Source organism: Dermochelys coriacea, chromosome 3 (assembly GCF_009764565.3).
Source record: "Dermochelys coriacea isolate rDerCor1 chromosome 3, rDerCor1.pri.v4, whole genome shotgun sequence".
Taxonomy (NCBI): domain Eukaryota; kingdom Metazoa; phylum Chordata; order Testudines; family Dermochelyidae; genus Dermochelys; species Dermochelys coriacea.
The window spans coordinates 97481069-97625247 of record NC_050070.1 but is presented as its reverse complement, the minus strand read 5'-3'; the positions used below and the strand labels follow the sequence as shown (position 1 = coordinate 97625247).

The following is a 144179-nucleotide window of genomic DNA, read 5'->3' as shown; positions in this document are numbered from 1 at the left end:
AACTGACAACATGCAGGCAATTGGTGTGCTGAGAGCACTACGGATCATGCTGTGGTCAGTATTGTCTCATTGTTTTCTTGTGCACCCCCATCAGTCTTTGCCCTGGTCTACACTAAGAATTTAGTTCGAATTTAGCAGTGTTAGATCGAATTAGCCCTGCACCCGTCCGAACGACAAATCCATTTTTGTCGACTTAAAGGGCTCTTAAAATCAATTTCTGTACTCCTCCCCGACGAGGGGATTAGCACTGAAATCAACATCGCCAGGTTGAATTTGGGGTAGTGTGGATGCAATTTGTTGGTACTGGCCTCGGGGAGCTATCCCAGAGTGCTCCATTGTGACCGCTCTGGACAGCACTTTCAACTCAGATGCAGTAGCCAGGTACACAGGAAAAGCCCCGGGAATTTTTGAATTTCATTTCCTGTTTGGCCAGCATGGCGAGCTCATCAGCACAGGTGACCATGCAGTCCCAGAATCACAAAAGAGCTCTAGCATGGACCAAACGGGAGGTACTGGATCTGATTGATGTATGGGGAGATGAATCTGTGCTATCAGAACTCCATTCCAAAAGATGAAATGCCAAAATATTTGAAAAAATCTCCAAGGGCATGATGGACAGAGGCTATAACAGGGACCCTCAGCAGTGCCGCATGAAAATTAAGGAGTTCAGGCAAGCCTACCAAAAAACCAAAGGGGCAAACCGCCGCTCCAGGACAGAGCCCCAGACATGCCACTTCTATGATGAGCTGCATGCAATTCGAGGGGGTGCCCCTACCACCACCCCACCCATCCATGGACACCTACAAACGGGCAGTCTCACGCAACAGAGATGAGGATTTTGGGGACGAGGGAGATGAGGAGGAGGAAGAGGTTGAGAATAGCACACAGCAGGCAAGTGGCAAACCCCTTCTCCCCAACAGCCAGGAACTGTTTATCACCCTGGAGCCAATACCCTCCCAACCCTCCCAAGGAAGGCTCCTGGACCATGAAGCCAGAGAAGGCACCTCTGGTGAGTGTACCTTTGTAAATATAATACATGGTTTAAAAGCAAGCGTGTTTAATGATTAATTTGCCCTGAAGATTTGGAATGCATTCATGGCCAGTACAGCTACTGGAAAAGTCTGTTAACGTGTCTGGGGATTGAGCGAAAATCCTCCAGGGACATTATTAAGGGGACATTCAGAGGTGGCCATTTCTGCTGGGCTGTTTTCTTGCGGCTGAAAAGAAATCATCCCCACTTTTAGCCACATGGTATGGGTGGCGGGGGGGGGCCTTCATGCTGAGCTGTTTGGGTTTGGCTGGCAGGGATCTTCCCTGATACTAGTCACATGGTGAGAGGAGGGGTGAAGCGATCATCCCAGAGTATTGGCAGGGGGGAGGTTTAGTTGGGTTTGTGCTGCACGTTAACCCAAAAACTGCAGCCTCTCCTTTTAAATGGCCAACCCAACAGGTGCTTGGTATAGGAAAGAGGGCGCTGGTGTTTGAAACCATTCTCACATGTAATGAAGATTGAAGAAGCCGAAAGACTGTGGCTTACCATGGCTGCCTGCAAGCCGAATTCTGTTGCCTGGCCCTGCGTGTGTGATCTCTCACACCAAACCGGCAGGCCCTCAATATAAGAGGCAAAACGCAACCTTGTACCGAAAGCACATGTGCTATGTAATGTTAACAACTTGGTTCGCCATGAAAGAGTCTACTCATTGTTCTCTAAAATGTGTCTCTTTAAATACTACTCTCCCTTTTTTTCCTCCTGCAGCTGCAAATGTTTCAATGCTTCCCCTATCATCCCCAGAGGCTAGCACAGATAAGAAGGCAAAAAAAACGCACTCGTGATGAAATGTTCTCTGAGCTCATGCAGTCCTCCCGCGCTGAAAGAGCTCAGCAGAATGCCTGGAGGCAAACAATGGCAGAGTCCAGGAAAACAGAAAATGAACATGAGGACAGGAGGGACGAGCAAGATGAGAGGTTGCGGGAGCAAGAGGAGAGGTGGTGGCAGAGTGATGAGAGGAGGCAGGATGCAATGCTGAGGCTACTGGGGGATCAAACTGATATGCTCCGGCGTGTGGTGGAGCTGCAGGAAAGGCAGCAGGAGCACTGACCACCGTTGCAGCCCCTGGGTAACAGCCCACCCTTCTCCCCAAGTTCCATAGTCTCCTCACCCAGACACCCAAGAACGCGGGGTGGAGGGTCTCTGGGCACCCAACCTCTCCACCCCAGAGGACTGCCCAAGCAACAGAAGGCTGGCATTCAATAAGTTTTGAAGTGCAGTATGGCCTTGTCCTTCCCTCCTCCCCTCATCCACCACCCCACCCGATGCTTCCCTCCTCTCCCACCCCTCCTGGGCTACCTTGGCAGTTATCCCCATATTTGTGTGATGAATTAATAAAGAATGCATGATTTTGAAACAACAATGACTTTATTGCCTCTGCAAGTGGTTATCAAAGGGGGGAGGGCAGTTGGCTTACAGGGAAGTAGAGTGAACCAAGGGGGCGGGTTTTCATCAAGGAGAAACAAACAGAACTGTCACACCATAGCCTGGCCAGTCATGAAACTGGTTTTCAAAGCTTCCCTGATGCGCAGCTGTGCTCTTCTAATCGCCCTGGTGTCTGGCTGCACATAATCAACGGCCAGGCGATTTGCCTCAACCTCCCACCCCGCCATAAATGTCTCCTCCTTACTCTCACAGATATTGTGGAGCACAGAGCAAGCAGCAATAACAATGGGAGTATTGGTTTTGCTCAGGTCTAACCAAATCAGTAAACTGCGACAACACACTTTTAAATGTCCAAATGCACATTCTACCACTGTTCTGCACTTGCTCAGCCTATAGATGAACAGCTCCTGACTACTTTCCAGGGTGCCTGTGTCTGGCTTCATGAGCCATGGCATTAAGGGGTAGGCTGGGTCCCCAAGGGTAACTATAGGCATTTCAACATCCCCAACAGTTATTTTCTGGTTTGGGAAGTAAGTCCCATCCTGCAGCTGTTCAAACAGACTAAAGTTCTTGAAAATGTGAGCGTCATGTACCTTTCCCGGCCATCCCACTTTGATGTCGGTGAAATGTCCCTTGTGATCCACCAGTGCTTGCAGCACCATTGAAAAGTAACCCTTGCGGTTTACGTACTCGCTCCCAAGGTGGTCCGGTCCCAAGATAGGGATTTGTGTTCCATCTATCACCCCACCACAGTTAGGGAATCCCATTGCAGCAAAGCCATCCACTATGACCCCACATTTCCCAGAGTCACTACCCTTGATAACAGCAGCTCAGTGATTGTGTTGCTACTTGGATCACAGCAGCCCCCACAGTAGATTTGCCCACTCCAAATTGATTCCCAACTGACCAGAAGCTGTCTGCCATTGCAAGCTTCCAGAGGGCTATCACCACTCGCTTGTGAACTGTGAGGGCTGCTCTCATCTTGGTATGAAAGTGCCCTTACACATGCAGAAGTTTCACAACCACTGGGAATCATCCCATACCTGCAACACTATGCGGTCCCACCCATCTGTGCTTGTTTCCTGGGCCCGGAATCGGCGTTCCACAGCATGAGCCTGCTCCATTGCCACCAGGATGTCCAAATCGCCGGGGCCCGTACTTTGAGAGAAGTCTGTGTCCATGTCCTCATCACTCTCGTCACCACGCTGCTGTTGCCTCCTCACCTGCTTTTGCAGGTTCTGGTTCTGCACATGCTGCAGGATAATGCTCGAGGTGTTTACAATGTTCATAACTGCCGCGGTGATCTGAGCGGGCTCCATGCTTCCCGTGGCATCTGCAGGACAGCAGAGTTGCAGCGGAAGTGGTGGATGACGAGGGTTAGCAGTCCTACTGCACCATCTGCTGAAAGCAGTATGGCGTCCGCACGGAAAAAAGGCGTGAAATGATTGTCTGCCGTTGTTTTCATGGAGGGAGGGGCGACTGATGACATGTACCCAAAACCACCCACGACAATGTTTTTGCCTCATTAGGCATTGGGAGCTTAACCCAGAATTCCAATGGGCAGTGGAGACTGCGGGAACTGTGGGCTAGCTTCCCACAGTGCACCACTCCATAAGTTGATGCTAGCCATGGTAGAGAGGATGCACTCCACCAACTTAATGCTTAGTATGGACATACGCAATTGACTGTATAAAATTGATTTCTAAAAATCTACTTCTATAATATCGACCTAATTTTGTAGTGTAGACATACCCTATATATCAATCTGTTGTCTCTTGTCTTATACTTCAGCTGTAAATTCTCTAGGGCAGGGAATGTAATTTCATTTTGTGTTTATACAGCGCCTAGCACAATGGGCCCCTCGGCTATTACTGGTGCTCACAGATGATACAGTAATACAAATAATTAATAATAATATTTCTTGGTTCCTTGCCTCCTCTCTCACCCCAGACTCTCTTTATGCCCTGGGTCTCTTCATTTGTTTTTACCTTACCTGAGTTTCTCCGGTGCTGCTGACACATCACTGATTCCCATTCCTTCACTGATTACGGTCACTTGTTAGTTGTGGTACTTCTTCGCAGGTGATGCCAGCTCATTCAATAACCCTTGTTGCTGTCTTCTGCCAGTTCTTCCTTGGCCTTCCTCGCTGTCTCTTCTCCCCCTGGGGTGCTCAAATCAGTGCTTGCTTAGCTTTTCATTCACTTTTCATTTTATTCATTTTTTATTAATTCCAAACTTAACATTTAACCTTGTTCACATTGATCACTTTTAAAAGTTAACTCTACACATGTAACAAAGCTGTGGCTACTAAGTAGAGGAGGTGTTTTAGGGAGGGGTTGGGAAAAGGCGTGTTGAAGTTCTAACTCTTTGAAAATAGGAGGGAAAGCCTGACAGACCTATAATTATGTGCTCTGCAGTAGTGGCTCCATAATCCTGGGGAGGGGGAGGGGTGGCTTTCTTTATATACCCTTATTTGTAAAGGTTTATACCATTGGCAAGGACATTTCCTCTGGGTTTAGAAACTTGGCATCAGCGATTACGGTCCAGAAAGGAGATTTCATCGCTCACTTTGAAAACCCAATATGCAGGGGAAGGAGGCATGTGCCATGCTCTTTTTTACTCCTATGCATCCAAATTGGCTGTTTTGTAAAATGTAAAATGCTTTAATGGAGCCTGATTGCTTTAGATCAAAATAGTTACTTGGTTTTTAAAAAGAAGTTATTGTCCCACTGTGCAAAAAGTTTTATATTGCCAACAAAGTTTTGTGGTGTTTCTAGCATATGACATGAGTGCACGTTCTTGGCAGTTCACTTTACATTTAGTCCAAGAGAATCAGTGTGTTTTAGAAGAGGCAACATGGAATTAAGAACTCGTGAGATCTAAGATGGCTCTGCCCATTGACTCACTGTGTGGCCTTGACAAGTCACTTAGACTAACACTTTTATAAGCGGTCACTAGTTTGGGGTGCTCAATTTGTGGATGCCCAATTTCAGATGTCTTGGACCTGGTCACCCATGCTCCAGCTGAACTGAATAGGAGCTGCCAATACAGTAGAACTCAAAGTTACGAACGCCAGAGTTACAAACTGACCAGTCAACCACACATCTCATTTGGAACTGGAAGGATGCAATCAGTCAGCAGCAGAGACCAGAAAAAAAAATACAGTACAATACTGTGTGAAACATATAAACAACTAAATAGTAAAGAGAAAGCAGCATTTTTCTTCTGCACAGTAAAGTGTCAAAGCTGCAGTAAATCAGCGTTCAGTTGTAAACTTCTGAAACATTTTGTTCAAAGATACAAACGTTTCAGAGTTAAAACCTCCATTCCCAAGGTGTTCCTAGCTCTGAGGTTCTACTATACTCAGCACCTCTGAAAATCTAACACCTGGGTATTTCAAAGTGGGCATGCAATAATTGAGGCACCCCAAAGGGACATGAATGAAAATCTGGGATTTGTCTAGTTCAGTTTTTAAACTGGGAATAGTATTTACCTCCTTCACTGGGGTGTTGTGAAGATTAATTTGTTCATATCTGTAGAGTGCTCTGAAGATTGAGACCCTGATTCAGCAAGATATTTAAACAAGTATATAGTCCCATTAACTTCAATACAAGCTTAAAGTCAGGCACATGCTTAAGTAGTCTATTGAAGTGAGACATATATGTGCCATATACTATATAAGCACAAAGTTTACTTTTGAAAGAAATTCACCCAACATATATTATATTCTTTTAAAAACCACGTTTTCAAAGGTGTCTTAGGAAGGCTTTCATTTGTGTGCACACAGCTTAGCTTGCACAAATCACATGTATATGTCGGTTTTGTGCATAAATGAGTGACAGATAGATAGATAGATAGATAGATAGATAGATAGATAGATAGATAGATAGATAGAGCACTTTGACCCCCTCATGGCCTCTTGGAGGGCATCCCACTTAGGTTGCAGGCCACCAGCTGTCACCCTTTTCAGGGCAGAATCCTGTGATTAACTCCCTCCAGACCAGGGCCTTAGGCTGCAAACTCCTGCAATTCACTGTGACCCCATCAGCAGGTCAGACTTCAGTTCAACACCCATAGTTCTGTTCTCTCAGGAAGAATGTGTCAGGAATCAGGATCCTGCAGCATAGCTAGTCTCCAGGCATTCTTATCAGTACAGCAGACCTGCAGCAGGCTGCCTGATTAGCAACACAACCTGATTGGCTGCAGGGGCCAGCAGGCTGGCTTTTAAGCCAACAGCTGCAACAACTTGCTGGTTTCTCAGTGCTCATGTCCACCACTGTGCCTGCTCCTGCATTACCTGCTTTCTGCTGCTACAGCCTTTCCTCTGTCCTGCCCTTGCCTAGAACCTCTCTTTGTCTGATACTCTGCTCGCACCAGTTCCTTCCCTCCAGTTTGATCCTTGCCTCAGTCTCCTGACAATGGACTCCAGCTCAACCCTTGACTCCGGTACCCAGTTTTGGCCTGCAAGTTGGATCCTTGACTTTGACTCCTGACAACTGACTAAAGTGGTGACCCCGGGCACTAGACCAGATCACCCTCATCCTGATCAGCTGACAAAATGACAGGGTTTAACTAGTGACCATCTCTCATAAAGCAAAGTACTGTTTATTCAGAACAAAAACATTCCAGAGAAACGTATCTTAAAATAGACAGTTTATGTGTCTGCCTAACTTACCAGGTGGTCACCAATCTTCCACATGGTGACTCTGGCAGATTTAAAGTACTTCCGGTCCTTTTCAGGGTCAGCTTTCTGAGTCACAGTCTCAGGCCTGTCAGTTTTCAAATGGAAAATGTATAAAACAGCTTCCGACCTGGGGAGGGGGAAGACAGTTTCAAGTCCTTTGTCTCCTAAGGCTTCTGAACCAGGTCAAACCAGCCTGCATGCATTTGCCCAGGGGGATGAAACTTCAAAGGACTTGTTACATGCATTGGTTCACCACTGGGGATTTGCATTCATTATCCCTGTCACAGATCTGGTTGGGCTGCCCCTGCTGACAGCTCACCAGACTGATGTGAGGGGACCCAGCTCTAGGCACATTGTTGGAGAGCTGATCCTCTAGCTAGTATCCCATTCTGAGAGCTTAGACCATATGGTTCCCTGCCTAGCCCCAGAATCAGAGTTTACTCCTCAGACTCCTTTGTAGCTTAAACAGACCCTCTCCCAGAAAACCACCGAAGGTCTGAGCCTTCTGGTTTATCTCTTCAAGAGGCCATGTGGGAGATGTAGCATATACCAATACCTTGCACAGAAGTCTAACACATTATTGCTCTTTACTTGATCACACAAGAAATACAAAGATCCATACAAAGATAATAAATTGTACACGCATTTCCCTGCCTCAGTTTCCTCACCACTCCAGGACATTCTTAGGACTGGGGTCAGAGTCCTCTGTGGGATCCAGGATCTTTCCCCTGCAGCTGTCTGACTTCTGAAACATAGAGCTCTCCCCCTATATCAGAGGAAACAAGCTGACCTTAACCAGTCCATCCCTTCCGTTCCCTTCCTCTCTCTTGCCCAAAACTTCTGATGTGTCTCTCTGTAAGTCCTTTTATAACCTTTTGCTTTGGTCAATTGTCTCTTTTTCCTGTTTTAGTAACTTACCACTGCTCTCCACTTCCTCCTATCTTCTTCCACCTCAAGCAAACCAATGGTAATTTGTCTTGAATAGGCAGTCATTCAGTTCTAATGATTCACCATAGTCCCTGGTTTGGCAGAGATGTGACAGCTCTGCTAGCTTATCATTGATACATAAACAGAGGAACATTCATGATACAACAATTTCATAGTAACAACTTCATAATACCAACCAAGCTCCATAAGTTGCACAGACAAATCCCCCAAATCATCACAATCCTCCAATGTCTTTAATTCCTGAAGGAAGCATTCCTTACCTAAGCTGTTTAGCCAGGAATACAATCACTAGCAAACCCATAAAGTTATTGAGACACCCTGTACCCCATGTGACACCCTATATTCTATGTTCACCACTTTTATATGCTTATTATATATTTTGTACAAAGTATGCTTTGTCAGGTATCATTTGAAAACGCATAATCTGCTGAGCATCACTGTCCTATTAAGATGCGTGTAACATCACTGCATGTAAAATTATGAAATTTTGCTATACGATTGTTACTGAAATATGTTGTAGTTCTGGGTAATGCCCACAAACTAGTTTTTCAGAGACAAAGACAAACTGGCAACCCTAGAGAGGTATCAACAAAGTCAAGTAGGCTATCACTTACTTAAACAGTCATTCTTCAGCAATGGAGAAATGTAAGCAAGAAATTTACATTTCCTCCCAGATACAGTGTGAATCTCACGTACTTAGGGGACTGTTTATCTACATCCCAGCAGGGGTGAAGGGAGGGCTAATCCTCAAAGAGAGGAAGTGGGGATAAAAATAAAGGAAAGTGACCTCCACAGGACCCTCTCCTTTCCCCTCATGAATACCTGAAGAATACTGAACAAAGGGGAGGCTGCAAGGAAATCCAGCCTATGAATTGTGAGCTGAGAATTGCCTGCAGCATCTAGTGTGGTGAGAATGATGCTCGCTTCAAATCTTATTTAGCTTGGTAAAGTTTAGGAATTAACTTGCAGTTTTATCTTTTTATTTCTTTTGAAAGCAATTGTGACTTTTAGGTCTTACCACTTATAATCACTTAAAATCTGTCTTTCTGTAGTTAATAAACTTGTTTTATTGTTTTATCTAAACTAATGTGTTTAATTGAAATCTTTGGGAAACCTCCACTTGAGACAACAAGGCTGGCACATATTCATTATCCATTGTTGGAATGACAGACTAATTATGAGCTTGTGTGGTTCAGTGAGCTACTGAATAGTACAAGAAGCACATGTCTGAGGTGCAAGTCTGGGACTGAGGATATGTGGGTGTCACCCTCTATGTGATTCATGGTTGGCTGGGCATAGAATTCATGTACTCAGCTGGGAGTGACTTTGCATGCTGATGGCTGGGAGTGACCAGAACCTGGAGGAGTTTGCTATTCACTAGCTAAGCAGTGTAAAAGGTATCCCAGACTGGAGAGCAAAGGAGACTCAGCAGTTCAGGTTGCAACCCTGGGGAATGTCACAGATACATAAAAATTTGTAACATCAGTGTCATAGCATGTCATAGGTGCAAAATCCATTTACATATTTTAGTGCAAGTGAATTATATCATTTGGACATAGACATGCACAAAAAATTTCACATCAGACAACTTTGTGCACACAAATAAAGGCAACGTTTTGAAAACTCTGGCTTCATCTTTTGACAAGGGATGGAACACTTGATGATTAACTGTTCTGTTAATTCCCTCTGAAGCACTTGGCATTGGCCACTGTTGGAAGACAGAATAATGGGCTAGATGGACCTTTGTTCTAACCCCAGTATGGCCATTCTTGTGTTCTATATTCTGGCAATGTCTATTACACAAAGTGCCATATTACATATAGGGAAAAAATCTTTTTACATAGAATGAGTGTTTTATGGACCATTTCAATATGGAACATAAGCCAAATTACAAAATAAAATGTGAGGAGTTTATATAATTCTATTGGCAGAAAAAAATTAATACTTGCCATCATACCTGGCAATGATGCTGTTAAAACAATTAATGTTCTGGGGATTTTAGAATTCTCTCATGCATGCTTTTCAAACATTTGTCTTTGTGTTTCAAAGCAAATGCTGTGATTACACACAGTAACTACTGGAACATTCTAAAAATTGAAATAATTAAATGCAATTTGCAAAATGTTGTCCTGAGGCTTAAAAAAAGGTCAAATATGGAGGTCTGACACTGTCCATGCTGAAGGATGAGGTGCTCAGATAGAATGGTGATGAGCCTCATATGAATACCTAGGTAGATCAGAGGAAGAACGTTCTTCAAAACAAAACACACACTTTCCAGATTACCCGCTGCAACTTCCGTTTCTTGTCACTGTTATCTCACAACCCAGATTCTGAACTTCATGCACATCCTTTCAACTACGCGGATCCCAAAGACTAGAGAAAGGAAGGGTGGTCCCGTGGTTGGGTTCTAGTCTGGGACTCCATGGAGTCTGGTTCAATTTTCTGTTCCAGCACAGACTCTATGACCTTCGGCAAATCACTGACCCTTTCTATGTCTCAGTTCCCCATCTGCAAAATCGGGATAATAGTGCTGCCCTACCTCTCAGAGGTGTTGTGAGGATAAATACAGCAAAGACTGAGAAGGTGCTCAAATACTATGATGATAGGGTCATACGAGTACCTAGACAGAGAGATATAGTATGGTTGCATTGGGTACAGTGTACCTGGAGCAGCCCTGAACTCTAATGGAGGGAAAGATTTTTGCAAAAAGGAACTGAAAAAGTGAGGGACTAAGGAGTGCAGAAGAAGTTGAGAGAAAAATGGGAAAATCTCCCCATCAAAATCTGTACGTTTATCTTCTTTTCTACCACTTTTATCTTCTTTTAAATCTCTTCTTAAAACTTAACTCTACTGTGATGTCTACAAATCACTACAGGCAAGTAGAAAAGGAGTACATGTGGCACTTTAGAGACTAACAAATTTATTTGAGCATAAGCTTTCATGAGCTACAGCTCACTTCATCGACTTCTGTTTTTCTGCAATACTCTGTTCATTCTATTTCCTCATCTTTTCACTGTCTGACACATAGATTCTGAGCTCCCTGGGGCAGGGACTGTCCTCTTTACTATTTCTATGTACTGTGCCTAGCACAAGGAGCACTAATCCTTGACTGGGATTGGTAGACACTATGATAATACAAATAATAATAATCTCAATACAAATTAAATGCCTCCCATGTTTAACTCACAAGCTGCCAAAGCAAGTCCAAAGTTCATACATGTATATCAAGACAATGCTCCAGATATCATATAAATGCTGTGTAACCTTGACACTCTGTCAAACATCTTTGATGATATGCAGCTAATAGGTACTGGGGTGAACCTTTTACATCTGACAGACTGGTCACTGTTGTGTCCCTAATTTCTGGGAGCTTCTTAAATCAAGGTCCTGAGACTCAATGGTGATACATAACTATAAGCTTTATTGGGCATGGGTAAAAATTTCAAAATTACTTAGGTACTTAGGCTCCTAAACCCCATGGATTTTCAATGGGACTTAGGCTCCTAAGTCACTTCTGAAAATGGGACTTGGACACTTTTGAACATTTTACCCTATGTCTGCACTCTGAACCTTATTTGTATATTGATAACGTAAACTCTGCCACTGCTATTAGGGCCATGTAGCTTAATTAGATGCTTTGAAGGCACTTTCTAAAACAGTTGCTGCTAATAAGGATAAAATCCTGGGGAAACAAACTTTTACAAAACAAACAGTAGCTTTGACAAGTACTTCTCCCTCCATCCCTCCCCCAAATTGAAGGCATAAATAGGCATCCATAGGAATCTTTCAAGAAGTAACTACCTCTACCTCCCATATAGAACACAAAGCAGTCTTACTTAATATTTACAGTGTTTCACAGTAACACATTTTTCCACCACCAACTTATTGACGTTGTTTTCAAAGAGATTTGTAATGATGCTCTCATGTAATTTCCATAAATAAAGTGTGCAATTCTTCTTCTTTTTTATTATAGTGATTTAATATTCAGTAGAAGCCTTAAGCATACTTTAAAATCACATGATATAATAAAACTGGTGTTTTGCTTGGGTTTTTTAATTCTTAGATCTGACAGAGAACCCTATTGTTGTATCGTGTTTAAAATGAAAAAGTGACTAAATTCCTCGAAGCCCAAAAAGAGAACATAATTTATTACAGAGGCTTCTAAATGTCTTCATAAGCCTTGTGTAATATCTGGAAAACTCCCTCAATAGAACAGCCCCTAATTATTGTCTACCCATTCAGGCTAATGATCTTATTTTTCCTTCAGTTGACTGCTGGCGGGTCAAAAGACAGTTTGTGTGTTTTATTTTTTCTGTACTTTTTTATGCTCTTGGCATTAGCTTCTGAAGAGGCTTCTGTACACAAGTTCTAAATGTTATGTTGGCATCTTGGTTAAAAATCACAAATAAAATCAGCGTCAGCCCCTTAAGGTAACTTCCTCATAACCTTAAAAGTAGACTCTCAACTGAGCTTTCAGCTGACCAATGGTGCGGTAAGGAGTTTGGGATGGTGAGTGGAATGGCAGTTGAGAGAGAGGCTCATTTGGCGTCGCAGCCAGGAGGCTGGGTGAGAAGCTTGAGTGGAGCCAGGTGAAGGATAAAGGAGAAATTTTTGAGGAACAAGTAGAGTGAAAGTTTGGAGTGGGGGGAAGTGAAATGGCATAAGAGGCTGATGGTGTCAGAACAAGAGAGAAGAGCAAGCCAAGGGAGGCAGTTGGTTGTAGTACCCATCAGACTTGGTTGTGAGCTGTGGGAGGAGCTATGAAGAGGAAGGGTTGTGATATGAGATAGGAGTAGCAGGCTGGACTGGATGGCTTGGAGAGCTGTCGGATAAAAGAGGCAAGATCAAAGGATTGCAAAGCTGACAGGGGAAGCCCTGGCAATTAAGTGACTGATTAGTATTCGTAATGCACCTGGTGACTCCCAGATGAAAGACAGTTACATGGTACTGTACTGTAAAGTGCAACCCCTTAGGAGTGTACCACTGTTCTTCTCTCTCGGACATCTCTCTTAGATCTCAGTGAAGTGCAATAGTAGAGGTTAAGCCCCTGTTGTGAGAGTGTTCTATAGCTGCATATATATTGATAATGAGTAAGGTCCCTTGACTTTATTGCAAAGTTTAGTTGTAGAGTTCACCCTTTTACACATATAGCAATGTGCCTCATCCCAAGGAGCAACCTCATATGCCACACTGTAGCATGTTAGCTTGGAGTTGCTTTTCAGCAGGTTGAAGGATTTAACTTGTACGATTTTGCAGTAATCATTCAAGCTCATTATGTAGCAGGTATAGCCACTATCAATTTCACATTTGAATGTCTGAGCTGGGTGTTGTGGTGATACTTGAAGTTGTTCAAATCAACTTTGTCCTGTTCTTCACAGCCCCAGCACAGTGAGTAGTGGTGGAAGACAAATTTATCTGAGTAGGTATCGTCGTCACTCTCCCCTTGTATACATTATAGGACTATCTCTGTCACTGTCTGCATACCTGGAAAATGATTTCTTTTCTTGCAGTAAACACATTTGGCACTATATGCTGGACATTTGCCTCTCATGTTTTTTTCCACAATACATTAATTGCTTGCCCTTCTTTGTAGACCACCGTTCTGGTTCTTGTTTTAGTCTGTTTGCCTTTGTTTTGTGTGTAATGAATATCTTCCATTGTTTCTAATCCTTTCTATTTTTGTAGCTGTTTCTTTGCTTGTTCACTGATGTGTATCAACAATATGATTAAGTTCCAACTGTGACTGTCACAGCATGGGCCCTGATTTTAGTGTCTGAATGAAGAAAGACTCTACACTGAACTCAGTATGGCATTTCTGTTTGTCTGTGTCTGTCGCAATGTATCATTCATATATCTATAGATATGTATATCTATATCTTGTGGTAAACCCAGGACAAACAGCTACAAAAGGGGGGTAGTAATTAGTCCCAGGGGATTAAAAGACCCCTCCCTATCCACTGAGGAGAGAGAACCTGGGGTAATAAGGTGGAAAAGGGGTTGCTAGGGAACCAATTCGGTTCAGCTGACTCCAACTACTTGGGACCATTTTAAACCCTCCCCTGGGTAGTAGGAGGGGGAGAGTGAGAGGAGCAGGGAAGCTGCCAGTAGGCTGTTTTCAGGAAATCCTCCCAGTAGGGAGGCTGCACTTGCTCCCCAGAAGGGAAGGAAAACAAGCACAAGGGACTGACTGAGGACAGGACAGGACAGGACAGGAGAGGAGTAGCAGTAGCAGTAGCAGTAGCAGTAGCAGTAGCAGGACCCTGTGCCACCTATAAGGATTCACCTTGCCCCAAACCTGAGTCTCCAAGACTAAAAAGGACTGAGCCTACTGAGGCAAACAAGGTATTTTGCCACAATCTATAGATATCTATATATAGATATATACGCACACATACAAGGAGTCAAATCCTGCCCTTGTATATTATTATGCATCTCCCATTGATTTAAATAGGATCCATGAACATGCATCCAAGGGAAGAATTTGGCCTGTAGAATCTAAATGTCTATTTATTCCTTACATAGCACCATAGTTGCCAAAAGTGTTTTATAAACCCTTAGAAATACCAGGTCCATGCCCTGAAAAGCTGGTATTCTAACTTGGAGAGAGAGAATCAAAATAAGGATCAGGCATGAGATTGGGAGCAGACAGCTTCAAAATGGAGATCAGCATTGCAAGGCCAAGTGAGCTGACAGATGTTTGAAGGAGGAAAGGGGGTGGATTTTTAGTACCCAGCAAGAAAGCAAGGCTGTTCCAAGTACATGGGGCACAAAGACAAGAGATGAGAAAGGGAGAAGATTAAACAGAGTGTATGGAAGGAGTGGGGCAGTGTATGGGTGTGTGTAAATCCTTCTCCTCTTCTTCTCTACTGAGATTATACCTGAGTTTAGGACACTTGGGCAAATTTCCCCCATAGCTGCATGCACACAGTTCCCATGCAAGTCAATGAGTTTCACTTGCACATGTATCCAAGAGAAGAATTAGACCTACAGCAGCATCAAAGTTTATGTGGGGGTTGGGGAGCGTGAGTAGAGGGGGACAAGTGAAGAAATCATGGTGCTAGATTCAGCTTTAAGGGTTTTATAACCTACTCAGGTCTAGAAAAACAAGTGGAAATTGCAGACATACGTTTTGAATGAATTAAACCTAAAAAACAGCCCACCATTCTAAGGAGAAACAATATTTGATTAAAAGACAAAACATGTATGGGGTAACTTTTTCATTTCCTGCTCATGATGAAGGTATTACTGACATTATTTAAGCTGTGTTGAGGACATATAACAAGAGGCTAAGCAGATATAAATGTTCTTTTTGGAATGTTATTTATAGTTCCTTGGTACCTGATGCCAAACATTAAGGTTTATGAGAAGCCAGTGGAGACTGTAAATTGTTAGACTTCTCATTTAAATCATGCCGCTGACTTCATTTGTGTCCTACACGTTGAGCTGACATTCAGAGATAAATCTGATAAAATTCTCCAACTTGGAGAAAGACTTGTTTTCTGCCAGTGGGAATCTGACTATTAAAAAGACAAGAGGTGCGGGGAAAGGTTATTGGGAACAAAGCCACAGGCAGTAATATACTGTGCTTGAATTACTCCTTTTTTTTATTTATTTAAGCATTATAGTAGTTGATAGCTTATGCAGCCATTTAAATGACTCTTATGGAAAGTGTTTATTTGCAGTCACCTCAGTGTCAGAAGTGAAATGAGCTGGGACTGAAATTTCATTAAGAAAGTCATATTTCACTGTTATGGCCCTGGCACTCACCACTTTGTATACATTAAACACAAAGGCTATAGAATGTTTCAATAACATTAAGTCTGAGACACAAAATGGGCGCAAGCCAGTCAGGAAATTCAGTGTAAATGCGGAGACCCCACCCTTTGCTCATGCTGTTGGGGGGAAAATAGCAGAAAGAGCATGTTGGCCTTAACTCTGAATTTCCTTTTGATTTGACCATTTTAAATCTCATCCTTAATGATCTTTGAATGCAGTAAAACTCCAAGGTCCCTTTTCTTGGCCTGATTGTCCCATCCTGCAGCAAAACCTGAGCGAGGAGCTAATGAGGGAGGAAAAAGCCATGAAGTTTCCATTCTAAAGTTTCCTCCAAGTTCTTCCCTCGGGACATTTGCCTCCTTTTGTGAACCCCTGCACAGAAGAAGTAAGTCAGCCACCAAGCTCCCTGGATTATCTGAGAAACACATGAGGATCTGCCAGGGGCTAAGTCAATCCTGCTCAAAATGCTATGACTCTGCAGTGGCTAAAGGGCCCATGTAGATCTGTCCCACTAGCAAGGCACATTTGAAAAAGGATTCAGCTGTGCAGCAGGAGCCCAGGAAAAGGATAACAGACCAAATGAAAGATGGTCCAGTGATTACAATGCTGGCCTAGGATCTGGGAGACCTAGCTTCAATTCCCTGCTCTAGAATAGACATCCTGACCTTAAGCAAGTCATCTAGTATCTCATTGCCTCACTTTCCTATCTGCAAAATGAGAACAATTATACTACCGTACCTCATGTCAGTTCTGTGAGGCACTCAGATATCACTGAACTGAAAGCCTTAAAAATATTTGAGATAGAGATATTATTACAATAGAACCTCTGAGTTAGACACCTCAGGAATGGAGGTTGTTCATAATGCTGAAATGTTCATAAATCTGAACAAAACATAAGGCCTGTTCTTTCAAAAGTTTACAACGGAACATTGATTTAATACAGGTTTGAAACTTTACTATGCAGAAGAAAATGCTACTCCCCCCTCCTTTTTTTTTAGTAGTTTACATTTAACACCGTACTGTACTGTATTTGCTCTTGTGCATGTGTGTCTTTGCTGCTGATTGTGTACTTTCAGTTCCAAATCAGGTGTGTGGTTGACTGGTCAGTTCATAACTCTTGTCTTAACTCTGAGGTTCTACTGTAGCATTTTGGCAGAATTGTTTCTGAGTGTGGGCCATAATCAGTGTATACCCCAGCCCTCCCATGCTCAAAGTGCAGGAGGTGATTTAAAAGGGGAAGTTTGACAGCCACACAGGACAGTGGGTAATCGGAGCATGGAATAGAATCAAAGGAAATTATCCCCATAGCTCCAATTTTCCTCTCATTGCTTGCTGGGGCAAACTTTTCAGCAAAAGCAAGGGGAGTTTCTCTGAACAAAGTCAGAATGAAAACTGGAAGTCCCTTCAGTTTTGCCACTCCATGCTTCAGTTTCTTATTTTCTTTTCAGTCTTTTTAAATTGACATGGGCCACTGCCAAAGGCATGATATGGACACATAAGGCTGATAGAGTGAATTGTAAGATGCAAACAAGCTGCTCTGTATTCACTGGAATGTGCATTGTAAACCATAATTACATCTAACATAGTTTAATCTGTCCTGACTATTGGTTCATTCTGACATCTCCTCCAAGCTTCTCCAGTAGAATTTGTGATTTGTACAGCACTAGCACAGTGGGGCCCTGGTCCATGACTAGGGCTACCGCAACACTTCTACTACTGATAATGATAATGCTCCATATGATTTATACCACTGCAGCCCTTCACCTGGTATAGAGGTCTGGAGTGGTGTGACAATCTCACTCCAATTTTCGGAAGTGGGTGCCTTAAGTTGGGCACCTAAACTCTCAAAAGCATGAAGCAGCTCCCATTGGAGTCAATGGCTACTCAGCACTGTTGAAAATTGGGCCACTTCCTTTTAGGTACCTAAATAAGGATTTAGAAAACTAACTTTAAGGAAATAACTTTTGAAAATCTTGGACATTATTTATATGTATTATGATAGTTCCTAGTGACCTCAGTAGAGAATCGGGGCCTTAGTGTGTTGGGCACTTTACAGACATGTATTAGAAGACAGTCCTGTCTCAAAGAACTTGATATTATTCTGACTTTTCTCTCATTTTGTGTCTATAGGAAAAATGCTTGGGAAATAAGGCCCACAAAAATAAGCACAATTTAGATACAATAAAAATAGCACAGAAAGGCAATTCTCCCCTCCCCCCATGGTTTTGGCATACACCAGGTTGCACCAACTGGGATGTATTTTCAGAAAGCTGCCTTGAGACAGGTTATCCCCAGCTTACCTTACAAAGTACTGATCCAAAGCCCCTTGAAGTCAGCAGGAGTCATTGACTTCATCCATGTCCCAAGTGCTTTTTACCCTCTTAGATGCACCTCCAGTGGTCCTACTCATCATAAATTTTCCAAAATGGCACCTCTGCCTTTCAGGCTTCACTCTTTGCCTCCTTGATTTTTTTTTTAAAGCTGTACACATATACTCCTAAGAAACTCCACTCCAAATTCAGGATCAACTCATGCTTCCCCTGCTTGCCAGAGGAAAATGAAAAGTAAATCAATTTTATTGCTCATAATTGTGGATAAAATGCAATATATTTGGCTCATACAAATTTGCTAGCAAATTATATTCAATAAAACCCTGGTGTGCAATTTAAAGGCATAAATCCCCCCATGCTGAAAAAAAGCTTATAAATTATACAAGAAAAAGGAGTGATTTCATCAGAGCCAAACACTGCCCATGGAATGTTTCAATTGTACTGAATTTATAGTTTTCTGAGGGGCAATTTATGATCCCTAATTTTCTGCAATAAAAAGCTCAGCAGGGATTCTCCAAATGAAATATCTTTTGAAAAAGAAATAAGAAATCCCTGTGAGAGTGAGTGCAGACAGTGCTGTATCTGGAGTACTACCCCTTTGTGGGACTGTTTCAGAGTTGATCATGGAAGACTCTAATAAAGATTGCAGAGTGAGAAAAGAGACCATTTCCCTTGAAAATAAATGTATTGCCCAGATGGAAAGAGCATTTTTAGTCATAAATTCATCTGTGATACTTCAGGAGTCTTTACCTTTTAAATTAGAATAATATAGTTAGATATTTTTAAACAAAAGTTAAACATTTTAAAGAAGAAAATGTATATGCATATATTATATAAATATCTAGATGGGCAGACTGTGTGTGAATCTATCCTCGTATGTGTCTCACACACACACACATATACACCCAATCTATCCATCAAAATACTCATATGACTCCTATTACCATAGTGCAAATGCTTCAAAAACTTTTAATTAATTCATCCTCACCATAGGTACTACCATGATAAACACAATTAACAACAACACTCCAGTGAGATAAGGAAGTATTATTCCGATTTTACAGAAGGGAAAGTGAGTCATAAAAAGACTGAGTGACATGTGCAAGATCACACAGGAAGATGGCAAAGGCCAAGCCACTGCCTCATCCATGAGATAGTTCTTCCTCTCCATCACAGTATTTTCCCACGACAATAGCTTTTACTAAATATCAAGATATATCGGAATTTGATGGATGCCGTGTAAATGCTTTTTTTTGTATGTAATAAAATACTTTAAACTTTTGTGACTTTTGCTCAAGAAACTCAAAGTAACATCCTTGACAAGCAGGATATCAATACATGCTACGATGATTTCGACTCTAAAACTGAAAGTACTATTCAGTCAAGAATCTCTCAATGAAGAGCTGGTATTGTCAATAAGACCAGCCAGCAAAAAAGTTGGTGAAAGCATGTGGTACAGAAAACGTTTCACTGGTCATTGTCTTTGCCATCGAGTGTTCTGAAAATGAATGAGAACCACTGAGAAACTTTGAGTTCAAGTAGCCATCCTTTATATTGCACAGCAGTCTCAAGTAGAGAAGCTTCAAGGCAAGGGGGTGGAGATGTAAGATAATTCAGTCTGTGGCAAATGGTTTTTCAGGAGATGAGCTTAAGCATGCAGTGCAGCCCTTAAAGATAGGCACGTTTTACAGTACTGAGGCAGAACTGTGTGTGCCAGCTTGCTGAAAAGAAGGAAATTTGTCTTAAGAAAGATAATTTGCAAGTATTGTGCTGGTTTTGCTCTTTAGTATCTATCTCTGCTCCAAAATATTCTACAAGTACTGAATGTATTGTAGACTAGGATAACATATTAGTCCTATCTCTTGGACCACTCACTTTTCTCCTAAATAGAAAATAATTCTCTAGCCCAAAATTTCCTGAGTGTTCATAAAAGGTGACAATATGCTCACAGCCTCTCACAGCAAGATCAATCAGAGCTGACAGTCCATCTCCACTCCTCCTGAGTTTGTTGTTTATCAGTTGCCACTGTCTCTTTGAGAACACACTGTCTCTCTTCCACATCAGGAAACCAAAATGTGTATGTGTCCATATGTGAGTATTTCAGTAAACTATTGACACTTACTCTGCATATCATTCAGTACATACCCCACGATATAGACTCCAGATGGAGTATTCACATATGGCCATATATTAACACATCTATTTGGCATCTCAGTCTGCAGAGAGGTAGTGTTTTCTCATGCAGACAGTGGTAACTGGCTTCAGTACTGAATAATAATAAAATTTGTCTGACATAAGTAAAAACATCCCTACAGAACAAAAGCTCCCCACAAAATAAAGTCATTAAAAACTGAAACTCTGCAGTCCTTTGAGTCTGCGTTGAATTCGAGAGATGAAAATCTTTATAAAGCTAATGTTTAGCTTTAAATAAATGGGATTGACCTATGATATCCCAGGGCCCTATTCTCTGCTCTGCAATAGTCAAGTAATTCTGACTGACCTCAGTAGCAGTTATTCTTATCCAGTGTGGGGGAAAAATAGAGACTCTTTGAAAAATTCCATCTATGCTCCAGATTAGGACTTTATAACAACCAAAAGCAGATCTCACATCTAGAGAGTCCATCCCAGATATTACTGAAGTTCCAGTATATACTAGGCCCAGACTTTAGAAATTTTAAGTGATTCTATGTAGAAGCCCAGTAGGTATGCTCAATAAAGCTAATTATTTACCTTGTAACTTTGCCTCGCTATATAAATTCCAGGTTTCCTAATGACCTGAGACAATAAGTGCAGAACAATTTTGAAACAAATCTCTGACTGTTGGTACCTAGAATGCTGGGCTACATAACTGAAATAGGTTAAATTTGAGGAATTAATGAGACTATGATGTATGACAAAAAACTTTAAATCCCCTGTTTAGTCCTGATCACCACAATATAAATAACTTGGCCCACTTGAAAAAGTTTTTTGACAAGGATGGGGAGGATTGCAAAGTGGACATAGAATTTATGTCCACTTGGAATTGCACTGAGGCTCTCTCCCAACTTATTTCACATAGTTCATTGAACAGTGTTGGCAACATTCATTGGCTAAGGACCTGGACTGCTTTCATATCTTCTGTAGGTTTCATGTTCACGATTAATCCTCTGAGCTGACCAGTTTCACCTTCTACAGGGCTTAGAGCTGGGTGAACTATTTATTATAGATTATTTATTTGGCAAATATAGTCTGCTCTTTTGGTGTATAAATTGTCCATCATTTGTCCAAATGTGTTCCCTATTTAAAATTTTTCAATAAAACCTTTGCAGCCTATGGATTGTTTGTTCACAGTTTTGTTTTGAGTATACTATTCAGAGGGTATGTGTATATGTTGTTTCGTATCCATTATTCATGTGTGACTAAATATAATTGTGACTGTAAAATAAAATAATAATAATAATAAAAAAAAATTAAAAAAATAAAATAAAAAAAATCCCAGTGCCAAAAGGCAAGGGAAGGGGCTCTCTAGTATCAGGTAGTAAGTTCCAGCTGGCCTGATCTGTTCATGTACCCCAATTCACTTAATAGCCTGTATCTAATGGGTGTCATGTAAGGTATCATTGGAAAGCCAGTATAACACACTGATCATTAATAATCTTGTATGGTGTATGTACAGTAAACACCCAAAGGACTGTACAAATGTGAAGAAAATATGAGACTAAAATATGTTGAACCAGACAAGTCTGGGGAGTGGGTAAACAAGTTATTTCCAGACAAAATAAACAATGATGCCTCCATCCAGGGGAAATCACGGACAATTGGCAATCATAGTCAAGTGGTCATTCATTGGCATATCAGAGGCTGCAGGGACAGATCAATTTGCATCAAAAAGCATGAGCAGGGAAGAAACCAGCGTGGAACCTTCTCCACGGAACATTTCCCCACAGCAGGGGCACTGAACTTTGAGGATGATACATTTCAAAAGTTCACTGGACTATAAAAGAGGGGGGCAAAGAAACCCAAATTATCTTTCACCTAAGAAGAAAAAGGAACTGAGCACTTTGAACTTTGTGGAAGGTCCTGACCGAGGGGGAGTGACAGTCTTGTGGGATGGAAGTGTAGCAAGAACCTTATCTTGAATCAAGACTGTAGCTCTGTTAAGTCTTAGTCACTAAAAAGTTTTCCATTTTTATTTGCTTATAACCATTTCTGACTTTATCCCTTACACTGGAACCCACTTAAAATCCTCTCTCTTTTTGTTAATAAACTTGTTTTACTTTTAATCTGAACAAACCCAATGCTGTGTTTGAATTGAAGTGACTGTTAACACCAGTTAAAGCAACAGACTGCTGTGTCTCTTTAAAGGGGCAACGGATGTTATTACTTCTCTGAATGTTCCAGGAGAGGACTGGACATTTCAGGGCAGATGACTATGGAGAAATTTGGGATTGGGGTGTGTTAGCATCACTTGGCTAGTAGTAACCAAGGCTCAGAGAGTGGCTGTGGTGTAACAAGCAGGCTTCTGAAGTCAAAGTTGCTGAACCAAGGTTGCGTAACGCACAGACACTCAGTGCATGCTTGTGTGCTGGCTGGGATCATCCAGACAGGAAACTACCACGGCAGTGTATTGTAAGAAACTCAGGGTTACAGGACAAACTGTGACCCAACCTCTCACTGCTCTGAATTGTACCCCAAAATGTGACAATGTCATGTGGAAATTGCAACATGAGAAGGACATCCATAACACTACCCCATCAAAAGTCAATTGGCTATTCATTGTCTATCTGGTGTGACAGATGTGGAGTTCTGTAATAATTTAGGAATACTATATGTTACCCTAAAGAAAAGGAGTACTTACAGTTCACGAAAGCTTATGCTCAAATAAATTTGTTATTCTCTAAGGTGCCACAAGTACTCCTTTTCTTTTTGCGAATACAGACTAACACAGCTGCTACTCTGAAACCTGTCATTATATGTTACCCTAGTTACTGGGATGTTTACTGTACAAACATATTGGTCTAGTTTAATGGGGGGGCTGTAAAGAAAACAAGCAGGAAGAGAGAAAAGTGGTTCAAAATAAGCCATCCCTCAGCAAACAAACACTTAAGAGCTGTCATGGCACAACAGCAGAGACATTGGCTCTGAGGACTGTGGCTTGACCTCCTGCAGAGCCTGTAGGACTGGTTTTGACAAGCAAGGCCAAAGCTCAGGAACTGACAAGAACAAACTAACTATGGATGAATTTAAAGGGCCTCTCTTTCCAGAGGAGAGGAAGGACCTGAGGAGCTGTTTGGGGAAGCAGACTGAGACAAGCAGCCATTGAGATGTCTGAAGAAGTTAGGCCTACCGAGGTCGCCACCCAAGGAGGCAGGGATTTAAGTAAGATAGACATGTACGTAGACTGTTTTTTTTTAAATCCTTTTCTCTAAATGCTTTGTTCCTACTGCAATACTCTGGTTTTTAAGATGGCTGTTCATCACTTTACTCACCACTGGTCACGGAAGAGAAGAACCACATGTGCCAAACCCTGTCAGATCGGATGGGTAGGCATGGTTGCTACACAGGACCCAGTTGCCCAGGGCCCAGTCTGAGAGTTGGAGAACTGTGGAATTCCACCTCAAGAGAGAAAGGCCCAAGGTCTGACATCAGCATGGGTACATTCAGACGGGCCAGAAAGGGGACAGAAGTGCAACTAGCTCTCAGTGATGACAACTGTCTCAAGTTAAAATTGACTCTTAGGTTGTAACTTTTTTTTTGCTTAATTTCTTTTTGGGATTAGCAGCTGTGTTCCCTCTATACTGCATGGTTGGGCAGCTGCCCTGGAGAGATTTAAGTGTTGCCCAGTTGATTAGCAGAGTGCGCACATCTGGCAGCATGTGTTCAGGTGTGCGCCTCACCGCTTTGCAGCCGTGTTGCTCCATCCTGCAGCTCCTCCCAGGACCCTCCTGCTGGCTGTGCAGAGCGGGCGGGAGGAGGGGTGCTGATGTTAGGGTTTCCCCCTACTCCTGCCCCTGTACCCTATCTCCGCAGAGCAGGGAAGAGGGGACAGCCTGGTTCAGGACTTGGAGCTGCTGTGGTCTGAACAGTGAGCGAGTGCCTTTCATAAAGAGACTGTGCATGGTTTCTGAGACTTCCTCCCCAGCAGCCAGCTCACAGTCTCTCTCTCCCTCTCCTCTCTCTCTCACACACACACAAAATTGTTGTTGTTACTTCTTGGTACTTCCTGCAATGCACGTATATTCTCTGTAATTTTATTCATTCAAAGTGTGTTATTTTAGTGTTTTGACTGGTTCATGCATTTCATAATTTTATTTCTCTTACACTTAAATTTAATTCTTTGAGTAGTAAGTTCTAAAATGCCTAACCTGTCCTGACTGGAATAATTATCCCAATGGTAACTTTTTAAAAATAGATATTATATCTAGGTTTTTTGTTTCTACTGGTGGCACACATCCACACATACCTCGGTGCACATAACAAAATTTATTCCACTCATAGATGGAAAAAATTAAGGGAACATTGATTAGCAGTCTCCTCATCTATGACCAAATTCTGAACTGCTTACTCAGACAAAGCCCACTGACTTCAGAGGGAACGTGCCTGAATAAAAACTGAGTAAAGACCTTTGTGCTTGGTCTTCAGTTTTTTCATAGCCCTAGATTACAAGGGAAATCACATAGTCAGAGCTTTCATCTCCTTTTGATGAACCCCAAAATACCTATTATCATAAGTAGACGTTAGGTATATACATCAGTGAGGCAGTGTAGATTCCTTACAGGGCAGCAGTAACCATTCACTGGTTTACATCTTTAAGGACCAGTGACTGATACATCATCTTTAATTCATCCTTGCCTCACTGGCCATAATTCTGCTCAACCAAAAGAAAACATTGCATGATAGGGAAAACAGGCAGACCATATTGAACTAATATACTCCTTAGATCCAAATACAGCATGTGGAATAAGCAGGCACCACTGGCGAGAGACAACAATCCTGTAAAGCTCTGAGAACCCTCAGCAGCCATTGACATTTTTTTTTTCTTTCTGGCTGAAGCCCTGGTACACTGTTTGCTTTTGTGGTGCTGTTTTTAGTCCCTTAGATTCTGCCAGATCACTCAAAAATGTTTGCAGCACATATCTGTAATTATTTTATAAAGGAAACCCTTTTTTTGCACTCTCTGATTGGGAACAAGCTGCTTCTTGTTACAGGTTGTTTAATATTTTTTCAGTATAATATTTCTGCTTTCTCTAGTGGGTTAGTTTATAAGATATGTTATGGTTATTTGTTGCTTTGATGATCAGAGCATTTATGCCAGAGAAGAGGGGGCTTCTCGTACACAGAACCAGCAGCAAATACAACAGGGGTGTGATTTCTGAATTGCCTAAGAAACACCTCGTTACTTAACAGACCTTAAACACCAGAGAAGAAATGTGCTACCCAGCCAACAGAGACCTTCACTATTCTATCTACAGTTGCTCACGAAAGCAACGGCCAAGATTTTCAAAAGTGATTCTAAGTGCCTCCATTTTTGAGTACCCACGCTCAGACACATTACATGGGCCCAGGTTTCAGAAAATGCTGAGAATTCACCTTCTCAAAATCAGGCCCCTTTAAAGGTGTCCCAAGATAGGTGCCCAAACATTGAGGTAATCAATTTGTCACTTTTTAAAATCTTGGCCAAGCTGTACATCCTCCCATAAGCCATATGTATATCTTCACAACAGGAAGCCAGTCTGCTCTTTGAAATGCTTGGCTTCCTAACCCCAAGTAAATATTAAGTAAGCTGCAGGATATGTACATGAGCATGCTTACACGGTAATAATGATGTTACAATAGAATATTTGTATGATTTATTGTGCCGGGCAGGGCGTGAGGGGGGAAGCAAGGCTAAATCTCTTCCCTCCATGGGAAGAACCAACTCAGTAGAAAATGGAAACAAGGAAAAATGAACCATGACCCACGCCCGGTTCAAACATGCAAACTTTCTAATAAAAAATCAAAACCAGATGCTGTTAAAGAAAAGTGATAATTAAAGAAGATAAATTCAAGAAATGTTTTCCAGAGAATGACTCTGCTGCACACAAATTGTTTCTGCATGGGGAAAAAATTAACAAATTACTATGGCTGTCTGTTTTCAAAAGTTTCCATTAATAAGTCAGGACAGGTTCCCTGCTAATCCCCTCATGTCTAAGCTCCCTCTTCACCTCCAAATAGGTTTATCTCAGTGTAGGTTAGCAGAGCAAGCCCAGGACTGAGAGCCAGGATCTCAGTTCTAATATGGATTTATGATATGGGTTTAGGTCTGTCATTTAAAGGGCAGTTCTCTCTTGAAAAGTGACCCTGTAAAAATGGCATCATGGGACTCTACAGTTATTGTGTGTCCCCAATGTCCCTATCAAAAGGTGCACAGTTTACACATAAATAGGTATTTTTCCTAATTGTCAAAACACCAGCAAACTCATCTTGGGCTCTGACAGTCAAGATGGGTTGTTTCCATCTTGTGCCTCATTGCCAATAATGAAGACAATGTAAGTCAAACTATGCCCTTGTAGATACCTGTGCAAACTCACTGAAGGGGGAAAAAGTCCCCAACTCCTCTGGGTGTGTTGCAGGGCATATGGATTTTCTATGACCACACTGAAGCTGTAAGCTCCTATATATAGATTCACCTGTGACGACTGTGACGGGGTAAGGCCAGATGGCTATAGTAAAGTAGTGAGGAACAGGTATGTTAGCCCCAGGCTAAACAAATCCCTGGTACCATGGTAACCAAATGGCAGTTGCTCCAGGTTAATCAAGACAGCTGGAGCCAATTAAGATCCTTCGAGAAAGGAGTGGAGATAGCTAGGTTGACTGGGACACCTGAAGCCAATCAAGGGCTGGCTGGAACTAGTTAAAACCTTCCCAGTTAGTCAGTGAGGTGTGTATGTCAGGAGCTGTAGGAGGAAGTCATGCTGTTGGAGGAACTAGCAGTACAAATCCATGTCAGGCGCAAGGAAGGAGGCCCTGAGGTAACAGTGAAGGAGCTATTGAGAGGGGGCTGCTGTGGGAAAGTGGCCCAGGGAATTGTACACATCCTATTTCTAAAAAGTCTGCTACCATAGCTGATACTATTAAGGTCCCTGGGCTGGAGCCTGGAGTAGAGGGCAGGCCTGGGCTCCCCCCTCTCTTCCCCTATTAATCACTGAGACAACAGAGACTGTGAAGGAGGGTTGCTTCTCCTCACCTCCCTTTCTGGTTTATGATGAAAATGGCTCAGTAAGCTGTGACCCTTGCCTCTAGAGAGAGAAAGGCCTATGTGGAGGGTCACAGTGAGCCCCTGAGGCTAGCGAAATCCGCCAGGAAACGTGGGACCCACGGAGACAAGGACATAGCTTTGTCACGTTATGTTGCTCTTAAGTTTCATTTTGATTAATAATTGAGGTGATAAGTCCCTCAAACATTCTTTTATTTAGTTTATTTAGATTTATTGCACACAGAAGAGTGCCTATCCAATTGCCAGAGGCACTTCCACAGCAATTACAAATATTACATTATACTTCAAAAAAATACAATTGAACCAGCTAGCCAAATAAATAAATGCCTTTGTTGCCTCTTAACCCTATGTTCCCCCAAGCCCTTAATCCTCTGTAAATGCCTGGAAAAACAGATGGGATTTGTAGTGTGACTTAAAGGTCAATAAACCAGGGCTATTTCAGACTGAGGAAAGCGAATTCCAAAGCTGAGGGGCCTTCATGGAGAATAGCCTACCAGCAGCTCCCTCTCTCATACATCAAAGTTGCTCCTGAATGGGTACACAGGCCTCTGCTTCAGCATTGTCTCACAAGGAGAGACCAATCTCTTGCATCAGACCATCTACAGCTTTATAGCTTTAAATCAACATCTTAAACTCTACCTGGAACCCAAACAGGCAAAAACTGCAGATTGCAGAGCACTGGTATATTGTGCTTCCAGTACTATACTCAACACAATAATTTGTCAACTGCATTTTGCAGTAGCTCCAATTTCCAAATAAATTTACGGCAAAGTCCCTTGTAGTGTATTAAACACTTTGCAGTAGTTTAATCACAAGATGACAAAGCCATTGATGATACTAGTTAGTCACATCAAAAAAAAAATACCCACAACCTGCTAACCAGAGACAGATGGGGAGAAAAAAAAGCAGTCCTGACTACAGTGTCTTCTCGATCATCTAAAGGCAGCTGTGTGTTTAATAAGATGTTCCCCCCCCCAAAAAAAGTCATGAACTCAAAATCACAGGTACACACTCTCTCTTAAAGAGATTGACTGACTCTCTCCCAGCTCTTCTAGTTGGTTCTTCAACCTACCATTACCTCAGGCTTTTCTGACCTGATCCTGAGTCAGGTAGCTCTTATCTATTCCCAAATCTCATCCAAAGACATTCAGCTGGAGCAGTTGGATAAGTCAAAAAAGACATCACTGTGGGTATGTAATTTATATATGAGGGAAAGCTGAAACCTAGTGTGATTGGCAAGAATGCAATGTTACTGAAAGCCACAGACACGTTAATTGGTGAGTCATTTAAAGTAAAGCCTCTTGATCATCTGACTAGGACAGCTTTTAATTTTCACTGTTGCTTGAAAATTCAGAAAATAAAACGGAACCAATAATCTATGATGGGTGATTTTTTTTTAAGTCAAATGTATAGCAAATGTGGCACTCATGAAAGGTGCACAAATGACCTCCCTGAAGAAGGATGTTCTCATTTTATCCACAGAACAATTACAGCAAGCGTCCCCAATTCTGCCTTACTAATATGCCTCTCCCGCCCCTAGCCTGGAGCATGCACCCTTAGGACTGATGGCAGATTAGCATCTATGCTCATTCAAAATTTGGGGCCTTTCTGCAGAGACTGCCAAACAAGATATTACTCCCTATGGTGATTTCTGCTATGTGCATACCTGTTCGTTAGGAACTGGGCAATTCATTTCATATAGTCCATTAGTTTATTTAGATTTATTCTATCACTGCTGAAATGAGATGGATTTGAACTAGTGGATCTAGAGACCTATGGAAATTTTCCCCTGTTCCAAATCCAGTCCACACTGGCAGTGACTGAATGTTATGGCTGCCTAACAGTTGTTCAAAGGCCTTTTTGAAATTTGCTCAGTGACGCTGTCAGTTATAGTCCAGTTCCCAATGGACAAGTGCTCATATTACACAATGCCATCGCAGATAGCACTAACTGGCACCCTCATTGGGAGTCTCAGCATAGAACCCAAGGTCTGAATGGACATGGAGACTAAAATATCTTCTTTTACCTAGATCTGAGCGCCACCAGCTCAGCTTGAAGTACTTCCACAGAAATCTTACATTGACAGGTTACTGGGTTGCACTTCCTCTGTTTCTAAAACAAAGGACTTTTAAAGAGCACTAAAAAAAGTCATATTTTAAAAAACGTGTTTTCTCTCACATTTGGAAGCAGCTCTGCAAAACTGAACTGTTATGGTATGGAGGAGAAAGGATCAGTAAAAGGACAGTCTTTTTCACTTTCATAAGCAAAATGTTTACTTTGAAAGTATTGAAACAAAACTTCGAAAAGCAAAGAATAATGTTTATTTATTTTGACAATGTAAAATAGCATTAAAGCTTAGAGTGAAAATTAGATGCATAGACATACACCAAGGTCCCAACTCATTGATTATAGTAACATAAAAGAGCTGGGAAAAACCAACCACCAACACTAGCAAAGCTGGTCCGGACTAAATTACAGACGGAAAGTATAATTAAGCAAGTTATTATTATCCAGTATCTTAGCAGATGCTGACCACATTTATGATGATTTGGATAAGAATTCAACTGAGGTTTGATTTCACAGCTGTGTCCTGAATGTCTTGGACCTGCTAAGCTGCCTCAGAAATACTTCCCAGCGTGTCAGAACTGGTGTCTAAATGTAGTGCTTACAGTTCCATATCCTCCCTGCTCAACTGATTGGAGAACTTTCCTTAGCTTCTTAGAAAACAGAAAACGAGTTTACTGATCTGACTGCCAGGTTTTACACTTGAAACCTGCAATTAATAATCCCTAAGGATCTTTAATATTCTGCTAACAGACAAGGGAACAAAAAACCTTTACTGCCGCTGTGTCGATGTTTTTTTTTATGTGTGTATGGTTATGACTTAGTTATTGAAAACAATTCATTGTGTTTGAAACCCTGAGCGTTCCTAGCATAAGAGAGGAGTTACTAAGGTTTCAGAGACTCAGTAATTTGTACATAGAAATAATGATTCGGGAGGTGACATGAACATCAATAGCCCAAGCGGTTTATGATTAAAACATGACGTCAACTTTTCATGATTTTTACAGCAAATTAGCAAGATTTATATGAATCCAAAAGAAAACCCTCAGAGAAGACAAGGCTGCAGGCAGTGATTAATGATGCTCATTTTCCACTTGGAGCAGAAAACTACTGCATTCTTAGGCAATGGTATTAGGCGGAAAGGAGCAAAACCTTGATCTCTCCATTTGTTTGTTATGTAGCCTAATCTTTTCACCCAACCCTTGAAAGAAAAAGAACCGTCTTTCAATCCAGCATGGGTGAAATCCAGGCCCTATCACAATCAATGGTACAAATCCTATTGTCTTCTGGGCCTGGGTTTCACCCCAATTTCTTTATTCATCATGGTTTTGGACCAACACTGGCTCCACTTCTAACCATGATGTGAGCAGGAAAGGGCAGATTTGAAATCACTTTTATTAAAGGATAAAAAGACAGCTATACTAGTGTAGCTCAGTTCCCAAAGATACCCTCCCTCTTTCACAAGAAGAAAGTGAGACAAGACAAGACCCCTACTCCCTTGACTCTTCAATTTGAATCACCTTTCAGAACTTTTCACAGGACAAGCCTTGCACAGTGATGTAGCAAAGGAGAGGGGAAGAAGTAGAAAGGCATGTGCTGTCCCAGAACATTATTATTAATTATTATTATTATATGTAGTATGATATACCCCCCCATAGATATGTATAGCACAGAAAGGCATGCTCTGCGAAAGCTGTGTTTCTTCAATAAGTGGTTGTCAATATATATATTTGGGGTGCAATCCTGGCCCTATGGAAGTCAATAGGAGCTTTGCCATTGATTTCAAGAGGCCAGGATTTCACCCTTTAAGTTTTAACATTAAGGGCTCAGCTGTTACTCTTAGTGTGCAGGGTTTGGAGGGGAGGAAACACAGGGCTAGAACAGTGGTATCACAATGCCTCCTGGGATACTAGGGAGGGCATGCGCAGTAGAAGCCATTACTACACCACTTAAATACATCATGTGCTTCCCCCAACACTGGCCTCCTGGTCAGAGGCCACTAGACAAGGTGGCTCTATGCTCCCAAATCTGAAACTCATTTCCTCTGGGGTACGTAGTGTTTGCTGGCAGCATTAGCTGGTCCCCATCCTGTGCTGCGAGAGCTCAACCAGCCATGTTATGGATGCTCTGGGGTGAGGGAAGTTGTTCCCTCCATTCCTCCGCACTGCACGTGTGCAAGGGCAGTCATCATTTGGAAGGTCAAGTGGAGTGGAATGTTTTAGGAGAAAAGATATTCCACACGAGTTAATGCCCTTTAGTTAAAGATTTCCATTTGGTAATGGAACCAAACAATGTAACCGGCTAAATTCAGACCTGGCACACTGGTGCCACTTGGCTGAAGTCAGTGGCGTTGGATACACTTATATCAGAACTGACCTTGGAGCAAAATATTTTGTTCTTTTTAGACTTAGTGTTTGGGGCACGGACTATGCCTTCCTCTGTGCATGGGAAGGGCTTAGCACATTTTGGATGGCACTGCAATCTAATAACCATTAATAATACACTATCTTAATATACAGTCTTAAAAACATTTAATAGTCACAGCTGCAATGGTCTGAATTTCCTAGCTCCACCTGTTTACATTGGAGATAATGACAGCTCATTTTATAGATATGCAGATACTGGTATCCTGTGGTTATTAGCATCCTAGTGCTTGTATTGCTTTTTAATGCGCAAATGTCATCAGCTCTTCTTGTCATGTTTTTTAATTCTTTCTTTCCTGGCTTTGCTTAGAGATAATGGGATAATTGCCACTGCAGCAATGGTTTGGTATTCACACTGAATACTGTGTAGCATTTGGTGCATCCCTGATGCCTCAAGTATGGTGAAGTTTATGGGAAGACCCACATGCGAGCTGTGCCATACTATCCTATTTTCACCGACAAAAACTGTCGTGAATATTCACTGGAGTGAATAAAAAAAACCCACTCAAGGTGAAACCGTACAACGTTTCACTTTCCATGAAATAGGAATATTTTCCACAGACCCCTAGGTCTTGTCAAATGGTGGATAACGTAGTCTAGGATTTTCCACCTCTAATTGTCACCCAGCTTTTCTCTGTCTCTGGTACTTCAAGATATTGGCATGCAGCCCTGCTGTCTCTAATTTAAAAAGACCTGAAATGAGAGCAGAAGTAGCAGAGATTAATAATATCTCTCTGCACAACCAACTGTGATAATCATATCCGTGATAATGTGAAGTATGGTAATGATATTACAGCTACACTGTAGAGAACCTGCAGGCTCACTAAAGTGTCCTCTTGGCTCCCTCAGTGATTAGGGTGCCCAGAATTTCGAAGTGAAAAATCAGGAGAGCTGTTACATGGAGGGGAGGGAGAAGAAGGTGCCCAGAAGATGGTCTTACTGGGCATCAGGGATGTGCGAATGGGAGGGTGAGAAAGGAAATGTTCAAACCCCCTTCACCTCAGACAACTTCCCCAGCTCTCCCCACCACACACTCTTCTCTTTCCTCACCACTGCATGGATTTGACTGTGTGTGGAAAGTGGATGGCTCATTATCTTTTGCAAGAGGAGGGAAGCTCATTTGGAAGGCCTGTGGAGACAGGCAGGGTATTGACAAGGGACAGGCCTGGTGGGGGTGGGGACAGTTCTCCTTTGGGTGGACAGTCTTCAGCAGTTTGCCAATGTCCAGAACTACACACAGGGATGAGCTCTGTTAACAGGGCCACAAAGGGAAGGATCAACCACTGTTCAAGAGAGGAAACTGGAACGGAGGCCCAGGTGAGTGACCATCTTCAGAAGAGAGAGGCAGGCAGAATCCATTTGAGGTGCTGATGTCATGCACTCCAAAGCAGCACCTACTCTACCCTCCCGCAAGAATGCAGCATTCCCTGCTACCAGTGACCACGTGCAGCTACTAGCCAATGTGAAGGGAGGTGGGAAGCAGAGCCTTTATAAAGGCTCTCCCCACATTACGACACCTGGGCCCACTGGCAGTGTTAGGACTCCCCCTCCAACTGGCACTCAAGAGCTCAAACACCAGGAATCTGCTGGGCCTCCTTTACAGATATGCAAGATGTGGGGAGGAACTTGATTCCCTGCACTTTCTCCTCATCCATGTGCAATCCAGATGTCCCAGGAGCTGGACTCTAGCCCATAGGGAGTATCATTTGTAATAATATTAATAACATAAGAACATCTGGTAGCATTTCTTTTCCATACACCATTTGGCAAAAACAATAGAATTTTGGTGAAACTACAACATTTCTGTTTCCATTCACCCAGGGCTCAACTGCTGCTGACAGAACCTTCCAAGCCAACTATCCCAAGACTTAGCTTGCCCCAGCAGGTGTCACTGTCAGGCAAGGGAGCCAAAGCACAGAACCGAATAATTTAAAGTAACACGAGTTGGATTGTTATTTATTTTACATAAGATTTAAACTTGTGTTGCTCTTTTCCATCCTACACTGTAAGAAAATTAACTGATTAAGATGATGTACATTTTTTAGTTATCTCTGAGAAAAAACAAAAAACAAACAAACAAACAGACCAGCTATTTTAAAATCAAGATAAAAATTACTTGGCCCCAAGTTTGGAAGTCTGTTGAAAATGAATCTATCAAGGTTCACATTTAAATCATTTTAGCGTGGTCCTTAATTCAAAGGCTTATCATTTTATAATGTGTCACATAAATCTAATTACTCCAGCTACAAAGATTTCCATTTTACACACGCAATTAATGAAGAATATAAAAATAATTTAATACACCCAAAATATCATGTTCAGATTTTCCTTTTTGTGAAGATATGGTATGATTTAAACTGCCAAGATGTTAAAAATAAAGTTTTTGTACCAGGTGCATGTCATACAACCAAGCTGTATCTAGCTGTACTGAAAGCCATTTCACAATATTGCTCATGGTTAATTTATGCCTGGCAAATTTTTATGACATATCTGCATTCATGGCAAGGTTTTCATTTCACAAGATCAATATGTGACAGTGATGAAAGCAGATAATATACTATCTCTCAGACTGTTATCTGCTATAAATTTATACAGCTTGATGATAAATGGATGTTATTCATGAACATGTAGTTTTGATGGTGCACATTTTGAATGTAAGTATTTGAGAGGTCTGCCTAGTGCAAGTAAAGACTGCACTTTATATATAGTAAATGCAAGGGGCACTAATTGTGCCTTTGGGTGCACATATCCTGCTCCCTGGATTCAAGGACAGGCAAAGCTGCACACCAGAACTTGTTATACTAGCAAAATTGTGCCTAAAAATACAAAAGTTGCCGATACACTGTAACTCTAGGTCTCATAGTCTGCAATTTTCCAATTATTAAAATCAGATGATTTGGATCAAATTTAATTTTAAATGAATCCATTCCTTCTGATGCAGTTCACACCCCTTGAACTATATCCTGGGCCCCTCGTATTACATGTTAAATTTGACCTAAATTACACAGAAGGATCTCTTGTTTATGCAGCAGAGCTACACTGAATTATAGGGCAATGTTAATTAATTACATAATGGTTCAATTGCCTTTAGTTTTAGTGAAGTAATCCTGAAAAAGCACAAAGTGAAAATGTCTAAATTACAGTAATATGCAAAGTCTCACTTATCCTGACAAAAGTCAGGAAATCCATCTAGCTCTAAAATCTCCATCCTCATTCCAACCCCCAAGCCCTATCCCAATCCCACAAAATTTCATTTGATTTTTTTCTTTGTATTAAATATTAGAAGTATTGTCATCTGAGATTGGGGGAGCTCTATCACTTTTGGAAATATGAAACTAGAGACTTTTAAGAACATGCACTATACAGCTAATAGATTTTATGGCATTAATCATCATCAACCTGAGTAATCGGCAAAGCTTAATTAATTTCAGTGGCGCTATGCTGATTTACACCAGCTGGGAATCTGGCACTATATTTATGTGTCTTCCAAAAAAACCTGAGTTCTCTCATGCAAATTCCAGACCAGATGCTGATCTCACTTTCTCTAACTCCATAGGATTACTCCTGATTTTCACCACTGTAATTGATATCAGAATCTGACCACCATATTTTTGGCACTCAGATTATCCCAAAACTACCAGAGGAGAACAGAATGTAAGTATCACAAAACCCCTTAGGAAATAACTTTGAAAGGCGATTTGTGTTCAAGTAGAACTTCCAAATGCAAAACCACCAGGATTCTCACACATTCTCTCACAGGAGCATGCGCGCACACATGTACTCAGGGAAAATCTATTACTTTGTAATCAGCCTTCTGCAACTTAAAAAAATCAGCTTTTTTTTTTTATTCACAGAACAATGTTTGTTTCTGGTCTGAGTACATGTTTCTGAAGTGCCAGCCCTGAATAAAACTGATGGTCATGAAAATGGCAACAGAGCTATTGCTATAATGGAAACCACTCTAATGTTATTTGCCATTTTTATGGGTATGTTCTTTTAAAAATCATTAATTTTCTCTTTAATTAATGTAGGATTTTCAAACTTTTAGTTTTTGTTAAAAACTATTTCATTAAAATATTTGCTGTGAGTGTGAAAACAAAACAGTTTTAATCAATCTCATTTCACTACTTCTGAACTACAGTAATTGGCTTGTATGATGCAGAGGCCCATTGGTGGTTCACTCTTCTGTAACAATTCCTCCTGTCAGGACTGACAAACTCACTACACCTAACGAGTAGTACTTTCGTAGTAGTACGAGTAGTAGTAGTAGCTTTCGTAGTACTATAAACTTTATCTATAAATCATATCATGTAAAGTATCAAATAAAAGCTATATCACATTGGTCATCATGAGCCTTGCGAGATGTATATACAGATGCCATGCAGGAAGTTGTCTTATGTACTAAAAATATGTTTAAGCTATGCAGAGTGAGGTTTGGTGATACACCTCTTAAAGTTCACACTGAATTCTGTGTGTGAGTACTGACATGTACTTCAGCTGGATCAGGATTTTGGCATAAGAATCTGATCGTAAGAAGTATTTAAAATCAATGGGCACTGCAGGTGCTCAGTATCAGGGTCATTTGTCAGAATCAAGTCCACTCACGATTTATAATATGACCAGAAACCTCAGAGAACTGTAGCCATGCTTATCTATTATAGGTGCAAAATGGCAGACAATAATATTGCCATTAACAATATAATCATTGTAAATGATTCTTACTGAAAAGGGAAGGGGTGATTTCCTGCCAGGAATACTGCACCTGCCATTCCACTTGATCAGTCACCAGCAGCCACCATCCTTTTGCCCTTCGACACTATCGACAGGACACACAACATGCTGACCAAGTGACAATCTTACACTCGTCTGTCTCTCAGTATGCTCTAACTGATTAGATGTCAGCACTGCAATAATAAGGGCATGTTTGCGTTCTGGTCCTGCTGGCAATATTGTGATGATGGTCTGGGCTTTCTACAGGCCTAATCTCTGCCCCTTTTTCTCCGCTGGATGTTGTCAGCAGAAAGATGTCTTTTTTCCTCCAAGACAGAGGACTAGAATTGCACCTGCTGGCATAGGTAGGTGCAATTCCACTCTACTCATTGGAGTTGTACCTACTTGTGCCAGCAGTTAATTTGGCCCAGAATTTGGAAGCCCGAAAAAAAAAAGGTGGTTGGTTTGTGGCTATTTATAAATCTTTATTTTAAGAGTTCAGCACAAAACAATTAAGTTTGTTAACACAATGACCAGCGGAAAATGAGGAGGGGATAGAGTGAGAAAAAAGCAGACATAGGAAAAGAAGAAGAGTCAGAGAAACAGGCTATAAAAACCTCTCTCTCTCTCTCTCTCTCTCTCTCTCTCTCTCTCTATATATATGAAAGCAGAAAGAATGAGGCAATACTGTGAATGCGCTAGGATTAACAATATTCTTGATCTTTGATGGGGCCTGGTACTGGCCAGGAAACAGTCCCCTAAGTTGTTATTTTACGACTAATGACAGTATTCAATAAATTGTACCTTATGTACTGTAAACAACTTTTTATTCCTAAGGTTCAGCTCTGGTTTCTTTAAACTTGGAATTCATCATCAGTCTTCTAGCCATTTAGATTATGGGAGCCCAGCTACCTATCTTGCCCTATTATTAGGCTTTTACTGCCTGCCAAGCCAATAACTAAGCAGCCATCCTTCAAAAGTCCTGAACTCCCTGCCTAACAGATGAATGCACACTTCTTCTAGTCAGGCAATCACTTTCTAGAGGTATTAATCAGTAAGGTAGGGGAGTCTATTGCTAAGGAACCCTGAACAAGTTCTGATAACATTGATTCTCCAACAGGCTTTTCGTTGATCTCCTGTATGCTAGTGTATGGTGAAAACCACCCCAGAAGGTTGTGTGCTGGGATTCACAAAGATGCGCAAGGTTATTGTGCAAAGACCAATATCACAAAAGCACTCTGTGTATGAAGGAAACCTTTTCACCAGGAACATACATAATTTGGCCTACACAGAGCTAGCCGCATTTGGAGGTTAACACTAATATGTGATATTACAGTCTAATCAGAGTTTCCTACGGTTCAGTGATTTTCTGATATAGGTACCTCAAGAATCAAAATGGAAAAGCCAATAAATAACGTACTTCTATGAATGCCTGGATCTTCATGAAATTAAAACAATGGTTCCATTTGAAGATGGAGCAATCTGATGATGGTGCTAAATGGAACAAATAAGCCAGGTTCCTCTGCACAGAGAGCAGAACCAGAGGGTTGGGGCAAAGGTAATTTAAATCACCATTAGCCCTGGTTTCTGGCACATCCTTAAAGTATCCCACATTAGGTTTACAGGAGGAGGTTTGGCATGAAACAATGACATCAGCTCAATGCCAGGCAGTGAATCTCCCCACAAGGAGAGAGGGATTCTGCAGGGGCTGTTTCCATCCTCTTCACACCAGAGCATCATTAAACTAGAAATCTGGGGGAGATAGTTTGGGAGATGCCCAGATGAAATCCGTCGTGGAGATTAACATTGAGAGGGACGAAAATGAAGAAAGAAAGGATACAGCCGTGGGTAGGAGAATGGACATAAGGAGGAAGGGTAGTGCACATACCAGTCTAATAGGTGATACTGGCAGTAAAATGTCTGTGCCTAATCAGGTAAAGAATGTGAGCGAGGCCAAACAGCAAAAAATAAGATGTTTGTACACTAATGCGAGGAGCCTAGGTAACAAAATGGAGGAACTAGAGCTACTGGTGCAGGAAGTGAAACCAGATATTATAGGGATAACAGAAACATGGTGGAATAGTAGTCATGACTGGAGTACGGGTATTGAAGGGTATGTGCTGTTTAGAAAAGATAGAAATAAAGGCAAAGGTGGTGGAGTAGCATTGTATATCAATGACGAGATAGACTGTAAAAAAATAAGAAGTGATGGAATGGATAAGACAGAGTCTGTCTGGGCAAAAATCACACTGGGGAAGAAAGCTACTAGATCCTCCCCTGGGATAGTGCTTGTGGTGTGCTAAGACCACCGGGATCTGATCTGGATATGGATAGAAACCTCTTTAATGTTTTTAATGAAGTAAATACTAATGAGAATTGTGTGATCATGGGAGACAAACTTCCCAGATATAGACTGGAGGACAAGTGCTAGTAATAATAGCTCAGGGCTCAGATTTTCCTGGATGTGATAGCTCATGGATTCCTTCACAAAGTAGTTGCTGAACCAACAAGAGGGGATGCCATTTTAGATTTGGTTTTGGTGAGTAGTGAGGACCTCATAGAAGAAATGATTGTAGGGGACAACCTTGGTTCAAGTGATCATGAGCTAGTTTAGTTCAAACTAAATGGAAGGATAAACAAAAATAGATCTGTGATAGGGTTTTTGATTTCAAAAGAGCTAACTTTAAAAAATTAAGGAAATTAGTTAGGGAAGTGGATTGGACTGAAGAACTTGTGGATCTAAAGGCGGAGGAGGCCTGGAATTACTTCAAGTCAAAGTTTCAGAAACTATCATGCCTGCATCCCAAGAAAGGGGAAAACATTCATAGGCAGGAGTTGTAGACCAAGCTGGATGAGTAAGCATCTCAGAGAGGTGATTAAGAAAAAGCAGAAAGCCTACAAGGAGTGGAAGATGGGAAGGATTAGCAAGGAAAGCTACCTTATTGAGCTCAGAACATGTAGGGATTAAGTGAGAAAGGCCAAAAGCCATGTAGAGTTGGACCTTGCAAAGGGAAGTAAAACAAATAGTAAAAGGTTCTATAAATAAGCAAGAAGTGGGACCGCTAAGCACTGAGGATGGAATGGAGGTAAAGGATAATCTAGGCAAGGCCCAATATCTAAACAAATACTTTGCCTCAGTCTTTAATAAGACTAATGAGGCGCTTAGGGATAATGGTAGGACGACAAATGGGAAGGAGGATATGGAGGTAGATATTACCATATCTGAGGTAGAAGCCAAATTTGAACAGCTAAATTGGGGGGGCCCAGATAATCTTCATCCAAGAATATTAAAGGAACTGGCACATGAAATTGCAAGCCCATTAGCAAAAATTTTTAATTAATCTGTAAACTCAGGGGTTGTACCAAATGACTGGAGAATTGCTAACATTTTTCCCCTTTCTTAAAAATAGGAACTAAGTGATCCACATAACTACAGGCCTGTTAGTTTGACATCTGTAGTATGCAAGGTCTTGGAAAAAATTATGAAGGAGAAAGTCGTTAAGGACATTGAAGTCAATGGTAATTGGGACAAAATACAATATGGTTTTACAAAAGGTAGATCATGTCAAACCAACCTGATCTCCTTCTTTGAGACGGAGATTTTTTTAGACAAAGGAAATGCAGTGGATCTAATTTACCTCGACTTCAGGAAGGTATTTGATACGGTTTCACATGGGGAATTATTAGCTAAATTGAAAAAGATGGGTATCAATATGAAAATTGAAATGTGGATAAGGAACTGGTTAAAGGGGAGACTACAATGGGTCACACTGAAAGGCTGGAAGGAGGTTACTAGTGGAGTTCCTCAGGGATCGGTTTTGGGACCAATCTTATTTAATCTTTTTATTACTGACCTTGGCACAAAAAGAGGGAACGTTCTAATAAAGTTTGCAGGACACAAAGCTGGGAAGTATTGCCAATACAGAGAAGGACCAGGATATCTTACAGGAAGATCTGGATGACCTTGTAAACTGGAGTAATAGTAATAGGATGAAATTTAATAGTGAAAAGTGCAAGGTCATGCATTTAGGGATTAATAACAAGAATTTTTTTTATAAACTGGGGGTGCATCACTTGGAAATAACAGAGGAAAAGGACCTCGGAGTATTGGTTGATTACAGGATGACTATGAGCCGCCAATGTGATGGCGGTGAAAAAAGCTAATGCAGTCTTGGGATGCATCAGATGAGGTATTTCCAGTAGAGATAAGGAGGTGTTAGTGCCGTTATAGAAGGCACAGGTGAGACCTCATCCGGAATATTGTGTGCAGTTCTGGTCTCCCACGTTTAAGAAGGATGAATTCAAACTGGAACAGGTACAGAGAGGGGCTACTAGGATGATCCGAGGAATGGAAAACCTGTCTTATGAAAGGAGACTCAAAGAGCTTGGCTTGTTTAGCCTAAACAAAAGAAGGCTGAGAGGAGATATGATTGCTCTCTATAAATATATCAGAGGGATAAATACCAGGGAGGGAGAGGAATTATTTAAGCTCAGTACCAATGTGGTCACAAGAACAAATGGATATAAACTGGCCATCAGGAAGTTTAGACTTGAAATTAGACGAAGGTTCCTAACCATCAGAGGAGTGAAGTTCTGGAACAGCCTTCCAAGGGAAGCAGTGGGGGCAAAAGACATATCTCGCTTCAAGACTAAGCTTGATAAGTTTATGGAAGGGATGATATGAGGGATAACCTAATTTTGGCAATTAATTGATCTTCAACTATTAGTGGTAGATATGCCTAATGGCCTGTGATGGGATGTTAGATGGGGTAGGATCTGAGTTACTTCAGAAAATTTTTTCCTGTGTGTCTGGCTGATGAGTCTTGCCCACATGCTCAGGGTTTAGCTGATTGCCATATCTGGGGTTGGGAAGGAATTTTCCTCCAGAGCAGATTGGCAGAGGCCCTGGGGGGTTTTCTCCTTCCTTTACAGCGTGGGGCACAGGTCACTTGCTGGAGGATTCTCTGAACCTTGAAGTCTTTAAACCACGATTTGAGGACTTCAGTAGCTCAGATACAAGTTAGAAGTTTGTTACAGGAGTGGGTGGGTGAGATTCTGTGGCCTGCATTGTGCAGGATGTCAGACTAAACCATCATAATGGTCCTTTCTGACCTTAAAGTCTATGATTCTATGATCATAAAGGAGCTGCTGTTTGGGGTGGAATCTGGCCCAATATGTACAAAGAGTAGCACATTTCTGTTGCCAGTGAGGCTACAGATTAAATAGAACACTGTTCAGTTTATGGCTCTGTAGCAGGGCAGGGGTAAAACCCCCTTTAAAGCCCTGTAAAATGCTGGCTGCAGACAGCTCTCTGGTCAAAAGGCCAGGTAGAGAGACATGGGTATGCAGCAGGGAGCCCAGCTGCAAGCCCTAATGAGGGCTAGCTCAGAGCAACAAGCTGGGCAAAGTGGGAACAGCTGAGCTAAAGACTGGGAGGGCTAGAAAAGCCCTGGGAAAATGTCAGGGAGGGGGTGGCAGGGGAGGAGACAGGAGGGCTGTTTCTAAAAAAAGAAAAGGAGTACTTGTGGCACCTTAGAGACTAACAAATTTATTTGAGCATAAGCTTTCGTGAGCTACAGCTCACTTCATTGGATGCATTCGGTGGAAAATACACACACAGAGAACGTGAAACAATGGGTTTTATCATACACACTGTAAGGAGAGTGATCACTTAAGATGAGCTATAACCAGCAGGGGGGGGGGAGGAGGAAAACTTTTTGTGGTGATAATCAAGGTGGGCCATTTCTAGCAGTTAACAAGAACGTCTGAGGAACAGTAGGGGGTGGAGTGGGGGGAGAAATAACATGGGGAAATAGTTTTACTTTATGTAATGACTCATCCACTCCCAGTCTCTATTCAAGTCTAAGTTAATTGTATCCAGTTTGCAAATTAATTCCAGTTCAGCAGTCTCACACTGGAGTCCGTTTTGAAGTTTTTTTGTTGAAGAATTGCCCACTTTTAGGTCTGTAATCGAGTGACCAAAGAGATTGAAGTGTTCTCCGACTGGTTTTTGAATGTTATAATTCTTGACGTCTGATTTGTGTCCATTTATTCTTTTACGTAGAGATTGTCTGCTTTGACCAATGTACATAGCAGAGGGGCATTGCTGGCACATGATGGCATATATCACATTGGTAGATGCACAGGTGAACGAGCATCTGATAGTGTGGCCGATGTGATTAGGCCCTATGAAGGTGTCCCCTGAATAAATATGTATGCACAGTTGGCAATGGGCTTTGTTGCAAGGATAGGTTCCTGGGTTAGTGGTTCTGTTGCGTAGTGTGTGGTTGCTGGTGATGGTGCTATTTGCTTCAGGTTGGGGGGCTGTCTGTAAGCAAGGACTGGCCTGTCTCCCAACATCTCTGAGAGTGATGGGTCATCCTTCAGGATAGGTTGTAGATCCTTGATGATGCGTTGGAGAGGTTTTAGTTGGGGGCTGAAGGTGATGGCTAGTGGCGTTCTGTTATTTTCTTTGTTGGGCCTGTCCTGTAGTAGGTGACTTTTGGGTACTCTTCTGGCTCTGTCAGTCTGTTTCTTCACTTCAGCAGGTGGGTATTGTAGTTTTAAGAATGTATGATAGAGATCTTGTAGGTGTTTATCTCTGAGGGGTTGGAGCAAATGCGGTTATATCGTAGAGCTTGGCTGTAAACAATGGATTGTGTGGTGTGATCTGGATGAAAGCTAGAGGCATGTAGGTAGGAATAGCGATCAGTAGGTTTCCGATATAGGGTGGTGTTTATGTGACCATAGCTTATTAGCACCATAGTGTCCAAGAAGTGGATCTCTTGTGTGGACTGGTCCAGGCTGAGGTTGATGGTGGGATGGAAATTGTTGAAATCATGGTGGAATTCCTCAAGGGCTTTAACATAGAACATAGAATATCAGGGTTGGAAGGGACCTCAGGAGATCATCAAGTCCAACCCCCTGCTCAAAGCAGGACCAATCCCCAATTTTTGCCCCAAATCCCTAAATGGCCCCCTCAAGGATTGAACTCACAACCCTGGATTTAGCAAGCTAATGCTCAAACCACTGAGCTATCCCTCCCCCCAAAATATAGCTAATGAAGCTTTCAAATCTTATCATTAGCAATCCTTCATTTCAAAGTTATAGATCAGTGTGTGTATATTATCTTTCCCGTAATCATAGAATATCAGGGTTGGAAGGGACCTCAGGAGGTCATCTAGTCCAACCCCCTGCTCAAAGCAGGACCAAGCCCCAATATTTGCCCCAGATCCCTAAATGGACCCCTCAAGGATTGAACTCACAACCCTGGGTTTAGCAGGCCAATGCTCAAACCACTGAGCCATCCCTCCAGGGGTCCAGATGATGAAGATGTCATCAATGTAGCACAAGTAGATTAAATAGTAGAGTAGGGGCATTAGGGGACGAGAGCTGAGGAAGCGTTGTTCTAAGTCAGCCATAAAAATGTTGGCATACTGTGAGGCCATGCGGGTATCCATCGCAGTGCCGCTGATTTGAAGGTATACATTGTCCCCAAATGTGAAATAGGGCTGTTTCTCTGTCTCCTTACCTACTGGAAGGAACCTCAAGGGCCAGACGAGCCTGGGAGGGGTCTGTGGTGTGATTGTTGTTGTGGGAATTGGGACTGCACAAGAACACTGTAAATAAAAACACAAAGGTGAAACCACATAAGGTGGTGGGACTCTTTATTATACCAGCCTGAACACAGGGTGCAGGCACAAAAGTGGGAGTGCTGTGACAGGCTCCAAAGTCTTAGAAGCCTGGAGAGAAGATCAGTGGTTCAATCTCAAAGTATTGCAGAGTTTTTAGATACAGTCTCTGAAGGCAAAATGTATTTAATCCACAACGTGCATGTAATGCAGAGAAATATATGATCAGTCTGAAATGGCAGGAGGGTGCACACCACTTTCTGGCAGAAACGGAAAAAACTAACAGTAACTGCTTTTGACTTAGGTATCTTTTTGAAGAAGATATGAAAAATGGGTTTGCCTGTGTGACCTTCAATCAAAGGCGGCCTACCCAAAAAGACCCACTAATAGAAAAGGACCTGAGGCATATAAAGGGACTCAGACCAACAACTGAAACAGGAAGGATTTGAATTCTTCAAAACACTTCCGAGCACCAATGTACTGAAATAAAATTGAAAATAAAAGGTCTATTACAAATGACCTTTCTGAGCTAATTGTTGTGGTGACAGCTATCTTGCTGATGGAAAATATTTGTTACAGCTTTATCAGCTGCAAGCCAAGCCCACATCTTGTGGTGCTCTGTCTCCCTCTAGTGGTGACTAAGTCCCATAGAGGCTGATGAGCCTGCTACAACCCTGGCTAAGAAAATGGGTTCTTTCAGCTCAGGCTAGAGAGTCTCATACACTAAGACCTGGTGATCACTGGTATAATCCCTGTTCATGATGACTCACCCAGGGGCATCAGCATTAAGCAGTCATAAAGAAAACGTTAGCAGAAATGGAGATGTTAGTGAACACTATTGGTAAACTCCAAGAAAAGAATAAACTCATATTGACTTATGTATAAAGCTGGTGGTTTCATTGCCTTTGTTCTTTCAGAAATGAAGTAAAGATGCTCAAATCCTGTGCAGTTCAATGAACTATTGTCTGTTTTCTAACACTGTCAAGCTATCAAATTCTAGTCAGTGGAACAAGGGAGTTAAGTTTAATGAAGAGCCAGTTATATGCCAATTCTCAATTTATTCATACAAATAAATTATTCAATGCCAGTAGCCTGTTACAGCAGGCAATATTGCCCACAGGCCAAGCCTTGGACATCAGAACTTGTTTTAACAGGAGAAAAAAGGTGGATTAGAACATGTGGTTACCTCTCATCTTTTCAAAAAGAAGTGGTGGGATCTTTAAACACTACCCATACAGCCAGAATATTTGACATTTAGATATTATGGTAGCAAGTGTCTGTAAATATTTATACCAAAGGGACCCTAGCTTAACACTTCCCATAAAGAACAGCGTCAGGAGTGCAACTCCTAGTTGGTACTGGATTAGCATGACTGGATATGATTGGTTGCCCTCTTGTGCAGGGGAAGGACAGGGCAAAAGTCTTGGAATCTAGGCCCCACAAATGGAGGGCCATAGACAGGGCAGTAAATCAGAAACAGTGTAGTAGGTGGCTGCTAGTGTACAACTGATTGCTCCAGGCAAGTTACCTAGTGGGAAGGGCTTGTTTGCTTCACTTGAAAGGAATATCAAGGACACAGGAGCTATAGCAGGGGTGGCCAAACTTACTGATCCTCCAACCCGCATATGACAATCTTCAGAAGGGGCTTCATCTCTGAAGGAGGTGCCTGCCGGGGCTCAGGGCTTCAGCCCCACTCCTGCTGAAGCCCCGAGCCCCAGCAGGTGCACCCTGCAGGACTGAAGCTCCTTCCTTACTACCCCGCTGCAAGGCAGAGGTCCCAAGCTCCACCTACCCCCCCAGTGGAGAATGGGGGAGGGGCATGGGGGACTTCATGAGCTGCACTTTAACAGTAAAAGAGCCACATGTGGCTCGCCAGCCACAGTTTGGCCACCCCTGAGCTACAGGAAGATAAGAATCCCTCTGATCTAGTGAGGGAGGAGGGAGAAACCATCCCCAGAGTGGTTTGAGCCAGCCCAGGAGGTGGAGCCCCAAATCTAGGGGACTGGGGATCTGAATCCCATTTAACTCTAATCAGCTCTTGCTGATGTGGGACCTGAAACCACATTCTTCTTACACAGGAACAAGAGTGTTGCTGGCTGAGCTACAGTGAGAGCTGAGAAGACTGTGGAGTAGGAGAAAGAGGGAATGAAACTGGATGAAATTAGCAACACCGTGATTGGACACAGCTGATCACATCAAATTTATACGAAGGGGGTTGTTAAAATAAATCTCATTTAAATATTACAAATAAAAAGGTGTGTATGTCTTTGAATAAAGATGCATTAATATATTTCCATGAGTAAACAGATAGGCTTGTCTGCCAGGAAAATAGTTATTGCCATAGCAATCAGCAACCAATAGTAGCTTGTGGAACACAACTGAATTTTGGAATAGCTGCCATGGAAAAGTTTCACAACTGGCTGTTTGTCAGCAGGTAACAGGAGAAGCAAGAACTGCAGATCAAACTGGCAGCATTGGGTCAGTCACTGTAACAAGTAACTGCTGAATACTGACAGATAAGCCATATTTCCCACCTTAACTTGTCATCATCATCTTTCTTCATCAACATCACCTCGCTAGTCAGCAATTCCGAGCCATGCTGTAACTGAGAAGGAGCAGTGCAGCCATACATACCTTTTGTAGTGGATGCCACATTTTTTGAATCCTACCAGAGAGATTTACCTCCTCATTCTAACTAGGCTTCCTTATTGAGATCGCTGTGCTAGCCTTAAATATTACAATGAAACTTCCTGTAACAGCTACATGCCTGTTAATACCCGTATTAATCACTTTAAAGCAGCTCCATGTGGTTTTATCAATTATTCAGCTTATCAAACTACCGTATCTCCAATAAGACCAGAGAATTATTTGAAAGGGCTTGTCTATACAGAGTTACTGCATGGCAAGCCAGCGTTTGACTCTCCAGTGCACTAGTTTGCCATGCACTGACTGACTGTATGGACCCTGCTACAAACACATGAAAAGTTCTTTAGTGCAAATTGACATACTCCTGTTTGAAAAGGGGGTACGTCAAGGTCCACTAGGGAACCTTTAGTGCACAGTAGCAGGGTCTACATGGCTAGTTAGTGAGTGGCAAACTAGACCACTGTACAGTCACACCCTGGCTTGCTGCATACTAACTTTCCATATAGACAAACCCTTAGTCTAGTACTTTGTAGAAATATTCACCCAGCAACTGACCTATCTGGGCAGCGATGGAATGATCCCAGGTAATTTTTAGGCTTTGAATCAGGCTTGAAAACACTGAAGCATTTGGCTCTACAGCAAGTAAAAGAAGGAAAGCTAGAATTACTATTTTAATAAAATCTTGTCAGAAATTCAAAGAATCTCTCTAAAATAAACCCTACCACAACCCTAGATTATTATTCTCAAACCACATTAGCTAAGTATAGTTCAGACCTGTACTGTGGATTTTCTTTATAAAATTTCAGGTTACCAAAATGCATACACCATTCATACCAAGTTCTTTTCATACTAATGTTCTCATATCAAGTAATACTCTATTAGTATTCAGTCTTCAGCTGATTTCTCTCTTTGTGGTTACCAGTGAAATTTTGTTCAGCCTTAAAGCCCATCTTTTCTAGGCAGCCAATTTTAGCTAGGTCCTTCGCTCGTCTCTATACATTATGCCCTGTGCAACTCCATTGTTACAATTACGGTTGCACAGGGTGTTAATGGAAGTAGAATTTGGTCCAAGCAGTGGAACTCATTTAAAAGTATACTGGACAAAACAATAGCAAATATACGTAACAATCCTGCATTGGCAGGGAAATGCACTGGATGATCTAATTGGTCGTTTCCATCTTTGCCTTCTAATCTGTCACTGGCTAAGTGATTGGGAAAAGACAGCAAAGAGACAACAAAGAGCAAGTAAAGAAAAATAGATAGGACAAAAATCATGTTTAACAATAGGAAAAACAAAATACAGATGATTACAATCGCCCAAAATGCAAAGTACAGCCAGTCTTTATAGGCCAAAGTCAGAGACATGTATTCTTAAGATGGCCTTACACTCGAGCTGCCTCAGGCTTCCTTCGAACTAGTCTACTGACATTAGGAAGTATAATTAAAGGAGGTATACATTAAAGCTATCCCAGCCCTATTTTACTTACATCTTCTTAATTCTTCTTCCAGCTGTGACGGGGCAAGGCCAGATGACTATAGAAAAGTAGTGGGAGATAGATATATTAGCTCCAGGCTAATAAACAAATCCCTGGTACCAGGATAAGTGAAATGGCAGCTGCTCCAGTTCAGTTAAGACACCTGGGACCAATTAAGAACTTTCCAGAAGGCAGGGAGAAGGCTAGGTTGATTGGGACACCTGAAGCCAACCAGGGGCTGGCTGAAACTAGTTAAAAGCCTCCCAGTTAGTCAGGTGGGTGTGCATGTCAGGAGCTGTGGGAGGAAGTTGTGCTGATTTGGACTGATTTCGTGTCCAAGTTGATGAAAGATCTCTGTTCATTGCTCCATGTACAAGCCCTACGGACCTCTGTATACCACCCACAAACAGATGACCTTGTGGAAAAGTTCAATAGGACCCTCAAGGCCATGATCAGGAAAGTGGTGAGCCGGGATGGGAAAGATTGGGATACCCTGTTGCCTTACCTCATGTTCACCATCTGGGGGGTTCCGCAAGCTTCCACGGGTTTCTCTCCATTCAAACTACTATATGGGCGCCACCCTCAGGGCATATTGGATAAAGCCAGAGAAGCCTGGGAAGAGGAACCAAATCCCGGAAGGAACATAGTTGAACACGTACTGCAGATGAGAGATCGGATAGTCCGAGTTACGCCCATAGTACTGGAACATTTGGAAAGAGCACAGGAGACCCAACGAACCCATTATAACCACCAAGCGAAGCTTTGACTGTTCTAACCAGGGGATCGGGTGATGGTACTGGTGCCCACAACAGAAAGTAAACTGTTGGCCCAGTGGCAGGGACCCTACGAAGTAATAGAAGCTGTGGGAGAGGTGAACTATAAGGTGCGGCAGCCATGCCGCCGGAAATCGGAGAAAATTTACCACATCAATCTTCTAAAACCTTGGCACGATTGAGAGGCATGCTTACTCATGCAAGAGACCCTTCCCCAGGAGGATAACTTACACGAGTAAGTGAGGATATCATCCAACTTGTCGCTGCTCCAAAAGATCGAGGCAGCAGACACGATTAATCGCAACCGAGATGTCTTCTCTACAAAACCAGGGTGGACGACTGAGACGTATCATCATATCCGCACGATCCCCGGAGCCAAGGTAACATTGAGACCCTACTGAATCCCAGCAGCCAAAAGAGAAGAAATCAAGGCTGAAGGAAAGAAAATGTTAGAATTAGGGGTTATTGAAGAATCTTACAGTCAGTGGTCCAGTCCAATTGTTCTAGTGCCAATACCTGATGGTACCATGAGATTCTGTAATGACTTTTGCCAACTGAATGAAATATCCCAGTTTGATGCATACCCCATACCATGCATCGATGAATTGGTTGACCGACTGGATAGTGCCCGATTCTTGACTACACTGGATCTGACAAAAGGGTACTGGCAGATTCCTCTGACTAAAGAAGCTAAAGAAAAGACAGCATTCTCCATCCCGGATGGGCTATTCCAGTACACCGTCATCATCCATATGTCAGACTGGGGAACTCACTTGGAGAAAGTTGAGGCAGTACTGCACACCTTAAGGCGGGCTGGCCTCCCTGCTAATCCTGCTAAATGCGCCATAGGGCTAGCAGAGGCTAGGTACCTGGGATATATTGTGGGAAAGGGCATAGTGAAGCCCCAAATGAATAAGCTTGAGGCAATTCAAAACTGGCCCCGGCCGACCGGAAAGAAGCAGGTCCGTGCGTTCCTAGGTGTGGTAAGCTACTACCGACGTTTTATTCCCCACTTTGCCTCTAGGGCAAGTCCCCTAAAGGACCTGGTGAAGGCCCAAGGTCAGACATGGTAAAGTGGACCGATGCAGCAGAGGGGGCATTTACAGACCTTCGGACGGCCCTCTGTAATGACCCCGTACTCATAGCCCCGGACTTTAATAGGGAATTTATTTTACAAACAGACGCTTCCCAGGTGAGTTGGGGACAGTTCTGTTGCAAATGGTGGGAGAAGAGAAACACCCAATCCTCTACCTAAGCAGAAAGCTTCTCCCAAGAAAACAGAAATACGCAGTAGTCGAGAGAGAATGCCTTGCTGTCAAATGGGCTATGGAGACACTGCATTATTACCTCTTAGGCTGGCGATTTACTCTTGTGACAGACCATGCGTCCCTCCAGTGGATGCAGCGGAATAAGGAAAAGAATGCAAGGGTCACCAGGTGGTTCTTATCCCTCCAACCATTCCAGTTCCACATACAGCACAGGGCTGGATGCCACCATGCCAACACTGATGGTCTGTCACGAGCATACTGTCTGGCATCCCAGGTTGCCCAACTCTATGGCGTTGAGCAGACAGGGGGATATGCGACGGGGCAAGGCCAGATGGCTATAGAAAAGTAGTCTTATTGGGATACGAGAAGTGGGCGGGCGAAGCCCATCCACCGCTAAAGGATCCCTCCCAGCCTAAAAGGGGGATCCACAGGACCTAGATACCCAAAAAAATCCAGGGGACAACTAATAAAATAACAGGGATAGGAGTGCGGTCAAAGGGTCAAACGAAGGGAACCAGATGGGGATGCTGAGCAGAGAACCCCGGACAGCGCCCACTGCTCCTCAAAGGTGTCAAGGGAGTCAGAGGACGCCGCCCAGAGGAACTCTGCCCGGATAAGTGAACGGACCAAGGATCGGAAATAGGCCCTACAGTCACAGGAGACTCCATCGGCCAACCTCCTCACTCTGGTTTTGTAGATGGCCATTTTAGCTAGGGCCAGGAGAAGGTTGACCAGGAGATCCCGTGACTTTGTGGGGCCATGGATAGGGAGTGCATAAATGAGAAAGTGAGGGGAGAAGTGCAACCAAAAAACGTAATAAAATGTTGGTGAGGAGCCGGAATAGGGGCTGCAGGCTAGCAGTATACACTCCAGGTATACATATGCCAGGGTATCCCTCATGCCGCAAAAGGGACAGGTGTCTGAGATTGAAGTGAACTGCGCCAAGTACACGCCCGTGCTCACGGCTCCGTGAAGGAGCCGCCAACTGACATCCCCGGCGGGCCTTGGGACTAAGGTGGAATATAGGCTGGCCCACTGGGGCTCCTCACCCTCCAAAGGTGGAAGGAGGTCCCGCCATTTTGTATCGGGGCGGGACATGAGGGTGCGGGCATGAAGGGTGTGGAGCACGAGTGTGTAGAGATGTTTTCTTGGCGCGGTTTGAAAACAGACCGGCTGCATCTCATGCAGCCGGCTTCTAGTGAAGGGGTGAAGGGGTCGGTTGGGTCCACGGGGCAAGGGTCCAATTAAAAGGTCTGGTGGGCCCGGGGTAATGGGTGGGCGGGGCGTGCCCTCGTGCAGGACCCAGTCGAGATGAACCCGAACAGCGGGCGGCAAAGCAGCCTTCACCTCCTGAAGTATACGCCGGGGAGTACAAGGTCTGGAAAGCCCCATGCGCTGAGCAGCGTCAGGGGATCCAGCCAGTCTTGACGGTCATAGTCCAGGAGGTCTCCGACTCTTGTGACCTCTGCCAGGATCAACCTCTGGCGCACCGAGCGGGACTCCACCACCTGCAGATGGAGCTGGGGGTTGTGTAGCAGGGGCTCCGCGAGGAGATCTGCCCCCTTGGTGGCCGCCATGGACCTGGTCGTTGAAAAGAGTTTCCAGGTCCAGAGAAGGTCCTGGTAGAAGACCGGCAGCCCGGAGAGGTCTCGTGGAAGTCTTCTCGGATGGAGATAAAGGAGGTGCCGGTCATATCGGAGCCCTCGGAAATGGCGCAGGAAGGCGTGCGCCAGTATGCTCCACGCCAGACTACCTGCACTGTAAAGGAGCCTCTGCAGGGTCTGGAAGCGGAAGATATGGACCTGAGTGAGCAGACATTTTAGGCCCTGCTCTCCCTCCTCCACAGGTAGATGGAGAACCCCTGCAGGGACCAGTGCAGTCCTGACCAAAAGAACTCCAGAATCGATGTCCAGAGGTTGACCAAGAAACCCAGGGCCGGGACCAGGGTGTTGAGCCGGTACTAGAGCACAGACAGGACTAGTTGATTAAGCACCAGCGCTCTCCCCCAAAGGGAGAGGCACCGGAGTAGTCCTGTCCATTTCCGGAGCCGCTCTATCGCCCTGCCCTCTATATTCTGCCAGTTCTCCGGTGGAGAGGGATGCGTGGCAGAAAGGTAAACGCCCAGATAGAGCAGTGGACCCGTGCTCCACCGGATGGCCTGAAGCGCGGGTGGGAGGGAGCTCGCCTGCTGCCAGTCCCCTACCACCAAGCCAGAGCTCTTGACCCAGTTGACCCGCGCGGAGCAGGCTGCCGAATAGATGGCCTGGCAAGCCTCCACCCGCGCCAAGTCGCCCGGGTCCTGGACCACGAGGAGCACATCATCAGGGCACGCCGACAGGACCAGCCGCAGCTCCGGCTCCCGCAGCACCAACCCTGTCAACCTTCTTCGGAGGAGACAGAGGAAGGGCTCGATCGCCAGAGCGTAGAGCTAGCCCGAGAGGGGGCACCCTTGCCGTACTCCTCACCCGAAGCTGACCGGTTCGGTCAGGGTCCAGTTGAGCCTTACCAGACACTCTGCGGAAGCGTACAGCACCCAGAGAAAATTCACAAACCTGGGTCCGAAGCTAAACGCCTGCAGCGTGCTCAGGAGATACCCGTGATCCACCCTGTCAAACGCCTTCTCCTGATCTAAGGACAGGAGGACGAACGACAGACCATCCCTACACCCAAGTTCCAATAGGTCCCGGACCAGATATAGGTTGTCGAAGATGCTGCGGCCCGGGACGGTGTAGGTCTGGTCTGGGTGGACCACGTCCGCCAGCACGGACCCTAGCCTCAGGGAGATGGCTTTTGCCACGATTTTGTAGTCCGTGCTGAGGAGCGAGACGGGACGCCAATTTCGTAAATCGCGGAGGTCCCCCTTCTTCGGCAATAAGGCGAGCACGGCTCGCCTGCACGAAAGAGGGAGGACCCCGCTCTGCAAAGACTCGGCCCAGACGGTGACTAGGTCTGGGCCCAGGACGTCCCAGAATACGCGGTAGAACTCCACGGTCAGCCCGTCCATGCCCGGAGATTTATTGGTGGGCATGCGACGGAGGGCTTCCGAGAACTCGGCCAGAGTGAGAGGCAGCTCTAGCCGGTCTCGGTCGCCCACGCTGACCGTCGGGAGCTCCTCCCAAAGCACTCTGCAAGCGTTAGGATCGGTCGGGTCCGGGGAGAATAGGCTTGCGTAGAAGGCTCTCGCCCTCTGGCACATCTCCACCGGATCCGTGAGGGGGGTGCCATCTTCTGCCAGTAGGCAGATGATATGTTTCTTAGCCCCCCTCTTTTTTTCCAGGGCGTAGAAGAAGCGGGAGCCGCAATCCATCTCCCGAAGGAGACGGATGCGGGATCGAACAAAGGCACCCCGGGCCCGATGGTCCTCGAGGCTCCAGAGCTCCTCCCGCTTCTCCCGGCACGCTCCGCAGAGGGGTGGATCCTCGGGGCTGGCGGCCAGACGCCTCTCCAGCTCTAAGACCTCCCGTTCCAACTGCTCTATCGCTGCATCCCTCCGTCGGCTGGTGCCCCGGGTGTAGTCACGGCAGAAGAGCCGGGCGCGCACCTTCCCTACGTCCCACCACCACCGTGCCGAGGGAAAGGCACGCCGCTGCCCTCGCCAGGCCAGCCAGAACTCCCGGAAGGACGCCATGAAGCCCGCATCCTCCAGCAAGCTGTTGTTAAAATGCCAATAGGCCGGCCCCGGCCTCTCCGCGCAGAGGGAGGCTGTCACGGTGGCTATGTGATGGTCAGAAAATGGGGCCGGCCGGATGCTGGAGGAGTGGGCTCGTGTAAGATGAAAGCGTGATAAATAAATGCGGTCCAACCGGGAGTGGCGCGACCGATGGGCCTCCACCCGGACAAAGGTGAACGTGGAAGTGTCATCCGGGTGGTGGTCGCGCCAGACGTCCACCAGGGAGTGGTGTTCGACTATCTCCTGGAGGACGGCGACGGCGGCTGGGCTCTGCTCGGTTCCCGAGCGGTCCCGTTCCTCAAGGGTGATGTTAAAGTCCCCTCCCAGGACCAGGCACTCCTGAGGATCCAAGGTGCCGAGGAAGGCGGATGCCTGCTGATAGAATTGCAGCCGCTCCGGGCTCGCTGCTGGGGCATATATGTTGACGAGGTTGACTACGAGCCCCTCCATGTGGACCCGGAGGTGCAGCAGGCGACCCGGCACAGCCTCGGCGACCCCCAGCACCTCGGGCCGTAGGTCGGGGGAGAACATGGTCGCCACTCCACCCGTATGAACTGTGAGGTGGCTAAAGTAGACCCTGTCCCCCCAATCCAGCCGCCAGCTGTCTTCGGCGGTCGGATCCGTATGGGTCTCCTGCAGGAAAACCACAGAGTACCTCCCCTCTCGAAGGAAGGAGAGCACCTGGGACCTGCGGAGACCCATCTTACAGCCACGGGTGTTCAATGTTGCGATGGTAAAGGGTGCCATGAGGAGGGCTGGGGGGCATCCTCGCCGGCAGGGATGCTCGTGGCTCCCGGCGGGCCGCGCAGCAATCTGTGACCCACCCCGTAGGTGAGTAAGGAGTCACGGAAGTGGCGGACCCGCTGGTAGGCCGCGGCGCCCTGTCTCCCGGTCCTTTTCCCCTCCCCCATGAGGGCCCTTGCGGCCCGGAGGATTTGATTAAAGTCCCCCCATCGCTGGAGGGCAAGCTGGACTTTGTTGCGGGAGCCACGGACGTCTTCTAGGAACTCCCGCAACTCCTCTCGCAGCGTATGGGGGGCTGGGGTTATGGTCTGGTTGCTTCCCGATGGGGCCCTTGGTACAGCCCCCTGGCCCAGCGAGATGGGCAGACAGGGTGCGGACCCCCGACGGGGCTCCTGATGGGTTGACCTGAATGCTGGGGCGATAGGGGGCGGCGGAGGGAGGATAGCAGCCCCTGGTGGGTCGGGACGGGCAAACACAAAGGCCATTCCCTGGGAGTCATCTGTTGGAAAGGGGAAGGAGACTGTCCCAGGGGTGGCAATAATATCTCGGGAGGTGGGCGGGATAAGGGCATGGGCAGGGGTAGAGGTGAGAGTCTGGGTCGAGAGAGGGCTCTCACTGATGCCAGGCGCAAGCTCTCTGGTGGATTTGGCAGCCACGGCATCAGGAGGTGGACTTTCTTCTGTAGGGTCCTCTCTCGGAAAGGAGGTCGAATGCTCCTCACCAGCGAGGGATGCCCCTGGTGGCTCAGGTTCCAGCCACGTGGCACTGGCCGTCGCCTCAACTGGCTCGGCGGCTCTCAGCGGGGTGCTCTCTGCAGCCGGGTTGATGGAGGAGTCCAGGGGCTCCTCAGAGGTGGGAGCAGAAGCAACGGTTAGGGGGAGGGAGTATGGGGAAAGGGGGGCTGGAAAGAAGTCGCCCAGATCGAGGCCCGCTGGCATAGGATCGTCCTCCCCCTGGGTGACCGGGGTCAGACCCAGGGCCTCGATCTCCTCATATATAGAGGGGAAATTGTTTTCCGCTACCCCGGGACTCTCCCCGCCGGCACCTGATGCGACTATTACTTCGGGGCACACTGGGGTTTCAGATGGTGCCTCGGGGGTCTTGGAGGGGAGGGACTCCCATGGAGGGGAGATACCGCCTTCCAGTGCTGCCACGTTTTCCCCAGCCGGCTCTGGTGGATGGAACACACCCGTGGGTAGAGCGGAAGGCTCGGCATTGGTGCCCCCCTTCCTGGTCTTCCGGGGGGCCTCCGCATCTGATGGAAGGAGCGGAGCTCGAGCCTTCCGCTTGCCCCGCTTCCCCTGGACTAGGGCCCAGCCCTCCATGGCATCATCCAGGGGCTGCCTATTAGGGGTTGTGTCAGGGGGCAGAGGCGATGGCTCAGGGATTCGAGGGGGTAACGGTGGGGCAGCACAAGGGAGGGAAAATTCCCCTTGGGGCGGGCCCTCTCCCATGCTTGGCGCTGTCCCTGCCGCACCCTCCTCCACAGGCCCCGCCAGATTGCAAGCAGCGGTGGCGGGGTTCTCCCGCTCATCTGGGCATAGTGGGGGAGGTGCCCCTTGGGCCTGAGCGGGAGCAATGGTGGATTGTGAAGGAGGAGGGGCGGTTTCAGGTGCCGGGCAGCCAGGGGCGTCGGCGATGACGGGGCCGGTGTCCTGCCGGGGCTCGGGGGTCCTGGGTGCCCCTCCTTCCCGGGCCAGGGGGCAGTCCCTCCGGACGTGCCCCATCGCCCGGCAGAGGTAGCACCGGGCCTCCCCCGTGGAATAATGCACCCTGTAATGGGTCCCCTGGTAGGGGACTAGGAAGGACCCTTCCAGTGCCTCTCCGTCGCGCGCCGCCGGCAGCAGTTGAAGCTGCACTTGCCGGCGGAACGAGAGGACGTGACGAGGGCGGGGTCTTTGCAGCCCAACGGGAGAGGGCTGATGACAGAGATGGGCTTTCCCAAGGTAGAAAGGGCGGGTAACAGGGCGGCATTGGGGAGAAAGGGAGGGATGGAGGTCAGAACCAGGCGGACGCCCAGGTCCTCTAGCGGCTAAGGGGACGAACACGCCCCCGACCGCCAGGCCCTTCTCCACCGCCTCCTGGGCGGCGGCCTCCGATGCTAAGAAGAAGACAACCTTGCCATACATTTTGGAGGCCGCCACAATGGCCGTGGGCCCCACCACCCTCGCCAACGCCCGCACATAGGTCTCCACGTGGGGTGAGGCGGGCACCAGGAGGCAACGGATGCCGTGCTTCCTGGTCATGGTGGGAAAGGGGCCCCGGCCGCTATAGATGGTAGCGGAGGCGGTGGGCTGGAGAAATGATGTAGCGGCAGGCGGGGGGGCTGCCGCCACCTGGGCGTATGCTCTGGGGGCCGGGGGAGGGACACCTGCAGAGCTGGTGGAGGGAACAGCGGGGAGGGGCGCCCCAGCTGGAGATGGGGCCGGGGCATCGGGGGCAGCCCCTGCCATGGAGGGCCTGGTCTTTTTAGCGGGGCCCTTCCCCTTCTTCTTCCCCTGGCCCTTCCCGCCGGCTGGGAGGACTCCCCCCCAAATCTGAGGGGGTGATAGACGTGGCAGCAGTGGAGGTCACCCCGGTGCCCGTCGCTGCTGGTGCCCCAGCGGGGGCGATGGCAGATGGTTTGGCAGCGGACGTAGAAGCTTGGGGGGGTGACAGAGGGGCAGGCGGGGGAGGGAGAGCTCGGGCTACTGGAGAGGTCTCACCCGTCTCATCCCCCGCCATCATGAGCAAGGAGGAAAGGGGGATACCAAAAGGAGGAGGGGAGAGGGGAAACAGGTCGACCACTCCTCCCCGCTAGGCTGCAGGCAGGGGAGGAGGGCGCCAAAAGGGGTGGGCTGGACGGGGGGCAATCAGGGGTTAGGGGTCAGTCACCGACACAAGGTGGAATTCCGGCTCCTCTTGGTGCACTATGGGGGGCAGAATTCAACAACATTGAAGGTGCAGTGAAAAGGGTTGCAACTGAAATGGGGAGTTGCACAAGCGCATGGGAGGGGCATGGGCACATGGAGCGAGGGGCTAAGCGGTCTGGGGGTAGAACAGGGAAACCAAGGGGCTAGCTTCAGAGGCTGGGGCGGGGCAAACAAACAAAGGCTGCAGAAGGAAATGGGCGGGGCAGGCAAATAAACTGAAGCTAGTAAGGGGGGCTGGAGCAAAAGAGGAGGCAAAGCAAGTGGCAAATGGGGCAGGTAGTAAAGGGCAAAGCTGGGGGGTAGGCAGTCCGGGGGGGGCACATGTGCCCATGTGCACTTGCACAAGTCTTTTTTAGCTGGCTGCTGCTTCTGGCCCAAAGGGTGGAAATAGGGCGTGGCAAGCCAAGCAAGCAGCTGAGTCCAGAGGCAGGAGCTGAGGCAGATGGTATACAGCCAGTGGGGGTGGTGGAGGGGGCAGCGGTGGTAGTAATAGTGGTGGGGGTTGGGGGGGGGGACACACAGATGGATCGGGGGGCAGCTCCACGCCACACCCCCGATGTCCCTACAAACACAGTCAAAACCCCCACCACAAGTGCACAGTTTGAAATTACTCAGTCTTAGGCCCCCTCCACGGTGGTCTGCAAAGTCTCTAGGTGCTGCCCCACTGGCAGATGATCCTCTTCTTCTCCTCCTCGGGCTTCAGCAGCTCCAGGCAGCGGCCTCTGCAACAGCAGCAGCTCCAGGAACTCCAGGTGGTCATCCAGGCAGGCAGAATGGACCCCTCTCAGGTGGTGGTGGTGGTGGTGGTGGTGTCCACAACAGCAGTGGCTGGGGTCCCTCACTCCTCCTCTCTGGGGAGTGCGCTAGCAGCCCCCTCCCCACCCCAGGGCTGCAGTTGGAGCAGTAGCAGCACCCAAGAGTGGGGGGGCCAGCAGCCAAGTAGCAGAGAATGGGGGGTGTCTGGCCCAGCCAGGGGAGCAGCTGGAGTAGCAGGGAGAGCTTAGGGCCTAGCAGCAGCAGGAGTAGCAGCTTCCCACCTCCCTCCAAGATAGAAGGCTATGGGAGAGCCGTGGGAGGGAGGGGGAGAGAGAGATTCGCTCCAGGCTAAAGAAATCACTGGTACCAGGATCAGTGAAATGGCAGCTGCTCCAGGTCAGTTAAGACACATGGGGCCAATTAAGAACTTTCCAGAAGGAAGGGAGAAGGCTAGGTTGATTGGGACACCTGAAGCCAACCAGGGGCTGGCTGAAACTAGTTAAAAGCCTCCCAGTCAGTCAGGTGGGAGTGCATGTCAGGAGCTGTGGGGGGAAGTTGCGCTGTTGGAGAGACTGAGTAGTACACACCATATCAGGCACAAGAAAGGAGGCCCTGAGGTAAGGGTGAAATGGAGCTTGAGGAAGTGAGGGCTGCTGTGAGGGAAGTAGCCCAGGGAATTGTACATGTCATGTTTGTAAAAGGTCAGCTACTATAGCTGATACTATTAGGGTCCCTGGGCTGGAGCCCAGAGTAGAGGGTGGGCCCGGGCTCCCCCTCCCCCACCTTTGCCCCCTCATTAATCACTGAGACTGGGAGACCACAGAGACTGTGCAAGGAAGGATAACTTCTCCTCATCTCCCTCGCTGGCTTATGATGAAAATGGCTCAGTAGACTGTGACCCTTGTTTCTAGAAAAAGAAGGGTCATGTGGAGGGTCACAGTGAACCTCAGAGGCTCATGAAATCCGCCAGGAAACTTGGGACCCACGGAGGCAAGGACAGAGCTTTGTCACAGAGCTCATCAGCAGGGAAGGGACACCAAGACTCCCCTGTACTATTGGCAAATTGACGGTAAGTAGCTCAGAGAATCTGAGATTCCTCCAAGTCTGGAATGAGTCTGAGTTAGTGTAAGAGGGTCTAATCTACACATTGAGCTAAACCCTGGCAGCAAGGATTTTATAAAACAGTTTCCTTTCTGCTATGAGAAAAGACTGCAGGGAGAGAATATGGCAGTCATTTAGAAGAAGGATAGTTATATATCACATACCTTTCATATATTGTACTCAAATATATGATACTCCTAGACTCACATGCCTTGCAACATTCTACTTGCACAGGGCAAGTAATTTTTTTTTTTTTGCGGGGCGTGTGAAAGGGGAGAGCAAGAGTTCTAGAGAAAAAGAAGGAATAGAGCTCCTACTTTCCCCCAACAACAGCTCTGTTAACACAAAATACACAAGGGAATTGCAAGAAACCCTCTTCTCTGCCATATAATTCCCAGGGGTTTTAGTTTTTCAGATTCAAGTTAGCTTTAGAAAAAAAATAGGAAAGAAAAAACCACCATAAATGCTGACCGCTGTTGGAAATGCAACTCCCTTGGAGCTACATTAGCTCATATTTTGGGGGGATGCCCTGTACCAAGAATTTCTGGTATGAGGGGTTCAAATAAACAGTTTGATATTGGATGTTGAGTTGGACCCCTGCCCCGTAAGTTTCATTCTTGGACATATTCCTGATACCTAGAGGTTACCCGGTATCAGGGCACCATGGTTCCAACATGCAGCTTTGGGCTCTAAAAAATTAATCCTGCAAAAATAGAAAAGTTGATCCCCAAAAAATCATAGAATCATAGAAGATTAGGATTGGAAGAGACCTCAGGAAGTCATCTAGTTCAACCCCCTGCTCAAAGCAAGAGGAACCCCAACAAAATCATCCCAGCCAGGGCTTTGTCAAGCCAGGCCTTAGAGATTCCACCACCTCCCTAGGTAACCTATTCCAGTGCTTCACCACCCTATTAGTGAAATAGTGTTTCCTAATATTCAACCTAGACCTCCCGCACTGCAGCTTAAGACCATTGCTCCTTGTTCTGTCATCTGCCACCACTAAGAACATCCTAGCTCCATCCTCTTTGGAACCCTCCTTCAGATAGTTGAAGGCTGCTATCAAATCTCTCCTCAATCGTCTCTTCTGCAGACTAAATAAGCCCCATTCCCTCACCTCTCCTCATAAATCACATGCCCCAGCCCCCTAATCATTTTAGTTGAACTCTGCTGGACTCCCTCCAACCTTCCACAACCTTTCAGTGGGGATGGGGCGGGGAGGGCAAAGCTGAATGCAATACTCCAGATGTGGCCTCACCGGTGCCAAATAGAGGGGAATAATCACTTCTCTTGATCTGCTGGAAATGCTCCTACTAATGCAGCCCAATATGCCTGCCAACAAGAGTACACTGTTGACTCAAATCCAGTTTCTCATCCACTGTAATCCCCAGGTCCTTTTCTGCAGAACTGCTGCTTAGCCAGTCAGTCCGCAGCTTGTAGCGGTGCATGGGATTCTTCCATCCTAAGTGCAGGACTCTGCACTTGTCCTTGTTGAACCTCAACAGATTTCTTTTAGCCCAATTCTCCAATTTGTCTAGGTCACTCTGGACCCTATCCCTACCCACCAGTGTATCTACCTCTCCCCCCAGCTTAATGTCATCCGTGAACTTGCTGAGGGTGCAATCCATCCCATCATCCAGATCATAAATGAAAATGTTGAACAAAACCGGCCCCAGGACCGACCGCTGGTGCACTCTGCTTGATAACTGCTGCCAACTAGACATCGAGCCATTGATCACTACCCGTTAAGCCCGACGATATAGCCAGTTTTCTATCCACCTTATAGTCCATTCATCCAATCCATACTTTAACTGGCTGGCAAGAATACTGTGGGAGACCATATCAAAAGCTTTGCTAAAGTCAAGATATATCCCGGCCACCACTTTCCGCATATCCACAGAGCCAGTTATCTCCTCATAGAAGGCAATCAGGTTGGTCAGGCATAACTTGCCCTTGGTAAATCCATGTTGACTGTTCCTCATCGCCTTCCTCTCCTCCAAGTGCTTCAAAATGGATTCCTTGAGGACCTGATCCATTATTTTTCCAGGGACTGACGAGAGGCTGACCAGTCTCTGGTTCCCCAGATTCTTCTTCTTCCCTTTTTTAAAGATAGGCACCACATTAGCCTTTTTCCAGTCATCAGGGACCTCCCCCAATCACCCACGAGTTTTCAGAGATAATGGCCAATGGCTCTGCAATCACATCAGCCAACTCCCTCAGCAACCTCGAATGCATTAGATCCGGCACCATGGATTTTGTGCATGTCCAGCTTTTCTAAATAGTCGTTAACCTGTTATTTCACCACTGAGGGCTGCTCACCTCCTCTACATACCCTGCTGTCCAGTGGAGCAGTCTGGGAGCTGACCTTGTCTGTGAAGACCGAGGCAAAAAAAAGCATTGAGTACATTAGCTTTTTCCATATCCTCTGTCACTAGGTTGCCTCCCCCATTCAGTAAGGGTCCCACACTTTCCTTGACCTTCTTGTAGCTAACATACCTTTAGAAATTAATCTTGTTACCCTTTGAATCCCTTGCTAGCTGCAACTCGAGTTGTGCCTTGGCCTTCCTGATTACACCCCTGCATGCTTGAGCAATATTTTTATACTCCTCCCTAGTCATCTGTCCAAGTTTCCACTTCTTGTAAGCTTTCCTTTTGTGTTTAAGCTCACCAAAGATTTTTCTGTTAAGCCAAGCTGGTCGCCTGCCATATTTGCTAGTCTTTCTGCACATCAGGATGGTTTGTTCCTGCATCCTCAATCAGGCTTCTTTAAAATACAGCCAGCTCTCCTGGACTCCTTTCCCCCTCATATTAGCCTCCCAGGGGATCCTGCCCATCAGTTCCCTCAAAGAGTCAAAGTCTGCTTTTCTGAAGTCCAGGGTCCATATGCTGCTGCTCTCCTTTCTTCCTTTTGTCAGGATCCTGAACTCAACCATTTCATGGTCACTGCTGCCCAGGTTGCCACCCACTTCTATTTCCCCTACCAATTCTTCCCTGTTTGTGAGCAGCAGGTCAAGAGGAGCATGGCTGCTAGTTGGTTCCTCCAGCACTTGCACCAGGAAGTTGTCCCCAACACTCTCCAAAAATTTCCTGGATTGTCTGTGCACTGCTGTATTGCTCTCCCAGCAGATATCAGGGTGATTGAAGTCCCCCATGAGAACCAGGGCCTGTGATCTGGAAACTTCTGTTAGCTGTCCGAAGAAAGCCTCATCTACCTCATTCTCCTGGTCTAGTGGTCTATAGCAGACGCCCTCCATGACAGCACCCTTGTTACTCTCACCTCTAAACTTAACCCAAAGACTCTCAACAGGCTTTTCTCCAGTTTCATATTGGAGCTCTGAGCAATCATACCACTCTCTTACATACAGTGCAACTCCCCCTCCTTTTTTCCCCCGCCTGTCCTTCCTGAACAGTTTATACCCATCCATGACAGTGCTCCAGTCATGTGAGTTACCCCACCAAGTTTCTGTTATTCCAATCACATCATAGGTCCTTGACTGGGCCAGGACTTCCAATTCTTCCCGCTTGTTTCCCAGGCTTCCTGCGTTCGTGTACAGGAGCCTAAGATAACTAGCTGACTGCCCTACTTTTTCAATATGAATCAGGAGGCTTCCCATCTTGTACTCTCCTCTTTGTGTTTCCTCCCGGTATCCCACTTCCGCACTTACCACCAAATGTGGCTGGCTGGCTCAGTGGCTCAAGCCTGGTTGACCTCACAGCTAACAACAGACTGGCATTGCACAAAAGGGGAATTCCTGAAAAATTCAAAGCCATTTGGCTGACTTTTTGGAGGTCTAAGATTAATGTATTAATGTAAAATTAATGAAGTTAGGTATGCGGCTTCTGCTCCCCTCCCTTTATTCTAATCCTCTTTACTTGTGCTGTGTATTATGGTGAATCTGGTATTTTGGTATATTTGTTGAATTTGGAAAAATTAGTAAAATATATAACACTTAAACAGATGGATCACTTTGTCACATAACCTGAGCTGCATTGAATTTGAAGATGGAAGTCTTTAAATCCCTTTACTAATTACTTGTGACACTCATATCCCTCTAATTCTGCAATTCTCAAAATTCCTCTCTTCAAAGTATAAGAACTAGCTATCATTATTAGTACCTAGCTTTTCTGAAGTGCTTTTCAGCAGTAGATCTCGAAGCACTTTACAGAGAAAGTCAGGATCATTATCTCCATTTTACAGATGGGGAAACTGAGACACAGAGCAGTACAGTGACTTGCCTAAGGTCACCCAGGCCAGAGGCCAAGCCAGGAATAGAACTGATGTCTCCCAAGTACAGTGCTCTGTCTGCTAAGATACACTTCCTCCCATTAGCAATACAAATCTCTTTTCCTAGATCTCTTCTGGGCAAAATCTGTATCTTCCTATTAGGGATATAAAAGGTTAACCGGTTAATTGGTAAGCATAGTCTCACCAGTTAACCACCTTAACCATTAACTCCCATGCCAGCCAGCCCGGCAGCCCTGCACCGGCCGGAGAGGGCCCAGCCGCACTGCCCAGCTGCAGCGGCACTGCCCGGCTGGAGCAGGCCCAGCTGCAGCGCCTGGCCAGAGCAACGCCATCCAGCCAGAGCGGGCCCAGCCATGCCACCTGGCTGGAGCAGCCTCAGCCCCAGCCGCAGCGGCCAGATGGGCCCCTTAAATAGTTAACCATTTAAACAGTTAACTTTTTAAACAGTGTTTACATCCCTATTTTCCATAATGTTTGTATAGTGTCCAACACAAACGGGCCCCAACCCTTATTAGGGTCTCTGAGTGCTACCATAGTAAAACTAATTACAGATGTCCATTGAACAATTTTTTTTTTGCTAAATCAATTTGAAACAACAATTTTCTTAGCCAAGGAAACCAAGAACTCAGTCAACACAAGAAAAAAGTCATTATCCCCCATTTTCATGCACACACAACTGTAACAATATTCAAGCACATCTTTTATCATAAAGATCAGCTAATTCACTCTTAAAAATGTATTCTTTTTAACCAACCATATAGCCAAATCCCTTTGGATCTACCAGTTGATTAGTCACATCTTAAACCAATGATAACATGCAAGACCATTTTCCATAATAAATAAAATAATTATTTACTAGAATCCAGTTTTTATTCTGTGTATCCTTTTCTGGAATAGACACAGTATTACATACAGAGTGATGTATTAAAATTCATATGACAACCAACAGAGGTTAGTAAAGAAGCTGAAGCTAGTGAGGCTCCTACCTTGTCTTGAGATTTTGCTTCTGGGACAGGAGTCAGGAAAACGAAAGGCCTTTGGGGAAACTTCATTTGATCTTTATTAATGAGTAAAAAAAAGATGAAGATGAACCCACAAAAACTAAACCAAGATGGGGCTTTGGGATTTCAAACTCTGCTCCAATTCATATAAATACAGCCCATTTCCTATGATTTCTCAACCCCACTCTACCTTGTTGCTCTTTTGTAATTTATAAACGGAGATTTCACTAACCTCCCACAAGAGGCATGATATTCATTAGGACAACTGAGGTTGTTAAGGCCGAGTATGCCTAGCAGAGGCTGGGGTCAGCTGTTGCCACTTACAGGCCTCCTGTAAGAGGGAGAGTAATTTTACTGGCTGCTTAAGGGTTGTTTTTTTTTTTTTTCTTTCCCCACCTCATCCTGCTTTCTTAGTTCTGGAGAAGAAATTCTTTGGGAACTATATGGCAGAGGACAGGATTTCTTGCAAATGCAATTCCTTTATATATTTTCTGTGGGGATCATTGGCAGCAGCAAAGCAAACATCCTACCCAAGTCCACTACAAGGCCATTGCCTCAGGGCACAATTTATTGTTTGAACACAAAAGATATAAATAATGCAACTCAACTGACCAATGCTAGCTACAGTCCCCAAAGGCCAGTGGCGGATTATCGTATGGGCCAACAGGGTCCATGCCCAGGGGCCCTGGGCAATTTGGGGGCCCCACAGGTCTGGCCAGAACTCTAGCCATGCTCTCTGCTCCTCCTCTTCCTCTTGAGGCTCCACCTCCAGCTGGCAGCCTGTGGAGGTGGTATCTGGTGAGCAATGCATAGTCCCCCCCATCCCCTGGCTGAGCGCTGCTCAGGCCAGGCCAGGGGCAGGGCCTTGGGGACAAGGGGAGGAGCAGGGGGCAGGCCCCAATGGTGGGGTTGGGGGTGTACTTTGTGCCCAGGTCCTCAATATATCTTAATCCACTTCCACCAAAGGCTTTTGCCTTGTCTCTGCCAGACAGTAAAAAAGAGAATATTCCTCTGCCATTTGGGCCCAGCTTCCACTTCCTTCTATATCCCACCCAACCATGTGATTGGAAAGGGTTAAGGGATCCCGGCCTATCTACTGTTGCTTCACTTTGGCACAAGTCCACAACTGTGGACCCACATTCTACCAAAGCCCCAGCTGAGCCTATCCACCCCCAAATTACACTATGTTGTTTCAAGTTCTAAATGAAGCCACATGTGGAACTGGGTATTTAATGTCTTTAACAACAAATATTCTTGACCCTGTGGTCAGTATCAGAACGTGGGCATGAACACTATTGTACACTGCAAAAGTATTTTACAGTGCACTCTTCCACTCAAACTTCCTGCCCCCTCCAAATATATGACGGAACAAGCATCTGGTATCTAAAAAAAATAATAAAAAAAATTGGGGCCCCCCCAAACACCCAGATTGGCAAAATCTTAAAACAAGAAATGGTTACATTTCCTGTGCCTGTCCAGACTGAGAAAGAGGATGTAGTATTTCATGGTAAAAAAAGATTGCCATGGAGTATATTGCCTGCACTTTTTATGTGGTCTATTTGGCCTTTATGGGGCATGGACTATGAGGTATTTTTCCATCTATAATGTCTATTATTTTAACTTCATATAGCAACAGCAGGTCAATAACCACTAGCAGGAGCAAAGCACACACACAACACACAAGCTACTGTAATAGCCAACACAAGAGGTAGTCCATATCCAGAAGTCAGTAATCTGATATTGCATTACCTCTCATCTTTAAGATAGAAAATATCCATCATCATAGACTAGGAATTAATTTCTAGAGGAACAAAAAAAAAGGGAAAACTTTGAAAATCTTCTGTTCATATGCTGGAGGTACCCTATTGGTTGTCCTCTCTTCATGTGCTGATGAGATGTATCCTGTGAGGAAGGCTAAGACAGACCCACTGAAATGTTGTGACTTGTTTATCTTCACCTTGTCACAGCTCTGCCGAGTGATGGAACAGGTTCTGAATGGCTTATTCTCTCTGCAGAAACTAGTGTCAACACTGCTCTAGATTTCAGAGTTGGCAAAACTTGCCCAAAGGTGATATGAAAGAGCAATAAGTCTCAAATGACATTTCAATTCTCGTATCATGCTTTCAGCAGGAGTGCCACCAATAAGATTAAGTTAAAAATAAAAAACAATTTAGGGGACTGTTCAGAAAATTATTTTGCTTCAATCTGTGCGATGGGCTTGTAAGGTAGAAGAGGAACCCATTGTAGACATTCACTGGAGTAATAAGAACTGTTTACCTATTTTAGTTGCAACGTTTGTGGTGTTCAGAGGATACTGCAGGATAGCAGATGAATTCATCTCTCTTGACATTAGTACTCACAGACATGCAGTGTTTTCTTTGGAAAACCCATTGTGCTTGTCTTTTTTTGGTGAGGAAGATCTTGAAGACAAGCTTTGAAGATAACCACTATAATAAAGGAATAATTCTCCTAGTCTCCTGAGTCTTGACCTGTTTGCTCTAGTTCTACACAAAACCTAAAAGAGTAAAGAGAGTCTCCCATACTGATCACAGGTTTGCATGATTGAAACCAATGGTGCAGATTACAGCTTTTCAACTTTTCCCTGGAGACAATGGTTATTCATTGGCCAGAAATATTTAAGTTACTTTCATCAAAAAATTAGTTTGCGTGTTGCTTGTGTGACTCAGTTTACATTAGTTAAAAATGTGCAATATGGTGTGCATGTTTACATCATAGACCAGCATGAACTCCTTTGCTAAATTATAGATCAGTCATTCATTCTTTCACCTATGCTTAGAACAGTCACAAGGGTCATCAGTTCCTCCCAGTTAGAAGATTTGTACACATTACCTAATAGCATTACACTTTTGGACAAGTTTCTATAAAGCTGCTACTTTTAATGTTTCCATTGCTAACATTTTAGTGAAAATTAACTACATGGCCATTAAAACATACTATAGTACAGCCAATATAAAAGGGCTTGTTTTATGCTTCTTTACAAATATGAAAGGTTTTGTTGCTCCAGTCTCTTGACCCAGAGAAAATTCTAATGGATAATGCCACTGTTAGCTGGTTGTGGTCAGTCCCAGAGAGGAAGGATGATGTAGTGTTCTGGGCCCTAGCCTGGAACTTGGATGACCTTCAACCCTCTGCTCCACCACAGATGTCCTGCGTGGCCTTGGACAAACACTAAGTCTCCCTGTGCCTCAGTTCCCCAGCTATAAAGTGGGGATACCTCACAGGGATATTGTGAGAATAAATACATTAAAGAACGTGAGATGCTCAGATACCATGGTAAGAGGGGTCATACGTATCTAAGATACATAGGTAAGCCCCCTGAAGTGCTAGAGGGTAAGGAGCTCTCTGCCACCATCGACTAGAGAAAGTATGGCTGCAGAGAGAGCTTCATTTGCACTTAGAGAGCCATCATAACTGAACACAAACTCAGGATTGGTTGGGCCAGACCCAGTGAGTTAGGTGCCTATTTACTTTCATTGGGAGTTAGGCATCTAACCTGCTTAGGGAGTTATGCATATCCTCCTAGGTGCCCATCTGCATTTTAGGCTTTTAAATTTCTGTGAAAATCTGTCCCTTAAAAAATTGTGGTTTAAAATTCTAAAAGCTACAAAATGTTGTATGTGATTAAAAGAAAAACCCTGAAATTTTAGAAGTGGCACTTAAGGAAACACAAACATACCAGATCCCCATGAACCAAAAGTATCATGGGAGACAATGCACCACTGTAGTCCTGGAAGGTGACAGCATTTGTGAACTAAATGGACAGCTCTCTTTTGTTAGGTATACATTTCAAAGGGACACATGATTCTCGTAGGTGGATGAAGGAAGAATCAAAGGGAAGATTACAAATTGTTCCATCTGTTATTCTTGTAGAGTCAAATGAATTTAAAATTCTTCATGATATTAAACTAAAATGATACAAGTAGTAAAGGCCTAGATATTTTTTTTTATTTCACTGCTTTGTCATGTAGTTAGGTTCAAGCCCTCAATACTATTACTTGTCAATTATCTTGGACAAAGAACATCCGATATTGTCTTAAAGCTAAGTACTGTTCTCTGGTGGAATGGGAGTCATGCATGCACAACTGAATATCCTTAGTGTTTCGTGCTATATGTTCTTGTATCCTAATATGGAGATCTAGGTGTTACAATTAGATAGAAAGGTAAGGCAGCACTTTATGGCAAATTTTCCATATTGGAACCAGTCGACTTCAGCCAAATCAACATGTATTAATCTTTGATTTTTCTAAGGCTGTTAAACAATGTAGCTTTTAAAAAGCATGTACAGATGGGAAAGTGTTATGAAGTACTAAATGCCAGATTTAGACCTCATTATAGCCTAATAATGTAAACACATGGGCTGTTGCAGGTGTAACTAAAGACATAATCTGGAAATAATGGGGTTGCACAGGTCTCATTGAGGGCATAATTTAGCCTGAAAAGTTCTTACAACTGGTGATGAACCATGAGATGGAAATAACTTAGCTGGACTGTCAGAGTCTGGGGGAGGTTGCAGAGCAAGCAGTTAGGGGGAAAAAATATCTTAACTTGCAAACTGAGCACATTTGATAAGCAAATCGGTGAGACAGTGACAACTATGGAGCCCCACTATGTTGAATCTTGACTGAGTTTCCTCTCTCCTGAAGTCATTGATTGCCCTCAGCCCCGGCCTTCCCCTTTTTGTCTCCACAGTGCTACCCCCCACCTCAATATACCATGGGTGGGGGCTCTCTATATTCCCCAGTCCCTTTAGAGTCGCTGGGCCAGGCAAGGAATGGGGAATCAGGCATCTGCCTCCAGCCTTCTCAACAGCCAGAGGAAAAAAACCACCAGTGGTGGCCAGGAGAGACAACTCCTTAAACACATATGTCCAGCTGGAAGAGGGTGTGCCAGGGAGCTGGAAAAGCGTTGCAAGGAGTCCATCTCCAGGTACAGGTTAAGCAGCTCTTTGCTGCATTTGGTACTAGCAGTGGAAGCCTGAAGACAAAGGATATAGCCTCCTATAAAGTTCCACCTGGAACGCTGAGGAGTCTCACACCAAGGTCTATTTCCTTTGCAAGTATCCAAGCTTCTCAAAAACAGCTCACAAATGTGGCAGTTATCTTTAATCCTCCTTGTGCTCGCACACAAAACACTAGGCAGCTCAGGAATTCTGGCTGAGCAGCTTGCAGTTCCTGCCCGTCTGAGGAGCTGCTCTCCTACCTTCCTGAATATGCTTCTGTGCTCTGAGCAGCCGCAGAGCAGAGGATCCCTGCACAGGCACCCAGAGCAGCAGCCTTTCCCTTCCAACCCTATTACAGTGCACTAAGGTAGGGGAGGAATCTGCCTGGGGAGTGGCCAGGGTGCTGTGCCATTCCATCCCAGAGACTAAAAAGCCCTTTCTCTGACAGAACAAGTGTCTGTGGGTGTTCATCACAGGCAGGACTTGCTGAGATTTATAGTAATGAGTTTTCCCTGACTCAGCCATAGAGGACACTCAGCGTGGATACGGAATGCTGAAGAGAAGCACACTGAGCAGGGTCCTAACAAGCTTGAAAGCTTTCCTGGAAGCTCCCTTAGGGGGAAGGGCAAACTATGTAGGCAACTTGCCAGAGGTTGATCTGCCCAATTGAAAGAAACTAACTTAATTACTGGTCACAGTAGGAGTACTTGCAGCGGCTAACTCCAGAGGCAGAAAACCTGGACAGTAAGGGGAGCAGACAACAAAGCATCAGCTACCCCTGGAACTGCTGGAGGGAGCTAGGTACCCAACAGTCAGGACTGGTGAAGATCCTGTGGCTTAAAGAAATCACAATCCTAAAACCTCAGAATTGCCACATTAAGAGAATCATTTTCAGAGTAGAACCAAGCTTTAAAATGCAGCTTCCATGTTCATGCACACAGTAGTTGGCACAAGGTATCAAAACACCTTCCAGCATTACACAAGTTAAATCAGCACCTCACCTTGCAAATTACAGGCCCCGCCTGCAAAAGGAGGCTAAACAGAAGATTAAGGCTGTCCCTGTTTTTGTAGTCCATGATCTTTCCACACATAGTTGGAATTCCCAAGCCCATGGAAAAGACAGAGCTAACAACTGTGTGATTACAAAATTATATTTTGCTTATTTATTTTCCCTCTGAAGATAAGAACAGTTGATGTCATGGTTGTGGGGCCTCAGCAATCTACTGCCACGATTTGCTGTTGGAGGCTTTCAACTACCCAGTTTAATCCAAATTAGTAGGAGCTTCAGAACAGGATTTGGCAACGTCACAGCTGGAAAGATTTTTGTCATTAATTCTGCCAAGTATATAAGAAAATACAAAAAAGGAGGGTGGGGGAGAATAAAGATTCTTGGCACAAGTATTTTCCTTTTAAATAAAAAAATGAAAATACAGATTTAATTAAGAAATGTTCCATATTTTTGCCTACCCCATAATTATTAGGAAATGGCACAAAATCTATTAGATGGTTATATAATTAAATTTATAAAGGGGGAAATTTTCTAAATTTTAAAGAGGAGGAAAAATAGTTTGAGGTTTTTTTCCCCCAGTTCCCTTCCTCTAACAGTGGCATAGGTCTTGGTCATTTCTGGCAGGTCATTTCCAGCAGCAAACAGAAGTAGTTTATCAAGTTCAAACTGTGGCTTGTTAGGATTGCTTCACAGAACTCCACTATTCGGAAACAAAGCAACCATACAGAACTCCTAGAGTAGATAAAAACCCAACCAACTCTGCGTAGAGCTATCATTCAGGCAGACTCAACTGACCTACAAGTAGGCTTGGCAGATTTCCATTTCCATTTTTTAAATAATTTCAATGGATAATAGCTACGTTTAACATAAGACTATAAGAAAGGCCATGCTGGGTCAGACCAAAGGTCCATCTAGCCCAGTATCCTGTCTTCCAACAGTGGCCAATGCCAGGTGCCCCAGAGGGAATGAACAGAACAGGTAATCATCAAGTGATCCATCCGTCACCCATTCCCAGCTTCTGGCAAACAGAGGCCAGGGATATCATCCCTGCTCATCCTGGCTAATAGCAGTTAAGCACTTTTCTATACTTATTAACTGAAATGTTGACAGTTGCATAAAATTATGGGTTTTAAGCTTTTTTTCCTGATTAATACTATCTTCAGTTATGGGAAATTGTGGGGAGGAGTTAGACAATTATTTAATGACATCCGATGAAGTGAGCTGTAGCTCACGAAAGCTTCTGCTCAAATAAATTTGTTAGTCTCTAAGGTGCCACAAGTACTCCTTTTCTTTTTGTGAATACAGACTAACACGGCTGCTACTCTGAAACCTATTTAATGACAGTAGACATTGATCAAAAAGTTAAAGCTTTATAGCCATTACAACACAAATTATCAACATTACATGTCAAAATATACAAACTAAATAGCCATAAATCAGTTTTCAAGCAGCTTATTTCTTATTGTACCCATCTGTACATTTCAATTAGCATCAATGGAAATATTTTTTTCATCAGTGTGTGCGTCTATGGCAAACATTGATGTTTATCAACATTTATTGATAGAAAATCTAACCCTTCCAAGCCTTTCTACAAGCCATTGTCATTATCAACTGCTTTAAAGTGACATGGCTGACCAGATCCATTGTGTTAACAAACAAAAATGATCTACTTTCAAATAATTAATAGCAAGTAACTTTAATGCACCATCGATTTCACCAGCATCTCTCCTTAACATGTGTCACCTTGCATCCTCATTGGCCAGTGATACACCTGTCCTTCTGAGACCTGTGAAGAGGAAAGATTTGAAAAGTAACACAATGCTCCAAGGCTCTTGAAATTACAGTGTTGCGTTTCAGAGCTACTGGTTCAATTCCCCCTAGGGACAGGGATTGTTTAATACAAATGTCTTCTCCCTCTTTAAAAACACATGCACAAATTCCTTCATTTTACAAACTACATTCTAGAATAAACTAGGAGAGCAAGAGAGCAGGAGCCAATTCAGGGAAGTATCTCCCCAAGCCTGTGAACATAGTAAGAAATAAATGTAACAAGACCCAGTGGCCCAAGGAGAAGGGGTTTTTTTTGGGGTGGGGGGGTGGATTTCTACCCTCGATTCCAAAACATGCAATAGCTACTTCCAATGGCAATAGGGACTAGAGCAGGCTGAAGTTTTTCCAAATTTTGAGTTTGAGAATTTTTTTTTTAATTTGATCCCCCATCTCCCCATTTCATCTTTTTTTGTTTGTTTTTTGTTTGTTTTTAAGTCTGGCAGTGGGGGTAAGGTGAGAGGTTGACCAGCTGTAGAACTTGTCTAATATTACTGCCAGTTTTGAACAGCCACTCCTTTCAAAAACATCCTGCAATCTTTTTATTTTTATCAGCTGTACTAGGGATAGAAGTGGGTATCCTAAATGGTAGGGACCATGATGTTAGCTCTGACTGCGTGTATCCACAGTCTGTGCCTTATTACCATATAGACCATATTGTACTTACCTAGCACCTCTCATCTCAGGATCTCAAGGCTTCTTTACAGACATTAAGCCCTTACACACCCCTATGAAGTAGGCACTAAACCCAAATTACATACGAGTAAATTGGGGCCAGAGAAGTGACCTTGCTCGAGATCACACTAGTTCCTGTCAGAGATAGAAACAGAACTCAATACAGGAGACTGCATAAATATGGACATCTAAATGCCCTTCCAAATTACTTGGAATTATCCAAGTAATTCTCAAAAAGAAAAGGAGTACTTTTGGCACCTTAGAGCCTACAAATTTATTTGAGCATAAGCTTTTGTGAGCTACAGCTCACTTCATCGGATGCATTCAGTGGAAAATTCTTTATATGTACGCAAAGGTTATTTTGACCTTTGCTAAGAATCTGTAGTCATTCAAACCCACTACCCAAAGTATTTTCATAGCTGAATGAATGCATCCCATGCTGAATTTATCCACCATATTTATTTCACAAATGCATCCAGTAGATGACAACAACAGCAATTGCAGATGCCTTTTGGTCCTTTTGATACTAATATTTAGAGGCTTAATCCTGCTCCCAATGAAGTCAATAGCAAAAACTCCATTCTCTTCAGTGGGAGCAGAATCTGGCCCCAGGTTTGCAATGAATCTCAAAACAGAATGATGAGGAATTTGCTAAGAGTGCTTACCCTGGCACTGGGCAGCTGCCCTATTCTATTCAGAGAAAAAAACCTATTCTGGGGCAGAAGTACTATACTGATGGGAAGATTATGATTGGTGTTCCTGTTCATTTGTCCTCAACTGTGCATTAATGGACATGTGCTTGCATTGCCACTGATACATTCCCACAGAAGTGAGGCATCAGTCCCACTCAAATACATATTTTTTAATAAAAACCAGAGATATGTTTAAATAACTCTAAGGTTTGGACATACTCTAACGAAAACCAGTGTCGTGCTGTCAGGAGTAGCTCACGACCATGAGTGCCTACTTCAGGGCAGACTGTCAAATACAGGGCAGACACCCCAAACTAGTGGCATGTTCTTTAATTAGATTTCACCACGCCAGTAACAAATGTGAACTCCTGGATCATTATGAGAATCTTACTAGGAAGCCATAGACAGTCCCCTTAGACTCTCCAATCTATCTTGCCAGCCAAACTGGATTTAGTGATAAATGGTCACGTACACCAAAAATAATACCACATTCAGGTTGCTTCCAGTCCCAAGAGACCAAACATGCACTCCAAATCAACTGGTATCCTTGATCTTACATCAAAGACAATGCCTGTAGCCAATACTGTAATAAACTAGCTAAAGGTTTATTAACAAGGAAAAAGGAATAAGTTATTTACAGATTAAAGCCAGCAAACATATACATACATACATACATACATACACACACACAGTTACCATCTAAACCCTAAGAGTGAAAGAATTGTAGTGATCTGTCAATTCAAAAAGTGTCTTTCAGGGTGGATCAAGGAGGCAGCCTCTGAGGATCTCTGGCTTCAGTTTACCGTCTCTGGTCCTTCAAACAGTCAAGAAAATGGAAAAATTTCTTGGGGCTTGGCTTTGCTTTATTTCCTTCATTCATTTTCCAAGCCCATAGGACGAGCTTCCCTGCATGTAGCATTTCCCAGGTGCAAAAGAGCCATTAACCAATCCTTTGCTTTGTGAAGTTCCTTGATGGTTCATCTGATTTTGATAGTCCTTCTAGATGGGGGGGGGAGACTATTCCCATGCCTCAGTTCACAAGTTCAGAGCAGTTTCAAAGTTATAAAGCAAGAAACTTACATATTTTCTTATAGCATGGAATATAGACATTACGAGTGAGATTAATGCATGCAGCAATTTACAGACATTTCATAGAGGCTAAAGACAAAATACATTCTTATAAGACTCGTACTTATTTTGAATAAAACTAACAAACAGGTGAACTGGTCTGGTCTCCAGCTATAAATTTGTCAGTTCTTCGTTAATGCCTGCAGCCTGGGCAAGAACTGGCACCAGGCCTGCCAGCATCACAGCTAGATCCATCTGAAGTATGGCAGACAGGCAACTCAGAGCTGAACACCTCCAATAGAGGAGGAGGAGAGAGGTGGTGCTCACATCACATATACCCAAAGCTGAAGTTAGCTCAGGCCACAAGTGCCCTGTATATGGGAAATGCTCAGCCCTGCTGTGGTTGGTTACAGTTAGAGCTGAGAACGACAAAAAATACCCCCAAAGTTGTTTGCTTCAAAGCAAAATGGATTTTTTTTTCAGTTTCATTTGGGGCCAGTTTTGGATGTTTTCACCCTTTTTTCTTTTTGGCTTCCAAGTGCCCCAAGTCTCATTCTCAGATTTGCTTCCATGACATGTTTACTGTCTCCACCTTCCCAAGCTCCCCAGTACTCATGTCCCTTTCCCTAAAGTGCTCATCTTATGTCTTTTCCAAACCAGCCAACTCCCATGGACTTATCTCCAGCATGACAGTGGCAGGAAAAGGAAGAGCCGCTACAGGTGGTGTTCCTTGGCAGCAGGTCGGTTCCGTTCCTGATAGACTAGGCTCCTCTGAGCTTCCCAGAAAGGAGGCGACAACATAGCCGTGAAGGGAACTAACTCAGCTGCAGTGTGGCCCTGTTGAAAGGAGATTGCTGCATATTCCTGATGACTGAGCACAGCAGCTGCTCACCTACTGACAGAGGGAGGAAAGTTTGATGAGCACTACTGCATAAAAGTAATAGCCTCAGACTGAACACTTCCCCCTCCTGTCCCTCAACTGCCCTGGCAGGACTATTATTGTTCCTGATAAGTGGTGGGGAGGGGGCATTATGTAGGGTTTAGTATGTTCACCTGTCACACACACACACACACACACACACACACACACACACACACACACACCCCCTCTAGCTCATAATCCACAGATTACGAAAAAGCCCTGGGCATAGAGGAAATAACCAGTGAGGGGGTGGGGGAGAAGAGCAGTAAGATCTTTTTCCATAATAGCCAGTGTGGAAGCAGAAAAAGAGAAAAAGGAGGATCTGGGGTAGATGTCTTAATCGATTTAAGGATAGCGTAAAAGGTAACCCTAACCCTAACAACGGGAGAGTTGTAAGAGATGCTGTTTTCGCCTTGCTTTTAGTTTAGAAGGATAAAATGCTGACTTAAGCAGAAACCTTAAAATAAAGTAGCGTCTGGAGGGAATTTGCATAAACAAAGAATAATCGTTAGCCGTTGATGTATGTAATGGGAAAGTATAAATACTTGTCTTACGCTGCTTGTAGGGGGAGGAACTGCCTAAGGTCAGGGGACCACCTGTCCAACTGCAGCTTCCCTTGCAATTGCTCGTGGTAAACTGTCTCTGACTTGTTGCTAACAAATGCAGAGTGAGAACTTGTTTTCTTCCACACTAGCACTCACTAGTTCTCTGTACAGGTCCATTCTGTGAGGACATTGGCCCTTCTCTTAAAGCAATGTTTCTCAACTTATTCAGATTAGTGACTCCTTATTCAAAGACACAAGTTTTCACAATCCCCTTATATTTACTATAGGAGACTAATAAAGGTGTATCAATGATAAGGCAGGAAACTAACTGGAATCTGAGGAAGAGAGATGGGATAGAGTCAGCTTGGGTGGAAGATGTCAGAAACCTCTGCTATTAATGGCTGATTCCTCTGAGGAAGGACAATCCATCCATCTATAATGGAGAGGAGACCCCAGTCCACAAACTTGAAAGGATCCTTCATTACAGAAAGCATGGCAGCTGCATCACAGCATTCAAACCATCAAAACAGCAGCATCCATACATTGGGTACATAATTGGAGAGTCTGCTACAGGAATGTCAGATAAGGGAAAAAACTGACCAAAGAGCTTAGACAATTGCAGCTGGTCCTAAGAGACAACAGGTGGTAGAGAGATGCTTCTTTAGCTGACTTTTTAAATTTTGTACTATTCTGAAACAGTGGATGCAACACCAGTGCCAAAATTCCACTTGTACTTTCAGTTGAAAAGTGGTACTCTTCAGTTACTTAAGAATGTGATGTGTGAACTGCTTGCCTCATTTCAGGGCAACTGCACCTGTACTTCCCCTCAGTGGTCCAGCAAGGGACCCCACTCTCAGGCCTCCAGCTCCCCAGCCATTGCCTTTCTTGGGCAGAGCCCCCATCTCACCCTTCTCCCAGCGTATTGCCAGGCTGCACAGTTCCCTTCACTGTGTTATTCCCAGCAGGACAGCCTGCCCAAGATGTAATTGCTACAGTTATAATTTACCACACAGTTTTCTCTGCAAGCTGACTTTATGTTGAAGATAAAAGCACTACAGAGAAAAAACATGTTAAAAATAACAGAAGAACCTACATACGTGCTCATAAACTTACCAGACACCATCCTAACTCTAATATGGGGCTGCTCTCTGGCAGAAGCAGTCCTTCAACACCCCACCCAGAGGGTTTCCTTTGAGGTAACAAGTTCATCATAGCTTCTGCTCAGAACAGGCACCCAATCTTAGAGAGTCTCAGGACACAGGTGCTGGAACCAGCTTAAAACCAGGATATTAATCCAAAAATCATCTTTTTCTGTTAGTCCCTGGAGAATTCAATTTGAATTAGTATATGAAAACCTCTCCAGGCAGGTGGCTTTAAAGAGCTGATAGAGAAAGTACCCCCTTCCACTAGAGAAGGCACATACTATGCAACAATAACAATTGGATTTTAAATACAGTGTACCCCAAAGGTATTAACCCTAATTCAATAAGGTCTGACTTAACTCTTCATAGAATTACCTTAATTCAATAAAATTTGCTCAGGATATTACCAGTCGGTCACATGCTAAATGGATGCTACATGTCAATCTTGAGGTAGACGCATTTTGGGACAAGTGGAGGAGACACTAAATCAAAGTGCTCTCACATATATGGGGCCTGATTCTCCACTGTCTCATATCTTGTACAGCTATTTATCATGTCTGCCTAGTGTAACTTTCATCATGAAGATAGCAGTAAGTTCTAAATGCACAGCAAATACATCACAGTATCTACCCCTGAAGAGGAAACAATGAGTTATTTAAATTTTAAAATAAAGACTAAATATCAAATGTTGTTGCTAAAATTAAAGCCATTACTTTAGTTACTTAAAGACAACTTTTCAAAGCAGTAAATTTTTGGTGCAATACTTTAAAATGGCCAATTAAAATTTTGTTTAAAAAAAAAAAACCTTCTAGACAAGTTTTTTGTTTGTTTGTTTTTATAACTACTAGTTCAGCTGTTATGGCACACTTTGAGACTTTAAAACACGGTAGCTTATAATGGAAACACTGAAAATAAATCTCTACTTTACATATAATTTTTGGTGTTTGGGTAATTTCTAGAAGATTAGACAAAACTGTCATTGAAAACGTGACCTCTCCCTGCAGGAACTTAGGCTATGTTATACTACAGTTTATGTCAGTATAACTTATGTCAATTGGGGGGGAGGGCGCGGCATTGGTGGTGAATAAATCACCCCCTGTACAACACAAGTTACACCAATTAAAGTGCCGGCATGGACAGCACTATGTCGGTGGGAGAGCTGCTCCTGCCAACATAGCTACTGCTGCTCACAGAGCACTGGGCTGGAGTAGTTAAGCTGACAGGAGAGCTCTGTTGGAGCTACATTAGACAGCTCACAGCAATGCAGCTACGCTGATGTAAACTCTCCAGGGTAGCCGTGCCCTCAGAGTCAAACATAAGGGAAGGTGAAATAAGTCAATGGACCGAAGAGATGCAGACTCTTGCCTGCCTAAGTATCACTGGCTTTTTGCAGGTCATCACTACATGCAGACTATTCTATGACCACAACAGCTTGCAGTAAATTAAGAAATGGGGATCTATCTACCTGGAACAAATAGATACATTCACCAATGCCCTGCTGAGGTATATTTGACCACCAAAAGCATGTAAAGCCATTAATATTCTCAATTAATGTGTCTAGTAGTTTTCAAGCAAGATATTTTCACGATGGATACAATGTAGGTTCAGCAAAGTTTTCCCGTTAAAAAATACAACTTCGGTTTCAAAGAGCTGATCAGACTTAATACCATTAAGAAAACATTACCAAATCTTTTGTTGTTGTTACTGCTTTAACTATCAGTTTCTGAATCAAAAATTGCAGACAGTTGGCTTGACCAGCAGTCAAAGTTTAGGAATGCAACAGCAAATCCAAGGTACAGATGAGCTTTGGATGTTACGGGGTTTAATAGCCTCTCCAAGCCTTGTTAAGTCCTCAGTTCCTAGAGGTGGTTTTGTTTTTGTTTTTTGTTTTTTAAAACATCGCTGGCTTAATACATGGCAGTAAGAATTCACATGAGAATCTGTTGCATGCAACACAATTTTAAAAAGTCACAAGCAGCTCTGTTGGTTTTTATTGTGTATCAGTTACAAAAAAACAAAACAAATGAAAGCAATATTCCTAATAAGCAAACCTTGATCTCTATTACATGTTTCGAAAGCATCCAGATGTTCACAGTTTAAGAAGCCAAACAATACTACTATTTTCTGTAAAAGTTAATGGTAAAATAATAATAATGGTTTTAGTCAATCATCATTAGTACTTGAAAGTACAAATATAAATTAAATAAGGCTCAAAAAACTTGTACAATAAATCTGCTATAAACAAAGCTAATTAAAAAGAACTGTTCTTAACCTATGTTGTGGTTTTCATTGTGACTTTTTTAAAATTAAAAACAGTATTTGCTTTTTGAAGCATCCAGATGTCTTTACAAAGAAATACAATCTTCATACTTTCCTCATTTTTAATCTGTTTATTTTATTTTTTCTTTACTTCTGGTTGTCTTTTTCTTCCTTGGCAATCCTCTTTGTCACACCACTGAAATACTTCTCACGAAAGGAATTGTGACCCTTGTATAGCAAAGACTGATAATCCAACAAGTGAGAATACTGGTCTTTGTCCTGTATAGCATTAAAAGTACAGAGGTTAGTCCCAAAAGCTCATTCAAAAAATGGCAAATGAAAGTAAATATAGTCAACAAACTAAAAGTCATTCTGAGTTTTTTGGGATTTTTTAAAAAATAGTCCAAAGATAACTCAAATTTCAATCAGAATTTACAGGAATGTTGATAGTCTTCTCCAAATTTCAATATTAAATAGAATTGAGAAATAATTTGCAATGAATAGTTGATGTGAGTTTGCAGATATTCTTGGAACACAAAAGCTAATAGATCATTTCAAGCGTATTCATTATTCAAATCTTCTTGCCCTTTTCCATTCTGTGCATCAATCTTGAACAGTTTGCTGTGAGTATTTGATACCCGATATTTGAAAAGTGATGTTTATGCTGTTTAATTGCAATTTCTCAGATCGAAACAGCAGCATGCAGCTGTCTCCTGACTGGAGACATTGGCAGGCACTTTCACCATGATGATTACTCAGACAGCAATTTAAAGTTTAGTTTCTGGAAATGTTGCTACCAGTAACACTTAATCACACAAATATTTGTGAAAGCAAACACAAAAGAGGCACAAGAACAGCCAGAGTGAATTCATAGAAAAATTACAGATATTGGTGGAAGGGTGGTTGGGCTTTTTGTTTTATTTTCTGCAGTTTTCACTCAGCTATAATGTTAACATTTTGACTGATATCCTTATAAATTATATATCTTATGTTAGCCAAGAATATAGTTTCTTAAATTGGCATATACATACACATAAATATATATACAAAATCTCTTGGCCTTAAAAGCCAGTAAATGGCTAAAATGACATTTAATTTAATGTGTGCACACACATTAAATTAAATGACATTTTAGCCATTTACTAGCTTTTAAGGCCAAGAGATTTTGTTCAAAATACATGTAATTAAGTTTCAAAATGCCTGTCAAATCTGTATTATACATTAAAACACACCAACTTTGCTTGGGAATAAACTTGCTGACTACTTTATATTAAACCTAAATGCTAGACTGCCATTAAATTGATCATGCTTGCAGCAAGGCTTGAATTAGTCAAAGAAACCTCAATAAAACAAGAAAATAGTCCAGGAAGTGTTTCTTCTGTATATACATATGAGGTTTGCTATTGTAATTTACTTTAAAGCAAAGGAGCAAGTTATTCAGTTAATAATTTTCAGTAGAGGTTTATTCTCCCCTCCCCCACCCCACTGCTCTGAAATTAGGGTTTCTCAAGATGATTTTGTCACATAAATGCAAACAGTAAGATGAAAGTAATTTAAGGCAACCTTTACACTCAACACAATAAAGTCTCCAATCCTTAGCCCTAGTCTACACTAGATGTTGAGGTCAAATTTAGCAGCGTTAAATCGATGCAACACTGTACCCGTCCACATGATGAAGCCCTTTTTTTCGAATTGAAGGGCTCTTAAAATCGATTTCCTTACTCCACCCCTGACAAGGGGATTAGCGCTGAAATCGGTTTTGCTGGGTTGAATTTGGGGTACTGTGGACGCAATTACATGGTATTGGCCTCCGGGAGCTATCCCAGAGTGCTCCATTGTGACCGCTCTGGACAGCGCTCTCAACTCAGATGCACTGACCAGGTAGACAGGAAAAGGCCAGCGAACTTTTGAATTTCAATTTCCTGTTTGGCCAGTGTGGCAAGCTGCAGGTGACCATGCAGAGCTCATCAGCAGAGGTGACCATGATGGAGTCCCAGAATCGCGAAAAAGCTCCAGCATAGACCGAACGGGAAGTTCGGGATCTGATCGCTGTATGGGGAGAGGAATCCATGCTATCAGAACTATGTTCCAGTTTTCGAAATGCCAAAACATTTGTGAAATTCTCCCAGGGCATAAAGGACAGACGCCATAACAGGGACCTGAACCAGTGCTGCGTGAAACTTAAGGAGCTGAGCAAGCCTACCAGAAAACCAGAGAGGTGAACAGCCGCTCCGGGTCAGAGCCCCAAACATGCCGCTTCTATGATGAGCTGCATGCCATTTTAGGGGGTTCAGCCACCACTACCCCAGCCGTCTTGTTTGACTCCTTCAATGGAGATGGAGGCAACATGGAAGCAGGTTTTGGGGACGAGGAAGACGATGAGGAGGCGGTTGTAGATAGCTCACAGCAAATAAGCGGAGAAACCGGTTTTCCCGACAGCCAGGAACTGTTCTCACCCTGGACCTGGAGCCAGTACCCCCGAACCCACCCAAGACTGCCTCCCGGACCCACCAGGCAGAGAAGGGACCTCTGGTGAGTGTACCTTTTAAAATACTATGCAAGGTTTAAAAGCCAGCATATTTAATGATTAATTTGCCCTGGCATTCGTGGCTCTCCTGGATATACTCCCAAAGCCTTTGCAAAAGGTTTCTGGGGAGGGCAGCCGTATTCCATCCACCATGGTAGGACACTTTACCACTCCAGACCAGTAGCACGTCCTTGGGAATCACTGTAGAACAAAGCATTGCAGTGTATGTTTGCTGGCGTTCAAACAACATCCGTTCTTTATCTCTCTGTATTATCCTCAGGAGAGTGATATCATTCATGGTCACCCGGTTGAAATAGGGTGCTTTTCTTAAGGGGACATACAGAGGTGCCCGTTCCTGCTGGGCTGTTTGCCTATGGTTGAACAGAAATGTTTCCTGCTGTTAGCCACGCGGTGGGGGGAGGCAAAATGTGATCTTGTAACGAAAGCACATGTGCTATGTATGTAATGTTAACAGCAAGGTTTACCGTGAAAGGGTGTACCCATTGTTCTATAATGTGTCTTTTCAAATACCACTGTCCCTTTTTTTTTTCCTCCACCAGCTGCACGTATTTCAAGGATCACAGGATCTTCTCCTTCCCAGAGGCTAGTGAAGATTAGAAGGCGAAAAAAACACACTTGCGATGAAATGTTCTCTAAGCTTATGCTGTCCTCCTACACTGATAGAGCACAGATGAATGCATGGAGGCAGACAATGTCAGAGTGGAGGAAAGCACAAAATGACCGGGAGGAGAGGTGGCGGGCTGAAGAGAGGGCTGAAGCTGAAAGGTGGCGGCAGTACGATGAGAGGAGGCAGGATTCAATGCTGAGGCTGCTGGAGGATCAAACTAATATGCTCCAGCATATGGTTGAGCTGCAGGAAAGGCAGCAGGAGCACAGACCGCCGCTACAGCCCCTGTGTAACCAACTGCCCTCCTCCCCAAGTTCCATAGTCTCCTCACCCAGACGCCTAAGAACGTGGTGGGGGGGCCTCTGGCCACCCAGCCACTCCACCCCAGAGGATTGCCCAAGTAACAGAAGGCTGGTATTCAGTAAGTTTTAAAGTGCTGTGTGGCCTTCTTCTTCCCTCCTCCACCACCCCTCCTGGGCTACCTTGGTAATTATCCCCCTATTTGTGTGATGAATTAATAAAGAATGCATGAATGTGAAGCAACAATGACTTTATTGCCTCTGCAAGCGGTGATCGAAGGGAGGTGGGGAGGGTGGTTAGCTTACAGGGAAATAGAGTGAACCAAGGGGTGGGAGTTTCATCAAGGAGAAACAAACAGAACTTTCACACAGTAGCCTGGCCAGTCATGAAACTGGTTTTCAAAGCTTCTCTGATGCGCACCGCACCCTCCTGTGCTCTTCTAACCGCCCTGGTGTCTGGCTGTGTGTAACCAGCAGCCAGGCAATTTGCCTCAACCTCCCACCCCGTCATAAATGTCTCCCCCTTACTCTCACAGATATTGTGGAGTGCACAGCAAGCAGTAATAACAGTGGGAATATTGGTTTCGCTGAGGTCTGAGTCAGTAAACTGCGCCAGCATGCTTTTAAACGTCCAAATGCACATTCTACCACCATTCTGCACTTGCTCATCCTGTAGTTGAACAGCTCCTGACTATTCTCCAGGCTGCCTATATATGGCTTCATGAGCCATGGCATTAAGGGGTAGGCTGGGTCCCCAAGGATAACTATAGGCATTTCAACATCCCCTACGGTTATTTTCTGGTCTGGGAAGAAAGTCCCTTCCTGTAGCTTTTGAAACAGACCAGAGTTCCTGAAGATGCGAGCATCATGTACCTTTCCCGGCCATCCCACGTTGATGTTGGTGAAACGTCCCTTGTGATCCACCAGTGCTTGCAGCACTATTGAAAAGTACCCCTTGCGGTTTATGTACTTGCTGGCTTGGTGCTCCGGTGCCAAGATAGGGATATGGGTTCCATCTATGGCCCCACCACAGTTAGGGAATCCCATTGCAGCAAAGCCATCTACTATGACCTGCACGTTTCCCAGGGTCACTACCCTTGATATCAGCAGATCTTTGATTGCGTTGGCTACTTGGATCACAGCAGCTCCCACAGTAGATTTGCCCACTCCAAATTGATTCCCGACTGACTGGTAGCTGTCTGGTGTTGCAAGCTTCCACAGGGCTATTGCCACTCATTTCTCAACTGTGAGGGCTGCTCTCATCTTGGTATTCTTGCGCCTCAGGGCAAGGGAAAGCAAGTCACAAAGTTCCATGGAAGTGCCCTTACGCATGCGAAAGTTTCGCAGCCACTGGGAATCATCCCAGACCTGCAACACTATGCGGTCCCACCAATCTGTGCTTGTTTCTCGAGCCCAGAATCGGCGTTCCACTGCATGAACCTGACCCATTAGCACCATGATGCCAACATTGGCAGGGCCTGTGATTTGAGAGAAGTCTGTGTCCATGTCCTCATCACTCTCGTCACCATGCTGACGTCGCCTATTCGCTCAGTTTCACTTGGCCAGGTTCTGGTGCTGCATATACTGCTGGATTATGCGTGTGGTGTTTAATGTGCTCCTAATTGCCAAAGTGATCTGAGCGGGCTCCATGCTTGCCGTGGTATGGCGTCTGCATAGAAAAAAGGCGCAGAACGATTGTCTGCTGTTGCCCTGACAGAGGGAGGGGCAACTGACGACATGGCTTACAGGGAATTAAAATCAACAAAGCGGGTGGCTTTGCGAGAAACTGAATGGCCACCTCAAGGATAGAACTCAAAAACCTCAACGATAGAACTCAAAACTGGGTTTAGCAGGCTGTTGATTTCACAGAGGGAGGGTGGGAGGAGAAAATGAATACAAAACAAATCTGGTCTATTTCTTGTTTTGAGCCACTTCATCTATTTTTATACATCATGCTGGCAGCAGACTGTGCAGTACGACTGCTAGCCATCGTCACCTCCTGGGTGCTCGGCAGAAGACGGTGCAGTATGACTACTGGCCATCGTCTTCTGCTAGCTGCAGATTAAAAGACAGTGCACTGCCGGTAGGACTCAATCGCCATGAGATGAAACAAGGGAAAATGACCTGGCTGAGTCACTCCCATGTTTGCCCAGGCGCCCAGTTAAAAGAGCACCCAGGATTACGTCGACGACGGCTATCAATCATACTGCACTGTCTGCTGCCAAAAGGCAATAAACTGCTGCTGTGTAGCAATGCAGTACCACGTCCGCCAGCACCCAGGAGACATACGGTGACGGTTAGCTGAGCAGGCTCCCTGCTTGCCATGTTATGGCATCTGCACAGGTAACTCAAGAAGAAAGGCACAAAACGATTGTCTGCTCTTGCTTTTACGGAGGAAGGGAGGGAGGGAACGGGGGCCTGATGATATATACCCAGAACCACCCGCAATAATGTTTTAGCCCCATCAGGCACTGGGATTTCTACCCAGAATTCAAATGGGCAGTGGAGACTGCGGGAACTGTGGGATAGTTACCCACAGTGCAAAGCTCCGGAAGTCGACGGTTGCCTCGGTACTGTGGACACAGTCCGCCGACTACATGCACTTAGAGCATTTGTGTGGGGACACATACACTTGACTGTATAAAAACGCTTTCTACAAAACCGACTTCCATACATTCGACCTAATTTTGTAGTGCAGACATATCCTTAGTCAATACCATGTGGAGACCATGATGTAGTGGACATTTGTTTTTATTAATATTAAATACCCTGAGAGTAATGTGGAACATTTTTCAACACCAAATTGTAAGAAGGTTAAAATAGTCAAATTCAAAGAAGCTTTCCCCATTCTGCAAATCTTAGGTTCTAAGCCTACAAAGCAATCTACACAATTGGAACTTTGTGACTGCAAGGAATCCCATTGGCTTCAGAGTGCATGACACTTAGAAAAACTACAATGCATATTTTAAAAGACAAACTAAGTTCTGTAATACTAGTTTGTGTGTATGGGTACAACTACCTTAGTCTACTAGACACAGTTAAATATATTCCTGTATATGTGCCTATAGTTTGTCTCTACCAATAAATTCCATTAGCTCAAGCTACCAAAACCAAAAGGTATCTAAGGAAATGTAACATGAAAACACACAAACAGAGCAGCATTAAACTCCAGGTGCTAACAAATCTATTTAAATACAGAGAAGATAGAGAGAGAGTAGGAGAAAGATGACATGGGTAAATCCATAAGAGATTAAAGGAAGTAGTCAATCCATTGATCATACATTTTAATTATGGTTTGCTCTCTTCTTAAAGGAAAAAGTCAAACACTGAACTATTCTGAATCCAATAATTTATCAATCAAAATGGACATAATTCTGTAGGGAAGAACTAGAATTGGAATGATCAAAATCAAATTCAATCCTGATTTCACATTCAGATACTAATATTTAAAACCTATTTTAACATTTCTTTTGTTTTATTACGACACTAAATAGGCAGGTCAGTGCATTCAGGTTGTCCATTTCATTTTTGCCTAGAACATCAGTGTGACACTGTAAAAAGAAAGATGACTATGTTTACACTAAATTCTACAATCACTGATGTTTCATCACTGTTGTACAACTGTGATAAATCTTATATACCTTGTAAGGTACCATTTTTCCACTGAATGCATCCAATGAAGTGAGCTGTAGCTCACGAAAGCTTATGCTCAAATAAATTTGTTAGTCTCTAAGATGCCACAAGTACTCCTCTTCTTTTTGCGAATACAGACTAACACGGCTGCTACTCTGAAACCTGTCATTAAAAAAGATGTAATCTGTTGAACAGTGTTATCCTATTTATATGCATGTATTATCATTGTATATGAAGTTAAGACTCTTTGCTATGTGTTTGTATCTCAAACATGTTGTGTTCCTTGGTAACACCCAGAAGACATTTACATCAAGATGAGCCAGCCAAGTGCTGATGGGCCATTAAGGAGAATCAGCTCTTCCAGTGGGCCCCTCCTTAGGATGCCTCAAAGAGCATATGAATAATGGAGGCCCAGTGACTCAACAGGGCTTGTAGGGCATATGATACCTGACTCCATATTTGAGACAGTAACTTTCCATGCACATGGACTGGGGGTATAAATTGAAGACTGTGACTTCTCCTGGCTCTTTCCTGCTCCACATCTCTGAACTATGATTTCTAAGAAAGGGAAGCTTTGAACAAAGGACCAAATACCCCCAATCTTTTGGATGATCCAGAGAGACTTGTTGCAAGCTAACAGATTTAACATCACTGCAATTATCCTGATCTACAAACTCTAAAATCAACTGTAATGTATAGGATCATTTTAACCTTTTAATAACGCTCTTTTTTTTATTAATAAATATTTACTTAGTTTACTAAAGATTGGAACACTAACTATGGGGCAGCCAACTTTCTAACTGCAGAAAACTGAACAATCTTGCCCTGCCTCCTGCCCTGCCCCTTCTCCATGGCCCCACCCTGTTCCACCCCTTCTCTGAGGCTCTGCCCTCCACTCACTCCATCCCCCGTCCCTCCATCACTTGCTGTCTCCCACCCTCACTCACTTGCTCATTTTCACAGGGCTGGGGAAGGAGGCTGGGGTATGGGAGCGGGGGAGGGCTCCAGCTAGGGGTGTGGGCTCTGGGGTAGTGCTGGGGATGAAGGGATTGGGGTGCAGGAGGAGGCTCTGAGCTGGGGCAGAAGGATTCGGAGTGTGGGACGGGGCTTCAGGATGGGGAAGGTGGTTGGGTGTGGGAGGGAGTGAGGACTCCAGAAGGGGGTGTGGTCTTGGGGGCGGGGATGAAGGGTTTGGAGTGCAGGGGCGGCTCTGGGTTGGGGTTGAGGCTGAGAGTTTCAGAGTGTGGGAGGGGGCTCTAGGCTGGGATACAGGCTCTGGATTGGGGGTGCAGGCTCTGGGACGGGGCAAGGGGTGAGGTGCATGGGGTGATTCAGGGCTGGGGCAGGTGGTTGGGAGCGCAGAAGGGGGCTTGGGGTGGGGCTCCGGGTGGGGCTGACCTCAGGCAGCTCCTGGAAAGTGGCAATATTTCCGCCTAGAAATCGGAGGGACGAGTGGCCAGTGGGTTCCATCTGCTGCCCCCGCCTCACACGTGCCCCCCCCCAGCTCTCATTGGCCATGGTTCCTGGCCAATGGGAGCTGCAGAGCCAGCACTCGGGGTGATGCCTGTGGGTGGGGGCAGTGCACAGGGCCCTCCTGGCCACCTCTCTGCCTACGAGTCTGAGACATATGTGGGCCGCTTCCCAGGAGCCATACGGAGGTGGGAACGGAGACTGCCTACCCCACTGCAGCCAACTGGACTTTTAGCAGCCCGGTCAGCTGTGCTGACCGGAGCCACCAGGGTCCCTTTTCAACCAGGTGTTCTGGTCAAAAACCAGACACCTGGCAATCCTAAGTGTGGTATTTGGTGAGATCTTGAAGTACATATTGACCTGGGGTGAGTGTCTGGTTCACTGCAACTGGAAGAACCAAATAGATGTGATTGCTGGTTTTAATTTATTTATTTATTTCATTTATCACAAAAGCCTGGTTTGTCTGGATGGTGCATGAAGGGCTAGAGCGCCTGACAAGGCTGTCTGCGGCTTCATAATAACTAGTATAGTAATTTGGAAGCACACATTTGTTACTGGCTTGGTGAAGTCTTATGATAGAATAAACCACCAGTTTGGGGCGCAGTTTGTTTTCTGGCAGTCTGACCTGAAATCGGCATGCTTAGCTCTGTCCCATGCTAGGCAGCATGACAACTTGTTACCTAATGACCATCTGAATAGATAGAATCTGAACAGTAGTGATATTTTGACCTTAGGCATATAAGATGACAAATACATGCATGATCTTTTGGAAATAATTTACTCTCTACTATTTTTGCTGGATGTTAGGTAATTACAATGAGCAGAATATACTGGTGAACTAAAATATGCCCTTTGAATAATGGCTGAAGTCAGCAGGTCTATACAAGCTCTAATCCTGCAGAAGTATCTCTGCCAAAAGGCTCTCTGCATATATGCCCGACAGTAGATGCGTGGGCCACACTAGTTAATTAAATCTGCAGCACAGCAGATTTCACACAATTAAAGTGTTGGTGTCAAATCCTCTTGTACCATTGAATGGTCAGCTGCAGTTTTCAGATATTGCACCTTTTCTTCCCCAGCTCCCACTCTTTAAGCAAAGCAACAGGTTGGGGACAAAAGTTGAACTTTATCATTTGAACTATCACCTTAAAGCTCCCCTTCCTCTCCCTAACATTGCCTATTCCACTGCAATGACATCTTCCACCCCTCTTTTTCTGTTTTGTTCCTCAGATCTGAAATTGGAGAGGAGGGAAAAGAATAGGAAAAGTTTTGTCATTTTGTTTCCTTTGTAACCACTGCCCAAAGTTGATATTAGAGGTAAAACATTTAACTGGTTACTCTGCACAAGCAGGTTAAGTTTCCCTAGAAGCCATTGCTTTGGGTCAGGTACCAAGAGTGCCCAACTATGAACTATAGACACTAACTTGGCAAAATCTATCACTACTATGATATCAGCTCAGGAAAGCAAGTAATTTCCTCCTTTGTTTGTAAGAGTCAGGTTTCTACCATCCTTTAGCCTACTATCATTTTCTGATAATGATTTCTTCCACATCATTGCTATGGACCATGATATATTTATCTTCTGCTTACCAGCACCAATTTTCAACTAAACTGCTATTTTACATAAACATTTACCACACATGGCTTATGATGCATCCTATAATAAATGAAAGCCAGAAAGGCTGATGTCAAAGTGAAAGCCACCTAAGTGCTTACAACTTATTTGATCATGCAACTTCACATTAGTTTTGCTTTTACAGAATAATCTAAAAATGGTGTAATATATTTCTAGCATAATAAAACAGACAGGGGAAGAGAAAAGAACTGAAGTTTACAAACAGAGCTTTGTTTAGTTTAATAGCTGTGCAGCTATCAAACGTAACGTACAAGCTTATGCTGAATCTAGTGGGCCTGAGTTCAGCTTCAGGGTAATTACTCATGTCTGTTTTTTTGTTTTAAAAAAATCCTCCTACCCTTATCACAGCTTCCCAATGTTCTACATCTGGAACTGGACAGTAGCTACAGAAACCCATGTACAAATTTTAGACCGCTATAAACATCACCTAGTTGTTCGAACAGGACAAAAGGCTCAAGTCTAGCAACTGATGCTGCTAAATACAGTAGAAAAACTCAACACCAATAAAGATGCCTAGAATGACCATGTGACAAGGAGGTGCTGGAAACCTTCAACTTTGCAAATCCGTTAACACTTCACTCCCAAGTCTTTTCATGGGCAGTCATTTGTTCAGAATGCACTTTTCAGTCTAGTTCTTGTTCCCATCTTGACATGCAATTCGTAGGCACATTTCTCAAGTGTGGTCAACAGCACTCTCCTCTATAACTCTAGAGATCAGTATTTTGTCAGGAGTACAGATTAAAAGTTTCAGAACAAGAACAATCACTAGCAAAATAGATATCAATTACTCTGTAAAAGACACCAGACACAGAATAGTAGTGAAACAGAAAGTGGAAGTGAGTATATAGTCATCGAAATATTTTACAGGGTGACTCAACGAGCCCCACAAAACTAGAAGCTAGACAGTTTTATTAAAAAAGTAGAATAGACAAAAGATTTCCCCCCTTCTCCCTCCAAAAAAACTAACTACAACAGGAATTTAAAAACAAGTCAATCTTTTAAAGCATAGATATGGAGCCTCAAGAATACTTCCTATAATAATGCTGGAAATTATTTTGTCCCATATACATTTGTAGTTACACAATTTTCATCTGATTGTACTTTGGAATTAGAAAAATACACAGTATGCAACATAAAACTAGCTGTTTGTTTCCTCCTTCCCAGTGTCATGTAAACAGATTGCTTATGAAACATGGAAACTAACCTGGTGTAACATCAAGTACACTGCAACTTGGCTCAACCTACAGCTAACCTAAAACAAAAGACTGAACCAAATTTTAGGGACACCAACCAGATTATACACCACAAACTTCACAGATTCTGCATCTGCTGAAGAAGCAGCTGTTCATATGCCTCACCGTCAGACATGCTATGGTGCTTCCACATGCATGCCAAATTCTAAGCTCTGCCTCCTCATCAGCCTGGATGAGGACAGACTCATATCCCCTATGTGGAAAAAGCTTGCTCTAATAGCACTTACCCTGAATAAAGAATATCACTGAAACATGGGAGATATCCACATCCAACCAAATCCCTACCCAACCCTGGGAGAAACTACAAGAAACTATGGACTGAGTGGCTAGGCAGCAGTTCTGCAGAAAAGGACCTAGGGGTTACAGTGGACGAGAAGCTGGATACGAGTCACCAGTGTGCCCTTGTTGCCAAGAAGACTAACGGCATTTTGGGCTGTATAAGTAGGGGCATTGCCAGCAGATCGAGGGACGTGATCATTCCCCTCTATTCGACATTGGTGAGGCCTCATCTGGAGTACTGTGTCCAGTTTTGGGCTCCACATTATAAGAAGGATGTGGAAAAATTGGGAAGAGTCCAGCGAAGGACAACAAAAATGATTGGGGTCTGGAGCACATGACTTATGAGGAGAGGCTGAGGAAACTGGGATTGTTAAATCTGCAGAAGAGAATAATGAGGGGAGATTTGATAGCTGCTTTCAACTACCTGAAAGGGGGTTCCAAAGAGGATGGATCTAGACTGTTCTCAGTGGTAGCAGATGACAGAACAAGGAGTAATGGTCTCAAGTTGCAGTGGGGGAGGTTTAGGTTGGATATTAGGAAAAAAATTTTCACTCGGAGGGTGGTGAAACACTGGAATGGGTTACCTAGGGAGGTGGTGGAATATCCTTCCTTTGAGGTTTTTAAGGTCAGGCTTGACAAAGCCATGGCTGGGATGATTTAGTTGGGGATTGGTCCTACTTTGATCAGGGGGTTGGACTAGATGACCTCCTGAGGTCCCTTCCAACCCTTATATTCTATGAATCTAAAATACTTTCATGCTGTAAAGGGCCCCCTTTATAATAATGGTTTTAGGTCCTTATCAAGGGTAGCAAATACTCACCTCGTATCCCTCAAACTTTACTTCTCCCCCACTTCCTTTCCTTCTTGTTCTTCCACCTTCTTGGTTTTTATTTCATACAGATTCATAAGAAATTAACTAGCTATTATTAACCTGCCCCCAATAGGGCCATAACACATTTATTATGGGGAAGGGACAAAGCAATTAACAACAGACACCTTGGCTCAAAGTAAGCCTCAAAATGTTTCCTTTTAAAATTTCCCACCCATCGTGTGCCATACTGGAGTACATTTTTTGTATAGACTTTGTCCAATTTGCTCTGCGTAAGTGTGTACATTACTGCACATTTACAAAAAATATAATCTTTATCAGCTATAAAAGGAATTCCTATTGAACTTAATAAGATAAAAATAATTCAAGTTGTTTATTACTAGGATGTTTTGTGGTCTTTCTGCTTATGATAAAATTATGGTATATGTCAATTAGGATTCATGTCTACTTTGGTCTCTTTGATCACTAATTTCTTGAAATTATAAACACGACCAATTTTCAACACCAGTTCAATTGGACCCATTGTAGACGAGTGTTTTCAACAGGTCAATTTCTTTAGTGGAGTCAGGGTTTGAGTGTATTTATACTATACATAAATATATACAATCTATTCATTACTGCTAGTACTTGTAACTCCTGGCAATATTGCATGATGATTATGCAGTATAATTAAGGCTGCGAGTTTGTCACGGAGATCACGGATTCTGTGACTTTCCGTGACCTCTGTGATTTCTGCAGTGACCGATGCGCTTGGTTTAGTGGCAACTCAGGCAGCCCCTGCACCAGGTGCACCAGCCACTGCTGGGGCTGTATCCAAACATCGCCCTCTGCCTCCTCCCCCCACACCTACCAGCAGAGTTTGGGTGTGGGAGGGGGCAGGGAGTTGGGGCATGGGATGGGGTGAGGCAGGCTCTGGGCGACGCTTACCTGGGGACTCCCTGGAAGTAGTGACACCCCCTTGCTCAGCTGCTAGGCAGAGGCATGGCCAGGCAGCTCTGCACCCTGCCTCTACCCAGAGCGCTGGTTTCACAGCTCCCCTTGGCTGGGAACCACAGCCAATGGGAGCTGCGGAGGCAGTGCCCGCAGGCAGAGGCAGCGCACAGAGGACAGAGCTGAGTAAAGGGGATGTTGCTGCTTCCGGGGAGCCTCCTAGGTAAGCACCGCCCAGAGCCCGACTCACCCCATCCTGTGCCCCATCCCCCTGCCCCCTCTCACACCCTAACTCTGCTGCTGCTGGGTGGGGGAAGGCATGGAGGCAGATAAGGAGCCTGCCGGCCCTGCCAAACCCCTCCCAGCCACACCAGTAGGGGTCCCGGACCCCCCCCCACCTCCAGGTCCCCCTCCCCCAGCACCCGTGGGAGCCCCAGGCAGCCCACCCCCAAGTTTTAGTCATGGGTATTTTTAGTAAACGTCAGGGACAGGTCATGGGCTGTGAATTTTTGTTTACTGCCCATGACCTGTCTGTGACTCACTAAAAATATCCTTGACTACAATGTAGCCTTAAGTATAATCGAAAACTTACTATCTTTATAAAAACGTATCGTCATTCACGGACACTGTGCACTGTGGTTGAACTATCATACACATTAGAAAATTAGGTCCTAATTAAATGAAATTATACTGAACAATGCCTGAAAAAGTAAACTAGATGCTGAAGTATGAAAAAACCCTCATTCGCACAACAGCAAGACAAATGGGCAGACCTCCAATTCTCCCAAACAACTTCTTTTCGTGTCACTTCTTCGCTTTTACTGGACACCATAATGTCCCTACAAAACATTTGTTTGATACTAAAAAAAGTAGGAAGAATGTCGATTAAGAAATCCCTGTAAAAGGAGCTAAACAGTGTGATGCCAAACATACCCTATATCAAAAAACTCAACAGCAGGTATGCATTTGCTGAGGGAAGGAGTTAAACAATACACAGCTTCACTTACTACTTAGACATGTGCTTTTTCAGTAGAAACAGGACATTGCCTTTCATTGCCCTTAAGTTATATAAAAGGTCTCTGGATCCCTGGGCAGAGGCACGTGCTATTTTTAACTAAGTAGTAAATTTGCCAGCTAAAATCAGGTGATCAAAACTAAGTATTCAACCACTGAACTGACAAGATTCATACTGAAGAGTAAGTGATGTACAAAACACAATAGTGCTAAATGACTGAAGCCTATATACAGAAGGGTGAAGAAGTGGTTTAAATTAGAACATGAAGTCCAAGAATACTATTAATGTCAAACCTGTCAATATATACAAAAACAAAACTGGTGTGGGGGAAGGGGAAAGAGATACATGTCAAAATTTTAAGTTATAAATGATGGTTTGTTACTGCCAAAGTCAACAGCACCTGCTCTGAACAAATTATACAATTTGTTACAGTACGTAAGTGCTATTTGACAATTTAAGTCTTCACTTGCATTATGAAATCCAGACTGGAAGCTTGCTGGATTGTTAGTGTATACCATCATGCTGAAGCACTAACTTGTTTCAAACCACCTCCACTGTTTAAAATAGCAGCTTTTTACAGATAAATTAAGAAAATACTGGTAGCGCCTACTCACCTCCTACATATTTTAGCTAAGAACCACATCCTATTTATTAACTTGCCTGTGCTTTCCTACCATGTCTAAGTATCTCTTTCCTAATGTTATATTTCCAGACTGATTTTTTATTAGTCATCTTTAACAGTTTAAGCAGCTGAGGGGAAGAGGTGAGAGGATGAGGAGACCTGCAGATACCCATACTCTGATCCTTCTCAGAAGGAAGACGACTGAGGAAGAATTTTTTAAAAAACATGTTACTTTTCCTGTATGGAGAGCTGGAGATTAAATACCACTGTCAAGAGGCCCCCACATAACTGAACTAATGTCAGACATTTGTACTGTATATATAATGACTTAGAACCCAATTTTCAGAGATAAGCACTCTCAACCCCCATTGAAGTCAATAGGAAATGCACGCAGTCAGCACGTCTGAAAAAATATCTTGCCCTCAAAGATCCTGCCCTCAACCGTATTAACCAGTTTGCCGTGAAAGATTTAAAAAAAACTACCTTAAATCATTGCAGATTAAGTGAGCAACACAACAGCCTTGTTTTTTGTCTTTAAGATGTGGCATTTTTCAAAGCCTCTAATTCCAGTCATAAAAACATCTTAGCGGCAGCAGAATTGACAATCCAGTGCTGAATACCAAATCTGGTGGTGGTAATACAATAAATTCCCTTTTGCAGTTCAAACAGTAGAGCAAACCTTTCACATATTTGACAGCCGCAATTTCGCACAACACACCCAAGAACAATTTACCTCAAATTCTTTCACCTTTTCCATGGTTATCAAGCGCCTTGACGTGTGGCTGGAAAGCATCTGCTCACAGTTACTAATAAGTTTCAGGCAGGGGTGCCGGGGTATAATCTCTTCTGTGTATCTGGAAGAAATAAGCAGTCAGAAGGCTGTCAACCTATGAACTGTAACGTGTGTATCTGAAACACAACAGTTATACAAATCTATTCAAAACTGGCTTATGCTATAAGCTTCCATACATTTTATAGCCATACTAAGTTTCCAGAAACAATATTTTCAGAAATCATAAGCATATATCCCATCTCTTTGGGACACAAATAAAAGACCTGGTGCAGATGAACTAGCTGTAAACAGGAAGAATAGTTCCTATAGGGCTCTCCATAAATGGGTAATTGAGCTATTGAGGTCACTTCCAGCCATACATTTCTATGTGTAGATGCCTGTATCATGTCAAGTACCATGGGAAAATTCCCCCAAACAGCCAATCAGGAACTGTGCTTTTTAAAAGTAGTTCCCAGGCATGTAATGATAAATCAACTGATTTAGGTGGTTGTGTATTTACTGACGCGCCCCAGTGGGAGACTATTATACTTGGACTTCAATCTATATTACAACACAACCTCTTTAATAGCCATTGAAATCTTTTGGATTCAGAGACTGGTGTTATAAACAGACTGCAGCATATTGGACTTTCTTTGTCAGACAGAGCAAGACATCTTAAAGAAAAAAATCTGGTCTGATAGCCCTTTGACAAGGGGCAATAATACTGACTGGCTGACCAAATGTACCAAAATTAATTCAGTTAAAACTTCTGTACGGGTGGGTAAAGAGTAAGCATCCACAATGTTTTAAGTAACTTCTATCTTGCAGAAAAATTACATCTACACCAGCCATACGAAGAAGGCTAATTTCCAAGAATCTTCATCTGCGAAATTGCATTCCCCCACTTATTTTTCAAAATGCTAAAAGCTGAATTAGGTTTTAAAAGAGATTCACGGAGGGGAAGAGGAGGATATATCTGACTCAATTAACAGCCTATAATATATAATAAAGGAAAGTGTGAATATGAGGCATCTTCACCATGCAGCTGAGTCAGACTTTAAAAAACTAACCCACACACATTCCTTGAAGGGCAAGGAGTACTTGAGGCACGAGGGAGACACTCCATATTTTACCTATGACAAGGAGGCATTTCTGAACATGTATTGAAAAGTAAATACATTTTAGGGAAAACAAAAACAAAAAAAATGCAAAAGCAGTTCCTACCACCACCGACTAACAACTATGATGGTATCTTCCTAAGTTTGTTTGGTTTTTTAAAATACTTCTTCTATGTATCTATACACTTTCTGTGTGACCGTGAGCAAGTCAGTTAGTCTCTGTGCCTCAGTTTCCCCAACTGTAAAATGAAGAAAATAGCAGTCCCCTACTTCACAGGGTTGTTGTAAGGATAACTACATTAAGAGACAGCTCAGATTCTACAGTAATGTGGCCACTCAAGACAGAATATACATGTAAAATTTTGCATTGCTAGCTGAAAAATTATGAACAATGTGACCTATGTTGCAAGTCTTGCTTCTTTCAACTGTATTAGAAAGCCTGCTACAACAGCCATAGACACTAACCTTCACAATAATGCTGGTAAAGAGCTGAGGGCCATTAATACAGAACACTGTAGCATTTTTTAAATAAGGGGAGTTCCACCTCCTGCATAAACCAACCAAACCAAAACAGAACTAGAGTTTCTTAGGTCTATACTAGGAATTTACATTAGTACAGCTATGTCTCTCAGAAGTGTGTAAAATCCACACCCCCGAGAGACAGCTATACCAATCTAACTCCTGATGTACACAGCTCTAGGTCAACAGAAGATTTCTTTTGTTGACCACGGGAGAAGCCTTCCTGTCAGCGTACAATGAAGCACTACATCAGCGAAGCTGCAACTGCTGTGGTGTTTTACACGTAGACATACCAAGCAGCTACAAGATTTCACAGGAAAGTGGAAAATGGAATGTCAATGACAGAAGTTCCAGACTCCTTAATTCTTGTACTTATGTGTGTCTCTTCAGCAAAGCTCAAAGCAGCAATAAACTTCTTGCCTCTTGAGCTGCATTTATTCTCCACTTTCTGTGTTGGGGACTACTATGGTGCCCAAGAACTCCTAAACTTGTTTAATTTCTATCTGCTACCTGAAGTAGCACCCCAATACACTGTGCTTCAGTCAATTAACGGATAAAAGGGGATGGTCTTGACCTATATAAAACTCTGAATCACTCAAGACCTTTTTATGAGACTGCCTCTCTGTTCTTGCTATACTACCACAGTTACAATCAGAAAATGTGCTTGACCAGGAGCCCCCTTGATTTATAAGAGGGGGGCTGGCAATACAATTATCCTTGAGAGGCTCTCAGCTCTGAAACAAGTTTCCTCCTGGTCCAAGCTAGCTCTCATCTGTTGAACTTCAAGGCATGCTGAAAGGCACATATATTTGTGCAGGCTGCTCCAGAGGATGGTGGGTTTGATGCATGTGAGGAAAGGGAGATGTGTTCTGCTGGCAGGTAAGCCACTATTTAGTTTTATTTTTGTTCTTGTGATTTGTGGTGGAATGCTGAGTCTTTGATAGGTGCCCTGTTTTATTATTGTATAAATCCAAAGAAAAAATTAAATTAAAAATGACAGCCAAAGCAACACTCTACACCTTCTGGATGACAGATGGCACGAAAAATAACCAGACTCAGAACACTTGAGGATAGGGGAAAGGGAGCTGGCAGTAGTCTCTCCCTTAGTTCCTTAAACAATGAAAGTTTCTTCTTTCCCTTGCTTAAGGAGTGGAAAACAGGACACTTTCTCTCTTCCCCATTGCTAGTCTGCTCATGGGAAATGGCTGCAGCAAGGCAGTGGTTTAAGCAAGTACAGTCTAACGCCAGTGAAAGAGACAGCAGTAGTCACTAACAAGGTCACCCCTTCTGCACTGCATGCAGCTCTCTGGTCAAAGCAGTGCAGGGTTCAGAGCAAGCAAGCCCAGAAGAGAGGGAGTGAGGCAGACTAGCCCTGAACGTCAGAAACTGATCGCACACAGGCAAATGCCCAGTTGGTTGGTCCTAGCCTGGCTGGATAGCAACACAGGGAGTGACAAAAACTGCAACTTTGGAAAACATAACCCCTATGCAATAGGTTCTGAGCTTGTCAAAAATAGCCCATGGGAGGTGTGATGCTGACAGACCAGCTCAAGCCAAAGCCACAGGCCAACTCACTTGTATATGAACTGATAAAAGGAGCACTTGTGGCACCTTAGAGACTAACACATTTATAAATAAATAAAATAAATGTTAGTCTCTAAGGTGCCACAAGTACTCCTTTTCTTTTTGCGAATACAGACTAACACGGCTGCTACTCTGAAATCTGTTAAAAGAAGTGTTGTCAAAGAAGTGTTAAAGGTACCATAGTGTATTCAGGCCAATTCACTTGTGTGTTAGTATAGATCAAAAAGAAAAGGAGTACTTGTGGCACCTTAGAGACTAACAAATTTATTAGAGCATAAGCTTTCGTGAGCTACAGCTCACTTCATCGGATGCATCACGAAAGCTTATGCTCTAATAAATTTGTTAGTCTCTAAGGTGCCACAAGTACTCCTTTTCTTTTTGCGAATACAGACTAACACGGCTGCTACTCTGAAACCTGTGAGTATAGATCAAGAAAGTGTTAATTGTATTGTTTTCAGTTGTCTATATCCTGTTTACTATTACTGGGGCATACATAATGTAAATGTAATGTCATTAAATAACGCTAGATCAAAGGTGTGTTAATGTAAGAGAGTGTATTCAGGTGTTAAAATATCATGAAAATTAATGGAATCTTGCTTGTATTTTTTCACTTATCTATTTATATCATAATGTAATGGCAGGCTATATTATATCACTATGATTAAATTACTGAAACACAATTGGACTCTTGGAAATGTAAACGAAGAACAGTGCTAACTTCAAAGCGAGGGTCATTGTGGTCAACAATGGGAATTCACAGACTCAGTCTGCATTTCCTACTCAGCATCAAGGGTAAACACACTATTCAGATTGTTTTCTGGAGAAGAAACTATAAATATGGATTCAAGGAACAGTCTTATATCCCTGGACTGTTTGGATTCTAACAGGGTGGAATAACTGAACAAGACAACAGATCCCCAGAGTTATTCAGGGGACCCTGAGAGACATTTGGAAACTGGCAGTTTATTAACACCTCTACTATCATTTCAGACTTACAAACTTTGACTCACCTGTTAATATATGTTACCTACTTTAACCTCTCAATACCTCTCATTTCTTTTTCTTAGCTAATAAACAAATAGTTAGTTTACTATAGAATTGGCTGTCAGCGTTATCTTTGGTGTAAGACCTGGAGTACCAATTAATCAGATGTAAGTGACTGCGCTCTTGGGACTGGGAGAAACCTGATGTAGTGTGAATTTTTGTTTTAATAACCTTTTATCATAAAGTTCAGTTTGTCTGAGTGTCAAGATGGACTGGAGAGACTAAGGGGACTGTCTGTGACTCTATGGTAAGACTGTTATAGTGATCCAGAGTTCACATTTGTTACTGGTTTGGTGAAATCTAACCATAGAACATACAATCAGCTTGGCCTTTGTTTTCTGACAGTCTGCCCTGAGATAGGTTTCAGAGTAGCAGCCGTGTTAGTCTGTATTCGCAAAAAGAAAAGGAGTACTTGTGGCACCTTAGAGACTAACAAATTTATTAGAGCGTAAGCTTTCGTGAGCTACAGATGCATCCGATGAAGTGAGCTGTAGCTCACGAAAGCTTATGCTCTAATAAATTTGTTAGTCTCTAAGGTGCCACAAGTACTCCTTTTCTTTTTGCCCTGAGATAGGCACTCATAGTTGAGTGTCACTCCAGACAGCATGACAGGAGGAAAATATTGGTTTGATCCCTAGGAGATCTGATTACAGAAGTCTCATGCAACTTTTAGTTTGCAGAATGCAAATGTTAAATCAGAGACTCACTTATGCACATATCCCTGACAGGACACACTACCATTATTTTTCAAAGTAGCAGCCGTGTTAGTCTGTATTCGCAAAAAGAAAAGGAGTACTTGTGGCACCTTAGAGACTAACAAATTTATTAGAGCATAAGCTTTCGTGAGCTACAGCTATAAATTTGTTAGTCTGTAAGGTGCCACAAGTACTACCATTATTTGTATTGAAGAAGTGTGTAGGGGCTCCAGTCCTGGATCAGAACCCCATTGTGCCAGGCATGGTACAGATATATAACAGAGATGGGCTCTGCTCTAAATAGTTTATAATTTAAGTAAGACAACAGTTCTGAGGGTTTTGCTTTTTTAAGAAAGAGAGCTTAGTAGCCTAGGCAAATATTACTACATTTCACATAATGAGACTGGCAGGGAGAGGGACACTCTTGGCTAACCCTGGATCAAAGATACAAAACTAACATTTTAATCATTAATAAATTAATCTAGCTACCATTATTTATGACCACAAGCACAGAAAAGGGTCACAGATCAACTCATACTGTAGCTGGAAGAGCAGACTCTACTACTGTTTCCCCCCTCCCACAGTTCCTCTTAGTTACCCAGTTGCGGAGGTCTTTGTTGCACATAATGTGATTGGAAACCCCGATAACAACTGAAAGTGCCCTGTACTCTTTTTTGCCTTGGGTGCAACAAGTATTATTACCAGGTCTTCATTCAAAAGCTCTCTGATAATCTTTATGTTCCCTGTTTTAAATTTCTTACCCAACCAAACTGCAGTTCTGTTTCCCAAAACAGACATCGAACCAACCACCACCACAGCTTCAGCCACGGCGTTACCAGGGTGGAGCACTTTGTGATTGTGAACAAACCAGTCCACAAAATCTGAATATTAGAAAGCTAAAGACAGACCTGAAGCATCTCCTACAATACACTACAGCCATCCGAAAAAACAGGAAGGTGTAGGTGAGGAGGAAGATCTTGAAATTTCTTACTGAAAAAAAAACAAAACCCCACCAGAAGTGAGCTTTTATACAATTAAGATGATGCATCACAAGTCCTACCAAGTAAATGATCTGGTTCTGTGCACATCATTTCAGAGGTTCCAAATCAATACCTCAAACAACTCTCCCAATTCACCTACTGTTTGAAATTTGGCAACACCTTACAATAGGTAAAAATCAGGAAATGCCTGACAGAAGAGGGCCAAAGAATTCTTAACAGCTTACAAAGATAGGCACTTTGCCACCACTTATTTTAGAAGTTTTTCTTCATAACTGTGTAAAAGCCTGATAGCTAAGGAATTAAAAGAATTCAGGCCTAACAATGATTTCAATGTCAGATTGAAACAATAAACTACTTTGGAGTGTAATGTTATCTTTCAGAATGAGAGGTGTTATCACTCTGCTAAAACACCTTCCTGTCTTTTTAGCATTAATGCAGACAGGTCTTTCTACAGGTAATGATTACTCCGTTAGGTAAATCTTAGAACGTTGCCAAATGAAGTATAGTAGCAATTGCTTTAACAAAAATCCATTTTACCCAATTTTGTTTTTAATTTAAAAGAAGAGGACATATGGTAACTATAAGTTACAGAAGAATAGGAAGGGAGACATTATCAGTGAATACCTGATACCTCAACAGATTAGTCACTAGCTTCTCTCGCTTTGGCCCATAAATTTGCTAGCAAGTTTTGTTCAAGTAAGAACCTGCACAGAGGATTAGAACTGAAAACTCAATGTGTTAATATATTAAGGTTTCACATTTCCATAGTGCATTTCATCTGAAATTTTCACATTGCACTATGAACAAAACATTCACAACAGTAGGTAGTCAGCACCATTTTACACATGGGGAAACTGAGGAAGTGAGAGGTTGATTTGCCCAAGGCAAGTCAATGGCACAGCTACAACAGAACACAGAATTCATAACTCCTAGTCACCTGCTCTAATCCAAGTTCCCTGTAAGCTGTGTGGCCGCGCAGCAACCTATTTAGCGCTGTACAGGCGCTCAGAGAACCCACCCGAGGACCTGCCGCGGCCAGCGGAGGGGCGCCCCTCCCTCAGCCCCACCTAGCCTGGCCCCAACCCGCTGCGGGAGAGGAGCCTCTCCCCAGGCCCTAACTCAGCCTGCGGTCTGGGCCCAGCTGCGGCCGGGGTAGAAACGTGATGCCGTGACAAACAGAATAGACTTGACAATTCTAAGCAAACAGAATACTAGCACAAGCCATACATTTTAGCAACCTAGGAATTCACAAGCACACACAATGCCATCAGAGATAAGCTGCCACAGACATTCTAAATAACAAATTAAAAACTTCCATTGGTTAAGGCACCTTTTTGTTTGCAAGAACTATTTAATAAGTAGTCACAAAAATAATTTATTCCATCATTCATAAAGAGTGACATGCAAGCTACATGATACAGATCCACTACACTCACCTTTGAAGTACATTTTTGTAGTGATTCCACCATCACAAAGTAACTAGAGAGAGGTCTGATGTTAGATTCTTTGTCTTTCCAAGTGTTAAAATGATATCTCATTGATAATAATCACTTGATGCCCAGAGTTAGCATTGAGGTGTCACAACCTGACAAGCCACAGGGTTTTACTACTGGGTATAACCTTGGACAATTGTTAGTGGTTTCCAGTCCCACCACACGTGGTAGCCTGGAACTGGGGTGTCTGAAGAAAGAAGCTTTTGACAATGTACAAGCTGTATTGGTGCTGATCTAAGATATGTAAACATATCTGTATACTACCCCCTTCTATATACCTGTGAGGAATATCTCTTACAGGCTGACATGTTAGGTTACATATTTGACACCTGTGAATAACAGACAGGATCCCATGTATTCCATGGCTGCAAAACACACCCTTTGCCCCAGATTGGCACTTTAAAATCTAAGCTCTCATATTAAAACAACACATACACCAATTTTCCACTCCTAATTGCAAAGAAAACTTTTAAAAGGTGAGCTAATGTATAACAATACAATATTGTTCCTTGAGTTTGCGGACAGCCTGAAAGAATACCTCTGAGATACATATGATCCATTTTAGTCAACCTAAGGATGACAGTTTAAATGTCTATATTTCCAATTAGCCATGTCATTGCTGATAATTTTATCACAAACATCCAACTAACGTGCTTAGCCCACAATCCCAAACTGCTTCCCATACCCTTCCGGGGTTCAAAAAGCCTCAAATATCCAGCTGCCAAACACATCCAGCTTCCACCTCCCTCCCAAATTAAATTTCCATGACACAATTATATATTGCCCTCACAAAAAACTGAAAACAGAGTGTGGGACAGCATAAAATGAATTCTACTTAACATGGCCTATTATACTGGCTGCATTTTTGTTCATGTTCAATTCAATAAAAGACTCAATAATTTAAATAAGTTGTGCAAAATTTCCAGTCTGCTGCAACGGCACGTCACAGAAGTCAAAGGGTCTTCCACAAAATTTAGTTTCAGCTTGCTGTGAAGGACATAGGGCCTTGGCATTCAGAATGCAATTTCTGTTCTCTTACCAACATAACGAAAAGTTTGCCTGACATGCCGTAACTCCAGAGGCTCAGGGTGTAACTTTGTCTAAGGCACTGGACCAAGACTTAAGAGACTAATATTCAATTCCCAGCTCTACCACATCCTTCCAGTATTACCGTGGGCAAGTCCATCTCTGTCCCTCAGTTCCCATCTGAAAGAAAAGAAAATACTTCCTTTTTCCCCAACTATTGTCTGTCCTATGGCCAGTAACAGAGTCCTTATTTCTCCTTACATCTAGTTATGTCTCAGTTTCCCCCTCTTTAGCAGCTGTCCCAGTCTTTCCCAGGCAGATGGATGGGATGGCGTTTAACCTGTGGTCAATACTTCCCCTTCCAAGTATCACACAAGGCCAAACCAAATCAAACTAATTTCTCTAGCTCTTCCCAGACTGAATAGTCCTTCTGCCTTGTTAGTGCAGGCTTGCTCTCCTGGGGCTACAGTGTCTTCCTGCTCCACAGGCTACAGCTTTCACCCACACTGATTCATGACTGCCCTTCCATACCCAGTTAAGTCATGTACCCTCTTTCCAGGGCCAAATGATTCCTTACCCTATTGGGAAGAGGGTTCTCTGCTCTTCTCAGCCTTCTCCAGGCTTTGAGACTCAACAGTCCTTTCCCTCTCATGGCAGGTGTGTCAGCTCGCCCACTCCTGGTGGTGCAGTGGAGGGACAAGAAAGGCTGATCTCAGGCCTCATTAGCCAAGCCCTCTGGCAGACTCCACCCCAGCTCACTCTCTTCACAGGGAGCCACCTCATCCCTGGTAAGCTTTCCCAGTCCACCACAGTCATAACCCATACCTATGCAGCTGAACAGCCAGCATCTCCTGTTCCCTGCAAGTCTGTCTCTCCCCTAACTGAGCCACAGTCAGCTTCTTGTATAGCCTGGCAGTCATGATTCCTCTTGGTCAGCTGACCTCTGGACTCTCCTGGAGAATGTCATTGTCCAGAATCTCTCTCTTTAAAAAGGTCAAGCCCCAGTAAAAAGGCAAACTAATACTGCCTGCTCTTAAAGGGGTGTTCATTTAGCTTTGACGTTTACCTGGATTCCAGTCACATACCATTCCTTTATCAGCAGCATGCATTTTTGCAAAAATATAAAAGTTTTGATTTCTAACTGGCAGCACATGGTTCGCTCTCCTTTCAAAAATTGTTCCAAACTCTGTTCTCCCTCACCCATCCAGTTTCAATATATGAAAATCATAGGAATCCCTCTTAAACCCCAGTAGGAAGTTTTAGAAACATCCCACTCTGGAAGAAATTATGACTAAGTTATAGTATTAATTTTTATCTACTACACACTAGATATCAAGGCACTTAGAAGAGTACGTACTCGGGTCTGTAAACCGGTAGCCAGTACACCAATCTTCCTCCCATCACCAGGTACTCTGCCGCAGAGTTTAACAGGTCAAAAAAGATATCACTCAGATGATAGTTCGAGGAAATGGAGATGTGATTTTCTGTGCTAAACAATATTAAAAAAAATACTGAACAGGTAATAGCCACAATTTTATTTTATTTTCTGAACAACATAGTCTGAGATTTGCAAAGCCAACTATGGCTTTTAGATGACCAAGTCCCACTAAAATTAATGAGAAATATGCATCCAAACTCCTTCACAGTGGCTTTGCAAATTCCATCCCTAATATTTAAAGAGAAAACTACTCAACTAAAATCACTTTTGAAATACAACTATTTTGTAAAAAGAAAAGGAGTACTTGTGGCACCTTAGAGACTAATAAATTTATTAGAGCATAAGCTTTCGTGAGATACACCTCAAGGCCAAGAAGCAGAAAAGGCTGTCATCCCAACAATGGAGAGATTGTCTGCCAGGACAGAGAATGCTTATTGTAGGTAAGCACAAAGAGGGGGGCAAGGAAAACTAAAAGACATGGTTAGGGCCCTACCAAATTATTGGCCATGAAAAAAGGCATCATGGACCGCGAAATCTGGTCTCTCCCCATGAAATCTAGTCTGGTCTGTGCTTTTACCCTATATTATACAGATTCACAGGGGAGACCAGTGTGTCTCAAAACTGGGGGTCCTGACCCAAAAGGGAGTCGCAGGGGGCATCGCAAGATTATTTTAGAGGGGTCATGGTATTGCCACCCTTACTTCTGCGCTGCCTTCAGAGCGGGGCAGCCGGAGAGCGGCAGCTGTTGGCTGGGCACCCAGCTCTGAAGGCAGCACCCCGCCAGCAGCAGCACAGAAGTAGGGGGCAATACCATACCATGGCACTATTACTTCTGCGCTGCTGCCTTCAGCGCTGGACGGCTAGCCAGTGGCGACTGATGACTGTGGGCCCAGCTCTGCAGGCAGCAGCACAGAAGTAAGGGTGGCATGCTATGGCATTGCCACCCTTACTTTTGCCCTGCTACTGGCGGTGGCTTTGCCTTCAGAGCTGGTCTCCTGGCCAGCAGCCGCCGCTCTCCAGGTGCCCGGCTCTGAAGGCAGTGTCGCCGCCAGCAGCAGTGCGGAAGTAAGGGTAGCAGTACCACAACCCCCCTACAATACCTTGTGACCACCAGCCCCCACCCCCCCACACCACCTTTTTGGGTCAGGACCCCTACAATTATAACACCATGAAATTTCAGATTTAAATAGCTGAAAGCATGAAATTTACAATTTTTAAAATCCCATGACTATGATATTGACCAAAATAGACCATGAATTTGGTAGGGCCCTAGACACGGTATATGAAGAGGTTTAAAACAAAGGTAAGCAACAGGGATGATGATGTGAAGCTATTTTGTAAATGTAAGTTTGGAACTTAGAAACTAGAAAAAACTTACATGGCCGAGGAGGAGGATTTTAGGAAGACGAGCACTGACGGTCACTTTTGCAAGTTATGTAGTGATGGTGGTACTTTTTAAAATTGTTTGGTTAAAGGACAGCAATGAAGTAAGTTTCTAAAACTGTGGCTGGCCTTCCATTAACACATTGCTATTTACAATTAATAAAAGGCTTACCTACCCTCTTTCCATTGCTTTAAGCATTTCTTTTTGTGAACCAGTTCGTCTAGTAGCTTCTCGTATGCCATATGGAGCTATACAGAGTAAATACATAATGTCGAGATCAGGAGTTCACCCTTTACACAAATAACGTCATGAAATTCTACAATAGTGTACATGTGGTAGCAGTTGCAAAGAGTTTATAAGATTAACGTCTTCAAGATGTATCCATTAAAAGTTTATCTTGCTCCTAAGGCTCACTTTTTTAAAGCTATTTCAAAAAGGTCTCTTATCAGTAAGACACTAAATAGTCAAGTGCACATTAAACACTTAAAAACTATTTAATATGGTGCTGAAGAGCTTTGGTTTTTTTTTTAAATGATTTTGTTGGCTAAAAGATCTTCTTTATATTTCCAACAACACATAACGCTGTTAATCCCCTTCCCTTGTTTCATCTTGTAATGGGGTTTAATGACCCTTTTAAGGCTAGAGGAAGCCAGAAGACCCTCTAACAGGAAGTTGAATTGGAAAAGGCCCACGAAATGGCCTGGCTCTCCAGAGAGGTCAGGGGCTGATGAGGGAATGACAGAACTCCCTGGTTGGGGTTCAGAAGTAACTGGAGGGGGGAACTAGGAACCAGATGCCCTGGAATGTGAGTGAAATTGAAAACCTCAGAAAGGGTTTGGGCCAATAAATTGAACCCTGGGAAGTAGAGTGTTACTTTAAGTACTCTTGCCAGCAATATGTCATTGAGGGAACTGAGGGCAGGATACCTGCAAGGCCCCTTCGTGCCTCGAAGGGGTATGTCCTGGGATGGGACTCTGCCACACTGATGCTGCAGGGCAGCATTGGAAAAGGGAGCTTCAGAAAAGAGATTGTTATTGTATTGTGGTAGTGTCTAGGGACCAGGACCCCAGTGCGCTAGGCACAAGACAAACCGAACAAAAAGGTGGTCTCTGCTCCAAAGACTCTATCATCTAAGTATAAGACAATGGATGTAGCCAATGTTCTTCTTTTTATCCCTGGTTGAATGCCCATGTAGGCCCTAAAACTCCAATTGCATTTTTCAGAAAGATATGGGTTATCCTTAGTGCCCTAGCCAATAGTCTTCTCTCCCCATCTGAGGGAAACAGGTCATAAATGTCCAAGGTTATGTCCGAGCTCTTGCTATGGCTGTTAAGCTCACCTGTGTAGTTGTTTCACTACCACTATCTATTGCTTTGTAAAATCCTTGGAATACTTTGGGATCAGGAGCCCTGTAGTATAGAGCGGGGCAGGGCTCCCTTCTCTTTCAGTCCACTGGGATCAGCTCTCTGGAGGAGGGTAGTATATACACTGGCTTCTCCCTCAAGATAAGGGGAAACACTGACAAGAGAAGAAAGCCCAGGCCAGAGCTCCAACCAGAAAGGTCCAGGACTGGCAGATTTGGTTAGCACAGAGCAAAAGCTTTGGGTAGAGCAAAGCTTTGTGTGTGGCAGAAGAACCAGGGCTGAATATGAATTTGTGTGTAACCATTATGAACTTTATTTTGGGGACTGTCTGACAACTGTTTGAACTATTTTGTTATTAAGGACTGAGGATTGTTTGAACCTTTTCTATTATTAAACCAGCCCCAGGTGGGGATGCTGTTAGCCAGAAAAGAGACTTGCAGGGAAGGAGGGGCTTAATGGACCCACAAGAGGGGGGCTAAAGGGGCAGAGTGCCTTCAAAGCGACACCTGGCCACAAGGAGGTGCTCAGTAAGCAGCCAACCCACTACAAAAGTCTGAAGAACTAACCCGTTAATGCACCTAGAAAATCTGAACAAATACTTCAAACGGTTGTAATTTTTTACATTTAAAAAAAATCATAAATACTACTACACAAGTCTTTATTTTTACATATCTCTGCAAAGCTTTAAGAATGCTGTACAAACATTAATTCACCTTCAACACTTCTGTAAGCTTTCCTAATGCTCTTATCACCATGGCATCAGGGAAGTGTCATCTCCATTTTACAGACGTGGAAACTGAAGCACAGAGATTAAGGGCTTGATTCTAATACCCTTACTCACGATGTGCATTACCTAGTTTGGCCAGCAGTCCCAATGAAATCAACGGGACTGCTCCTGGAGTGAAGTAACACTCGCCAGGAACAAGCGCAACAGAATAGAGTCTTAACTGATCTGCTCACGGTAACGCAGCAAGTCAGGGCAGAGCCATAGCAGAGGTCAGGAGTTCCTGGCTCCCCATCCCACGTTTAATCTAGTAGACTGTGCTGCCTTTTAGGTCTCCTGCTCATGACAAATGGTGTCTAATAAAGAGATTTAAAAGAGCAGAGAACCTTTCATATCTTTCACATTGCTGGCAGTCAAGCATGCAGAAGATGCACTAGGAGTTTGTTTGAAATCATTTCAGTGAGCACTTCAGGGCATGATGAAAGTCAGTCAGACCCTTTCCATGGACTTCAATAGTGTTTGAATCCAGCCCCAAGAGCAATGCAGTACAACTTAAAAATTGAACAGAAACCTCTCCTAATGCAGATAAAGTCACTCCAGAAAGAAGCGTGACTCAGTAAAGGTATAGGAGACAATAAGATATATTTCTGAATAGGAACCAAATACTCTTTCAGTGGAAATAAGTTAATGAAACAAAAAACGAAATATTATAGTTACAATGCTTTAATACAGTGGTCCATATTTCATTAGGTATTTAACATACTCAGATTAAATGCAGAGGTGGTGAAAATGCAGCCCCAATTTCTGTCTGTGATGTTCATCATTTCTAATGTGGAAATCACAGATTCCAGCACACACTATTAGCAGATTTGTGGTCTCAGCAGGCCATACTTCTGTCAAGATGGTAGATGCAAACTTCTCAGTTTTACGCAAATTAAGAGTCAGGTTCCAATGCCCTTACACATACTAAATAGCACCTTACATAACTAGTAGTTCTATGGAAGTCAATCAGACTGCTTGTGTAGAAAGGTTGCACTCAACATAAAAATATTATATTCTGGCTCTGCGTGTTGTCCCGTGTGCTCCTGGCACACATCCTTTTGTTAGGCAAAGATTTGATGACCCTGTACCAATATCAGTCTCAGGTTTGTATGCCAACTCAGCACATACAATATATAATCTTTTGGATACCACAGTTAGGCTGTTATGAATCACAAATATTTAGGACATTAATCAACTTACGATCTGTAATAATTGCATCAAAAAGCATTCCCTTCCTCCATATAGGTTTTGATGCATCAGAAATGAGTGCATCAAGATAGTATTTCTCTAAACCATACTGCCGAAGGTTAGCTCTGATATTCTCATCTGGTCCTCTCCACTTCTGGTCCTTCCTGCTTGCCTTACCTGCAAGAAAATAAAAAAGGCATAGTCTAAGGCAGAGGTTTTCAACCTGTGGTCCACAGACTATGTCTAACATTTCCAAAGGGGTCTGCCAATGAAAAAAGGTTGAAGGTTGATCTAAGGCAAATTAGATGTGGCAAAAGTGTTCTGATTTTTCATTTATTTTAAGAGAATAATAAGGTCACCTAGCTCTTATATAATGCTTTTCAACAGTAGATCTCACAACACTTCATAGGATTCATATTTGAGTAGTTGCCTCAAATAAAAACAATTTAAGATCTCGTCACCAGACTTGTCCTACTTATTGTGGAAAGTGGCTGTCAGCATTCTCTGAAGTATCAGAAGTTATTCTATTCAAGCCTTCCATTTCACAATTACATTGCTCCATAAATGCAAATGAGAGGAAGAAACAGTTACATAAAACTCCCCTACTTCACAGAGATATTGTGAGGAAAGTTTACAAGGCACTCATGTTATGCTAACACACATCACATAAAATCCTATTCATACATCAAATTTAATCTACACAAGAATCTTCCAGAGTAGCAAAAATATTGTTAGAACTTTGGGTTTCAAAAGCTGCTAAGAAAATAACCACTGTACAACAAAACAGGATGGTGCCACCAGTACTAGCAGTGGTTTACTGTTTTTTTAATCCCTTTGTTAGACTAACAATGGCTAACCTTTTATCTTAATTTAACACAGAAAACAAAAGGGATTCAATAAAGCCAATATGCATTTCCCACCATGAAGGTACTTCTCTGGGATTTAACAGGAAGAGAGAACACATCTGTATCTAACTTTAATATGAAGATAACTTTCCCTCATCTTGAATATTTGCAGATTAAGAAATACACACCTGTGGCATAAGGCATAATATCTCAATGGGAACATATAGTTGCAATACTGAATTCCACTACTTTAAACTGCACTATCAATATAACGAGACAACTCTAAAAAAAAAGTTCAAAAAAAGTTTAACAGTTTTTAGTAACAAAAACCGCCAATACAAACTGGTATTAAAGCCAAAATACTTAAAATTGAGCTTTAGTGAGTTCCAACCCACTGCAAAGAAAACGCCCATCTCAAAGCCCAATTCCTCCTCATTCAGTCATGTTAAGAAGTTTGGATAGAAACTCACTATGCTTGTCCCCATGACCCACTGGCTCTGGGGCATCGCAATTAGTCAAACCAATCTACCTGCTAATCTTACCACTAAACTGAACCATGCCAGGCACTGCCACTCCAGATGACATAATTCAGTTGTTGTTGGATTGGCAATTAAACTAATTACATATACTAGAAAACTTTAAAATAAAAAAAAATAAAAATCTTTATATCTTACTGACCATTAATATTCAGAGTACTGCCTAGTTAGGCTATATCCGTAAATCTGTTACTGTATCACAGATGTTTCCCAAAACAAACCCTGTGAAGAGGAATGCTCCTTTCAATCCGGATCTACTAGTACCTGCTATAAAAGATACTTAAATACTGAAGAGTTAGAATTAACTTGTTCAGAAAGAAAATATACAACGTACCTAATCCATGGACAGTGTTATAATCTATATCAGTACCACACACGTATGCTCCAAAACGTGCAGAGGATATAAGAAGGCCACCTGCAAAGGAAAGATAAAAAAGTGTATCATCTGCTGTAATGGATATTGCTACCTGAGAGTCTGTATTGAGGAACATGAGAAATGTGAAAACACATGTACAACTCTGGGTTACAATCAAATGGCAGTTGCTCCTTTCTAGTTATAGTTAGAAATAATATTACTGTGAGGTCCCTTGTGTGCCAACACTATTTTCTCTTTTATTCTCTTCACTGTACCTTAGTTTAACTTTGGAGGCTGGTCGTATGGTCTGCACACAAGGGTGCCCATTTCTGCAAGGCAGGCATCCACTCCCATGTACTAAAGTGCATTGCCTTAAAATGTGAAAACTATCAGATGGGGGCCACCTTCACAAGATTACACTGTGCAGTAGCCAAGATAATGACTTGGATAATGAAATGGAGGATATGCTTATAAAACTTGCAGATGACACCAAGATGGGAGGGGTTGCAAGCATTTTCAAGGACAGGATTAGAAATCCAAATGACCTTGATAAATTAGAGAAGTGGTCTGAAATCAACGAGATTAAATGCAATAGACAAGTGCAAAGTACTTCACATAAGGAGGAAAGAATCAAATGCACAATTACAAAATGGGGACTAACTGGCTTGGTGGTGGTGCTGATAAAAAGGATCTGGGGGTTATAATGGATCACAAACTGAATAGGAGTCAACAATGTGACACAACTGTGAAAAAGGCCAATATCATTCTGGAGTTTATTAACAGGAGTGTCATGGAAGACATGGGAGGTACTTGTCCCACTCTGTTTGACACTGGTGAGGCCTCAATTAGAGTACCGAGTCCAGTTCTGGGCACCATACTAAGAAAGATGTGGACAAATCTGAGGGAGTCCAGAGAAGAGCAACAAAAATGATAACGGGTTTAGAAAACCTGACCTTATAAGGAAACGTTAAAAATGCTGGGCCTGTTTAGTCTTGCAAAAAGAAAACTATGGGGGGGACCTGAGAACAGTCTTCCAATATGCGAAGGGCTGTTCTAAAGAGGACTGTGATCAATTGTTCCTCATGTCTACTGAAGGTAGGACAAGAAATAATGGACATAATCTGCAGCAAGGGAGATTTAAGTTAGATATTGGGGAAAAAAATTAAGGCTTCCAAAGGTTGTCGAATCTCCTGGAATTTAAGGCTTCCAAGGAAAGTTGCGGAATCTCCCCACTCCACTGGAGGTTTTAAAAAACAGGTTGGATAAACATCTATCAGGGATGGTCTACATTTGCTTGATCCTGCCACAGTGCTGAGGCTGGACTTGACGTCTCAAAGTCCCTTCCAGTGCTACAATTCTATGATTCTCTAACTCAGCAGGATAATCATCTGAGATTCAATGGAGGGTTTAAACTGAGAAGGAGATAAGAGACAGTCCAGGGTAGCAGTGTTCCTCTACAGCTCAAGAGGTACTGATGATACGTCTGAAGATGTGGAAAAACAGTTTCTAAAAAGAAGTAGAGTTCTACTGTTCATCACCTCTATAAACACCCAGAGGATAGGATCCACATCAGGAAGAGCTGGTTTGTTCAGCACTTCCACTCCCCTCCGGTTACCATAAGCTGATTAAATGAACATCAGTTTAAAAATCACTTCTGTCTGATAGTTTCTTTTAAACTTTCTATTGTTACAACTTATCCCTAAGGTTACTTAAAGTAAAATATTACAGTGGGGAAAATATGGTTCCAAGTTTTCTCCTAGTTTACTTGTCCATTTCACAGCAGTTTGTGTAAATTCAATGTCTGTTTGTGGGAATGCTTCACACAGCAACAGGGGAGAGAAACTAAAATATTAGGAAAATGTAATTGTAAAAAGCACAACAATTGACAGTGTCAGATGCAGTACTTAAAATAATTTCTAACTCATTTTTATAGTTAGATTTTAAATTGACAATGTCCCTTTCAAGTTATGCAAGTATGGCCAGAACGAAGACAGTTTATTTCCTCAATTATTGTGATGGACAGGACTGTGTACAGTTAGCATTTTTTTGGGGTATATAATATTTCGTTTTACTACGTCAATGGTGTCCTATACACACACAACAAAAACTAAGAAGTAAATTAAGTATTTGTTTCCCCTTACTGTTGAGATCTGTTAGCTTAGTAAAAAGTGTTATGTATGATTTACCCTTGAAATCATGCTACATCTGAATGGTACATAAAAGGGATTCAAGTGTTTCCTCTCTGTCCTGAACAGCTTCCAAAATAAAGAGAAGGATGGCAGTAATGTACTTCCAAAGAACATTGCTGGGTTAAATTATTACTAAGGAGATGTCCACGACAGTGAGCATAACATAATAGCACAAGGCCTTACACTGCAACTATAGACCAGACTCTAAACCTGCAACTCTCAGTTATGAGTGGTTATGCATACAGATCATCCCATTTTAGCGAGTGGGACAGTTCCATAAAAGTCAACAGCTCACCAGTGTGAGTAAGGGGTTCACAATCTGACCTTTGTGCTTATAATACAGATTTTTACTTTAGCCGTAATCTAAAGAGGAGTTTAGATTAGTAAAGCCAGACTTTAGGCTTGAGGCTATCAACAGCTACATTCATCAAATGCTACCCATCACCATCTGTGTATTCTTAAAACTTCTCAGTTTTACGCAAATTAAGAGTATTCTTAAAACTTATTAAATATATGCCATTTCAGAGCATTTTAAAAAAAAAAACCTCTTACATTTGTAAATTAATGAATTCAAATTAAGTAAAAATGAGGAGGAAAAAAATAATTGTCCTCCACTTTTTGTTGTTAATTGGATCTGGGAAAAACAAGGTTACTCACCCTAAAGGAGTCACCCGTTTCCCTTCTTGACTGTAATCCCTCAGAACAGATGGGCAATGCCTCCAGAGAGTCAAGACAAATTTAGCTAGCCCTGTCCCCAAGTATGATATACCACCCAGTCCTATAAAGAGAGCAAGAAAGAGTACTTTGCTCATCTAATAAATTGTTTCTTGATTGCAGAAAAGGAAGAGTTAGGAAACATGAACTGACCACTCAATAAGTCTCTGGTTTTACCTCCCACCTATATCAAATAGTCACACTTTAAAACTGAATCACAGTGAATACAACATTGATGATAATAAAGAACATACAACACGGTCTTCATTTTCTGTCTTCCACTATTACAATGAATTCTTCCCGTTCTGTCTAATCTTACCCCCCTTGCCTATATCTCTCTCCAAGTTTGATTTCCTAAGAGAATGAATTCTATGACAAAGTTGCTTTGTAACTTTAGTTTTTATTTAAACACAAATATTGTAATTAAATGAATCTGACAAGAGAAGCAGAACACAAGCGTAAATGAATTTTCTTGACCTTCCAAAAAGCACTGCCAATCTGTGAAGGGGGGAAAAAACAAACAAAAAACACAAGAAAAAGAGAAGAAGTTTCTGAAAAGATTATAGTGTGAACTGAAAATTTCCGTTTGCACATGAACGATATTATATATAAAATGTGGAATTGACAAACGCTTTGTATCATCTGAAAAACACTGATGCCATCAAAGCAAGATATTTTCCAAGTCACATTTACAAGTAATAAAGAGAATCAGTCCCAGAACTGTGGGACCTGCTCCTCCCCATTCCTAACTTCTCAATGAGGACTTGCTGCCATTCATTCTCTGGACCCTTCCTCCCAACTAAACACTCCCTTCTCCTCCCCTCCCCTCCACATTAGCACAGATACCTTTAGATCATTTCTTGCTCCCCTGCTTCCTTCTGGATACCTAATCAAAGTTTACCGGGATTTCACTAAGTCACATCCACTACACTCCATCTATAGCCTTTGAAGAAATTGATGAAATTATCTTGACAATCTACTTAAATGGCACATCCTGAAACATAGGCTTTTCCATTTCAAATTCAAACAAGGCGCACAAAAAGGTACTTGAATGCCTCACAAGTGATCCAATAAATGGAATAAAAGCTCCCCCTACTGACTTATCAGGAAAAAAAAAAACAAAAAACAAAACGGGGGAAAAAAAGAGAAATGCATATCCAGAGAAAAATGCACAAATTTGTCACCACATTTCCCTAGGACACAAGGAAGAGCTCATTATTTCCATGACTGAAGAATATGGTCCAACAATTGCCATGCTACTGTGTTCAGTCGGGGATGCTCTCTGCCCTTCAATACCTTCCTAACAACTCCCCCACAAAAATGTTACAAGGGGCAACATTCTTAAAAGTTCCCACAGTGACTTAGGAATCTAACTTCAAATTTCACATTATTTAGGAACCTAAGTTCTATTGAAAGTCAGAGTGACTCTGGCTCCTAAGCAGTTAAATAACTTCTGAAAATGGGACTTAGGCACTTTCAAAAATGTTACTCAAGGTAAATAAAGAATTGAGAAGGTATTTTGTTCTACATTTTCTACCCAGTCCATCTGAAGTTATAACCACTTCCCCTACAGGACTTCAGGAAATAACCAAGCAGTTAATTTTGTAATTATTCTTATTTGTACTGTGGCAGCACCCAGTAATGAACCAGGACTGGGAGCCTCAGTTACGAACCAGGACTTCGCTGTGCTAGGCACTGTACAAACAAACAAAAACAGTCCCTCCCCTAAAGAACTTACTTTTCACACACAATATATATAAAGCAAGCAATACCAATTTTCTAATTTTTTTCAGAAGTAGAAAAAGAAATACCTGTTCCAACAAATGGATCAAATACGACATCATTTGCTTTTACTCTCCCATGGTTTGCCATGATGAAAGACAAGCAGGCATCCATGCTTGTGTTCCCAATAAAATGCCTCCTTTTTACACTGTATGACTCAATAAGCTCCCTTTGCCCATCTGCAATCTGTAGAAACATTTAGAAAAATCAATGTGATGGCCCTGGAAATAATAGGTAAATAAACTAATAAACAGCCTTAATTATACTACATCACAAACAGAATATCGGACATTCTTCACTGAATAGTATGCCATTTGGATTGAATCCATTGAAAATATAGAAATGAGATTTCTCTATAAAAGAATTGGCCTATTAGTAAAATTCCCAGACTTTAGGCTTGAGGCTATCTATCAGTTACAGGGATGTTGCAATTACCAACTGTTATAGTGTCAGCTGCCTTTGAGGCACCCCCTTGTGGCCTGAGTTCACTCTGCAGGCCTCCACCTTCAATCTTCCTCCTTCCTTTTCAGAGCTCCCAGAGGAAATTCAAACCAGACCAGTCCTGCAGGCACTTCTGGTTTCCCGCTCCACCCCCAAAACAACAAACCAAAAATAAAAATACAAAAACATTAAGCAGTTACCTTGGTGGCCTTAATCTCTAGCCTCGGGTATCTCCAAAAGCCATTGCCAGGCTTGCTTTCTCTGGCAGTCCCTGAAATTCTCTCACCAACCCTCTTCCATTTCCTGTTACTTTTTACAGGGGAATCAGCTGATCCCTGTTCAGATGTACCTCCTTAGTAAGTAGGGTTTCCAACTTTCTACTTGCACAAAACCAAACACCCACGCTGCGCTCCTCCTGACTCCATCACACCTCCTCCCCGCCAGTCGCTCACTCATTTTCACCGGGCTGGCTCAGGGGGTTGGGATGCGAGAGGGGGTGAGGGCTCCAGCTGGGGTTGTGGCCAGAGATGAGGGGTTTGAGTTGCAGGAGAGGGCTCCAGGCTTGGGGATAGAGTTGAGGGGTTTGGAGGATGGGAGGTAGGCTCTGGGCTGAGGCAGGGGGTTGGGAGGAGGTACGGGCTTTGCGCTGGGGGTGTGGAGCGGGCTCCAGGCTGGGGTTGGGGTTGGGCCTCCCTGTTACGCACAGAAAATTCAGAATTAAAGTTAAACTTAAAAATTCAAATATATTAATGTATTTATGTAAACACATAGCTACACAAACAAACCACTTAAGTTCTACATTAAGGTCCTAGCTACACTGGTTTTCCAGCTAGGTTTATAAGCTATGTTTAAGTACTGTTAAAAGCAAACACTCTTCAGACCAGAACTTGTTGAAAAAATAGCAAACATTTTTAATGAGAATTTCAACCATCATGTTTCTAACACAGTTTGAACAGAACAGAACATAGGCAGGGTCAAACCACGTTAGAAACCTAGTCTGCCATCATAGTTTGATCCAATACAAACTGGCTGGCCAAACCATAGTAGAATCTAAAACAGGTTTCTATCTTTAAATATTTTTAAAAAGCCAGTACAGATGAGACAATGACTTTAGGGCTTTCACAGTGTTGCAGCAACTCAAGGCCCTCTCTACATTAGTGACAGAGGTGGACAATACTCTTAGTAACTAAGAGCTAATCAAGTATCATTCTTGCTAGCAGCCCAGGTGGTCACAATTGTCTTCTTGTAACCAGATCTTATTACTTGGTTAGGGACCTTGTCCAGATATCAAAGTTTGTGTAAACAAGTTGGCAGGTCTTCCTTCCTTCTAGTTTTCTTTGCACTAGGACATCCAAGGGTGCATTTCCCCATATACTGCTGGTCCTACCTGTGAACATGACATCTGGATGCTTTATCCTTGCTGAAGTAGTACAAGAGACTAGTTCAGATTTTCCCTGGATGCACTGATACAAATACAGTTAGGTAGGTAGAATATGGATATGCCAATGTGACTGAACCATGGCCATATTGTGAAAGACACTGTTGTATGAACACAAATCAATCACGTTTATTGTACATGGATCAGATGAACATGTCCCAGCCAGTTTAAAAAACATGGCAGTACTTCCTATATAGTGTAGATGGGACCAAAGTCCGGCACTTCCAACGTTCTACTCCATAAACATCAACTTCTGATTTACACTGAGTTAATAACTTCTGAGGTCCCAAGTTCATAGAACTGGAAGGGACCTCAAGAGGTCATCTAGTCCAGTCGCCTGCACTCATGGCAGGACTAAGTATTATCTAGACCAGGGGTCTCAAACACGCAGCCCGCAGAGCTATTTGCGGTGGCCCACCAAGTTCCCTGCGCCCCGCCCCAGCCCAGTCATTTCCTGCAGCCGCCAAGCTCCTCTCCCCCGCCGTCCCCCCCAGTGCACCTCGTCTCCGCTCCTCTACCTACCTCCAGGTGCTTCCCGCCGCCAAACAGCTGTTTGGCAGCACTTAGCGGTTTCTAGGAGGGGGGGAGGAGCAGGGAGTCGTGTGCTCAGGGGAGGAGGCGGAGAAGAGGCAGGGCAGGGGCGGGGAATTGGGGAGGGGATTAGAATAGGGGCAGGGAGGGGCGGAGTTGGGGTGGGGACTTTGGGGAAGGGGTTGGAATGGGGGCAGGGCAGGGTGGGTCTCATGGAAGGGGTAGAGTGGGGGCAGGCAGTGTCAGTGATGCAGTCCTTGGGCCAATGTATTAGTCTTCATTAAGCCCTCCTGGTAATTTGAGTTTGAGATCCCAGATCTAGACCACCCTGACAGGTGATTTCCTAATGTCCAACCTAAACCTCCCTTGCTGCATTTTAAGACCACTGCTTCTTGCCCTATTTTCAGAGGTTAAGAAAAACAATTTTTCTCCCGCCTCCTTGTACCAACCTTTTATGTACTTGAAAACTATTATGGTCCCTTCTCAGTTTTCTCTTTTCCAGACTAAACAAACCCATTTTTTTTTTCAATCTTCCCTCCTAGGTCACGTTTTCTAGACCTTTAATCACTTTTGTTGCTCTTCTCTGGACTTTCTCCGATTTGTCCACATCTTTCCTGAAATGTGACACCCAGAACTAGACACAATACTCCAGCTGAGGCCTAATCAGCGTGGAATAGAGTGGAAGAATTACTTCTCACGTCTTGCTTACAACACTCCTGCTAATACATCCCGGAATGATGTTCACTTTTTTGCAACAGCGTTACACTGCTGACTCATATTTAGCTTGTGGAGTTGCAGGGATAGGACCCATGGGAAAACTACCTTTCTTTACCTAATTAGGCGTCATCCAGGGCCACTTCAAGTCCCTAGGGCATGTTAGAACAGCCACAGGGATGTCCTAATTTGGATCCAGCTGCCTATAGCTTCAGAAAGTTGTTCAGAGTGGTGCTTCAGCCATATACCTCCCTCCACACACCTTTACTCTGGGCGTAGTGAAGAGGCTGTGTAGTACTATTAAGCCAGTATTGAGCTTTGCAGAGACTTGTCCCTATGTTGGAAAACCCCCAGTCGACAGGTTTACAGCTCCTCTGTGCTGGCAGAGCTGCCATAAAGGGGATATACAGTAGCACAACAATTCACTGCGTCCCTCATGTCTAATCTCTTTTCACAGACACCTTAATCTTTTCATTTTTGTTTGGACTGATGAATTAACCTGTCTTTTCTTACTCACAATAAGGATTCCCAGAATTCTGCACTATCATTGCATTATACTGTATATGGTGGCATAAACAACTAGTAAATTTTTAAAATGCAGAGAATTTCACTTTTTTTTTTAAAGCTTTAAATTTTCTTAAACTATTTTTTTTAGAAATTAAAATGTACGTAATGATGCTAGAATCTGTCTTTTCTGATTATGCGAATTACTAAAATCTGATATAGTTTTACCACTCACCCATCTACCAAAATACAAATCAAGAGGTTCTTCTGGAATGTTGTTAGGGTCCATTCCATAATCTTCCAGAATCCAGAAGATATGTTCTGGGTTTTTTAAATTTACTTTTCCTTCAAATGGCAGAAATTCCAGAGCCTGTATAAAGAGGAAAAAAAAATTCTAGACTTCCTGGGGCAATTTTTTAAATCGTCAGGACAAGAAAAACAAAACTCATCTGTTAATTAGACATTAAAAGTTACTAGAAAAGTGGGAAGGGGACAAAGAAGATTGAGATTTCACTCTTCAGCTTCTTTCTGATGTATAAAGAAAGGCTGAATGGTTTTGGATTGAAGATAGGTCAGGTGCCATTGTGTTTATTATTACATGTGCATTGCTTACTTCTAAAAGAGATTTACTGTGGATACTAAATATGGCATTTTCAAATTAAAACTTTTTTCAAATCAAGCCAAAAAGTACCTGCTCTCAGTAAGGACTATGGCTACACCAAGTGTCTAGTTTCAAAATTCAGACATTTTTCATTTTAGCCCCTTGAAAAAATATTCTAGCTATAATTGGAGGGGAGGGAGGAGGAGATTCACCCCAACTCCCTTGTAAGTGAGAAACAGCTGAAGGAATTTTGCTCAAACTTCCTCACTGGAACCCAACACCACAAAAATGAGAATCAACATTCACAGTGAAAATTTCAGCAAGATATGTAAAATAGGTGGCTATAAAGACTACAAAATATTTTGCGTAAGTACAGTAGTCACTATTTCTCTAAAAGATCATGGGAATATACAAAAATTAGCATTCACTTACCAATGCTTCTTGATTAAAACACTATTCTAGTTATGAAGAGACAGCATGGTCCAGCAGATTGGGCACAGGACCAGGAATCAGAAGACTATTTCCAGCACCGCAGCTAACTCATTGCATCATATTGGGCAAGCCAGTTAAGTCAAAGTTTTCCCAAATACAAATGCCTAAAATAAAGGCACCTGAAAGTGGCCAGATTTCCAGACGTGCTGTGTCCAGAAGTCCATTGCCTAACTTTAGCCATCCAACTTTCAACATTTTGGCCTTAACAACTCAGTGCCTCAGTTTCCCCATTTGTAAAATAGGTACATCGAAACTTGTTTTTCCTCATAAAAAGCTTTTGAGTAGATCTATTAGGAAAAGTACCAACTGTGAGATTTTCAATGGATTTTGAGTTAGGCACACAGCTCCCATCCAATTTCAAATGAAATTAGGATGACTAATTCCCTTAAACCCTTTTGAAAATCTCAACTCAAGTGTAAATGTATTAACACTATAGTATTCTTATGAACACATGAAGTTGAAAATAAGATTTTTTTTAAATCACTTACATCTATCCTTTTAATTTTTTCCTCTTGTATCAGTGTTTTGTTAAATGCATGAATATGTATTTTGTATGTTGAGTTTGACTGTAGATATGGAACCTAAAATAAAGAAAAAACACCTTTTGGTTAATACAAATTGCAACGCTATCCTGTGTGACTGAAATTAATTGCCTAGATTTTTAGACACGTACCATCTTCTCCATTGGGTAGTTCTTCAGAGATGTGAACAGCTCCTCTGCAGATTTTCCCTGACCCCACAGTTCAAATATAGACCTGGAAATTCCATGATTATTAGATTGCCGTCAGTGAAGAGAAACAATGCCTTATAAAATAAGCATCCTATTTCATATTCAGTCTTCTTGCACAACATATTCAGGAAAGCACTTAACCACATGCTTACTTGCTGCCTTGAATAGGGTTTTGTTTTGTTAATTGGGTCTCAGCTGGAGATGCAAATTTTAGTCCCTATGTCATGGGACCCTTAAAAAAAATATCCTTCATTTATCAATGTTAGCATTAATTACTACCATGCTAAGAGGCATGATTCACCAACAAAAATTCACTCATGTTTAAAATGTTCAAGAAAGAGCATTCAGGCTGAAATTCTGTTCTTTACCTATTTCAAAGTGGTTAGGTATCATTATACCTGAGAATTATACTGTGCTGTAATGCCCAAGCTATAATGGGACTAGCTACCATCAGAGGTTCTGTCTCATTTTTAAGTTGTTCTCTCTTATGCCATTTTGAGACAGATCACTAGCATTATCACCAACAACTTTTTATGGATTTCCTTTGCTTTCTATACTGCCAGTTTTAAGAGAGAAAAAAACCCCCCGTCTTGGAAGCTATGAGAGTTGACACCCTACGCTAAACTCTTCCTTTGGGACAGTTACAGTAATACATCATAGTTTGCCTTTTCTCCCATTCAAATATCCTAATCCAGTGGCTTTTTCATGTCAGAAAATCCCTTTTTCAGTACCAGGAACATTAATGGCACCATATATTGCTATACGTTCTTATGTGCACTTGCAGTACACCATATGTTAAAAACTCTTAAGAAATAGCTAAGGATTAGTCACTATGCAGCACCTTAATTTTCAAAGATGAGGGTCCAACATCTTCAAAATGCTGAAAGGTTCCAGTTAGCTCAAATGGACATTCCAATGAGCTATATTTTATTAAGTAACAACAAAAGCCACTCAGAATAAATCATTTTATTAATGTATTCAGTTCTTGAAAGTGTTATTTAAAGCTAAATTTGTAATCTGCATTTCTCCTGGAAAATAGGACATTTTTGAAGTCTGTTATTTCTTCTCACAGCATCTGTGTTTCTATCTACTGTGAGATTTTAAATTACTCAGAGTAAGAGCTACAGAAATGCTTGCAGTATAAACTGCATTAAACAGAATTGAATATTAATCTTTGTTTTTTGATTTAATGTTAGAGTGATATTTAAAAAAAGTTATTAGACCTGCATCTATTTATCTATCTGTTGGCAAAGACCACATCATTCTTTTGTTGTTGCTGATGTTGGGTTTTTTTAATAAAGTGCTTCAGAGTACAGTACTTAAACACCTTATAGAATCATAGAATCATAGAATATCAGGGTTGGAAGGGACCCCAGAAGGTCATCTAGTCCAACCCCCTGCTCAAAGCAGGACCAAGTCCCAGTTAAATCATCCCAGCTAGGGCTTTGTCAAGCCTGACCTTAAAAACCTCTAAGGAAGGAGATTCTACCACCTCCCTAGGTAACGCATTCCAGTGTTTCACCACCCTCTTAGTGAAAAAGTTTTTCCTAATATCCAATCTAAACCTCCCCCATTGCAACTTGAGACCATTACTCCTCGTTCTGTCATCTGCTACCATTGAGAACAGTCTAGAGCCATCCTCTTTGAAACCCCCTTTCAGGTAGTTGAAAGCAGCTATCAAATCCCCCCTCATTCTTCTCTTCTGCAGACTAAACAATCCCAGCTCCCTCAGCCTCTCCTCGTAAGTCATGTGCTCTAGACCCCTAATCATTTTCGTTGCCCTTCGTTGTACTCTTTCCAATTTATCCACATCCTTCCTGTAGTGTGGGGCCCAAAACTGGACACAGTACTCCAGATGAGGCCTCACCAGTGTCGAATAGAGGGGAACGATCACGTCCCTCGATCTGCTCGCTATGCCCCTACTTATACAACCCAAAATGCCATTGGCCTTCTTGGCAACAAGGGCACACTGCTGACTCATATCCAGCTTCTCGTCCACTGTCACCCCTAGGTCCTTTTCCGCAGAACTGCTGCCGAGCCATTCGGTCCCTAGTCTGTAGCGGTGCATTGGATTCTTCCATCCTAAGTGCAGGACCCTGCATTTATCCTTATTGAACCTCATTAGATTTCTTTTGGCCCAATCCTCCAATTTGTCTAGGTCCTTCTGTATCCTATCCCTCCCCTCCAGCGTATCTACCACTCCTCCCAGTTTAGTATCATCCGCAAATTTGCTGAGAGTGCAATCCACACCATCCTCCAGATCATTTATGAAGATATTGAACAAAACGGGCCCCAGGACCGACCCCTGGGGCACTCCACTTGACACCGGCTGCCAACTAGACATGGAGCCATTGATCACTACCCGTTGAGCCCGACAATCTAGCCAGCTTTCTACCCACCTTATAGTGCATTCATCCAGCCCATACTTCCTTAACTTGCTGACAAGAATGCTGTGGGAGACCGTGTCAAAAGCTTTGCTAAAGTCAAGAAACAATACATCCACTGCTTTCCCTTCATCCACAGAACCAGTAATCTCATCATAAAAGGCGATTAGATTAGTCAGGCATGACCTTCCCTTGGTGAATCCATGCTGACTGTTCCTGATCACTTTCCTCTCCTCTAAGTGCTTCAGGATTGATTCTTTGAGGACCTGCTCCATGATTTTTCCAGGGACTGAGGTGAGGCTGACCGGCCTGTAGTTCCCAGGATCCTCCTTCTTCCCTTTTTTAAAGATGGGCACTACATTAGCCTTTTTCCAGTCATCCGGGACTTCCCCCGTTCGCCACGAGTTTTCAAAGATAATGGCCAAGGGCTCTGCAATCACAGCCGCCAATTCCCTCAGCACTCTCGGATGCAATTCGTCCGGCCCCATGGACTTGTGCACGTCCAGCTTTTCTAAATAGTCCCTAACCACCTCTATCTCTACAGAGGGCTGGCCATCTCTTCCCCATTTTGTGTTGCCCAGCACAGCAGTCTGGGAGCTGACCTTGTTAGTGAAAACAGAGGCAAAAAAAGCATTGAGTACATTAGCTTTTTCCACATCCTCTGTCACTAGCTTGCCTCCCTCATTCAGTAAGGGGCCCACACTTTCCTTGGCTTTCTTCTTGTTGCCAACATACCTGAAGAAACCCTTCTTGTTACTCTTGACATCTCTTGCTAGCTGCAGCTCCAGGTGCGATTTGGCCCTCCTGATATCTTTCCTACATGCCCGAGCAATATTTTTATACTCTTCCCTGGTCATATGTCCAAGCTTCCACTTCTTGTAAGCTTCTTTTTTATGTTTAAGATCCGCTAGGATTTCACCATTAAGCCAAGCTGGTCGCCTGCCATATTTACTATTCTTTCGACTCATCGGGATGGTTTGTCCCTGTAACCTCAACAGGGATTCCTTGAAATACAGCCAGCTCTCCTGGACTCCCTTCCCTTTCATGTTAGTCCCCCAGGGGATCCTGGCCATCTGTTCCCTGAGGGAGTCAAAGTCTGCTTTCCTGAAGTCCAGGGTCCGTATCCTGCTGCTTACCTTTCTTCCCTGCGTCAGGATCCTGAACTCAACCAACTCATGGTCACTGCCTCCCAGATTCCCATCCACTTTTGCTTCCCCCACTAATTCTACCCGGTTTGTGAGCAGCAGGTCAAGAAAAGCGCTCCCCCTAGTTGGCTCCCCTAGCACTTGCACCAGGAAATTGTCCCCTACGCTTTCCAAAAACTTCCTGGATTGTCTATGCACCGCTGTATTGCTCTCCCAGCAGATATCAGGAAAATTAAAGTCACCCATGAGAATCAGGGCATGCGATCTAGTAGCTTCCGTGAGTTGCCGGAAGAAAGCCTCATCCACCTCATCCCCCTGGTCCGGTGGTCTATAGCAGACTCCCACCATGACATCACTCTTGTTGCACACACTTCTAAACTTAATCCAGAGACACTCAGGTTTTTCCACAGTTTCATACCGGAGCTCTGAGCAGTCATACTGCTCCCTTACATACAGTGCTACTCCCCCACCTTTTCTGCCCTGCCTGTCCTTCCTGAACAGTTTATAACCATCCATGACTGTACTCCAGTCATGTGAGTTATCCCACCAAGTCTCTGTTATTCCAATCACGTCATAATTCCTTGACATCACCAGGACCTCCAGTTCTCCCTGCTTGTTTCCAAGGCTTTGTGCATTTGTATATAAGCACTTGAGATAACCTGTTGATCGCCCCTCATTCCCAGTATGAGGCAGGAGCCCTCCCCTCACAGACCTTCCTGCCTGTGCTTCCTCCCGGTATCCCGCTTTCCCACTTACCTTCATTGCTAGGAACCTGAAAAATCATCAACCTTATACTTTTATTATATATATTATAAAACTAATGTGTGGGCACAATGGGTGAAAAAAATACAAAGAGCAGCTATACTAGGTTCATTCTTTCTAAGGGATATCCTTAATTATTCTTTTTTTCTTGACTATTACAAATATATTTTTGAAGGCAACTTTTGTAAAAGATCACTACACTTAGGTGAATTTCAAAAAACATTTTGCTGAAAACGCCATACCTTTCAGTTTCCTTTCCCATTGTTGTTTGAAGTAGATCACAATTTATCCCCAGAGAAAATACAACTATATTTTACCATATAAAGGTGCATTTGCACGAGCACACTCATAGCCTAGCATAGATAAAACTGAATATATGATGCAATCGACAGTCAAAAAGACATAAGGCTTCCTTTTCAGCCCTCAGACCATTGAGTCTGGTCTGCAAAGTGCCATATAATGGACACAGCCTTCTGCAGTTTGAAAAGCATATAGGGCTGTATCCTCCCCTCTGCTTCCACCACCAGAGCCAAAACAAGGAGACCTCATCTTAAGGGAGGAGGGCACTAGCTCCCTGGAACCCTTCCCCATCCCTAGGACCCACTGGAAGGCTCTCTACTGCAGCTCCACAGGCTGAGGACTCAGCATTCAGGATTGGAAAAGTGAAGCCAGGAAGCAGCTACTCTGTACCCCTTCTTTTTTAAATTCAGTGTTTAACACTTATCTATCACTTAGAACTGATGTAAAAATAAAAATATACCCCAATGGATTAAAAAAAACTCCCCTTTCTCCTTCAAAAAAGTCATTAACTTAAAATGACACAAGGTGTCCAAACAACTTTGCCACAAGGTTGTTCAGATGAAGAAATAAGTACTGTACTCTGCAATGAAGAACCCAGGATAAGACTGCTAAAGAGATTTGAAACTAAAGAATAAAGACGGATTCTTTTCAATCAATCATATTTCATTTCAACAATGTGTAGACATTTTCAAAGTTTCAACAGTGAAATTAAAAAAAAATAAAGACTTCATGTAAAAATATTTGCACAAAATAGCTGAACACATTGTCCTGCTGTACATGATTTGTAACTCTTACTTTGCACATACTGTCCTCCTCATTAGTCCTCTTGCCATCTCTTCTGAAGGAATATCGAGAATCCAAAATGGAGACTGAAATAAAAAGACAGTAAGAGAAATGCCAGTGCTAAGAAGAGGATATCACAAGACACACTATACAATTAAGATTACTTATATAACATTACAATACGCAATCAAAGGTACAAGAACTCCTTTCTTCTGGTTCTGATTTAACTGTTGTATAAAAAGGAGGATGTAATATTCAGTTTGAGATCAAACAGGAGCGGCTGGAATGCATGCACACACATGCTCTGTTTAGCACATGTAGATAGTCCAAAATAGTAGATTGTCCACTTGTTTCTTCATCTTTCCTCAAAGAATCCCATAGAAGCATAACCTGACAGTTGTATTTACATTTACCTATCCTTGCTTCATTCGTTTTGATTAACTGCTAAGACTAAAATTTAATACCTTCAGTTTTCTAGATACTCACACATTAGATTTAGAGAGAAACCCCCAAATCCAATCAGGACTCCAGCTACTACAAAGGCTAGCAATTCTCATGGCTCAACTGCTTTAGAAAGAAGCAACAGACTTCCAGTAGATGGCACTATTTCTTTTAAGATTATAGTCAGTAGAATGTATGGCAACTACCCTTCACAATTCTATCTTGAGACATCACATGAAGGGGTAGAAAGCAGACATTATAGCAACATAATGCTGCATTAGGGTTTATATTGGAAAGTGAGAATGAACTAACTAAGGAGTAAAAAGAAAAGGAGTACTTGTGGCACCTTAGAGACTAACAAATTTATTTGAGCATAAGCTTTCGTGAGCTACAGCTCACTTCATCGGATGCAGACTGCACGCGAGCCCATTTTTAATGGCACGCTGCTGCGTGCCAGGGCAGCAGCAGCGTGCCATTAAAAATCCTGCCCTGCCCGTGGGGGCAAGGGGCAGAAGCTTGGTACTGCCAGCTCCCCTGCCTCTTCCCACAGTGTGCTGGGTTCCTGCCCCTCCTCCTCCTCTCCAGCCCTCCCTGCCAGCTGATGGCCCTTACGAGGGGGTGGGGGAGAAGTAGGGTCAGCGTGCTTGCTGCTCCTGGTGGAGGCAGAGAAGAAGCGGGGGCAGGGTCTTGGAGAAGAGGGTGTGGAAGCGGGGCATACCCCCTCCAGCCCCCTGCCGTGAGCACCCCACGACCCCAGCCCACACTCCCAGCCCTCTGCCCTGACCCCCTCACACACACCCAGCCCTCTGCCCTGAGCCCTGCAGCCTCACGCACCCCCCAGGTCCCTGCCCTGAGCCCTGTACCCCCCTCACACACACCCAGCCCTCTACTTGACTCCTTCACCCCCCCCCCCATGACCCCAGCCCTGACTCTGGCACCCCCACATACCCAGGCCCCCCACACCCCATGCCCTGACACCTGCACCCCCCTCACAGGCCTCCAGCCCTCTGCCCTGACACTTGCACCCCCCACATACCCAACCTCCCCACCCAAACGGGAGCTCCTGCACACTCCCCCCCCCACATTCCCACCTGCACCCCTCCCACCAAATGGGAGCTGCCCAGGTAAGCACTCCACACCCAAACCTCCTGCCCCAACCCTGAGCCCCCTCCCTCATTCTAGCTCCTGGCCAGAGTCTACACCCCAACCCCCCCCAGCTTGCTCCTTCACTCGCAGCCCTGTGTTCAGTGCAATCCCACCCTTAGCTCAGTGCAGAGAGAGAGGAAGAGAATGGGCCAGAACCAGGGAGAAGGTAGGTACCCACTCTATGTGGGCAGGGCCGGGACCCCACACTGGCAGCGGGCTGAGCGGACCCAGCCGCTGGGGTCCTGGCTGGCAGGAGCCGATGGATGGAACCCCTGAGCGGCAGCGGGCTGAGCCACTCAGCCCACTGCCAGTCTGGGGTCCCGGCCGCCGGCCCCGCACAGCCCGCTGCCGGTTTGGGCTCCTGGCCGCTTGCCAGCCAGGATCCCGGCCGCAGGCCCCACTCAGTCCGCTGCTGGTCTAGGTGAACGGAACCCCAGACCAGCAGCGAGCTGAGCGGGCCAGCGACATAAGATCAACATTTTAATTTAATTTTAAATGAAGCTTCTTAAACATTTTGAAAACCTTGCTTATTTTACAATACAACAATAGTTTAGTTATATAATATATAGACTTTTATAGGGAGAGAGATCTTCTAAAAAACATTAAAATGTATTACCGGCACGTGAAGAATTTGATTTGCGATTTAGTACAATTGACCTGGGGCAAGTGACTGGTCCTTTGGGGCTGCAAGTAACCTGAATATTAGTTATATTTGGTGTAAAGTGACCATCTATCACAGGGGTCGGCAACCTATGGCAACATTTTTTAATGTTTTAACATCATAAATTAAAGTGTATAAATGAAAACTCGGCACATCACTTCTGAAAGGTTGCCAACCTCTGATCTATCACATAGTCCAGCTTGCCTGGGTGGCAAGATAGACTGGAATGCCCAAGGGGAATGCCTGTGACTCCATCGTAAGTCTTTTACAGTGCTTCAGGAGTTCACATTCATTACTGAGTTGGTGAAATCTAATTACAGAACATACAATCAGTTTGGTTTTTGAAAAAACCTGCTTTTTGAAAGTCTGCCCTGAGGTTGGCACTCATGGTCGGGAGTCACTTCAGACTGTGCATCACCCCCCATTTCCCTCCTCCCCCACCAGGATCTCCTATTACCCCCCCCCCATTCAATGCCAGAAATCGTGTGTGAACCTCCATATCCCCATGGCAGGGGCTCTGTGTGCCCCATTCCCAGTACAAGGTTCCCCCAATCTCCATTACTTCGGGATTCTGTGTCCTCCACCGCTTATTCCTGGGTCTCCCATTCTCCTCTTCCCTCCCAGGGGCTCTGTGTGCCCCCTACTCGTCCTATAGCAGGGTCCCCCATTCTTCCCCCGATACCATTATTTGTCTGGGCGATAAGTCATTCAGGGTGTCAACATTTAAAACTCTATTGGGAGGATGAGTAGGAGTACTGTTATGCTGGACGGTGTTGATTGTTGCCATCAACCAGTTGTCTGATCTCCAGACAAATGCAGAATGCATGAAGCTGTGACTGTGCTAAATATAGTAGCAGCCCCACATGCCCTCCATTTTCCCCCTTTTGGTCTTCTAATTCTCCCCAAAAATCAATAGGGTTCTGACCACTGATGTTTAGAGCGTTCCCTAAAATTTTGGTATTCACTAGATGCAGATTTCAAAAGGTTTTGTGTTACATGCACAAAAACACACACAGAAATGCCATGAAATTGAATGTAAGGCCACTACAAACTCCACCAATGACAGTTTTTGGAAAATGCTCTCTTTTCCCAAGCATCTTTGAAATTTGATCAGCTACTCAAAATGAATGAAGATAATACAGAGAAAATACATAAGTCAAGTCAATCTATCACAAGTAGCCCATATATATAAATTTGCAAGTAAAACATTTTAACTCAACTTACATTTATACGAATTTCTTGTTGACTGCTGAATTGTCCACCACAAAGTGAAAGCAAGGACTGTATCTCCTACAGTGAAAACATTGTAGGACAAAACATTTTTTAGAAAACAGAAGTATTGTTCCCATACCATAATTTCACATACTACATCTTCAATAATTTTATACTAGAAACAAAATTTCAGAGAGACTTCAACAACTATGTTATGATACTTCTTATGTCCAATATCAATTTATAGGAGGTGCCAACTATTAAAAATCTTAGGAGAGGAGAAAAATCTGACACTGTGGCAGCAAATGACTACTTAAATTTTACTTAAATATTCCATTTGCAAAATGAGCCAATTTTTTAAGACACTACATCCTACAAGTACCCTCTCATAGTAGTAATCCATTGATTAGTTATCCAATGTACAATGGGATTAGGTTAAAATTACCCTAACAGTTCTATCAAGCTCCAGTGTTTTTCATTTTTATACTTACCTCTCTGAAATTGCTAATATTTAACAAGGTTGTACAATCACTATAACTATAATTGAATTCTGGGTAATGGATCTAGTCAGAGAAAGATTCAAGTGCATTACTAGCGAGGAAAGTCCCTCTTGAGGAAAACAATGGCAGGAGTCCATTCTGCTTACAGAGATCTTGATAATGTGCTCCGTTGGATGCATTTTCCATAGTAACTGAATTTAAGAGACTGTAAACTGAAGCACGAAGATTATGGATCCCAGAGCAACCATTACATACTAAGGAACAAGAGAATAATGAACTAGAATAGGCTTTTACTCTCTGATGTCTCTGTTGTTTCTCAAGATACTTCTCTTGGAGATCTATCCATATCAATAAATATCCTGAAAGGATGAACTTCCCATTCATTTTCTAACAAATGACTATCTATAGCTTCACAAAATTATCCTTATAAATACATATGCCTACATTTTATTATGGAGTGAGAATTACATGGGGATGGGAGACAAAAGGAAGAAGTCATTCAGTATTACCAAAAATCACTGGATAATGCTAGTCATCCACTATTTTAGTAGGACTGCTATTATGACCATTTTCCCATTCTATTTTCTATAGATATAAAGAGTTTTCCAAAAGCAAGTTACTCGCCAGCTTGCACAAGGTGAATAAAATGCCATTAGCTGTTTCATTATTATCACAGTAGTCCTGGGACCACATGAGTGCATGAGTAGATACTACATATGGGTTGGTGACATTTCCTGACAATGTTAAAAAGGAGTTTATAGTTACAATAAAAATTTGTTATCCAGCACGTTGGGGGAATGGGGGGGGGGTGCCAGTAAGTCAAAAATTCCAGTTAACTAAGAGGGAGGGACTTTGGGTGCGGGAGGAGGCTCAGGGCTGGGGCATGGGAGGGGGTGCGGGGCAGGCATTTGGGGTGCCGGATCTGGGCGGTGCTCACCTCAGGTGGCTTCCCGCAAGCAAACATGTCCCTGCTGCTCCTAGGCGGAAGCGCGGCCAGCAGCTCTGTGCGCTGTCTCTGCCCACGGGCAGAGCCAGCGATCAGGATGGGGCAGGGGCAGCACACAGAGCCTCCGTGGCCATTCCTCCACCTAGGAGCAGCAGGGACATGTCGCTGCTTGCGGGGAGCTGCCCATGGTGAATACTGCCTGGATCTAGAACTCCGAAACCCTTCCCATGCCCCAAACCCCTGCCCTGAGACCCCTCCTACACCCAAACCCCCTCCCAGAGCCTGCGCCCCACAACACCTCCCGAAATGCCAGTTTCTAGAGCTTTCCAGCTGGTAAAGTGCCGGATAATAGCTTTTATTGTATTTGTTTCCAATAGCGTCCACAGCGTGCTAGCTGCTTTCCAAACTTCAAAGTGGCCTTAATCATCTCTGAAAATCCTACCTGGTACAGAAATTTGAAGAGAAGAGAAGACAAGACACTCTGTGTCCTGAAACAGCCAATGAAGATATATTCAGTAGAACTAAAAAATACTCATGTATGTTTTTTGCTCCTTGCTCTTTTTATATGCATCTATGGGTGTGTCTACATAGGGTTAAAAGACCTGCAGCATGGCCGCAACTGGCCTGGGTCAGCTGACTTGAGCTTGTGGGGCTAGAAATCACTTTGTAGTTGTCCACGCTCAGGCTGGAGCCCAAGCTCTGGGACCTTCCACCCTCCAGCCCGAGCCTGAATTTCTACACAGTGATTTTTCAGCCCCAGAATCTGAGCCCCACAAGCCTGAGTCAGCTGACCCAGGCCAGCAATATATTTTTTTATTCCTGTGGAGATACACCCTATAAGACAGTGGGTTGCTCTGATTTTGTTGCTTTGCCTAATTAGCGTGCCTAAAATTTGACTATATAAATCTTATCCCTTTCCCGGTCAATAATACCACCACCAATACAGAATTCAATACCATTCACTGAGCTCCCCTACCCTCTCTCTCACACAGTCTCTCAGCCCAAGACTGTAGCAAGGACACATGGCTCTACATGACGAAAAAAGGAGATCGAGCCACAGTCTTCCATCAAAACAAAAACAGGAACTAAAGCAAAACCTCAAACTCAAACCTGCTAACACAGACAAAATATTGCAACACTGTCGCAAAAATAGCCAGGAAACCCTTCTTAAATTATTTCTTTTAAGCTTCCAATTTGAACACCTCCTTGAGACATAGCCAGGTACACTAGTTAACCCAACATGCACAAGTGGAGATGCCTTCAATCTCATCAACTACAGAGATATTTGAAATGGCAACAACAACATTACCAAACTGTCCTTTAGCATCCTTAATAAAAATACAGATATTGACAAAAAACAACATAATCCATAATTAAACGAGATTCCTCATGGATTCTAAGAAATGATCTAACCCAGGGATGGGCAAACTCTGGCCTGTGGACCGGATCTGGCCCCTCAGGGCTTTGGACCCGGCCTGCGGGATTACCACCCTTGTGGCTCTCCGAGTAGTGGCCGGCACCACGTCCCTGCAGCCCCTGGGGAGGGAGGGTAGAGAGTTCCATGTGCTGCCTTTGCCCGAGGGTACCTCCCCCAAAGATCTCATTGGCCTGGCTCTGCTGCGCACCCCGGAGCTGCTCCAGGTAAGCGATGCCAGACCAGAGCCTGCACCCCAAACACCTCCTGCACCCAACCCCCTGCTCTGAGCCCCTGCTGCACCCTGCACACCAACCCTCTGCCATACCCCGCACTCCCTCCTGCACCCCAAACCCCTGCCCTGAGCCCCTTGCTGCACCTCACAACTCTCCTGCACTCCAACCCCTGCCCTGAGCCCCCCGCACCCCTCCGTGCACCACTGCCCTGAGCCCCCTCCCGTACTGTGCACCCCTCCTGCACCCCAACCCCCTTCCCTGAGCTCCTTCCTGCACACTGCACCCCCTCCCACACCCCAACCCTCTGCCCCAGCCCTACATTCATGGCCCTGCATGCAATTTCCCCACTCCGATATGGCCCTCGGGCCAAAAAGTTTGCCCACCCCGATCTAACCAGAACTCTACCCTATGGACACTTGTTAACAAACATGTAAAAAAGCAAGTAAGTTTGTTTGCTTCATATATTTGAAAGAACTTTTGACCCAACTGGGCAGCCTGGACTGAAGTGTAAATGCATATAAAAAGCTATCCATATTTCAGACCATCAAATGCCTGGGAAAAATAAATATACAAACTGAACTCTTCATTCCAGCAAGGGGAATAAATAAGGGATGTAACCTTAACCCAGCCAATTTCAATATCTATATCAATTACCTACCAACTCTAATGAAATAATCCTGAAACACAGGACTCCCATTAAACAACTAAGAAGTAATTTTTAGAAAAGCTATCTGGATGTCATACAATGAACTATGCAAAATGGTCCCCAAGAAACATACACCAGACAGAAACATACTGCAATCCATAAGATATTTGCTGACCAGCATGTGAAAACAAAACTCATAATTTCTGAAGAAGGCTCAAAACAAACTAAAGTTTTACTATAGAGACATGGAAATGGAGCATATACTAAATTATACAAACTTGGGCCTCAAATTCCACTTTAGAGAGTTTCAGATTAGCCATAAAAAATTTACAAGAAACTCTGCTGACCTTCTATGCCTGAAAGAAGGCACCAGGTAACTAAAACCCACCAATCAAACTCCTGCTAAAAACTATTCAGCAGGATAATTCAATCCAATATACTATATTTACTCAGATTTTGCAACCAGTTATGTCTCTGGAGACAAGACCCCAACAGAAATGGTACATCTGTAATTCTGTAAATACTCCATGTTTGTTAGAACATAAGAAGAGTCATACTGGGTCAGACCAATGGTCCATCTAGCCCAGTATCCATCCCCGTCGTCCTGTCCCAGCATCTGGCAGTCAGAGGCTTAGGGACACTCAGAGCATGGGGATGTTGCGTCCCTGACCATCTTGACTAATAGCCATTGCTGGACCTATCCTCTCCCTGTTGCAGGGTTCACATTGAATGACTGCAGGGCAGAGCTGGGGCGATTCCCTCTGCTAAGCCACAAACAGAAAAAACGAGCAAGCTTGTGGGGCCATCTCGGCCAATGGGGCTGGGGTGACCAGAGAGGAAGTGTGAAAAATTGGAACGGGAGTGAGGGGGGGTAATAGGAGCCTGTATAAGAAAAAGCCCCCCCCCCATCGGGACATCTGATCACCCTAAATGGGGCACACACAAGCCAGCTCGATGCCAGGCTAGGAGGGACGACACAGTCCCCAAAGAGAGTCACAGCAAAACCTCCCTCCCGCGACAGGGAGGAAGCGAGAGAGGAGCCCGCCCCACGAGCGGGGCAGGGGCCGCTGGCAAGAGAGGGAGCGAGCCGAAGTTTGCACGCCCCCCTCCGCTCGCACACACCGACGGCGCTGCAGGGCCGAGCTCCTCCCCCCCCGCCCCCCGCCCCGCAGGAGGCGCGTGCCCAGCGGGGGCTGCCCCCTGCCCCCTGCCTCTCACCGGCAGCCGGAACTCCAGGTTCTCCTGCGCGAGCAGCAGCAGGTAGCGCGGCAGCAACCCGCGCGCCATGGCCCCGCCAGCGCCCATCAACTGCTTCGCCCAAGCCCGCATGCGCCGCCTCGGGGTGGAGCCAGGGGGTGCTCGGGGGGGCCGGGCTCGTGCAGGCCGCGGGGCGAGTGTGGCTCCTCGCTTTGGCCCGTTACGGGCCCTCGTCCGCGGCCGCCGGCCGGCGTCACCACAAGGGCCAGACGCCAGAGGGGAAGAGCCGGCAGCGCCACAACGCAAATCTGACGGGAACCGGGGGAGCCCGAGCCCCGGCCCGTGACGCGGCTCCTTTAAGCCAACGGGGGGGCTAAGGGGGCCGCTGGGGCGGGGGCGGGTATTAACCCCGGAGCTGCCCCTTGGGTAGGCTAAAGTCTCCCCCCCCCCCCCGCTGAGGCTGCTGGGGCGAGGGGAGGTGCCGTGCAGCGGGTCTGTAACGAGGGGGCCTGTTTGACCCTGAGCGCAGCCCCGTTGCGGGGAAATCCCTGACCTGGGAAGGAGCCGAGCCGAGCCGAGCCGAGCCGAGCCAGGGGGAGCTCCTAGGGAGGGGGTTGTGAGCCCAGTGCCCAGGGCAGGAAGAGGCCTGTGGAAAAGACTCTCCAGAAAGGCCAGGGGCTGATGTGAGGCCTGACACAGCTCGCTGGCTGGCTCGGGTGACATTGGAAAGCTCGGGAAGGGTTTGGGCCCGAAGGGCCAAAGGAGGTGGTATTTCATAAGGACTCAGTTGAACCCAAGGAAGAGACATGTTACTCGTGCAGGGCCGCACTGTGCCATGCCCTGGCGTGGGACCTTGCCACACAGTTGCTGCAGGACAGCGTTGGGAAAGGGGGCTTCAGAAAAGAGGTTTCAGAGTAGCAGCCGTGTTAGTCTGTATCCGCAAAAAGAAAAGGAGGACTTGTGGCACCTTAGAGGCTAACACATTTATTTGAGCAGAAGCTTTCGTGAGCTACAGCTCACTTCATCGGATGTGAGATTGTTATTGTATTGTGGTAGCGTCTAGGAGCCCTAGTCTTAGACCAGGACCCCAGTGTGCTAGGCACTGGACAAATAGAACAAGAAGATGGGCCATGCCCTAGGGATCCTACAGTCTAAGACAAATTACGAAGCTAAGATGCCTCTTTTTATTCCTGGTTGGATGTCCAAGTAGACCCTAAAGATCCAATTGCACTTTTCAAAAAGATATGGGTTATGCCTAGTGCCCTGGCCAACAGCCTTCTCTCTCCATCTCAGGGAAGCAGGTTGTAATGTCCAAAATTATGTTTGAGTTCTTGCTGTTAAGCTTGCCTGTGTAGTTGTTTCACTACCATTGTATATTGTTTTGTAAAAGACTCTGTAATATATTGAATATGAAAGATGCATTATACCTATATATTGTTCTCCACTCCAGTTCTGACCTACCAAGAAAAAAAAAAAAGTCTGGAAATCAATTAGAAGCAAGATCGTTTTGGCAGCTTCTGTGGTCTATAGGTAGTACTCTGGCAGTGCAGGAGACCTGATTTCCATTTCTGGTCCCAATTTCACATCCAGTAAAGTAATATTTCTCTCTCTCTCTCTTAAGCCCTGTGTACTCTAGGGAATTGTTACAAAAACTTCCCACCCATTTACCTAGCTTTCTCATTCTGGCAGCTGTTTTCAGCACTAGGTGGAAGGGACTGTCTTTAAATGCTTTGGGCAGCACTATTCACTTCAGTGGTGTGACATACAAATATTACAAAATACTACTACCTTAGAGGTTGGAAATGTTCTTGAGGACAAGAGGCTTTCCCCTCTGAAGGGCAGGAGAACCTCATGTTGCTCTCCATTGACCCCTCGAGCTGACTAAGGAGTGACACAATCTAGATTCTATCTAGAAGATGGACTAGAAAGCATCAACAGTTTCTGAAGGGAGTTGCATCTGTTTTTCCACACCAACGATGACAGTAGCCATTGCATAGAGTTGTGAGGGTGGGAAGTGAATGTAAATGGAAAAAATGGAGAGAGACTCAGGATTGTGACAGACATGAAGACCCAGTGGACAAAAAAGGCAGACTTTCTTTCTGTATTTTTCTTGAAGATTTGTTCTCCTTTGTTTTGAGTTCTCCCTTCCAACATCTAGGTGTGATTACTGTAATGCCTTGCATCAGATGAAGTGAGCTATAGTTTACAAAAGCTTATGCTCAAATAAATTTGTTAGTCTCTAAGATGCCACAAGTACTCCTTTTCTTTTTGCGGATACAGACTAACACGGCTGCTACTCCTGTAATTCCTTACTGGCTGGTGTCTCTATTTTGCTTACTGAAAGGTTTAGCTTATCCAGATTTCACTAAGCCTTTTATTAGCACTAGACCAGCTCAACACTTAACTCATGTTTTCCAGCTTTTTGTTGTTGTTGTCGTCATATGATAGCTTTCCTTGTAGATTTTAAGATCTTGCTCATGACTTATAAGCACTCCGTGGACTGCATTCTTTATATATTTGTGTTCAGAGGTTGGAAAGAGCTGCTGCTGGCTGATGCATTACACTAGAACTTCTGTGGTTACCTCATTGTTTTCTGCAGAATTTAAACTTTTTGTTTAAAAATGTCTAGTCCTTATAATCTCAAAGAAAAATTTGAACTGAGGCAGTACTATCTGAGTCTTCAGACAGAACAGCTTTGAGAGATGTCAGCTATCGCCCTTTGTCTTGATATCTTAATGCTGAAACCTAATTTTGACACATTTTTTTAATCAACATTGTTAACTGTTTCACTGCTAATGATTTCAGCAAAAACATCCAGCTTGTCTGGGGTTGTTGACAAAAGTTTGGGATTGCAGAAAGAGATTAGTGGAAGGTCGCCACTTTTATTTTTCCAATCTGACCCATTTGAGCTTTTTTAGCCATTTAGTCTCTGTCTTGGAATCTTGTAAGTAGGAGTTATCTGTTCCATTGTTTAAAATGAACCTCTTTGAAAAGATTATTTTCTCTTCACATGCTTTATCATCTATGGAGTGTGTTGCCTTCTGTTGTCAGGAACTCTGATTACTTCACTGTATTCCAATCATACTGTTTTCTAAACAGGGGTTAAGAGAGTTAACAATCAATGAATCTTGTTCGGGGGTGGGGGGGGGGTTAAAATTTTAAATACCTCATGTAAATAGCACTGGATAAGCTTTTATATTTCTATTGTATTTTAAAATATGAACCAACTGCATGCACATGTGAACGCAGATACACGTGTTGTTAGTATTATCTCATAAAATTTTGTTTTCACATTTTCACTGTACTCGCCAAACAAAAGCACAAGCTGAGTCTCTGTAATGAATGTGCTACTCAATTCTGCTTTTGACTGCACATCTAATAGCTATGGTTTATACAGAATGTTTGATCTTGAAAGAATCCAACAATTTTAGATTGTATATTATATTTTATATATAAACCATTTCCACACAATGCTATTGAAAAGTCGCTGTTTTGAGGATGGAATATGATATTCCATATTAGACCAACAACATTGCATAATTGATTTTAGGAGGGGAAATGAAGAACAATCCCTCATTTCAGCCTTTGGGGCGAATTTTAGGTAAGCAGTATGTAATTACCCAAATTGGAATTTGACCAATACACTGGAGTTAACACCTCTTCTCCTGCAGCAAGTGTCATGGGATCTTATAATGATCACGAGTTTGAATGGGGGTGGAAGAAATCCTCAAAACATTTCTGATGAACAATGATTGAATTCATGCTGCTGTTTTTCTAAAATATATTTCATAACCATTGTGTTATTTAAAAAAAATCCCCCGCGCATAATTCCAAAAACATTTGTAGTAAAAACATTTTAGTGAAGTCATTCTTTTTGCACCCAGAAATACTTCATTATGAGCATAAATTGATAATAATTTGTATTGTGGTTTACACATTACAATTCACTGGAGCAATTTGGGAATGCCATTCTTACTTATTATTAATGGAGTATTTCTGTATCGGAGTTCGCTAGAAGCCGCACTGTAGGAGAACATACAAAACATCCTCCCATACATTGTTATCAAACTGATCAGGTTTCTGTTACTGTAAATTAAAAACAGTAATTAACCCATCCACCCCAACCTCACCTGGGGGGAAAACACCTACAGCTTTTCTCTTGTATTGTATGGACCTAGTATGTTAATTTTAACAGCTGAAGTATAAGGCTGGTATAAAGAAAAGACTAATATAAATGGATCCATCTCTATAATTAGTACAACTACATATAATCTTTCTGTATATCAAATAATTATAGCTGCATAAGAGCTGGTTCCATGTATCTTATCCTTTTCTTTTCTTTTAAATGAAATCTAGGACAGCCCATGTATATCATTTCCCAGATGCAACACTTTTGACTGCAGTGCTGCAATGCACATTTTCCTTAGCGGGCATCCGTGACTTTGCTGTACAGCACAAGCATATTAAGGGAGTGCCATCGACTCGTGTCTTACACGCTTCAGTCTTAGCTGAAGTGCATAGCTGTAGATATCAAAATTTGTTGCGATTCCGTTTTCTTTTCAGCCTGTGTGACCACTGAAACCCTTCTTAATACACTGTGCATCAGTGTATGGCATATCACAGATGAGGAAATTATGTTTTCTATAAAGAGTAACTAACATCAGCTCTGGGAATCTTCAAAGCATAGTTTGTGTATCCACCTTAAGTGTAAAAAGAAAAGGAGTACTTGTGGCACCTTAGAGACTAACAAATTTATTAGAGCATAAGCTTTCGTGAGCTACAGCTCACTTCATTTCGATGCTGTAGCTCACGAAAGCTTATGCTCTAATAAATTTGTTAGTCTCTAAGGTGCCACAAGTACTCCTTTTCTTTTTGTGAATACAGACTAACACGGCTGCTACTCTGACACCTTAAGTGTATAAGTGGAAGAAAGAAAATCCCCACCCCTTAGCACTTATTGGTGGGCTGTTGCTTGATGACTGGTTTGTTTTGTTGTCTGTCAGCAGGCAGCTGCATTGAACAGGTCAACAAATATCAGAACAGATTATTTGGGTATGGTCTGTGCTACAAAGGGTGAATGCTTTATAAAAGGTGTAATTGCATGAAAAAGTAAGTAAATATTATAATGCATTTTTATTTCACAAAGGCTATATTGTATTGATTCCAAGCCTGCTGGGATATATGGTATTTCTGTCTGGAAACTGAAGGAAATGTATGTCCTGTAATGGACTTAAAGTTTAATTTGTTTAATTTATTGACCTACATTATTTCAGTGACTTCAATTATTTAATTAGGTTTTTTATGTTCTTGATTGTTGTTGAGTTAGGAGCAGATATAATGACATGCCCAGATTTTTACTGTATTCTTTGGCCTAAGCCTCCAGCCCTAACTCAGGCAAAACTCCCATAGAAATCTCCAGGACTTTTGCCCGAGTAAGGACCATTATTCTCAGTTCATGCAGTTGTACAATTGAAAGAAGTGAAGGTAGGGGGACTTTGTGTGCTACAAGATATGAATTGGTTTATAAGAAGATGAAAAGACCCAGAAACTATTATTTCATTTGTTATTATATTTTATATAAGCCCTTAAGGATCTTTAGATAAGAGCTGTATGAATGTTATTTTCCTCCACAGCTGTGAGTGCATACAGGAAGCTGCTATTCCAGCAGTGCATTGCTTTGACTCCTGCTTGGATGCCACAAAACATTCTTGAGAGATGGAGGAAAACAAAGGGCAGAGTACTAGAGCCACCAGAACCCAACTCACTGCTGTAGGTGACCTGAGGAGAAGCTGGCAGAGCTGGGCAGAAGATCACATTGATTATCAGAGGCAGAATCCATTCAGCAATGATAGCAAGCCTGTGACCAAGTCTGTGCATCCCCAGAGAGGAGATCCCATCTATGGGAGACCGCCTGAAGGGTCTAAAACGGAGCAAAGAGGGAAAGATGCCCACACACATGTGGGAAAGGAAGTGGAAGAGCTATGCTTGATCATGAGAAATACTGGGGAGAAAGGAGAAGATGGAAATGTAAGAGTGACATTCCGACAACTGTTTGAAACATATGTGACTATTTCCAATAAAGTAGTGGGGATCCTGCTGAGAGCAAGAAAATATGGGCTGGTTCAGTTTGAAGGTGAAATGCTTTGGCAAGGAAAAGATGACAATGTTATCATCACCTTACTTGAATAATACTGATGAATGTTTCCATTTAGGAAAATAAACTATCTAAATGTCAGCTTGATAAAGGTTTATACAGCACAGGGGTGGAATGGAAAAATATGAAGAGGACAAAAAATATTTTCATGGAATCCTAGAAATTGGAGATAGAAATGATGTAATGGGTCAACTAATCTATCCCTGTGCCCTTTTCCTCCACAGCTTTGTCTTGTCTACTTCTAAATGTCTCAAGTGAGAGGGCTTCTCTTACAGCTCTGCATAACTGAAGTTAAAATTACTACCAGTCTGCACTGGGTCTTGTAGCAGTGAGTTTAGAAATAAGCAGAGTAAAATCCATCACAGAATGTGGTATCTTGCTAATGAACCACAGTTAAATGCTTGAAGATGAATAAATAAACTTGTTTCATTAAAAAAAAAAGCTGTACCTATGGTACAACTTTAATTATTTTCACATATTGAAATTGTAATAAAATACATGCAAATTAGCCTTAACTTCACAAGGTGCTTGAAAAATTCAAAACCTACCAACTTAATGAAATAGTCCTTACTTAAATATTCTGCAATTCGAGCAAGAGCATTTGGTAATTTCACAAGTTATGTGTTCCACTTTATGTATTTTTTGGAAGCCAAATTTTTTTGATGTGGTAGAAAAATATGGCTTTCCTATCTTTCCCACTATCCTTTTAAGTGTCTCTGTGCTTCACTTATTTTAAATTGTGTGTGTGTGTGTGTGTGTATGTCTATTCTGTTCTCCTCAAACTTACTTCTTTCCCAAGAGGTTTACGTGGCAGTCTCTTCTGTGCCCTTTCCAGGAAACCTTGTAAAGGGGATTCTATCTAGCCCACCTCAGAAGGAAGGCTGCCACATAACACAGGGGCTTGGAGGGCAGAAAATGTAAACTAGGCTAATGCTCATGGCACTGAATAAAGAGGATGATTCCCTTGAAACAAAATATAGCAATGTTGTGCAACTTTTAGAAGGAAGAGTCCTGGGGGAGAGGAGATGACAGACAGAGTGCCAAATAGACAGCTAATTATGCAACACAATCATATACCTCATTTGGCAGATGCTGAAAGACCGTGATTTAAACTCTATGCATGTTCAGAACTCTTCAAAGAAGGGAGAAAGAATGGTCTTGTGGTTAAAGAATGGGAGCTAATAGATATGGATTCTACTTTTGGTTCTGCTATGGAGTTCCTGGACTTTTCTAAATTAGAAAAATTAGAATCTGTAATTCAAATCGATGCATCAATACCACTGGAACCTGTAATATACTCAGGATCCCGGTTTACAGTACAGTTTCCATCAGTGCATTTGCATCCTTTGGGAATAACATATTCCGTTTTTGACACTGTAGATTCACTGATTCAACTAGATTCAGTATGTGATATTGACCAAGTGTCTTAACGGGTCAGTTGCCTCAGCTTCTCCATCTGTTAAATAAAAAGAAAAGGAGTACTTGTGGCACCTTAGAGACTAACAAATGTATTTGAGCATAAGCTTTCGTGAGCATAAGCTTTTGGATTCCGATGAAGTGAGCTGTAGCTCACGAAAGCTTATGCTCAAATAAATGTTAGTCTCTAAAGGTGCCACAAGTACTCCTTTTCTTTTTGCGAATACAGACTAACATGGCTGCTACCCTGAAACCTGTCATCTGTTAAATGAAGACTATATTCCCCTGCTTCAGAGGGATGTAGAGGATTAATTGAGTGCTCTAATAGACTCTGAAGGAGCTTGATAAGTCCAAACTATTATCATGCTATTAGAGATAGTCAAAAAATGTCAAACCCTGTGAAAATTTTTAAAGGAAATGAAAATTTGTCAAAAAAGGATGCATCCGCTGAAGTGAGCTGTAGCTCACGAAAGCTTATGCTCAAATAAATTTGTTAGTCTCTAAGATGCCACAAGTACTCCTTTTCTT

At 43.5% G+C, this 144179-nt stretch overlaps 1 protein-coding gene and 1 long non-coding RNA gene across 7 annotated transcripts; one reads left to right on the top strand and one right to left on the bottom strand.

Moving 5' to 3' along the window:
* Positions 1-72147: 72147 nt before the first annotated feature.
* TRMT11 (tRNA methyltransferase 11 homolog) lies at positions 72148-136276 on the bottom strand. Of its 3 annotated transcripts, none has more exons than XM_038395379.2 (13): positions 136103-136276; positions 131155-131220; positions 127695-127768; positions 122252-122333; positions 122067-122159; positions 120721-120855; positions 116887-117043; positions 112152-112232; positions 110449-110613; positions 107294-107366; positions 105654-105785; positions 95778-95898; positions 72148-72579 (listed from the first exon to the last, which is right to left on the bottom strand). In XM_038395379.2, exons 1-13 carry the CDS (start codon positions 136211-136213, stop codon positions 72523-72525), a joined length of 1347 nt encoding a protein of 448 aa, XP_038251307.1. In that variant the 5' UTR covers positions 136214-136276; the 3' UTR covers positions 72148-72522. The 3 variants fall into 3 exon arrangements, with proteins under 3 accessions (XP_038251307.1, XP_038251305.1, XP_038251310.1); XM_038395377.2 differs by lacking the exon at positions 72148-72579 and adding an exon at positions 79559-80202; XM_038395382.2 differs by lacking the exons at positions 72148-72579; positions 136103-136276 and adding exons at positions 79559-80202; positions 133031-133070.
* A 48-nt stretch (positions 136277-136324) lies between these two features.
* On the top strand, positions 136325-142676 carry LOC119853054. 4 transcript variants are annotated; one of them, XR_006279963.1, is made up of 4 exons: positions 136325-136481; positions 137532-139682; positions 141088-141190; positions 141715-142676. It is a non-coding gene; the product is annotated as an uncharacterized LOC119853054 (long non-coding RNA). The 4 variants fall into 4 exon arrangements; XR_006279962.1 differs by lacking the exon at positions 136325-136481 and adding an exon at positions 136676-136849; XR_005291929.2 differs by lacking the exon at positions 136325-136481 and having other exon boundaries at positions 136676-139682.
* The last annotated feature ends 1503 nt before the right edge of the window (positions 142677-144179 follow it).

Coding starts and splice junctions, on each gene's coding strand:
- TRMT11 (XM_038395377.2), bottom strand. CDS start 136,213: ATGCGGGCTTGGGCGAAGCAGTTGATGGGCGCTGGCGGGGCCATGGCG. Junction 122,334..127,694: donor AGGAGGACAGTATGTGCAAA/GTAAGAGTTACA, acceptor TGGAATTTCCAG/GTCTATATTTGAACTGTGGG. Junction 117,044..120,720: donor ATTTGTATTTTGGTAGATGG/GTGAGTGGTAAA, acceptor ATGTTTCTACAG/ATTGCAGATGGGCAAAGGGA.